A 144,179-nucleotide genomic window follows, 5' to 3' on the forward strand; every position below is an offset into this window, starting at 1 on the left:
CAAAGTCAGACCCCAGTTCAAAGACCAACATAGGGACTGGTGATGACCCCGTATATATAAATGGCGTTGAAGAGGATTCTGATTCAGCTGAAACCATGGAGAGCAAAACAACCACTAAGATAGAAACCAACAAGAAAGATCTTCATGAGACACAATGGACAGGATCCAAGAAGAAGATAGGAACTTATCCAAACCCTACAGAGGAGATTGAGTGAGTCAAGCAATTAAGGAGTTTGGTAGAAGATACCCAAAGGGATCTAGAACCAGCACCTAGGCAGATCCAGATTACAGACACCATGTTCCCTACGCAACAACAACCTCACCAAGTCCATAGACCCTTAGCCATACCTAGTGTCATCCAAGAAGAAAGTGACTTAAAGTCATGGGAAAGTGGGCGTACTCACTTCTTGATGGAAAGAATGTTTACAAAGGGACTACCTAATCCTATCGAAGAAATGGAGATCCCATCTTACCCACATCAAGGGATTGAAGTCCAAAAGGTGCCGTTAAACATTGCCAAATTGATGGATTTCATGTCTTCAGAAGTTAGAACCACCATCATGTCCAAACTATATAAAGACCCTGAGCTAGTCTCAGCTCTTCGAGCCTTCCTCAATGGAGAACTAAAGTTTGGGCTACCACAATTTGCACAGATGGATGGAGCTGGGGAGATGCCAATAGAGGAGGAACACTTAGATCCACAACCCAACGTAGATGAGAACCTTGTTATAGAAATACCTGTTAACAAGTTGGGACAATACTTTGAGGGTGATGAATCCAATGCGACCATACCAATCACTACTAAGGGATTAACTGTGAAGGAAATCCTTGATGGTGGCGTTGGGGTTAGCATTGTGACTAAAAATTGCTAGGAAACTATGGGAAGACCTCACCTTGCACCAACAACCATTGTAGTGAAGATGGTCAATGGGTGTATTGTTAAACCTATTGGGATGCTAGAAGACCTCAAGATCAAGGTCTTTGGACATAAAATAAGAGTTACCTTCATCGTTATGGATTTCTCCAAGCACACTATGGCATCGGAGATGATCTTAGGACGTCCTTTCATGAGGGAAGCAAAAATGGTGCATAACTAGTCTAAAAACCATGTCTACTTGCAGTTCCAAGATTCTGTCATTCGAGTGGATCTTGTGATGGATCGAGCACATCCTCTAGAAAACAGGTTTATAATTGATCATAGATCTGACACCACAGTTCACTCTGCCTATTGCAGTATTGTTACACGTGTAAAGCGGACACTGAAGTTGGGGAAGATTCTCCTTATATGGATGTACTACCTGGGATGATTGAGTCGGACAATGTGGATTGGGTCCACCTAGCAGCAACCATAGACACTTGGGGAAATAGGGGGACGACCTGGGTAACACCTGAGGGGGATGAAATGCCACCACCCGTACCCTTAAATATGCTAGAAGCAATGCATATAGCTTCTGATGACCTACAAGATGAAAGTTTGACTGGCATTGGAACCAGTAGCGCCTCACTATAGCCCACACGATTTGGGGTGAGAATAATCAATTGAAATTGACTCTGAGGACAAATATTCTGAGTTAAATTTTAGTGCAAATGTGGGGACAAACCATTCAGGGCCCAGTGGTACCCCAGATGACAATCTATCCAAGGGAGTAGAAGACACAAGAAGCGATTCATATAGTGACTCTTCACTAGAGATCTGTTGTAATCGAAAATTAGACAAGAAGAGTAAGGGATATAAGAGGCGAAGATATCGAGCAAATGTGCGTGCTAGAATAAATGAAAAGAAATCTACCACAAAATGGCTTAATTATATAGGGGCATGTGATGCTCATCAAAAGTTGGTAGATAATTGGGGTGAATACCTTCAAAGCGTTATGTCATGTAGTCCACAACCCATTGACATCGCACAACTAGAGGCTACAGAGAAGCCAAATTTGAGTCGTACCGTAAGGAGATGACAAAATCGAGAGTTAGCTCAACAACAAAAGGAATCGAAAGTGAAATCACGGTCCACGAAACAACAGGACCCCACAAACTTACACCCTGCACCTGAACATTTCAAATCCTATACCACAGAGGAACCTAAGGTTGTGTATACAAAGGCTCAAAGAAAACCTATCGATGGGAGCAATGGAGTCTATGACGGTCCAACGATAGTTAAGGAAATAGAGTTAGCAGACCCAGGAGAAGAGTCTAAACCTGTTTTCATCACCCAAGATCTGACAGAGACTGAGGAGTGTGTACTTAAAGAACTTCTCAAGGAATTCAGGGATATATTTGCCTGGACATATCATGATATGAAAGGTGTTCCACCTTCCATGGTGCAACATACAATCCCCATGAATAGCATGACTAAACCAGTTCAGCAACGACCCTACCCAATGAATCCTGAATATGCAAAAATCGTTCAAGAAGAGATTGAAAAGCTTGTGGAATGAGGATTCATATACCCTATTGAGCACTCAGAATGGGTGTCTCCAATAGTGATTGTGCCAAAAAAGAATGGGAAACTCAGAGTGTGCCTGGATCTCAAGAAGGTCAATGCCGCCACTAGGATGGACCATTACCCCTTGCCATATTCAAAACATGTGCTTGAAAGAGTTGCAGGGAAAGAATCTTATAGCTTTTTAGATGGGTACTCTAGCTACAATCAAATCACAACTGCGCTGGAGGACCAAGCTAAAACAACCTTTATAACCGAATTTTGAGTGTTCGCATTTCGTGTTATGGCTTTTGGCTTAACCAATGCCCCGACTACCTTTCAAAGATTAATAAACACTGCTTTTAGAGAATATTTGAGGGAGTTTTGTGAAGCTTTCTTAGATGACCTTTGTGTTTATTCCTCTTGGAAAGAACATCTATCATGCTTACGAAAAGTGTTTGAGAAGTGTATATTGTATCACATCTCCTTAAACCCTTTCAAATGCCAATTTTGGGTTAAACATGGAGTCATTTTAGGCCATATAGTGTCCAAAAATGGGATTTCCACAGATGAGAGAAAAATTAAAGCCATTGCTGAATTGCCACCACTTACAAACTATAAAGGAGTTCAAAGGTTCATGGGCCATGTTGGTTATTACCGACGGTTTATTTTAAACTTTGCCGAGATAGCTCGTCCTTTGTACAAGCTTCTTATTGAGTTCCAATGGACTGCGGAGTGTGACCATTCTTATGAGTCATTGAAAAAGACCTTGACTAGCAATCCTATTCTATGAGTGACCGATTGGAATGTAATTTTCCATGTGCATATTGATGCATCGAACTTTGCTATTGGGTGTGTTCTAGCTCAACCAGGAGAACATAAACTGGACTACCCCATTAGCTTTGTAAGTCATCAATTGAATGATGCCGAGAGAAACTACACCACTACAGAGAAAGAAGGTTTATGTATGATTTATGCAATGAATAAATTTCGCTACTACCTTCTGGCCAACAAGTTTGTTTTCTATGTTGATCATCAAGCCTTGTTGTATCTAGTAAATAAACCTTGCTCCACGGGAAGAATTACACGATGGTTGTTAATTCTCCTTGAGTTTGATTTTATTGTTGTGGTGAGACCTGGTAAAAGACATGTCATGGTGGATCATTTGTCTCGCATACCCAATGGTGAAGCCCCTACTGGAGTCGATGATGAATTGCCTGATACTTCTCTATTTCTAGTCGAGACCATACCTGAATGGAGTGAGAAGATTGTGAACTTTTTAGTTAATGGTTTTCCACCCAAAGAGCTTCCTAAGGACATAGCTCAAAAACTGTTAAAAGAGTGTGAACCTTATTCTCTCATCGTAGAAACTCTCTACAGGCTAGGGAAGGATGATATTATTAGACGTTGTGCCCGTTGGAGAGGGGGAATAGGGAACACACCCAGCACATAAAATACTTGCCTCTGTATAGCCCAGGGATTCCACAACACCCCTAACCTCTCAAATAACACCTTCAAATTGGCTAATTTGCACTAACAACTCCGCTTTAGCATACAAAACAACTACCTCACCCCTTGCAAAAAACACCCTCAACACAAATGCACCCACACTGCTCAACTCACCCTTTTCGACACACAAAACACTCCTAATCTATCCTCTTGGTAGCCCCTTTCGAGCTGCAGGCAAACCCTCTGCAAGGAATGGCCAATACACGAAGAGCCAGAGAAGAGGAGGGGGATGGGGAGAAGCAACACACGAGATTGGGGCAAATGAGTGGTATTATTGCATAGACAGTAGTACAACCAATGTATGCAGCTTCAATGGCAAGCTTAGCAACACAAAAGCTTCAAACTTTCACTTACTCACACATGCAAAAAAGCCAACTGGTCCAAAGACCCGGTCCAAAAGACCCTAAAAAATGAACAAAAACCTCCTTTTATAGGGGTGTGCCTAGGAATCCCAAAAAAGAAAAATGGGGTGATCTTCCATGTCGTGCACTTCATTTGGAGTTGTTTTTAGCATTTGATTGCATTGCCAACACTTGGCCTAGTTTATTTTTGGAAACCTTTGCATGCTTCATGTTGTGCACTTCATTTGGAGTTCTTTTTAGCATTTGATTGCATTGCCAACACTTGGACTAGTTTATTTTTGGAAACCTTTGCATGCTTCACCTCTTGTCCTTATCCCTTCCATTTTTGGCCGGCCGGATCTCCTTTTTTTTGGCCTTTGAATGCCACTAGCCTTATACTTCCACTGGTCGGCACCTCTTCCTGCAGTGGGACCCCTCTCCCTCAAGGCAATAGCGATGTCGCTATTGGGGGGGGTACATCTTTACTCTCAAAAGATTTGGCCATTGGCGGGCGCGGGCACCGCCCCTTCTGCCTGCCATGTCATCACCGACCTCACCCACAACGCGGGCGCCACCGCGGCCCAACCTCGCCGGCTCCGCCGCCCAAAATCGCAGCCATATGCCACACCACGCTGCGCGCAGCGCCTAGCAACGCCCTGCACTCGCGCGCCATGGCCACACTCAAGGGGAGCTCCCCTCACCCATCTTCGATGCTAATGAGGCCTCACGACCCTGCCAATATACTGCGCCCCCGTGGCATCCCCTTCCACATGTGGGTTTAAGCGGTGACACGTGGCAGCTCCACACTCCTCAAGCCTCAAGGACTTCAAAAACAAAGAACCCCATTATTTTTTTTTAACCAAAAAACTTTTTAGCCTGCCTTTGCCTAGCTCTCCCATATTGCTCCAATCTCCTATTGCTGAGCCGCAAAGCCCGGGTGAAAACTTGCATTGCCGCCTTGCTCCTTCATAACTCGCATCGGTTTTTCGACTTTTCCAGGCCAAGATCCAAGGCCGCAAAAACACGATCAATTCATTTGCCATCAACTCCGGGCAAAGACACCCAATTTTCCGACTGCCATAACTTCTTGCTCCGGACTCCGTTTGGCATGCAGTCTCTTCCTGTTAGCTCCTGATGATGTACATCCAGCTCTAGATCTTCGTCGAGGATCAGAGATGCCAGATGGCACATTTTCCAATGTGGCCAAGTGGGCTCAGACCCAGCCCTCGGAAAAACTTCAACTGACCATATCTTGCAAACTAGGGCTTCGATCTGCAATCCGAAAAGACGGGTAGGCTCCATGAATTGAGCTCTACACACCTATACCTCAAGTTCCACTTGGATCACGTGTACCCAGCTGCCCTGTCCGGCAAGAATCTGCAAACCACTAAAGCTTTAACCTTCAATAACTTGGGCTCCGTAGCTCGGTTTGATTAACCGTGTGGACCTGCTCCTTCAGCACTTCAAGCTCTTCATTCCTAGACCCAAAGGCTGCACTTTGCATCTCCTTCACTTGCTACCCCAATTAGCCCCTCATGGATCCTTTCTTGGCCTATATGCTGCATCATGCATACACTTCCGCTGCTACCTGTCATCCCATGAATTTCCTAACTGCATCATCCCTTTGCCATGCTTCTGCTTGTGCCTGTACATACCTGACCATGCCACCTTCTAGAGCCGACACACTTTGGCTGCACCATCATTGCCCACCCCCCTGTTGAGCATTTATGCTCAACCACATAAAAGCTTTATTCTCTTTCTAACTGCAAAACCTGGCACACACTATGAGAAAACTAAAACCATATGTACATAGTTTTATTGCACTCTATTGCCAAACCTTCAAGTGGGTTGCCCCACCCCCTGCACAACATAGCTTCCACCTGGATCAAACACCTGGATCTGTTTACTTTCATCCATCTACAGCAATCTCCAATAGTGCCCTACCCAAGCACCTAGACCACCATGTGTGTAGGTTGCCCATAGCCTACCTTCAACACTCCATGCATTCCTTTGCAACCTGTCTACTCCATATCTAGCAGCACCAAGCATGTCATCATCAAAAAAACATGTACCTGACATCAAGCTACAACACATGTCTGACCCTCCCTTCCGACCAAATAAAGTGGAGGCCTTGAGCATAGAACCCTGTACCTGCTGAACTAGCCTCCATAGAGCTGCTTCTACCATCTTCTTCATCAACCATAGCTTACATACCTTCACTGGAAGCAAAGCCACTGCTTGAGATTCTCCTTTCTCCCCCATTGAACATGTCTTCCGCATCGGAATCTCCTCCGTCTTTGGCATCACAACATCCTCTTTGACCACACACTCAATTCCAGCATCATTGAGCCCTTCCTCGTCAACCGGCCCTTCAAGGTCGACCAGCCCTTCTTTCTGTCCAGCTTCAGTCTCCTGCTCTTCAATCACCTCTTCTACCGCTGCATCATGCTCCTCCAAGGAAAAGAGAAACTCGTTCTCTACTGCATCCATCTCAAGTTCCTCCATTGACACGGCCGCTTCATCTCTCTGGGAAAAATGTTGCACCAGTTGCACCACCATGGCACATCCCACCGCTACTTTCATCAGCACAACCATTAGCATGGCACCACACACTACCTTCACTTGCATTTCCTCATCTGTAGGTCTAGACCGCTCCACTTGGCTTTCATCAAGCATCTCGGCTTGCTCTGTTCCTTGCTCTTCTTGCACATGTGCTATCACCATATCGTCAAACATATAAGAGGGCAGCTTTACCTTTACCAGTTCGGGTTCATCAGATTCCGTCTCCTCGTCTTGGGATGTGGACTCATCCACACTATTCTCCTCGCTTGTCTCCCAGCTAATTGAGCTTGTATCATCATCCGCATCGGCATCATATACCGACTCCATATCAGCATCTGCATCCACTTGCTGCTCCACAAAAGCTTGACCATCTTCACCACTTTGCAAACTTTCTTCATCAGCTCTAAACCCTCGGTATCTGCATCTCGATTGCATTCTGCTACCTTTTCATGCAAACTTTCAACAAGAACATGCTTTACCTCTTCAATCCGTATTGGAACCTCCACATTTGCTACCGCTTTTGCATCTTGGTTCACCTCGACATGGAGCTTCTCCTCGTTGACAAGCTCTTCCACCCTCGGCACATGCACATCACAAACCGGAAACCTCCAAGGAACATAACCAATAGTAGGTCTTACCTCCACAGGCCTTGCATTTTGCACCAAGGGAATCACCTTTGGTTGGACCCAAAAGCACTTCGCTACCTCCGCAACAACAGGCACATAATCTGTTGGCTGTAGCATTCCCAACTCAAGCTTCAGCTTCACCTTTCTGCTCTTTATCTTTGCCAGATAGACCATGTCTTCATAGGTATCTGCACCATCTTTGACCTTTTCTCTAATCCTCGGATGCAAGCACTCTAACAGCTTTGACAGCTTCAAAGATTGATTGCTTTTGACCCCAGTAGCAATCTCTAACTTCTTCCAACAAGCTTCAAACCGCTCAATGAAAATAGAGAAATCTTTACTTACATCCTGGTGTACCGCCTTCAGCCTTGCAACGGCTTTTTCTGCCGTAATCACCTCTCGAAACCGCTCCAAAAATTGACTCTGCAACCTTTGCCATGATTCTCGATCACTGCTCTCTAAGCCACGTCCTCGCATCAACAATGGCACCGTATGTAACCTTTTTGCATCCGTCGACATATGCATCGACAACAACCATAATTCAAAATCTGCTAACCAATCCTCGGGATCTTCGACGCCCGTAAATATGGGGCCAAAACCTGGCTCCACCATCTCTGTCAGCTTCAACCTCGACCATCAAACATCTCGACCATCCACCAACCTCTTTGTTGGCAAAACAACACCACTTTCAACCGCAAATTGGAGCATCAGACAGCTCCTCCGTGGGGGCACCAGAAGATGGAGAGGGGGAATAGGGAACACACCCAGCACATAAAATACTTGCCTCTCTATAGCCCAGGGATTCCACAACACCCCTAACCTCTCAAATAACGCCTTCAAATTGGCTAATTTACACTAACAACTCAGCTTTAGCATACAAAACAACTACCTTACCCCTTGCAAAAAACACCCTCAACACAAATGCACCCACACTGCTCAACTCACCCTTTCCGACCCACAAAACACTCATAATCTTTCCTCTTGGTAGCCCCTTTCAATCTGTAGGCAAACCCTCTGCAAGCAATGGCCAATACACGAAGAGCGAGAGAAGAGGAGGGGGATGGGGAGAAGCACTCGCGCGCCATGGCCACGCTCAAGGGGAGCTCCCCTCACCCATCTTGGATGCTAATGAGGCCTCACGGCCCTGCCAATATACTGCGCCCCCGTGGCATCCCCTTCCACATGTGGGTTTAAGCGACGACACGTGGCAGCTCCACACTCCTCAAGCCTCAAGGGCTTCAAAAATCAGAACCCCATTTTTTTTTTTTAACAAAAAAACTTTTTAGCCTGCCTTTGCGTGGCTCTCCCATATTGCTCCAATCTCCTATTGCTGAGCTGCAAAGCCCGGGTGAAAACTTGCATTGCCACCTTGCTCCTTCATAACTCACATCGGTTTTTTGACTTTTCCAGGCCCAAGATCCAAGGCCGCAAAAACACGATCAATTCATCTGCCATCAACTCCGGGCAAAGACACCCAATTTTCCGATTGCCATAACTTCTTGCTCCGGACTCCGTTTGGCATGCAATCTCTCTTATGATGTACATCCAGCTCTAGATCTTTGTCAAGGATCAGAAGATGCCAGATGGCACATTTTCCAATGCGGCCAAGTGGGCTCGGACCCGGCCCCCGAAAAAACTTCAACTGACCATATCTTGCAAACTAGGGCTCCGATCCGCAATCCAAAAAGATGGGTAGGCTCCATGAATTGAGCTCTACATACCTATACCTCAAGTTCCACTTGGATCACGTGTACCCAGCTGCCCTGTCCGACAAGAATCTGCAAACCACTAAAGCTTTAACCTTCAATAACTTGGGCTCCGTAGCTCGGTTTGATGAACCGTCTGGACCTGCTCCTTCAGCACTTCAAGCTCTTCATTTCTGGACCCAAAGGCTGCACTTTGCATCTCCTTCACCTGCTACCCCAATTAGTCCCTCATGGATCCTTTCTTGGCCTATAAGCTGCATCATGCATACACTTCCGCTGCTACCTGTCATCCCATGAATTTCCTAACTGCATCATCCCTTTGCCATGCTTCTGCTTGCCTGTACGTACCTGACCATGCCACCTTCTAGAGCCGACACACTTTGGCTGCACCACCGTGAGGATGAGTATTTATACATACTGCATGAAGCCCACATGGCTATAGCCGGAGGACATTTCTTAGGGGAACTAACAGGTAGAAAGGTGTTGCAATCAGGTTATTGGTGGCCTACCTTATTCAAGGATGCATCACTTTTTGCAAAAGGATGTGATGAATGCCAACGTTATAAGATCACACAACGAAAGGATAGGATGCCCTTACATCCTGTTAAAGGGACTCAACCACTTGAAAAATGGGGTTTGGACTTTGTAGGCCCAATTAGTCCGGCAACTCGTAGCACTCAATCTCGATATATTATCGTTGCCACTGACTATGTGACAAAGTGGGAGGAAGCCAGGGCGACACGTAAGGCCGATGCGAGGTCAAATTCCAAGTTTCTCTTTGAAAACATTATTACAAGATTTGGTTGTCCCTTTGAGATTGTGAGTGACAATGGTACTCATTTTATAAATGGAGTAATAAAAGAAATCACTACCAACTTTATGATAGCTCACCATAAGTCCACACCTTATTATCCACAAGCAAATGACCAAGCTGAGAGCACCAACAAGACCTTAATCTCTATATCATCTCTATGGGCTTATCGTACTGCGTACAAAGTTGCCATTAACTGCACACCATTTAAGATGGTGTATGGCCAAGAAGCGGTTATGCCATGGGAGTTTGTCGTTCCTAGTCTTCGAGTAGCTTCTCAAGAAGGTTGGGATGGTAACCCCTTAGTTGAGCGATTATATATCCTTGAAAGGCTAGATGAAGAGAGGCAATTAGCTGTGCAAAATGCACTTGTGGAGAAAGATAGGAGGAAGAAATGGTTTGACCCTCATCTAAAGAACAAACATATCAATGTTGGTGATAAAGTCCTTATGTATGGAGTGCGTAACGAAAAGAAAAAGTTGAAATATGCGGAAAAAGGACCATATAGAGTATGTGAGATCACCCACAAGGAACCATTCGTGTGGAGACTCTTGATGGAGTTGAAACCATTGGATTCCTCAATGGGAGCAAATTTAAAAGATACTAGGATCCTTTAAGCCAAGAGGAGCTACGTGCCATCCATACAAAAAAGGCAGCCAAGGCACAAATAGAATTGAAGAAGATACAAGCTCAAGCTGAGGCTAAGGAGCGACAACAACGCATAAGACGAAAACGAAAGGCGAACCCTGGAGTCACACATGCATTCCACGTTGAAACCGACAAGGACTGGTTGGACTCTGACACACCTCTACGATACCCTATTGAGCTAAACAACACCTATGAAAAAGTGCTATATAACGCCTTATTAGACACGGGTGCTAAATATAATCTACTATCATATGGGGTGTGGTGTCAGTTAGGGAAGCCACCTTTATCTGAGAGTATTATCCAAGTCAAGGATGTCAACAAGAAAAAAACTTCGGTTTTTGGAATCTGGCACACTTCTGTCAGTTATGACAATGGGGTTGTAGCTCAAGACTTTTTGGTCATGCCTGCTGGAACTATGGAGGGTAATATAAACCTAGGACGCACGTGGATGATAACGACCAAATGCATTATTGATTGGGGGACAGGGGGTGTCACAACACAGAAACCAACTCTTAGCCCTACCACTCAAGCCATAGTCCTTGAGATATTGCCTTTTAAAGAAATAAAACCCAAAACATTGCATGTTCGAGAGGTTGAACCATATGTCCCCATAGTCCAACTCTCTAGAGCTTCAACTAATGTAGTTGAAATAAAGCTTGAGACACACAAGACCCATCCCAATATAACAAAGAAAACATACAAGTGAGTCTCTAAAGATTCTTTAACGACCATAGCCAGTGCTAAAAGACAGGAGCTTGGTAAGAGACGTCCCATTTACCCCAAGAAATGTAAAGAAACGTTGCGTTGTATTCCTAAAAAACTATTGGAAGCCCGAGGCTACTATGAAGGAAATGATCAAATCTGGGTGCCAAAACATAAATTGTGCTCTTACTTGTCACCGAGCCCATGTGAGCTCAATCCTGTGGCTCCAAAACAAATTGAAGATCGTGGAAAGGAAAAAATCACGGAATGCTATACACCTGCTCCAGAGCTAGTTTGGGTACCAAAGAAAGAACGATTTGTTCCACCTAGCTCAGGAACAGGGAAATCAAATGAAGCTTCTTGCTCTTTATGTAGTTCCTATACGAAAATAGAAGCTGCGACACAACCTCCACCTACCATTGTACATATCCATACAAGCAACAAAGAGTTTGCACCTCCCGTTGTAAGTTCACCACCTACAACAATGTTGCAAATAAAATCATGGGAGAGTACCTTACCACCCTTGCAACTAGATGAAACGCATAGGGCGGTTGAAAACTATTGGTTAAAGCCTTCACCTATAACAACTTGGAACAACTAGTTTCAAAGGGTGACGACATCATTCCAAAAGGTATGATCTACCCAAGGAAGGGGGGAGTGTTTGCTGACATCCATCATTCACTTGCTTCCCTCTCAACCTTCCTCCCTGACCTCTCAATCTCCAATCTTAGGGAATGTATATATAAAGCCTTATACTCACAAAAACAAGATAAAAAAGTAAAAGAGCAAGAGCCATAACACAAAATCATAAAAACACATTATGCACAAGAACACGACCCTTGTAATATTTGCACTCTAACCATCGTCTATTTGCGTGTACATATATGGCTAGTACGCTAGAGTCATCCACTCCTAAATGGGTGAGAGGTACCCTCGTTACTTTTCACAAATGTTTCACATGGTCTTTCCGTGCTTGCCTATGAATGGGATTTGGTAGGTACGCTAGCATGTGAGAGGAATTTCGAGGAGTTAGAATGGCTAATACGTCTCTTGACCACGACTGATCCATACTTAGTAGAGAGTGTATCTCCCATTGCACAAGCCTATCCTTTTGACCAAGATGACTATAGGCGTCTAGTGACCTTCTTAGTAAACATGGGTACCTATGATGAAGAAGAAGATTTACATGATTATACGGATGGCACATATGGTCTCACGGATGATAACTTTGTTTTTCTCGACGACGAGGATAGGGGTTTAGCCTTAGGGTTTCCCCCAAATCTCTACAATATCCTATTCCCTTGACTCTCTAGGGGGAGTGCAAATAATTAGGTTAGGATTCCTTATGTTTTTTTTTATTGTGTTCAGTAAGTGTTGGTACATGTTTCCACTGATGTGCCTCCTAGAGGTACTCTTTGTGTTTCCTAGTGTGTACAAGAACGTGTTGCTGTTGTTAGGATTTGGACCTTCATGGAATCTTTCTCTCGTTAACACTTCAAATCAAGCACGATCATCAACACAAACAGGTATTTCTTGTCCATTAGCATAGCCCCTTATCTTTTTGCATCCATGTTTGTCTGCTTTAATTGTGATTGGTAGCATAATATTCAACTCATTTGCTTAGTATCAAACATTAAATTCAATGTAATTTTTTATCATAACCACTTGTCTAGGTTTAAAAATCAAGCAGTCCAACTAAGCTAGTTTGACCAAGCTAGGCGTTAGAGATCTTCTCTTAATACCATGCTGAATGCCTTCCTAATTATCAATGGTTACTTAGGTTCTTAATCCGATTTAAGCAGCATTGTGTGAAATGTACTAGGGCTTTCTAGTCGGCTTAGTCCCTATTGACCTTTAGCTTAAGTATTATAAAGGGAGTTTACTAGTGTGATGAGCCTGGGGAGGGTAACAATGTTATATGACTCCCAAAGTTACAAAATTAAAATGCTGAAAACGAACAAATAAAAAATCAAAGTGCCACAATGTAAAATCTTAAGCTGGAAGAGAAACCTCAGCTTGATTTGGTACTCCACCCACATGTATCGCCTATGGTACTAGAGCCCTAGAGGTTCCCAGTGTGGGCGCTTTTCCTTGAAAAGCAAAAAACCCAAGGCATACAAAATAAGCACACACATCAAAATTGAATCATTGTGAAAAGACTTTGGGGGGTCAAAGAAAAGGTAATCAGTCAGGCGATGATTTCATGAGAAATTCCTTTTATTGTAGCTTAACTACAAGGTCTTTTAGGTATAGCCTCTAGTCAGCCCTCGAACATGAAATACTTGGCTCTCGCGATTAAACAACTTAATTGACCAGAGAAAATTAAGAAGCTTACCCATGGTATTAATAGTCGATCTTTAGTGCCTTTCGACTGTTAAATTAGCAACCCCAGACTTGTTTAATTTTTTTTACCTTTACAACTGTTTATACGTTTGATCATATTGCAATTTAATGCTTATTGCTGACAAATGGTTTAAAATTTTGTTACCAATCAAATTGTTTGCCTACAACTGCATATGCTTTTTAATTGTTTATGAGAATGCAATTACTATGCCAATGTTGTTTGATTTTGCAGTGACTGAAGAAGGCTAAGGACATTCATCTCAGATGCTCTTCCACCTCGACGAACGAGCTTCAACTCAATAGCTTCCAAGGATGGAATCTACATCAGGAAGGGGGGCATGCTAACCCTCACGCACATTCCTATCACCTACAACGGACGTCGTATTATTTATTTGGTAGAGTCAGGTACCGGGCTTGTCGCTCCAATAGGAAAAGGGTAAGAGTGATCGCCGATGAGAGGCGCACTCTAATTGGAACATTCAGGGGATTAGTTGGCTAAGCATGGGCGCCCAATTGTGAATGGGGCGAGCTCATATAAAAGTCGACTAAATCTAAAATTCACTCATTCTCTCATTTGTGCAATTGAAGAGTGCTCTTGCTCCATCTCCATCTTCTCCTTCTTCATCTCCTTGTGTGTGTGTGTGTATGCGAGAGAGAGAGAGAGAGAGAGAGAGAGAGAGAGAGAGAGAGAGAGAGAGAGAGAGAGAGAGAGAGAGAGAGCATTGCGATGGCACGACGACGGCGAGGCGATTGAGCGCGGCGTAGCGGCGTCTCCCTCTTCTTCGCGGTGAGGAATCCTCCACGACAGCAAGCGTAGAGCGGTGAGTGACACACCATTGCCATCTTTGAGCTTACTAGTTTAGGCTTGTTGTGTGCTTGGAGCCATTTGTGGCTCGCACACAGTGTATCGGCAAGTTCCTTGCATTGACACGTGCACATACGTGCACAAGATGTATGCATGTCTTTACCTAGTGGTGCATTGCATACGCTACGAAATGTACGTTATGTATTAGGACTCAACCAGAGTCTCATTTCAGTGCGTCAGTTTGCAGAGTAGTGGATATTGTGTACTGCTTGGAGAGCGGTCAATTTAGATGCATAGGGGATCACTGGTGATAGCTAGAGGTGCTAGGAGTGGTCTCATATACCCTTAGCATATTTCTGACACACGAGGCGATGTAGTCTCTGTGTATTTGCAGTGATGTTTGGAGCGAGAGACGAGACGTGTCTCTTTTGCGGATGTGCTGCATGGAAAGCAAGTTGTGCATTTGTTTTATGGTGACGTTCACATAGACAATGGTATCTCTAGGGATGCACAACTTGGTCAGTCATCAATTGAGGTGACATCAGCTTAGCCAAAGACCGATGCATTGTTCTATGATGCATCTACGTTTGAGGATGAAAGTGTCCTTCAAACAGCTCTGTGTGATTGCAGCGGTGCTGATTTTTTGATTTTACAGTCATTCTCAGCAGATATGCCTTGGCCAGACGATACTGACTTGGTGATGCATAGTCAGGTGGTTCCTGATGAGTTGCATATGGCACTGAGGTTGTTGACAGTGATAGGTTGTCACACATAATGCATGTTTCGTCGGCTTTCGAGAGTCTCATGTCTGACCTTTTGGTCTCGAGACCTGATCTTGGTTATGCGGTTGGTGCATTTGCAGTGGGAGTTGTCAGTCATGTGATGACTGACACTGGCATTGTGCATTGTGGAGCCATGCAGGTCGTCACTCGATACCTTGCATCAAGAGTGTCATCATAGCTCTAGCTCTAGTGGTATGCATGTTGCATCTACACTGGAGCGGTTTTACAGAGTGAGCCAATGGGCATAGGTTGAGAGCTGTCTTCTCTCACCTCTTGTATATACTAGTTGTAGGCTAGTCTTCACGCCACTTATCGACACACAACCTTTAGTGGGAGAATGTTAGGTAAAGGCCTTTGCCCGTGCCTGTCGGCCAGTGTCCGATCGCCCATATTTATCTCCTTATTATTTATACATACAAAAAATAAGGACCTCTCACTCATTCTCACATTGTGCTTATATAGTGAGATTTGGGAGCTCCACCCACATCCTGTGTACTCTCTCTCTCTCTCTCCGCACGGGCACTGCATTCGTGCACTCACAATCTTCTTCGATCGTGGCTTGAAAGGAAGTCCCCATTGTGCCTCAACAACACAAATTTTGGAGACTCTCAATGGCAAGCCAACAATCATTGAGTTCTTCCACGCGGCAATTCTCCAAGGCTGATGCTGCCAACCCCACCAAACTCAACTTGGCGCACCAGAATCTCGCATAAGTAACCTAGTGCATGCCTTCAAGTTTGCAGGAGGCAGTTGCTCTGCCAGATGCCGAGTCGCACTCCAAAGGTGTACAATGCCTAGCTTCAACAATCGTCTAATTCAGCAAAAAGTTACGTTTGCTTTTCAAAATTTAGCCATCAATCACGATTTTCCAAGTGGCACTACTCCCCTTACTTCATTTTCTAAATCTCTATTAGACAATCAAGGTAAAGAAATAAGCCCAACACAACCTATAACATCTTTGCTATCTTTCTCTCAAGGAAAACTCTCCTCTTTCATAGTTAATTTTTATTGAATCTAAAAATAAGAATTAGATTCTCTGACATCTATTATCAAGATGTTTGAATTAACACAACTATTTATGGATCATGTTTAAAGGGTTTATGGTTTGCGTAGCAACATAGTAAGAGATGCCTTTGCAACTAAATGTAAGTACTTTTGATCATCTCGAGACAAATGGTCAAACAGAAAGGGTCAACCAAGTGTCGACAGATATACCAAAAGCAAATGTAAGCAAGAAGCAAATAGAGTGGGAAGATTAGCTCCCCATTCTGGAGCTTGTTCACAACAGCACAATAGACGTGACTTTAATCCGTTTATAGCTTTCAACTTAGATCTCTATGCAAGCCGCCTAAACCAATAACACATAACAACCTTAAGCAAGCCTCAAAATATTGGAGTGTGGATGATATTTTGAGGCCATGGCGGAAGTGGCTAGCAGCAAGCTAGGCAGCTCGTTTGTTCATACGCAGAGTGCCTTATCCTCCTCCGAGTCCCTCTTCTCGGCGTTTCCCCTATTCAACTTCGCTAAGCTCGAGCAACCCTGGCATAATCAACAGAACAAGCTCTTCATTAAAGCTGCAGCTTCCACAGTGAGCTCCCCTTCTCGGTCTACAAGCAATGTGGGTACACAGAAGCGACCTCCCACAGGTCGCCCGCCTCCATCCCCTCGTCCCTCATTTGGTGGCCCCCGGCCTCGGCCTTCCAAGCCACGTCGCAGGCTCTTGAAAAAGGAGGGTATGCCTCCTCCTTTCCGTCGCAGGCTTTTCGGTGTTCGAGATTCAATTCTGAGACCACCTTTAGACGACAAGCGTCTGGCGGACAAATTTCTGAGAAGCCCACAGCTCGCTCTCAAATCCTTACCTCTGCTCAGCTCATGTCTTCCATATGCTCCTCTCCATGCTCAGGATGAAGAATGGATGCAGGAGTTCCTCCCTGAAATTAAAGAGGCAATAGGGCACCCTCTAGCTGGTATGGATACACCGACATCACCCGATGCGCCTCTTTACCATCTTGACACACTCCTGTTTCTAGCTTTTCAGCATCCTGAAAGCCCCAGAGGCAGTCTAAAATATCTCAGGGTTGGGCATTCCCGGCTTGCCTTTCTTGGGGAATACATCTTGGAACTTGCCCTTGCAGAATATTTTATTGTAAGGTATCCTCGCGAGACTCCTGCCTGCATGAGAGAGCGAGTTTTTGGCCTGACCAACAAGAAAGTACTCATCGATTGGATCAAATCTGCATCTCTTGATAGATGCATATATCCTGATGGAGAACGCAAGTCTCCAATAAAGCTGCAGATTTACAGGTATGATGTGCGTGTGTGTGTTTGTGTGTGTGAGAGAGAGAGAAGAAGAAGAAGAAGAAGAGTATTTTAACGTCGTAGGAAGAGAGAGAGAGAGAGAGAGAGAGAGAGAGAGAGAGAGAGAGAGAGAGAGAGAGAGATTTATTAACATCTTTTAGTGACCAAAGCAGCTTTTGAGACTGGACGGTGTAAATGCGTGTATCCTCTGGGTACACAATAAAAAAGACAAAAGTGCCGAAAATGAACATACGACAAAATAAAATAGATCGATGTGGGAGTGTGTATACATGTGTATGAGGGTTGAGGGGGATGGAGCTTTAACTCTAATGGATGTGAAACTATATGCGTAGGGGAGTACAACCATGAGATGCAAAATACTAGCTAGTTCCATCCGATACCAAACCAGGTGTGTAGTATGGTATGCATAGGTGTTGGAATTGAAGAGTCCTTGTAGCATAGCAACATGGTGTGAGAAAGCCCGCTATCTCCGTAGAGCTATAACTATGTCTGTGACATCACTCACAACATTGATACAATTGAGGCCCTTGGTCTTTAATTCATAGGCACAAGGCCAAAAGCAACTTAAAAACTGACAATTATTTTTTCGTGCTTAAAAGCACTAGAATCATGTGATATCTTTAAGTGATGCTCAAATGCATATAAAAGTTAGCTCCTTTCATTAATTGTCACCCTGAAGCTATCCCAACACTAAACATCACCTGGCCGTCCGCATATGTTTCAATGGTTCTTCAACTTTGTCCGATCTAATTGGGTGATGCCATGTCACATAGTGTCATCACTTTGTGACGGACTACCTGTTAAAGTTTTGGCATCTCAAGTAAACTGCCCAAAGCGATCCCATTATTTATTTTGGCTTTTAGGTATTTATTTTACTTATTCAAAGTTGCTGGCATCATCTCTTTCTTGCTGCGGCAACTGTCACAAACTACTGACGTGTCAAGCCACTGAAGAATAGAGCCAACTTGCAGATCTCGGCCGAGGGGCCTAAACCATAGTCACAGGGGACTCCCTTTTTCGGGCTTCCCGTCCCCACTTTTCCGTCCCCTTTTGCTGTCCCGCCCTCTTTTTTACACTAAAAATCCATTTGAGACCTGTCCCCCGTTCCCCGTCCCGGAATGCGTCCCCTTGTGACTATGGCCTAAACCCTAAGAGAAGCAGCATAAGAAGTTTTACCAACTTGCAAAGTCTTGCTGAGTGGCCTATTTCAAAGACGAGTTCCCACTAACTTGCGAGATCCCGTCGGATGGGGCCCAAGTAACCTAAAGACATTAAAGTTAGCAGGACCCACATACACGTACTCTCTCCAACTCTTGCGCGAAAGATGATGACGTGGCAGACAATATAGAATTCCGCGTTTTATGTTGGAAGTGCCACCATGCATACTGTATGGAATTTTGCATTTTGTGCTGACTATGCTGCCACAGCCCATACAAATTTCTGTGATTTACGCTGGGTAGCTTTTAGTGCCAGTTTTTGAAACGAGATGCTATTGAGTTTGAAAGCTTTTCATGGCCAAGGGCCTTTAAATATGAGCCAAGGGCTCATTCTCAGGCATGCTCCACGTGAGGGGTAGAGAATGGAGTCTACGTGACGTGTAGAGGATGGAGTACCGGCGATGTACCGAATGCAAGCAATATAAAGAAATATAGAAAGGGGCACCAAGGTTTGGGGCGAGTGCTCTTTGGGGTGGAACTCTGCCACTCCCCCTCTCGTGTGTCGTGCATCTCTTTTAGTTCAGTTGTTATCTGAATTGCTTAAAGTTGTTCAGTCTGTTCTTTTCCGTTGGCATGTGGTGTCCGTCCCCGTGACAACAGCGTTTTAGAACGCTGCCTCTCTGTGGCACACTTCCTACTCCTCTCGGTGCCTCTCTAGTTCTGCCCCCCCCCCCCCCCCCCCCCCCCCCCCCCCCCTCTCTGCGACTTCAAAAGACTTTGGCCTCTTTGCGACGGCAACATCAAGAGAAGCCTAGTGTTTTTGTAGCTGCATTTTAAAACGCTGCAACATGTAGGCACTGGTATCGATAAAAGTAGGAAGCCTCTTGGCACCGACAACAAGACCCCAATGCGTTTTAAAACGCCCATCGGTGTAGCCCATTGGAGACGACACTTGACTCACCATCCCCTTTGTGCAGGCAATGTTTTAAAACGCTGCCGCGTTTCCTTTTGTGTTTTGCTCTTTCCATTGCCCACAACTTACCTTATATCCCCCCTCTTGGCGAGGTGTCACAAACGGGTGCGCACTCGAATAATCAACAAGCTGAAAAATAAATACTTTTTTAACTCAAAAAGAGGTCGAGGGAGAAGATCGACACAGTATTGGGGACGAGAAGATGGGCTGGTCCCCCCCTTTAAAGAGAACCTTTATTAGGGAGAATCTTTTTACAAGCACAAGAACCGGAGTGATCCCTCCGTTCTAGATCTTCCGATTCGATGGTCAGTTCCTTCCCTTGCGGGGAATTCTCGAGAGACGAGCTCTCAATTTGGCTTCGGTCTGTTCCCAAAGTGAAAAAGCTCTGATGACCGTTCTCGATTCCATTCCCGGAATCCTCTGGGCATAGGCTGAGGCCTTGTTACTGCTCCTCCGGAGTCCCTGTGAAAGCACAAAGCACAAAACAATAATGCGAGTCACGAATTCACGATTGATACTTGTTGCTCCTTGCACGGAAAAGCAACCTCTGCGAGTCACGAATTCACGATTGATACTTGTTGCTCCTTGCACGGAAAAGCAACCTCCGTGCTCCATAGTCTCGCAATCACTTGCGTCTCCTTCCTGGCAGAAGCTCTTCCAAGCTAGCACTGGCAAAGTCTGTCCCTGAGAGTGGGGGTGAGTGTTGCTTTTATAGGTTCTGGGGACCGACAAGAATAGTCGATCCGAACTTGGCTAGAAATAGCCAACCTTGGGGATGCAAGAAAAGCAGAGTGAGGGATGACGGCCATCAATTAGAGAGACGAGAGAGGGTTTGCGCTAGCAGTTTTTAGGAGGGGGGCTCTTTTGGCTTGCTTTATTTTAAGAGAGTGCCTGTCCACTTATTAAGTGGGCAGCATGTCACTTAAAAAAAAGCGTGAACCTGTTTAAATTCAAAAAGATCAGTGAGTTGAAAACTATGCTACACAAACACAGTCCAAGCGTCCCCGGATGCAGTTCCCTAGCACAGATGCTATGCAGACACAGATTCCTCGCGGGAAAACATCTGCCTTCCCCGCAAATGTCCCGCTTTCACAGAAAGCTTATCAGAACACATCTTTATTTTTGTGCTTGTGTCTTTACGTGTACTCCTCTGTCCAGTTCGGAGTTACTGCTAGACCAAAGGAATATTCCCTTTCCGATGCTCCCATTACCCATCACGTGACGCATCTGGAATATCTGTTTTCGGGTCTCTTCTATCGAACTAACGGTACAACCCCTTCATGATGCTTAATGTCACCCATCATATGACACATCAGGGTTGTCAGTTCCTTATGGCTTTTAATAATTCCAGTAGATCTACAGTTTCTAACCCTACGGTTGAAGTGCACACATTTAAATATCCTAATTTCAATAAAAAGAAATTACTCAAAAAAATAAGAAAATAGTCCATTTAGCAACATCCCTCTGGCTTCTAAACTGTTGTCCTCAATTGTAGTGCTTGTACATATCCTTCCAAATTTCGGGGTAAGATGCTAATTTCTGCTCGGTCATCCACTGAGCGTCCAAAGTAGAATAATTCTTGAACTTTATCAAATACTTCTGTGTAATCTTCCTGGACTTGAGTGGCCGCTCCTGATGATGAATGATCGATCTGCTCCGGTTGGAGTATTTCTTCCGTTTCCTCAACCTCAGGAGGTTCCTCAACAATAGGTTAACTTGGAGGCGGTACCACATATGGCCGGAGTAAACTAACATGGAAGCATTGTGGATCTTCCAATTAGATGGTAAGTCACGTCGTTCACTTGGTCAATTATCTTAAACGGCCCATAATAACGATTGGAAAGTTTTACCACTTTCCCTCTTTAAGTCGCTTGTTTCTTTAGTCTTGCCTTCTCAAACTTGAGTAAGACCAATTGACCAATTGTTAAGTCTAAATTCCTTCTGTTCTTGTCCGCAACTTTCTTATGTTTTTCTTGAGAGTGTAAAATTCCTCTCTTAACTTGCTTGTAGGCTGTGTCCAAATCTCAGACAAACTCATCTGCTGCAAAAGTCTTATCCTAAGTGACAAGGATCGGTGGAAGCAAAGGCTTACCATAAAGAATCTCAAAAGGTGCTTTCCCCGTAGACGAATGAATGGTATTGTTATACACGTACTCCACAAGGGGCAAATACTTCTTTCAGTCAGGCTGTCTTTTTGACACATAAGATTTTAGCATATCCAATACTGTGGAATTAGCGATCTCACTCCTAACTTTACACAGAGCACTGAGAAGAAAGAGAACACAGATGCCTCCAGCGACTAGAATGTCATTGCGCACATGAAGACTGACACCCTGTAGGCCCCAAAGACTGGCGCCCCTTTCAATATTTCTTTATTCAATTGAAAATAGACGATCCGAACACGTAGATTAAAGTCTCACAAAGCTGTGCAAACCTGGCGAGGGCTGAAATTGCAGGTTTTTGACCCAATTTTGGCAGCATAACGACGCCAAATCCCTTTTTTTTTTCAAAAGTATCTGTCTAGCACGGATTCCCTCGCAATTTAGAAGCTTTCTGGTGAGCTGTAACAGAATTTCAACGTGCTGTAATTCCCTTTTTTTGTCACTGTCAGGTGCCCAAAGCCGTGTCTAAGCATCCCAAAGCCTTCCCGAGCTCCCCTTGTGTGAGTGTGCGGATGCGGTGCGCGTGTGCAGAGAGTGCGAAGGGGAGAGAGGGGGAGAGAGAGAACGACAGAAGATGTGAGTGGAGCTCTCAAATCTCACTGTGTGAGCACCATGTGAGAATGTGAGTGAGGGCTCCTTATTCTTTGTATGTATAAAGAATAAGGAGATAAATGTGGGTAGCCGGACATTGGCCGGCGGACACGGGCAAAGCACGGTGAGGCACACCGCCTTTACCTAACAATCTCCCACTAAAGGCTGTGTGCTGATAACAACTAGTATATACAAGAGGTGAGAGAAGACGACTCTCAACCTATGCCCACTGGCTCACTCCAAACATGCTCTAGTGTAGATGCAACATGCATACCACTAGGGCTAGAGATACGATGACACTCATGATGCAGGTATCGAGTGACGACCTGTAGGGTTCCACAATGCACAATGCCAGTGTCAGTCATCGCACGACTGACAACTCCCACTGCAAATGCACCAATCGCGCACTGAAATGAGACTCTGACCGAGTCCTGGTACATAACGTACATCTCGTAGCGTAAGCAATGCACCGCTAGGTAGAGACATGTATACATCTCCAGCACCCTCTATGTCATATGCTGAACCATAAGCAAACTGTACACAACCAAGTCTCCCTCTAGAGAAAGAGCAAAACAAATCACGACGTGGCGTTACGTGAAAAAGTGCATGCTCGTCTAGTAGAAAACGCGTAGACAATGTGCTATCCCAAGACACAGAGTAGTCTGAAGGCAAGCTAGACTCAAAAGTGACATGTCCGTCATATGCATACTCTCTAGCATCTGTCCTCATAGTAGCACCATGCATCTGCCTCTTCCGTTGCCTCATACGCCTGAAGCAACGGCGCCTAATATGCCCCTTGTGGCCACAATACCAACATGTCAGTCGCCAACAAAAATCGCCTCTCATGGCCATGCCAAACAGTGGCAAACAATGCTCGAGATCACAAAACTCTCCCACCTGAGAGCAAACCACTATCTCAAGCAGACAAAGTGAGCAAACTATTAAGCTCACAAGCCTCTACAATAGGCAAACAAATTTGACAAAATTTTGGCAGAGTCTCCCTTGTAACTGGAGCAAAAACTCAACAGTAAACTGCAAATGGAGACAACACAAAATGCCTAAATGGCCAAATCTGGGAATGTAGTCGTCCGGAATCACCTCACAAAGTCATACAAAGAGCAAGCACGCTCTAGTGGGAGTACCACTCAATGGAATATTGGCAAAACCTGTCAACTTGTTTGCATAAACAAGCTTCAATGGATGCACATAAACAAGTGCTCAACTACAAGCATCAACCATGCATCCAAAATACTTAGCCATGATGGCTCCACATCTCCACATCTGTTCCCACATAGAGTATACATCAACACAAAACCATGTGCCGAGAAACTGCATACAGATGTGCCTTAGTCCAAGAACCACATCGCAAATCAACAAATGCAAGTTAAATCAGCACCCAATGGACTCCACAATGTGACGTACATATCCCTAGACGCAATCTACACAACGATTTGCAGTATACAACCCTTAACTGTCAAATCTTTTGTCTCAAAAAAATGCAGGTTGCTGCAGAAAATTCAGAGATCAGAATTTCAAACTTCTGATATCACCATTGCGTCCGGAACGTCGACAAACCTTGGGGTAGACCCCTAGATCATATAGATCTGAGTCCGAGTGTGCAAGATATGCCAAAAAACATTGTTTTCGGCTCAAAAATGCAGCAAAAACTTGCTGCTGTTGCAGAAATTTCAGAGGTCAAAATCAGCTCAAATGGACATCACCATTGCGTCCGGAGCGTGCCAAAACCCCAGGTTACACCCTAACCTTGCATAAATTGCATTCCGTATGCAAAAGTTATGCAAAAAACGCTGTTTTTGGGGCTCGAAAAATGAACCGCGGAAATGAAATTCTTCCTGCAAATATGATTGCAAAAAAAGCATACACACTTGTAATACACTCTTCCCTCAAGTTTGGGAATGTCCCTCAAGCTTCCATGAGCACAGATCTGGTCGTTGCTCACCGATCTCAAGCTTCCACCGAAAGCGAGCTCACCTTAATCGAAAGCTCACTTCTTTGTAGCACTCCATCTGTCGCGAAGCCAAAGCTCTGATACCAATTGTGAGTGCGCGGATGCGGTGCGCGTGTGCAGAGAGTGCGAAGGGGAGAGAGAGCACAACACGAGATGTGAGTGCAGCTCCCAAATCTCACTGTGTGAGCATCATGTGAGAATGTGAGTGAGAGCTCCTTATTCTTTTTATGTATAAAGAATAAGGAGATAAATATGGGCAGCTGGACACTGGCCGGCGGACACGGGCAAAGCACGGTGAGGCACACCGCCTTTACCTAATACCTGGTGTTGTCTTGCAGTTTAGGTGCGAAACCCTAAACTTGCATAAAAAACACAGCAGGCTGTAATTCTTTGTTTTTTAGTGGAGCGAACACGTTTACGCGTGTCCTAAGGGCTCCCGCTTGCAATGGGATAGTTCCCCTATAATTTGGATGAGTTCTCACGTGAGAAAACTCTCCAAATTCTCAATCTTTCGTGATAGAACTGTGTACCTGTGGGGGATTTGGAACCCTCTTGCATAAGTGGATTGTACTAGTGTTTTGAGGATGTTTTTACACTATGGTGGGCATTTGGCATGACGTGCATGTAGTTCTAGGTTAGAGGAATCCAACGAGTCATTCCCCGCGTCAATTGGATTCTTGGGTCGGCAGATGTGCAACAGTTTCACCCAAAACTTAGCGGAAGTGAAGTTTACTAATAAATTATTTTTAGGATTTATTTTTATAACTTTATCTTCCAGTTTTGCTCTACGTAAGCCTTAAGCAGTTCTTAAGCCCCATTCCTCACATGAGCACCGTGGCTATCGTTTTGGGCAAGTTGTAGTAGCGCCACAGATCATCCAGCTTTTGAAGTAGAGCAGCCATCGTTTTTTGTAATAGCAATTGGCCCTAGTGTTTTTTCTCAAAAATGCTAGATCAGCCCTAGCGCATTGAGTGCTCCCATTGCTGCCCATCATCGGCATCGTCGAGATTTGCGGTTTTAGCCCTTCATTCCTCTCACATTGCGAGTGCAAATCAGCCCCAGATCTACCCCTTGGTAGCCATCCTCAATCCCACATCGAAACGGATTCAAAGGTGCATAATCAGCCCCGGAGGTGCTTCATGTTACCGCAGCGACATTCCCCATTCGAGTCAGTAGAGTCTGCACTTGAGATATTGCATGTATGCACATTCCATTTACACAATCAAAAGCAAATACCACATCGGCAACGGTGTTGGGGGCCCTTGAGAGTGTTGGTTGGGACCCCGTGGGCGTCTCTCTCTCTCTCTCTCTCTCTTCCAACACATCTCTACCTCTCTCTCACTCCCTCTCTCTAGGGAAATAAAAGGAACCATCTCTTTGGTTGGCCCTTGCTGTTAGATGGTACTAGTTGGCGGGTTTTCAACTTTGCCTAACATCGAGCTATTGCCATGGCAATCATTCCTTACTCCACATCATTGCTGGTAGCTTTTTAGTGGTCTTGGTCCTAGGTATGCAGTCGCAGAGTGAGCTTTTGGTGGGAGTGCCTACCTTTCGGTGGCTGCTATCATCCTCTCTCCGCTTACTTTGCCAGGGCGGTTTTTACTTCCTTAGGAAAGGTTTTTTCCCGTCTCTCAGTTTTCAGTTTTGCCCATGTGGCTTGTTGTATACTGTTTTTCAGATGTCGCCTTCGGGCATGCATTGTAAACAGTTTTGTACTTGCCCTCAGAATGGCTTGGGTTTTGCAAGAAATGTAAATCGGCTCCGTTTCCTTGCGCGCGCGCACACACACACACACACACACACACACACACACACACACACACACACAGAGAGAGAGAGAGAGAGAGAGAGAGAGAGAGAGAGAGAGAGAGTGATTGCAAGACGTTTTTCATCACCATGTGCTTCGAGGCTAAGTTTTCTGAATCTGTTTTTATTTCAGAGGAGTTTTTTGGGCACTTGTTGCAGCGTTGTATCTTTGTATGGGCATGCCAGAAGTGTATCGGCTTCTCTTCGAGGTGTTTGGATTTGATCCTGATGCTAAAAGCTGCCAACCACGGCGAAGACTTGGTCGTCCAGATGTGGATTTTGTTTTCTCTCCCTTGGAGGAGAAACAGATGGAATGGAAAGAACTTTCTTCCTTCAAGGCACGAAATTCGTTTTTACCTCTTGAGGATTTCATATGTTTAGTTTTAGATTCTTTTGAGATTAATTTTACGTGGCATGCTGTTTCAGACTGCAGATGATGGTGTCTTTGCAAAACCTTTGCTTTTTAGGGCCTGTGTACCACCTGGTATGCAGCGTTTCAGAGGTAATTTATGGGAAATAGACAGTCTTCCCCAAGTTCTACAAACACTAGGATACCCACGGCCAACCGTTGGTGAAGATCCCGAAACTGTTAAAAAACGAAATTCAGAGCTGGAGCTTGGTCTTCAGGTGTGTTAGTCTTCACTTATCTTCCTTCTGAATCGATTTCTAGGGATTTAAGTAATTTCTCTCTTCTCCAGGGTTGTTAACTCGCAAAGTCTCTCTCTCTCTCTCCCCCCCCCGGCCCCCCCCAAAACAAAACCCCCTCCCCTTTCCCCATACACACATACATACATGCACACATTTATGTTGTGTATAGGGGGAAGGGGGGAGGTCTAGAGAAAGAAAAAGATCACATTAATGTCTTCTAGAGGGCGAACTCGGCCTATTAAACAAATTAATATACAATTGTGATATCTCCTCTCCTGTGTGTGATATATATATATATATATATATATATATATATATATATATATATATATATATATATATATATATATATATATATATATATATATATATCTATCTATCTATCTATCTATCTATCTATCTATCTAGATAGATAGATAGATAGATAGATAGATAGATAGATAGAGAGAGAGAGAGAGAGAGAGAGAGAGAGAGAGAGAGAGAGAGAGAGAGAGAGAGAGAGAGAGAGAGAGAGATACATAGATAGATATAGAGAGAGAGAGTATTTTGCTGAATTCTTTTTCCTCCCTCTTGCATCTATAGCCTTCATTTCACGGTTTTTCTCGTCATTACACTGCACATCTTCTTTAATTTTTAGGTTTCTACACTTACACAAGACCATAGACTCGACTCCATAGCTGCAGATCCACACACACACACACACACTTTTTTTTCTTTTTCAATAAATCACTTTCGAATTATTAGTGGGAAACCTCAAAATGAGCAAAATCCTCATTTTTGTGCTAATTTTTCCGATTTAATGCTTCTTTTAGTGCTAGGCCTCATTATGGCTGAGTCTGCCCTTGATCTCCGGAGTCATGACAGAAACTCAGCACGCTGAACTTTGTGTTGATGTATGCTCGTGTGTGTGCATGTGGTGTGTGTTGTGTTGGGGAGCATATGTTAGTACCTAGTTCTACACCCACTATTGGGCACTGACGACGTTAGTGGGGATGTCGTGGTATTTTGTCAATACTATGCATGATGGAGCTGATGGTTATATTGTCTTGTGGGTGACTACCATGGGGCTATACCTTGCACTTTCCTTCAAGGGTGAATCTGGGCTTATCCTGGATTCATCTAGGTATAAAATCCACATAGTATATCATACACGAGAAATGCACTAACAAAGGCATAGTCAAAACAGATTTGAGGAAGAAATAGAAGAGGAAGAGTATTTTAACGTCGTAGGAAACTATCCCAAGAGATCTTAAAGATCTATCCGACAAGGAAAGGGCATACAATGATGGGTCAATCTCCTAAAGAGACAGACAATCATAAAGAGACTGATGCAAAGATTGTTTGAAAAAGGAAAAGGTCTAAATTGGCAACTCACACAAAGCGAGTATGTCACATGGCACTTTGCCCTGAAAGACCCAAGTGGAAGAATTGCAAGCAAGTCGCATTATAGAATGGCACCTTACTGCTCCATATCATCCTGAGTTGTCTTCTCCACGAAAACAAAGGTTTATGCATTCTCCAAATGCGATTTGCATAATCATGAACCCATAGTCCAAGGAGGAGGAAAGTGTAAACTGACTACACTAAAATTCGAGATGGTGCGATATAGACTCCAATCTGCCAATCTTTTTGATACATTTAGAGGAGGAAAAGGCTCAAACTGTGCCAACGAAGTCTAAATCTTTCGCTATAGAGGACGATAATGATAGCCCATGCCAAATTTAGCACAAGCATCTACAAAAGATAGCACTTGACCTCTATCATCTAGTACACCTTTTTTTGCAAGGAAATAAGCCTTCCTAGGCTCTTCAACAACCAATGGTTCATGAAAAACTTTACTCCAATGAATACTTTCCAACGAATCAAATTAGGACCATTAGTCAATCTTAAGAGTCTACCCATCTTGTGACCTTCTACTGAAGTCTCTTGTTGATGTTAGTTGCCTCTTCACCCTCATCTTCGTCCCAAAAGGCTCTTTCCCTTCTGTTCCTCCTTTACCTCTTGTTGTCAAATTTTACCAATTGGCGGACGACACCGAGCTTCTCGCAGTTGCTCATTGTCATCTTCACCGCTGGTGGCTTTTGGTGGCTCTGGTTCTTGATTTGGAGCTGCTGACTTGGCTTTTGGTCGAAGTTCCTATCTTTCAGAGCCTATTGACATCCCCTCTCCACTTAGTTTGCTAGGGTACTTTTTACTCTCTTTAGGAGAGGTTTTTTACTTGGGCCTTCAGTCTTCTCAATTTGGCCATGTGCCTAGTTGTATTTCATTTTCACAGTTTTCCTTTTGATCCTTATAGGCCTTCTATGTAAACAGGGATATACTTCCTTTTGGAATAGGCACCATTTGGGTGTTCTGGGAGATTTTCAAGTAACAGATCTGCCTCTTTTCCTTGCACGCGCGCGCACACATAGAAGAAGAAGAGACCTTGAAGATCTATCCAACAAGGAGAGTTGAACTTGAGAGAGAGAGAGAGAGAGAGAGAGAGAGAGAGAGAGAGAGAGAGAGAGAGAGAGAGAGAGAGAGAGTAGATGTAGAGGGAAAAGATAGTGGAGACATAGAAGCTTCTTGGGATGATGCTAGACAGAATTATCAGCCTGGAAGAGATGATGAAACAAGGGTAGAAGAGCTGTATTTATAGGTGAGGTTGTCCCATGAGCATGTGTGGTAGCCTTGAGACAAGTGTCCAACCACATGTGAAAATGTTGAAGCATCACATGGCGAAAAGCGCATCACATGTTAAAAAGGGCAACACATGTCAGAAAGGGTGAAGCATGTGTGACAAGTGTCTTGTCTTCTTTTGAAAATTTTGTGACAAGTGTCTTGCCACTTTTCCATCTTCTAGAATCCGTCTTAGAGAAACTTCTAGAATCGTTAGTGGAGAACCACTAAAAAAAAGAAATGTGAATATGGGTATCAAACGAAAATTCTTTCGGAGTACAACATGATTCTAGCTTCAAAACATCAATCCAAGATGCTTATGAAGTGATAAATGTATTCAATGCAATCAAATCACATGTATGCACATTGACAATCTTTCATCTTATTGATTGTAACTCTCTTTTCTGGTGGATCTAGCCCACACGCCAAGGCATCAAAATGCAAGAGTTTCAAGTCATAGCCCTTCCCGGTTCATGTGGGTGGAAGTGTGCATTATGTGGGTTCTAACTGGTAGAGTTCATCTTCCCGTCCGATGGTAGCTCTGGTATCTCCCAAGAGCAAATTAGGAAGTGAGGGCTGTTTTGGGGCTGTGCTCGGCCGCACTTGAGGTAGACGTACCTATTCTCGGCGGTGCACATCATGGTATTGCTCACCCGATAGGCTAGCATGAGGCAGGATCCCTGTTCTTAGGGTTTCTCGGGGTCAGAGTCTTGAGTCATCTGCACTTAGGCCACTAAATATGTGTTCCATGTCACTTTTAGTGAGTCTACATATTTATTAGCCATTTTAGCCAATTTCCAGAATTGTGGGGTTTTCTAGTTGAGTAGGGCAAACTGTCCTATATAAGCAGTCCCTCCCCTTGTATTCGGCAATTTGTTTAATGCAGATTACTAGTGTTTGGGCTCTCTCTCTCTCTCTGCTAGCATTCTCTCTCTAGCGTTTGCGGTTTCTAGTGAGCACTCTCTCTTTAACATTTTGCACATTCTCTCTCTAGCGTTTTCTGCAGGAGGTAAGATCAGCTTGCGATCTCTCTCTCTAGCCCTAGCGCTTCCCTTTCTGGCCTGTTACCACCGCTCCGTAGCAATTGTGCATTCCTGGCAAGATCCAGTGCCCGTTCGGTGGTGTCACAAGACAGGCACCACGTGCCAATAGAAAAGAACAGACTGGACAGACTTTTAGCACTTCGATAACAACTGAATTGAAAGAGAGAGCCGACACGCGACACGGAGTGGCGGAATTCCACCCCAGAGAGTATTGGCCCCAAACCTTGGCGCTTCTTTCGGTATTTCTTTATATTGCATCAACATAGTACAAGCCGGTACTCCAGACTCTGCACCTTCTCCAGGAAGCATGCCAGAGAATGAGCCCATGGCCTCATATTTAAAGGCCCTAGGCCCCAAAAGCAGTTTACAGTGAAAAGCCTTCAAACTCAAAAGCATCTGGTCTGAAAGCAATGCCCAAAAGCTGCCAGCGTAAATCATGGAAATCTGTACAACTGCCAACAGTCAACCCCAAACGCGAAAATCCATACAGTTTGCCACGTCATCAATCCAACGCAGATTTTGGGTTTTTTGTACAATTGCCACGTCATCAGCTGCTACGCAATTCCTTCCTTGTGTGTGTGTGGTCCTGCTTAATTTATATTTCCTTTGTCACTTGGGCCCCATCGAACGGGGTCCCATAAGTTGGTAGGACTTCTTCTTCTGCCGTTACTTGTTCTTCTTAGGGTTTAGGCCCTCGGCCAGTGATCAGCACAGTGGCTCCATTCTTCAGTGGCGTGACACGTCACCAGTTTGTGACATTCCCCTTTCTTGAAAGAAAGTAATCGTCCGCGATTACAACATATCTGCAAAACAACTCAAGTTAGCTCAAAAATGTCCGAGGGTCATTCAGAGGGACTTATTTTTTTTTTTTGCTAAGGTGTTAGCTTCTCTTTTTGAAAATGTCCGGGCTATGAGATATAGAGGCCTTTTACAACCAAACGCCCCTCAGACTGTAGTTTGTGTCGTTTGGAGGTGCTGAGAGTAACCATTGCTCAGACTTCTTAATACTCCCACCGTAAATAACCATCAGGTTCGGGCCATGAGAAAAAACAACTCTTTTCAATCATTCAATACTCCCCCCGCAAATAACCACAAGGGTCCGAGCCATGAGTACGAACAAGTGTTCTCAAACATTATTTCTCACTACTCCAGTCGGGAGTAGAAATTTCCAATCATTGAAACCAGTATTAAAACCAGAGTCAGACAATTCAAATCGGCACCAAGACAAGTTTAAAACAGATACCATCCATTTCAAACAATTTTCAAATAATACTTTCTCAAACAAAGTTCAAAAGTATTTAACTATAAAAACAACTAGATTTGTTCAGACAACCGAACTTTGAGGACGACTGGCTTGCCCTTCTGCATCATGGTGATGGTTCGGTTCCGAACCTGGAGAGTCGCATCATTCTTGTCATGCCAAGGCATGCCCAAGAGAACGTCACAATTGCCCAACTTCATAATGTGGAAATCGGCTTTTCCATGATAATCCTGGGTAGTCACTGGAAGAGCACCAATGAGCGGTACCACTTTCTGAGTTTGCCCTGTGGCTAGCTCAACTTCAATTTCTCCACCCACAGCAACATAATCAAAGTGCATATGCTTCAAGAATTCTGGATGGATGAAGTTCTCTGTAGCTCCTTGGTCAAAGAAAATCAGGGCTTTCAAACCGTTGACTTTGCCATATGCTCGAGACAAGTCATTTGTACTTTCAAGGCGTATGCCATAGATGTCAGGTACTAATTCAATGGTCGGTTTAGGTCGTTTGGCTGGAGATGGTCCTGGGTTTTTGTCAATTATCGGCGCAAGCGTCGGTTCCGCTGGTCTGTCAGTGCGTTGGGGACAACCAAAATAGTTATGTCCTGTTTGAAAGCATCCAAAACATTGGCAGTCTTGTACTAAGGTGTCTCGTTGTTGAGGTGTCAAACGAGGTCTTTGCGGTTGACTTTCACGAGACTCTCGAGAATTTATTCTTGTTGGCGAGAGTTGTGGTTAGTGGCCGAAGGTTCTTCTATGGTAAACTCTAGCTTTCCCTTCATCAATTTGTAGCCGACCGCGGCATGGTTCATAAGCTCTTGCAAGGTAGAGACTTGCTTGGAGAGACAATATTCCTGCAATGGTGATTGTTGTCCAATGGTGTAGCGCTCACACTAGTCCTCCAAGGAAATGAACTTAAAGAAGGACACCGGAAGGTACACGTCGAGAAACCTTTGGTTATAGTCGTCCATGGTTTCGGTGGCAAGCATTTTCAAGTTGCCCCCCTCTGCCGAAATCCGGACTTCAAACATAGAAGTCATGTAACTGCGTGCAAAAATCGTCTTGAAAGCTTGTCAGGTCCTTGGAGCATGCGTTTGTGTCACGATTGAACTCCACCATTACATAGCATTATCTTTAAGAAATCCCGTTGCTCGAGAAATCTTGGGTTCTTCTGTATAGTTGCCCAAAGCATAGATGTTGTCGAATTGTTGTAGGAATTGTAATGCTTGCTTCGATCTTTCACCCCGAAGAAAGTGAAAAATTTGACTGTCGTGCCTCTCTCCTTGAAATCTTTAGGTTAGTATGGATAATAAGGCTATCCGTATGGGCTCCAACCATTGTATCCTGGTGGCGGTGGTGGTGGGGGCAACGACGGTTGCACTGGATCAGGGTCAGATGGTTGTACCATATTCTTGAAGACTCCCCCGACCCGAACAGACGGCTGGGAAGATTGTCGGTTGGAAGTTCTCCTACTTTTTGGTACCAGAGGAGGAGGTACCACTTGAGGCATTAGAGGGGTTAACATGTACTTCAAAAATTGTTGAAAACTTTGCAACATCGGAAGATTTTGTTGAGGATGCCGCGAAAGAATGTCTTGAAGCTCGTCGAGCTGAAACTGCAAATTTTCTGCTGAATCCATGAACGCCATGTCTTGGGTTGTTTATGGCTTATGCCCTGTAAGGCAGAGAGATGAAGATGGGAGCGCGCCCGATGCGCGATGAAGTAAGGGTGGGAGTGGCTAATAAGTCCGAGGTCGAAGCACGAAGGTTCTTCAAATAAAATTCCAATAGTCTTTGGTTTACTTTGTCTGCTCTTTTGTAGTACCGGTATGCTTTCAGAAAAGCACACGCCCGATGCTCTAATACCACTGTCACAAGGCAGGCACCACGTGCCAATAGAGAACAGCAGATTGGACAGACTTTTAGCACTTCAATAATGACTGAACTGAAAGAGAGACGACACGCGACACGGAGTGGCGGAATTCCACCCCAGAGAGTATTGGCCCCAAACCTTGGCGCCCCTTTTGGTATTTCTTTATATTGCATCAACACAGTACAAGCCGGTACTCCAGACTCTGCACCTTCTCCAAGAAGCATGCCAGAGAATGAGCCCATGGCCTCATATTTAAAGGCCCTAGGCCCCAAAAGCAGTTTACAGTGAAAAGCCTTCAAACTCAAAAGCATCTGGTCGAAAAGCAATGCCCAAAAGCTACCGGCGTAAATCACGGAAATCCGTACAACTGACAGCAGTCAACGCAAAATGCGGAAATCCGTACAGTTTGCCACGTCATCAGTCCAACCCGAATTCCGGGTTTTTTGTATAGTGCTACATCATCAGCTGCTACCCAATTCCTTCCTTGTGTGTGTGGTCCTGCTTTATTTATTCACCTTCTTTCCGCTGCACCTTTGACATGGTATCAGAGCCACGGCGTGCTCTTGAATCGTATCGGTGATTTGTGCGAGATTGAGTTGCTGTTTTTTGCGACAAAAAGAGGCGGTTTGCTGTTTTTTCTACGTTTTTCACTCTTTTGGGGATGATTTCGGTTGTAGTGCACAAATTTGCAGATTTCCTATCTTTCACTTGATCCTAGCCGCTTCACATGCCCAAATTCTCCAACACCATGGAGAAGAGTGACGATTCTGACACATTTTCCGCCCATGGTGATGAAGGACACCATGAGGATGGGATCGGTGGAGGTGACTACAACGTCAGTGACGAATTGGAAGATTGGTCCCAGTTCTATTCCAGAGTAGGTGATCAACCAATCAAGATACCTACACTTCCTACCTTTCCCTCGGATCGGCAATTGAATGGAGACAATTATGCCATTTGGAAAGCAACCATGATGGCGATCTTTGACTCTTACGAGCTTGGAGGATTCGTCTCAAGCAACTTTCAAAAGCCAAAGGACCTAAAGGGAGCAGAGTTATGGGAACGAGTAAATGCCCGGATCTGGTCTTTTATTATCCTCAACAGTTCACCAACAATGATTGGCCACATGCGGCTAATGCAAGATGCAAAGTTGATGTGGGATCGGCTTTCTTCTCTATGTGATCGAGTCTCTCCAATGAAGCGGATAGCTCTCGAGGTGTAGTTGAGAACCTTGGATGCGAAGAACACTTCCATGTAGGATCATATCAATAAGATGCAAGAGCTTCAGGAGGAGATACTTCATATGGGAAAGCTTATAAGTTCAGAGGATATGGCCATTCAGCTTTTGGCTCACTTGCCTCCCGGGTATACCAACTTCTACTCTTCCTTAATTACCAGTGGACGGCTGAATACACATGGGTGTTAGGTGCAATGGAATAAACGTTTGAACTTTGCTCAAGATGAGTGCTCCGAATTGTGCTCAAGGGTTCCTTTTACTTACAGAAGGGAGAGCCTTCCGTTCCTTTAGTGAGAGAGTGCAATGGACACAAACAAAGGGAATGGACACAGTGAATGGAAGTGCATGAGACTGAGAGATAGAGAGAGAAGAGAAATACGACACCAGAGACGTTGTAAAACCCTCCTCCGAAGGCCCCACTCTCTATGGCGAGAGCAGTCTACTTATGATTGCACAAATCTTTACAATGCTTGGACTTGCCGACGATGTCGACGACGACGAGACAGGCTAAAATCTGAAAACTCTAATGGCTGAAATCTGCAAATCTTTATCTACTGAATTCTGACTCTATGTCGATGATGATGTCGATGGTGACGATGCGACGACGACGTGCTGAAAACGCAGATGAAATCTGTGTTTTCCGGACTGAAACTGCAAACTTCGATGGATCCCATCGTGCGGCGAGGAACTGCTGCGGGAAGGTGAGATCTGCGAGGTTCGGGACTTGTTCTGCGAGTGCTAAAGGCTGAAACTTGAAAACGCTGGTCCTATGGCTGATTCTGTCGCGATGATCTGCAAAAACGCTGAGGTTGATCTGCAAACCAAAAACGCTAGGGCTGAAAACTGACCTTGTGGGGAAATCTTCTAACGCTAGGGCTGATCTGTTGTCTACTGTCGCCGGGAATCTGCAAGTGCAAAAACGTTGGCTGATCTGGTGCAAAAACGCTAGGCCTTCTGTTGAGAGAAAATGCCAGAGTTGTCGCGGGGATTCGCGGGGGTTGGTCTTGCTGAGAAGTTGTCTGTTGAGCAAGGTGCTCTTGCTGCCTCTTCTGCCAGAAAGTGCTAACTCTGGTTTGCTTATATATTACTTAGCAAAATTGCCCTACCTACTTTTCAACAAAAGTCACTTAAAAATGATAAGTGAAAAATGTCAAAAATAGGGAAAAAAGGGTTAATTGCACTGTAAAAATGCTACTGATGGGATCTAACCGGAATCTGATGGTCATGCTGTGTGTAACCAGAGGATATGCATCTAATCTAAGTGTCTGGACATGCACGGTCTGCAAATGACTCACAAAAGTGCGAGATCACTTTCTATTCTAGTCTGACTTGATTGAACTGAATCCTGATCATGCTGTAGCTTGTCCACGAACACATAGGGTTGGATGTGTCATGTGACGTCCCCTCCTTTTCAAAGTGAGGTACTGGTATCGGACTATATGGCGTCGAGGGAGATCGTCAATAGTATCCGGAATCCTGGAAGGGACTCTTCACCGGCCCACTCTGAAGTGTGGGTCGTGCCGTGCGGTACTTGAACTTCATAAAGGTCTGCAAAGTCTTCTTTTTTGGGCCGCGTCGGAAGCGACACAAAATCTTCTGTGGCTCCTTCGATGCTTCAACTTCCTCTAGAGTCGTGCTTATTTCTTCTTCAAGAATCTCCATGGCTGAAAATTCCTGAAACCACTTCCAACACAAAAACATGAACATACTCATTCCATGTAAAGTGAGTGGAAAAAATCTTGTCTTCCTCAAAGATTGTGCATGCGATGTATATGAACAAAGAGACGGAGTGCTAACCTGTTCACCACACACACGCAAACAATGAGATCGAATCTTGTCGTGCTGATCTAAATCAATCAACTGTGGCAAAACACAATGGAAATGCCTATGCTTGGTGCTCATACTTTCATGTGCTCTTTCTACAACTGTGTCGTGCCAAGGAAGAGACATGGAATGTGACTTCCTTGAATGCATACTTTTCAGCTTGTCATGAAAATTCCGCATTTATTTGTGCTCAATCATGAGTGAAACGTGCTCAACGTACAATATGTCATGCCTAGGAAAAGGGATCACATAAAGACGCTGACTAAAATACAGGAAACGATCACGAATGAAACACTCGTACAACGAGTGAGTATGAATCATGCGAACACATAATACTTCCTGGGAGGGTTCTTTGGACCTAGGCTCGAGAGCCAAGATCGGTTCTTCCTGAAGGGGTTCTTTGGACCTAGGCTCGAGAGCCAAGGTCGATCCTTCGTGATTGATCGAATCTGCAACGAGGTTAGCTTCGCTAGAAAAAGCAGCAACTAACTCATCATCCTTGTGAACAATCACGTCATCTTCATGCAAATCATCATGCTGGTGAGAAATCACATCTTGATCATGCAAATCATCAAGCTTGTGAGAAATCACATCTTGATTATGCAAATCATCATGCTTGTCATTGACATCCAAACCATCATGCAAGTCATTGGCATTCAATTCATCATGCTCATCATTATCATTCAAATCATCATGCAAATCATTGTCATTCAAATCATCATGCTTATCATCATGCAAATCCTGTGTGTGATTGAGAGAGTCTCCATCTCCTGAATCTCTTGCATCTGTGCTTGCACTTGAGAAAAGAGTCGCAAGAACTCTTTCATGTGTTGGTCGCTCTTTTCTTTGATGGCTTTGTTCTCGCGATCAAATTCTGCTTGACTTTCTTTGATCACGTGATCCAATTTGGCTTGTTTTTCTTTGTCTTCCAAGTCGTACTTACGCTCTATCGCTGCCATGCTTTCTTCGTATTCACGATCTATGTCTGCCATTTCTTCTTCGTAGGCCTTTCTATTTGCTTCTCTTTCTGCTTTTCGTGCTTTGCGGTCTAATTGTCGTTCCACAAACAATTGCTCCAACTCCTCCATAGGAGTTAGTGCAATCCTTGGCGTAGATGGGGAAGGGGGAGGGTCGGAAAAACCTCCCGATGGGGAAAATTCTTCTTTGCCTCTCTCTGCTCATCACCTCCAAGCGAAGTACCCATTCCGCTTCGAGTGATGACCATCCACTGAAGTCTTGGGTTCTTAAGTTCACGAGGAACTTGGGTTCTTGAGGGTCTTGGGTTCTTAAGTTCACGAGGAACTTGGATTCTTGAGGGTCTTGGGTTCTTAAGTTCACGAGGAACTTGGGTGCTTGGGGGTCTTGGTTCTTGGGGTTCTTGAGTTGCTTCTTTTGCTTGCAATCTGTGTTCGAGAAGGATCTTCTCTTCACCTGAGTTCTGCTCTTTTTCGCAGGCGCACCCCTTGGCGGCCTTGCGCTCACACCAAGGTTGCTTTTTCCCACCTCACGTCGATTGGCCGGCCGTTAAGTGCACGGTCTGTTCTCATTGAGTGAAAAGAGGCACAAGGGGAGGCTGGACAAGCCCTTCTTTCCTGGGATTCTTGTCACTCTTCAAAAACACGATTAGGAATTGACACGCCCAAGAGGACTTGGGTTACGTGCGACCGCAACAAGCAAATTTTTTTTGTGTGGTTCTTGTGGTTCTTTCCTTGAGTGATGCAGAACAGTGCCAAAGCTCTGATACCAATGTTAGGTGCAGCGGAATGAATGTTTGAACTTTGCTCAAGATGAGTGCTCCGAACTGTGCTCAAGGGTTCCTTTTACTTATGGAAGGGAGAGCCTTCCGTTCCTTTAGTGAGAGAGTGCAATGGACACAAACAAAGTGAATGGACACAGTGAATGGAAGTGCATGAGACTGAGAGATAGAGAGAGAAGAGAAATACGACACCAGAGACGTTGTAAAACCCTCCTTTGAAGGCCCCATTCTCTATGGCGAGAGCGGTCTACTTATGATTGCACAAATCTCTACAATGCTTGGACTTGCCGACGATGTCGATGACGATGAGACAGGTTGAAATCTGAAAACTCTAATGGCTGAAATTTGCAAATCTTTATCTGCTGAATTCTGACTCTATGTCGATGATGATGTCGATGGCGACGATGCGACGACGAGGTGCTGAAAACGCAGATGAAACTGAAACTGCAAACTTCGATGGATCCCACCGTGCAGCGAGGAACTGCTGCGGGAAGGTGAGATCTGCGAGGTTCGGAACTTGTTTTGCGAGTGCTAAAGGCTGAAATTTGAAAACGCTGGTCCTGTAACAAACTTGGACACTCCAAGTCAAGAATCAACCGCGACAGCACCAAATAACCACTTCAAAACAATTCACAGATCACAATAGATTTGCACTGGCCCGGCGGAGTTCCGTGCCTAGAGATATTGGCCCCAAAGACTGGCGCCCCTTTCGGTATTTCTTTTTATATTAATCAATCATCAAAGTACAAGAGAGCGGTTAGGGTTTCACTCTCAGACTCTGCGTCTAGATGCTCTGAGAAGTGAGGCCCTCACCACTAATTTAAAGGTTACAAGGGATGCCCAAAAGCAGAGCCCCAAAAGCTTTTAAAATCAAAAGCATCAGTTCTCTCTCTCTCTTAGAGAGTCTTTTCTCTTTTTTTTATAAAAAAAAAAGCAAAAGCAAAATTCGCGTCGCTCATCATTTTCCAAATTTAAAAAAAAAATTAAAAAAATCCGCCTCCGCGATTTCCGGAATTTAGGGTTTCTAGCAAAAATTAGGGTTTGCAGGAATTTTAGGGTTTCTGGCAGAAATTAGGGTTTCTGCTGTCCGCCACGTCGTCACTTTGTGACATATCCCCCTCTTGAAAGCATTGTAATCGACCGCGATTACGCCTGCAAAACCGACAAAAGCCATAAACCGTCTTAGCAGACACTGACTGTTAGTACCTACGTACTAGGAACACACATCTAGCACATGTACAAAATCGACAGTCACATCACCAGACATCACAGGACATCACCAGACATCACAGGACATCACATGACATTCAACATTCATTCGGATCTTAGACCATGATTTATCGGCAATGTAGCTAGCAATCACATCTAGGTCCAATCGGGACCTCATCGATGTCCGAATGACTAACCCCTATTGCAACCATGTCCATTCGAGATCAATCAGACCAAAATGCTGCAGTCATTTCGGCTATCAGTTCCTGCACTCACAAGAAGTCAAGAACAAATCAGTATCATAATCAGGAATTCCATTTCATAAAGTCATCCAGCAGAATACTGTCAGCTCTCAGTATCCCTGAAGCTCAAAGAGACATCAGTGACTTTAGTATCAAAATCGAGGCATCTGTTGACAAAGGAGTGGAGTGACTCCCCTCTTGTGCATCCCACTGCACCAGATCTTCGGCCAAGCTGAGTTCTGGGTTCCGTTTGGAGTAGACTATGCTAAACCAAAACATCGAGGTAAAGTTTCACAATCCGAGGAGTATCTGCTAGGTCCTCCTCCTCCATCCACTTCGCATCAAATGCAGGAAAGTTCTTGAACTAAACCAAGAACCGCCTTCGGACTTTACCTTTCTTCGTATCGTTATGTGCCAAAATCTGTTCAGGAACAAGGATCTCCTTGTTTTCTTCCAATTCGGGTTGCTCATCAAGCTCCCCATCATCAGGCACATCACCCTTAACAGGGTTCAAGAGACTCACATGCAATGCATTGTGAATCCTCCAAGTATCTTGCAGTTTCAATCGGAAGGAGACATCATTTATCTTTTCAGTAATGTGGAAAGGTCCGTAGTATCACATACTAAGCTTTGGAAAAAGCCTCTCCTTTCCCTTTTTCTTTCTTAGGCGTGCCTTCTAAAAAGTAAGAGCACCCAATCATCCTCCTTCAGTTTCCAGTCGCGACGATGGCGATCCGCTGCCTTTTTCTGTCGTTCTTGAGACTCCTGCAAAGTCTCGCGAACCTTGGCAAAAGCGGTATCCAAATCTCCCGAATATTCATCCGCTTCAAATTTCTAATCTTTCGTGCTCAAGAAGGATGGAACCTTCGTAGCACTTTCAACAATCTCACATGGCGTCTTCCCCGTCGAAGAGTGTATCGTGTTATTGTAGGCAAATTCCACCAAAGGTAAGTTCTTTTCCCATTGAGTCTTCTGATCCGAGATACAAGACTTCAATAAATCTAAAATCACTGAATTGGCAATCTCAAATTGCCCGTCAGTCTGCAAGTGGAACGATGACGAGAACTGCAACTGCGTGCCAATGTTCTCCCAAATTGCTTTCCAAAACAAACTCATAAATCTGGGGTCTCTGTCTGAGACAATCGTCTCAGACGTGCCATGTAATCGGGATCATTCTGTGCTCTTGGGAGATCAAAAATGAAATCCATTGCAATACTTTTCCAGGGGTGGGTGGGTAAAGGTTGTAACAATCCCTGTGCCTTATGCCTGTCAAACTTGACCTTCTAGCATACCAAGCAACTGCGCACAAACTCTTCCACATCCTTTTTGAGTCTCGGCCCAAAGAAGTATCTCTGTACCCCCTTCATGGTGGTAGCAATGCCGCGGTGACGCGTAAAAGGTGGACAGTGGCAATCAGTCATAACCTTTTCCCTCAACGGCTGTGTAACGCACAACATAGTCTTTTTCATCAAGTAGCCTTCCCGAAGGGAGTATCCCGCTACTGTCTCCCCATCCCGTATTCGTGTTAAAATATCTGCAAAATCTGTATCTGTGGCATACTGATCGACCATATCCTCGAGGCTCCTATGATGTATCGCGGAAATAGCCAGAACCAACGGTTTCCGAGACAAAGCATCTGCCACCACATTCTTCTGTCCCTGCACATGGACAATCTGGAAGTGGAACTGTGACAAGATGTTCACCCACCGCATCTGCTTTTCCGAAAGCTGCTTCTGTGACAAGAAGTAGCGCAAACTCTGATGGTCTGTAAAGACAGTAAAATCCGCTCCGAGTAGGTAATGCCGCCACTGAGTAAGAGCGTGGATAACCGCCAAAAGCTCTTTCCCATAGATCTGTGCTGCCATCTCCGGCCTAGAGAACAAACGGCTCTCGTAAGCTATGACATGGCCTTCTTGCATCAAGAACGTATCCAGACTACGACCACAAGCATCACAAAATACTTCAAATGACTTCTGCAAGTCCGGCAAAGTCAAATCTGGTCCTGTAGTGAATTTCTCTTTCAATGTCTGAAAGGCAGTCACCTCTGTGGGTCCCCACGAAAAAGGTACTCCTTTCTGTGTCAAGGTAAGGGGAAGCCACCTCTGCAAACTTTCGTATGAACCGCCTGTAGTACGAACACAGTCCCAAGAAGCTTCTAACTTCATGGACATTCCTCAAATCGAGCCAATCACGGATAGTCTCTATCTTGGCCGGGTCCATTTGCACTCCTGCTGCTGACACAATGTGTCCCAAAAAGTGTATCTCTGGTAGGAAAAATTCACTTTTCTTTGCATTAATCACTAACTTGTGATCTCGTAATGCCTGAAAGACCTGAAGCAGATGATCTCTGTGTTCTGCCTCATTCTTGGAGAAAACAATGATGTCGTCAAAGAAAGTGCCAACAAATAGCCTGTACTCTCGAAAAATCCTATCCATCATCCGGTTAAATGTCGCTGGAGCATTGGTTAAGCCAAAAGGCATCACCAAAAACTCAAATAACCCAAAAGTCGTCCGAAAAGCTGTCTTGTAGACATCTCCTGGCGCTATCCTGATCTGATGATATCCACTCTTCAAGTCAATCCTGCTAAAGCACGAGGATCCTTGTAACCTGTCGAGTATATCATCGATCCTAGGAATCGGAAATCTGTTCTTGATGGCGATTTCGTTGAGAGTGCTATAATCGATACACATTCTCCAAGATCCGTCTTTCTTCAAAACCAACAACACTGGAGAGCAATACGGTGAAGTACTAGGCTGGACAAGACCCTTTTCCAAGAGGTCTTTCACTGGGTTCATAATCTTTTCATTTTGTACTCGGCTCACACGATAAGGTGGCCGATTCGGTGGCGTGCTTCCAGATATCAGATCAATGGTATGATCTTCAGGCCCTCTCAAAAGCAATCGGCATGAGCGTGGAGAAAAAAATAAATAAAAATCTTGGCGTTCTTTTCTTCGGGTCAAAACATATTCAACCTTTATCCATCGTTTAGTTCTCCCAAAAGAATGAGTAAGAAAACTGAAGTTCATCAAGTACAATCTCTAAGCGCTTCATTTATCAAAGTCGCTTTCTCTGCCCGGTAGTCAACCACGGCGTAGTTCTTGTGGTACCAAGGGATCCCGAGTAGAACGTCACTCACGTGCCCTGAACACCCTTGTCATTGCAAACGAAGTTTGCCAATGCTCGGTGTAATGTCAACATCCCATCCGGGTGCCAGTCGAACTACCTCCGCCTGTGGCGTCAGTCTGTCGGGCGTAGTTCCAAATCGAGCCGCCAATTCCAAGTGAAAAGAAGTTGGCCTTGGCTGCTTCAAAAGAGCTTGTTGATCCTTCACTTTGCCCCAAAAAAAAGCGGCAAAGTTTGTACTTTCATTCATTTGATTCGGTGCAAGTCCCACGCCATGTGGTACCAGTTCTACTTTTCTATCTGCCTTTTCTGCCACATTCCTCAGCTGCTCTCGAACTCTCAGACCTGTCGTCGTCTTTATCATTCTGTTCTTTCTGTGCCTTATCAGGGCACTTCGCGGAAATATGTCCATGTTCCCCGCATCCAAAGCACTTCCCCTCTCTGATGAAGCGAGCTCTCTCCTCAGGAGTAAGCTTGGGTCGTGCATCCTTTTTTTTCTCTGGGTTGCTCTTTTTCATTCTACTTTCATTCCCAGAAGTCTGTTCGGCTCGTTGTGTCATGGCCTCATCTGTGCGGTAGGTCAGACTGCCAGAGTGAATGGCAAAGCCCCGCTTCGCATGACTCATCAACTCCTGAATAGAAGCTGACTTCTGTTCCAAGCAGTGATTTCGGATCTCTGTAGGTAGACCCAAGGTAAACCGCTCAATCTGTTCTCTGAACGAGATCTTCTTGAATGAAGAGGCGGGTAGAAAAGAGCTCCAGAATCTTTCACAATAAGAATTCACTGTATCGCTCTTGGTCATCCGGAGATGGTTCCAAGCAGCTCGTATATCTCGCTCAAACTCTTGAGTCAACCAAGAAGAAATAAAAAGCCTCTTGAATTTCAGCCATGTAACTGGCACAGTCTTGCTTAATAGAAGCGTGGACTACCAAGTACGAGCATTCCCCTTAAAGTAAGAGGCAGCTCTCCGAATCTTGGAGTGCTCTGAATAGCGTCCTCCCGCGAAAGCGATGTCCAAGACACAGCCTTCGAAGCATGTGAGTCTCCTGAAAAGTATCAAACTTGATCGAGTGGCCACCTTCCTTAAACTGTCGGACTTTCTTGCTTTTATCTTCGAGAAAGTCATACTGGTTGGCTTTGTAAAAATTCTTCTTGTTCGCATAAAACCTTCTATCATCGGAATCTGAGTTGTTTGTAGACGAGTCCTCAGTAGAACTGTCAATCTCTGGGCGAGATGTAACCTTCTTTGCCTTTTTCTTGCCCTTTCCGAAGCTTTGTGTCTTGCTTCACTTTTTGCTTTTTCTGTCTTCTTTGCTCTAATCCGAGGAGCTAGAAGAACTGTGTCACAAAGTGATGACGTGGCGGATAGTAGAAACCCTAATTTCTGCCAGAAACCCTAAAATTCCTGCAAACCCTAATTTTTGCCAAAAACCCTAAATTCCGGAAATCGCGGAGGCGGATTATTAAAATTTTTTTAAATTTTTTTTTTTGGAAAATGATGAGCGACGCGAATTTTGCTTTTGCTTTCATGTTTTGACTCTCTGTGAGAGAGAGAGAGAGCAATTGCTTTTGATTTGAAGCTTTTGGGGCTCTGCTTTTGGGCATCCCTTGTAACCTTTAAATTAGTGGTGAGGGCCTCACTTCTCAGAGCATCTGGACGCAGAGTCTGAGAGTGAAACCCTAACCGCTCTCTTGTACTTTGATGATTGATTAATATAAAAAGAAATACCGAAAGGGGCGCCAGTCTTTGGGGCCAATATCTCTAGGCACGGAACTCCGCCGGGCCAGTGCAAATCTATTGTGATCTGTGAATTGTTTTGAAGTGGTTATTTGGTGCTGTCGCGGTTGATTCTTGACTTGGAGTGTCCAAGTTTGTTACAGTGGTATCAGAGCATGGCCGATTTCTCTTCTACGGGAAATCCGATCCCCGATTTTTTTTTCCGCGGCACCTATGGCTTCAGGCAATGATCAGTCGACTCCCTCTGCATCTGGAGATGCGGGCTGGGATCACAACGAAGATTCAGACAGAGAGTATGGCCCGCCTCGGCCTACTCAGGCGGAGCAAACAGAGATGGAGCGTCGTCAATTGATTGGCGATGCAACAAAGATGATGCTCAATTTTGCCAAGGACCCGAAGATGGCAAAATATATGAACCAGACCTCTTTGAAAGAGGTACAGATGGAGTGGCAGAGAACCACAACACCACTCCCGAAACCCGCTCTCAAGAAACCTTCTGCCTCCAAGAAATATACGGAGAAGGAACTTGAGAACGTGGTTGATGCACGGATTGCTTAGCTTTTTGACACGTAGAAGAAAGCCAAAAAGCACGGCAAAAAGCAGAAGGAAGGCACTGACTTCCCGGGATATTTGGGTCGTCGGTTGACATTTGGCAAGGCAAAGAAACGGAAGAAGCGTGTTCGATTTGAAGGAGTACCCAGTTCTTCTTCTTCTTCTTCTGACAGTTCTTCTAGCTCCTCGGATTCGAGCGAAGAAGACAGAAAAGGTAAAAAGCGAAGCAAGAAGCAACGCTTTGGAAAGGGCAAGGCAAAGAAGGCTAAATCTCGCCCAGAGACTGACAGTTCTACTGAGGACTCGTCTACAGACAGCTCAGATTCCGATGACGGAAAGTTTTATGCGAACAAGAAGAATTTTTACAAAGCCAACCAGTATGACTTTCTCGAAGATAAAAGCAAGAAAGTCCGAGAGTTTAAGGAAGGTGGCCACTCGATCAAGTTTGATACTTTTCAGGAGACTCAGATGCTTCGAAGGCTTTGTCTTTTATTCAGCAGTTTGACATCGCTTTCGCGGGAGGACGCTATTCAGAGCACTCCAAGATTCGGAGAGCTGCCTCTTACTTTAAGGGGAATGCTCGTACTTGGTAGTCCACGCTTCTATTAAGCAAGACTGTGCCAGTTACATGGCTGAAATTCAAGAGGCTTTTTATTTCTTCTTGGTTGACTCAAGAGTTTGAGCGAGATATACGAGCTGCTTGGAACCATCTCCGGATGACCAAGAGCGATACAGTGAATTCTTATTGTGAAAGATTCTGGAGCTCTTTTCTACCCGCCTCTTCATTCAAGAAGATCTCATTCAGAGAACAGATTGAGCAGTTTACCTTGGGTCTACCTACAGAGATCCGAGATCACTGCTTGGAACAGAAGTCAGCTTCTATTCAGGAGTTGATGAGTCATGCGAAGCGGGGCTTTGCCATTCACTCTGGCAGTCTGACCTACCCCACAGATGAGGCCATGACACAACGAGCCGAACAGACTTCTGGGAATGAAAGTAGAATGAAAAAGAGCAACCCAGAGAAAAAAAAGGATGCACGACCCAAGCTTACTCCTGAGGAGAGAGCTGGCTTCATCAGAGAGGGGAAGTGCTTTGGATGCGGGGAACATGGACATATTTCCGCGAAGTGCCCTGATAAGGCACAGAAAGAACAGAATCATAAAGACGACGACAGGTTTGAGAGTTCGAGAGCAGCTGAGGAATGTGGCAGAAAAGGCAGATAGAAAAATAGAACTGGTACCACATGGCGTGGGACTTGCACCGAATCAAATGAATGAAAGTACAAACTTTGCCGCTTTTTTTGGGGCAAAGTGAAGGATCAGGAAGCTCTTTTGAAGGAGCCAAGGCCAACTTCTTTTCACTTGGAATTGGCGGCTCGATTTGGAACTACGCCCGACAGACTGATGCCACAGGCGGAGGTAGTTCGACTGGTACCCGGATGGGATGTTGCCATTACACTGAGCATTGGCAAACTTCGTTTGCAATGACAGGGGTGTTCAGGGCACGTGAGTGACGTTCTACTCGGGATCCGTGGGTACCACAAGAACTACGCCGTGGTTGACTACCGGGCCGAGAAAGCGACTTTGATAAATGAAGGGCTTAGAGATTGTACTTGAAGAACTTCAGTTTTCTTACTCATTCTTTTGGGAGAACTGAACGATGGGTAAAAGTTGAATATGTTTTGAACTGAAGAAAAGAACGCCAAGATTTTTATTTATTTTTTTCTCCACGCTCATGCCGATTGCTTTTGAGAGGGCCTGAAGATCATGCCATTGATCTGATATCTGGAAGCACGCCACCGAATCGGCCACCTTATCGTGTGAGCCGAGTATAGAATGAAAAGATTATGAACTCAGTGAAAGACCTCTTGGAAAAGAGTCTTGTCCAGCCTAGTACTTCACCGTATTGCTCTCCAGTGTTGTTGGTTTTGAAGAAAGACGGATCTTGGAGAATGTGTATCGATTATAGCACTCTCAACGAAATCACCATCAAGAACAGATTTCCGATTCCTAGGATCGATGATATACTCGACAGGTTACAGGGATCCTCGTGCTTTAGCAGGATTGACTTGAAGAGTGGATATCATCAGATCAGGATAGCGCCAGGAGATGTCTACAAGACAGCTTTTCGAACGACTTTTGGGTTATTTGAGTTTTTGGTGATGCCTTTTGGCCTAACCAATGCTCTTGCGACATTTAACCGGATGATGGATAGGATTTTTCGAGAGTACAGGCTATTTGTTGGCACTTTCTTTGACGACATCATTGTTTTCTCCAAGAATGAGGCAGAACACAGAGATCATCTGCTTTAGGTCTTTCAGGCATTACGAGATCACAAGTTAGTGATTAATGCAAAGAAAAGTGAATTTTTCCTACCAGAGATACACTTTTTGGGACACATTGTGTCAGCCGCAAGAGTGCAAATGAACCCGGCCAAGATAGAGACTATCCGTGATTGGCCCGATTTGAGGAATGTCCATGAAGCTAGAAGCTTCTTGGGACTGTGTTCGTACTACAGGCGGTTCATACGAAAGTTTGCAGAGGTGGCTTCCCCTTACCTTGACACAGAAAGGAGTACCTTTTTCGTGGGGACCCACAGAGGTGACTGCCTTTCAGACAATGAAAGAGAAATTGACTACAGGACCATATTTTGACTTTGCCGGACTTGCAGAAGTCATTTGAAGTATATTGTGATGCTTGTGGTCGTAGTGTGGGTACGGTCTTGATGCAAGAAGGCCATGTCATAGCTTACGAGAGCCGTTTGTTCTCTAGGCCGGAGATGGCAGCACAGATCTATGGGAAAGAGCTTTTGGCGGTTATCCACGCTCTTACTCAGTGGCGGCATTACCTACTCGGAGCGGATTTTACTGTCTTTGCAGACCATCAGAGTTTGCGCTACTTCTTGTCACAGAAGCAGCTTTCAGAAAAGCAGATGCGGTGGGTGAACATCTTGTCACAGTTCCACTTCCAGATTGTCCATGTGCAGGGACAGAAGAATGTGGTGGCAGATGCTTTGTCTTGGAAACCGTTGGTTCTAGCTATTTCCGCGATACATCATAGGAGCTTCGAGGATATGGTCGATTAGTATGCCACAGATACAGATTTTGCAGATATTTTAACACGAATACGGGATGGGGAGACAGTAGCGGGATACTCCCTTCGGGAAGGCTACTTGATGAAAAAGACTATGTTGTGCGTTACACAGCCGTTGAGGGAAAAGGTTATGACTGATTGCCACTGTCCACCTTTTACGGGTCACCGCGGCATTGCTACCACCATGAAGGGGGTACAGAGATACTTCTTTGGGCCGAGACTCAAAAAGGATGTGGAAGAGTTTGTGCGCAGTTGCTTGGTATGCTAGAAGGTCAAGTTTGACAGGCATAAGGCACAGGGATTGTTACAGCCTTTACCCATACCCACCCGCCCCTGGGAAAATATTGAAATGGATTTAATTTTTTTTTTAATCTCCCGAGAATACAGAATGATCACGATGATTTTCCGATTACATGGCACGCCTGAGATGATTGTCTCCGACAGAGACCCCAGATTTATGAGTTTGTTTTGGAAGGCAATTTGGGAGAACATTGGCACGCGGTTGCAGTTGTCGTCATCGTTCCACTTGCAGACTGACGGGCAATCTGAGATTGCCAATTCAATGATTTTAGATTTATTGAAGTCTCGTATCTCGCATCAGAAGACTCAATGGGAAAAGAACTTACCTTTGGTGGAATTTGCGTACAATAACACGATACTCTTCGACGGGGAAGATGCCATGTGAGATTGTTGAAACTGCTGCGAAGGTTCCATCCTTCCTGAGCACGAAAGATTAGAAATTTGAAGCGGATGAATATTCGCGAGATTTTGATACGGCTTTTGCCAAGGTTCGCGAGACTTTGCAGGAGTCTCAAGAACGACAGAAAAAGGCAGCGGATCGCCATCGTCGCGACTGGAAACTGAAGGAGGATGATTGGGTGCTCTTACTTTTGAGAAGGCACGCCTAAGAAAGAAACAGGGAAAGGAGAGGCTTTTTCCAAAGCTTAGTATGTGATACTACGGACCTTTCCAGATTACTGTCAAGATAAATGATGTGTCCTTCCGATTGAAACTGCTAGATACTTGGAGGATTCACAATGCATTGCATGTGAGTCTCTTGAACCCTGTTAAGGGTGATGTGCCTGATGACGGGGAGCCTGATGAGCAACCCAAAGTGGAAGAAAACGAGGAGATCCTTGTTCCTGAACAGATTTTGGCACATAATGATACGAAGAAAGGTAAAGTCTGAAGGCGGTTCTTGGTTAAGTTCAAGAACTTTCCTGCATTTGATGCGAAGTGGATGGAGGAGGAGGACCTAGCAGATACTCCTCGGATTGTGAAACTTTACCTCGATGTTTTGGTTTAGCATAGTCTACTCCAAACGGAACCCAAAAACTCAGCTTGGCCGAAGATCTAGTGCAGTGGGATGCACAAGAGGGGAGTTACTCCGCTCCTTTGTCAACAGATGCCTCGATTTTGATACTAAAGTCACTGATGTCTCTTTGAGCTTCAGGGATACTGAGAGCTGACAGTATTCTGCTGGATGACTTTATGAAATGGAATTCCTGATTATGATACTGATTTGTTCTTGACTTCTTGTGAGTGCAGGAACTGATAGTCGAAATGACTGCAGCATTTTGGTCTGATTGATCTCAAATAGACATGGTTGCAATAGGGGTTAGTCAATCGGACATCGATGAGGTCCCGATTGGACCTAGATGTGATTGCTAGCTACATTGCCGATAAATCATGGTCTAAGATCCGAATGAATGTTGAATGTCATGTGATGTCCTGTGATGTCTGGTGATGTCCAGTGATGTCGTGTGATGTGACTGTCGATTTTGTACATGTGCTAGATGTGCGTTCCTAGTACGTAGGTACTAACAGTCAGTGTCTGCTAAGACGGTTGATGGCTTTTGTCGGTTTTGCAGGCGTAATCGCGGTCGATTACAATGCTTTCAAGAGGGGGGTATGTCACAAAGTGATGACGTGGCGGACAGCAAAAGCCCTAATTTCTGCCAGAAACCCTAAAATTCTTGCAAACCCTAATTTTTGCCAAAAACCCTAAATTCCGGAAATCGCGGAGGCGGATTTTTTTTTTTTTTTTGTGGAAAATGATGAGCGACGCGAATTTTGCTTTTGCTTTTTTTTTAATAAAAAAAAGAGAAAAGACTCTCTAAGAGAGAGAGAGAGAACTGATGCTTTTGATTTTAAAAGCTTTTGGGGCTTGGTTTTGGGCATCCCTTGTAACCTTTAAATTAGTGGTGAGGGCCTCACTTCTCAGAGCATCTGGACGCAGAGTCTGAGAGTGAAACCCTAACCGCTCTCTTGTACTTTGATGATTGATTAATATAAAAAGAAATACCGAAAGGGGCGCCAATCTTTGGGGCCAATATCTCTAGGCACGGAACTCCGCCGGGCCAGTGCAAATCTATTGTGATCTGTGAATTGTTTTGAAGTGGTTATTTGGTGCTGTCGCGGTTGATTCTTGACTTGGAGTGTCCAAGTTTGTTACAAACTGTCAGAAGAAGAAGAAGAAGAACTGGGTACTCCTTCAAATCGAACACGCTTCTTCCGTTTCTTTGCCTTGTCAAATGTCAACCGACGACCCAAATATCCCTAGAAGTCAGTGCCTTTCTTCTGCTTTTTGCCGTGCTTTTTGTCTTTCTTTTGCACGTCGAAAAGCTGAGCAATCCGTGCATCAACCACGTTCTCCAGTTCCTGCTCCGTATATTTTCTTGGAGGCAGAAGGTTTCTTGAGAGCGGATTTTGGGAGTGGTGTTGTGGTTCTCTGCCACTCCGTTTGTACCTCTTCCAAAGAGGTCTGGTTCATATATTTTGCCATCTTCGGGTCCTTGGCAAAATTGAGCATCATCTTTGTTGCATTGTTGATCAACTGGTGACGCTCTATCTCTCGTTGCTCCGCCTAAGTAGGCCAAGGCGGGCCATACTCTCTGCCTGAATCTTCGTTTTGATCCCAGCCCGCATCTCCAGATGCAGAGGGAGTCGACTGGTCATTGCCTGAAGCCATAGGTGCCGCGGAAAAAAAATTCGGGGATCGGATTTCCCGTAGAAGATGAATCGGCCGTGCTCTGATACCACTGTAACAAACTTGGACACTCCAAGTCAAGAATCAACCGCGACAACACCAAATAACCACTTCAAAACAATTCACAGATCACAATAGATTTGCACTGGCCCGGCGGAGTTCCGTGCCTAGAGATATTGGCCCCAAAGACTGGCGCCCCTTTCGGTATTTCTTTTTATATTAATCAATCTTCAAAGTACAAGAGAGCGGTTAGGGTTTCACTCTCAGACTCTGCGTCTAGATGCTCTGAGAAGTGAGGCCCTCACCACTAATTTAAAGGTTACAAGGGATGCCCAAAAGCAGAGCCCCAAAAGCTTTTAAAATCAAAAGCATCAGTTCTCTCTCTCTTAGAGAGTCTTTTCTCTTTTTTTTTATAAAAAAAAGCAAAAGCAAAATTCGCGTCGCTCATCATTGTCCAATTTTTTTTTTTATAATAATCCGCCTCCGCGATTTTCGGAATTTAGGGTTTCTAGCAAAAATTAGGGTTTGCAGGAATTTCAGGGTTTTTGGCAGAAATTAGGGTTTCTGTTGTCCGCCACGTCATCACTTTGTGACAGGTCCTATGGCTGATTCTGTCGCGATGATCTGGAAAAACGCTGAGGTTGATCTACAGACCAAAAACGCTAGGGCTGAAAACTAACCTTGCGGGGAAATCTGCTAACGCTAGGGCTGATCTGCTGTCTACTGTCGCCGGGAATGTGCAAGTGCAAAAATGTTGGCTGATCTGGTGCAAAAACGCTAGGCCTTCTGTTGAGAGAAAACGCCAAAGTTGTCGCGGGGGTTGGTCTTGCTGAGAAGTTGTCTGTTGAGCAACGTGCTCCTGCTGCCTCTTCTGTAGAAATTGCTAACTTTGGTTTGCTTATATATTAACTTAGCAAAATTGCCCTACCTACTTTTGAACAAAAGTCGCTTAAAAATAATAAGTGAAAAATGTCAAAAATAGGAAAAATAGGTTAAATGCACTGTAAAAATGCTACTAATGGGATCTAATTGGAATCTGATGGTCATGCTGTGTGCAACCAGAGGATATGCATCTAATCTAAGTGTCTGGACATGCACGGTCTGTGAACAGACTCACAAAAGTGCGAGATCACTTCTATTCTAGTCTGACTTGATTGAACTGAACCCTAATCATGTTGTAGCTTGTCCATGGACGCATAGGGTTGGATGTGTCATGTGACAATGGGAGGAGCTAGTACCAATGGTTTTAGACCAAGAGGAGCGGTTCCAAAAGGGGAAGAAGTCAAGCTCCGAAGCCTTGACCGGTTCTTTCAACAACAACAACAAGAAGAAGCAGAATGGTAAGAAGAAAAGCACCAACACCAAAGACAAGAAGAGTGATGCCGAGTGTGACGCCTTGAAGGCGGAGCGGCATTGCAACAATTGTGGTGAGAAAGGACATTACTGCAATAGAGAAAGTGTCCAAAGCGAGTTGGAGAAGCTTCGACCTCCTCGGCGGCAATAGTAAAGTCATCGACCTTTGTTCATTTGGAGATTATCCCTTCGACGGACTCTCCGAGGACATCGGAGGCATTGGTGATCCATTCTCCTCGAGATAGTCGTGATTGGATCCTTGACAGTGGTGCCTCACAGCACATGACACCTACAAAGGATCTGTTGTCCAACATGCGGCGACACTGTGGTACTACTTTCATCGGCGACAAATCTGAAATTCCTATTCACAGCGAGGGTTCCATGGAGCTCGTTCCCACGGTAGAGGAGGTATGCATACCTCCAATGTACTTTATGCTCCGAAACTAGGTTTTCATCTCAATAGTGTGGAAGCTCGGCATGGAGGTGATCTTTACGAAGAACTCAGTATCCATACGGGATCGGCAGACCAATATAGAGGTCAGAGGGGGCTCAATAGAGAATTGCCTCTATCGACTTCACACTCTTTCTTCCTCGACGCGGATACCCATAGGTGATTTATGGCTTTACAAGTTTGGCCATTTAAACAATGATGCCCTTCGACTTGCTTTTCGAGAACAGTTGCTACAAGGCTTACCAAATGTTGGAAGAAGCATGGAAAATGCATTTCTTGCATTCGTGGGAAACAACATCGAGAATCCATCCCGAGGCTTTCTACATGCCGAGCCACTGCCGTGTTGGAGTTGGTTCACACCGACCTTTGTGGACCTTTGCAAACTCCTTTCCTCGGCAAGGCTCTTTACTTCATGTTATTGGTGGATGACGATAGCCGCTTTACTTGGGCATATTTTCTACAACACAAGCACGAGGCTTTTGGCCTCTTCAAGATTTGGCATACTCTTGTGGAGAAGGAAAGCAATCATGTATTGAAGACCATTTGTCACGTGACACATCTAACCCTATGTGTACGTGGACAAGCTACTTCATGACATGGGTTCAGTTCAATTAGATTAAAAAGTGATCCGGCACTTTTGTGAGTCTGTTCGCAGACCGTGCATGTCCATACACTTAGATTAGATGCATATTCTGTGGTTGCACACAGCATGATCATTAGATTCCCATCAAATTCCATCAGGAGCATTCTACAGTGCAGAAAACCTATTTTCCCTATTTTTGACATTTTTCACTTATTATTTTTAAGTGACTTTTGTTGGAAACTAGGTAGGGCAATTTTGCTAAGCAAGTATAAATAGAAACCTAGCGCTAGCACTTATGAGCAGAAGAGGCAGCAGGAGCTTCGGCTCAACAGGCACCTTCTCAGCAGGGACCCCCCCCCCCGCAAGGCCTAGCGTTTTTGCAACACAGCAGCAAGGCTAGCGTTTTTGCATCCATAGCATAGTGGTCTCGTACGGTCCCGTACGTTTTGTACACGTACGATGATGTGCGGTACTAAACGAACTAAAAAATATTAAGATGTACGATGACGTTACGTACGTTCAAAATAAAAAAACAAAGAATTCTTACGTCTAAGGCTCAAGCCCTTGGGTTTAAACTTTACACTTAAAGAAACTTGACGTTATGAGATCTTCAATGGGAGCTTGAGAGGGAGAGACCCAATGGAGAGAAGATGGAGAGGCAAGACTCTAGTCTCTAGAGCTTGTCACTTGAGAGCTAGAACATGGGAGCATTGAGCAGTGAGAGCATTGAGAGCAATGAGCATTGAGAGCATTGAGAGCTTGAGAGCAATGAGCATTGAGAGCTTGGAAGTGTTGGAGAACAAGATGGAGAGGCATTGCTTAAATAGGAAGAGGCTAGAGCATGAGAGAGAGAGAGTTGGGCTGCTCAATGTAATCCATTCACAATTGTGAATTTTGCTTTTATTTAAAAAAAAAATAAAAAAATAAAAAAATGTACAAAACGTACGGGACGGTACGTGACCCGCAGTACAGAACGAGACGTTCCGTACGTCGTACGAAAACTACCCTAATCCATAGGACAGCCAACGTTTTTGCTCTTGCAGATTCCTGGCGACAACAGATCAAGCAGAAGCCCCAGCATAAGCAGATTCTCCACAGCAAGACCAAATCAGCCCAGCGTTTTTTGCATCAGCCCTGATACCCTCAACGTTTTTGCAGATCTTCGCAACCGAATCAGCCCATAGACGAGCGTCAGTTTTTAGCAGTTAGAACCCGCAGAAGAAGTCCCGAACCTCGCAGATCTCATCTTCTTGCAGCAGATCCTCGCCGCACGGTCAGATCCCACGAAGTTTGCAGTTTCAGCCCGGAAAACGCAGATTTCAGCATCTGCGTTTTCGGCGTGTCGTCGTCGCATCGACATCGCCATCGACATAGAGTCAGAATTCAGCAGATAAAGATTTGCAGATTTCAGGCCTTAACATTTTCAGATTTCCCGGTGTCGTATTCTCTTCGCTCTCTATCTCTGAGTCTCAGTACCTTCATTCACAGTGTTCACCACTTTGTTTGTGTCCATTGCAGTCTCTCACTAAAGGAACGGAAGGCTCTACCTTCCATAAGTAAAAGGAACCATGAGCACAGTTCGGAGCACTCATCTTGAGCAAAGTTCAACATTCACTTCTATTCCACCTTACATTGGTATCAGAGCTTTGGCACTGTTCTGTATCACTCAAGGAAAGAACCACATTTTTTTTTTTTGCTTGTTGCTGTGCACGTAACCCAAGTCCACTTGGGTGTGTTGATTCCTAATCGTGTTTTTGAAGAGTGACAGGAAACCCAAGAAAGAAGGGCTTGTCCAGCCTCCCCTTGTGCCTCTTTTCACTCATTGAGAGCGGACCGTGCACTTAGCGGCCGGTCAATCGACACGAAGTGAGAAAAAGCAACCTTGGTGTGAGTGCAAGGCCGCCAAGGGGTGCGCCCGCGGAAAAGAGCAGAACTTGGGTGAAGACAAGATCCTTCTCTAACACAGATTGCAAGCGAAAGAAGAACCGCAAGAAGCTCAAGAACCCCAAGACCCCAAGTTTGTCAAGAACTCAAGAACCCAAGACCACAAGAACCCACAAGAACCCACGACTTGAAGTGTATGGTCATCACCCGAAGCGGAATATATACTTCGCATGAAGGTGGTGAGCATGAGAGAAGCGAAGAAGAATTTTCCCCACCAGGAGGGTTTTCCGACCCTCCCCCTTCCCCATCTATGCCAAGGATTGCACTAACTCCTATGGAGGAGTTGAAGCAGTTGTTTATGGAAAGGAAGTTAGAACGCGAAGCAAGAAAAGCAAAAAGAATGGCTGACTTTGAGCGTGGGTACGAGCAAGCACGCTTGGAGGCCGCAGAAAGAAAAACAGAAATAGAGCGTGAACACGAAGAAAGAATGGCAGCTATAGAGCGTGAGCACGAGCAAGCACGCTTGGAAGCCAAAGCACGAGAAGCAAAGTTGGATCGCGAGAACAAAGAAAGAGAAGCAGAATTTGATCGCGCGAGAACAAAGAAAGACAAGCAGCATTTGATCGCGAGAACAAAGCAAGACAAGCAATGAACAATTGACACATGCAAGAGTTGTTGCGACTCTTGAGTCTTTTCTCATGTGTAGGCACAGATGCAAGAGGATCAGGAGAAGGAGACTCTTTCAGTCTTTTCTTCCCCAAAGCATGACACATGATTTGCATGATAATGATAAGCATGATGAGTTGAATGATAATGACAAGCATGAAGAATTGCATGACAAGGACAAGCATGATGATTTGCATGATGATCAAGATGTGATTTCTCACAAGCATGATGATTTGCATGAAGATGATGTGATTGTTCACAAGGATGATGTGTTAGTTGACACTTTCTCTAGTGAAACTAACCTCATTGCAGATTCGATCAATCACGAAGAACCGATCTTGGCTCTTGAGTCCAGGTCAACAGAACCCCCACAGGAAGATTCGATCAATCAAAAAGAACCGATCTTGGCTCTCGAGCCTAGGTCCAAAGACCCCCCACAGGAAGTATTCTGTGTTCGAATGATTAGTCAGCACGCATTGTTCGAGTGTTTCATTCGTGATGCTTTCTTGTATCTTAGTCACCGTCCTTATGTGATCCCTTTTCATAGGCATGACATATTGTACGATGAGCACGATTCACTCATGAATGAGCACGAATGTATGCGGATTGCTCATGAAAAGCTGAAATGTTTGCACCCAAGGAATTCACATTCCATGTCTCTTCCTTAGCATGACACAGTATTCGAAAGAGCACAAGAAAGATTGAGCATCAAGCATAGGCATTTCCATTGTGATTTGCCATAGTTGATTGATTTAAATCAGAAAGAAAAGTTTCGAATCCATTGTTTGCGTGTGTTTGATGAACGGTTTGGCACTCCGTCACTTTGTTCATCTGCATTGGATGCACAGTTTTTTTGAAAGAATAGTATTTTTTTAGTCACTTTACATGGAATGTGTATGTTCTTGTTTTTGTGCTGGAAGTGATTCTAGGAATTTTCAGCCTCGGAGATTCTTGAAGAAGGTAGACGCATGACTATCGACGAAGTTGAAGCGTTGAAGGAGCCACAGATGACTTTGTCTCGCTTTCGGCGCGGCCCAAAGAAGCAAGCGTTGCAGACCTTTATGAAATTCAAGTATCGCATGACCCACGCATCAGAGTGGGTCGGCGAAGAGTCCTTCCCAGGATTCTAGGCGCTGTTGGCGATCTCCCTCGACGCCATACAGTTCGGTACTAGTACCTCACTTTGAAAGGGAGGGGATGTCACGTGACACATCTAACCCTATGTGTATGTGGACAAGCTACTTCATGACATGGGTTCAATTCAATTAGATTAGGAAGTGATCTGGCACTTTTGTGAGTCTGTTCGTAGACCATGCATGTCCAGACACTTAGATTAGATGCATATCCTCTGGTTGCACACAACATGATCATCAGATTCCATCAGGAGCATTTTACAGTGTAGAAAACCTATTTTCCCTATTTTGGACTTTTTTCACTGATTATTTTTAAGTGACTTTTGTTGGAAACTAGGTAGGGCAATTTTGCTAAGCAAGTATAAATAGAAACCTAGCGCTAGTACTTATGAGCATAAGAGGCAATAGGAGCTTCGGTTCAACAGACACCTTCTCAGTAGGAATCCCCCCCCCCCCCAAGCAAGGCCTAGTGTTTTTGCAACACAGCAGCAAGGCTAACGTTTTTGCATCCACAGGATAGCCAACGCTTTTGCTCTTGCAGATTCCTGGCGATAGCAGATCAAGGAGAAGCCCCAGCATTAGCAGATTCTCCACAGCAAGACTAGATCAGCCCAACGTTTTTGCATCAGCCTGATACCCTCCGCGTTTTTGCAGATCTTCGCGACAGAATCAGCCCATAGACCAACGTTTTCAGTTTTCAGCAGTTAGAACCCGCAAAAGAAGTCCCGAACCTCGCAGATCTCACCTTCCCGCAGCAGATCCTCGCCACACGGTCAGATCCCGCGAAGTTTGCAGTTTCAGCCCGGAAAACGCAGATTTCAGCATCTGCATTTTCAACGCGTCGTCGTCGCATCGTCGCTATCGATGTAGAGTCAGAATTCAACAGATAAGGATTTGCAGATTTCAGCCCTTAGCATTTTCAGATTTCAGCCCGTCTCGTCGTCGTCGACATCGTCGGCAAGTCCAAAGCATTGCAGAGATTTGTGCAATCAATGGTAGAACGCTCTCGCCATAGAGAGTGGGGTCTTCGGAGGAGGGTTTGACAACTTCCTGGTGTCGTATTCTCTTCTCTCTCTCTCTCTCTCTCTCAGTCTCAGTACCTTCATTCACTGTGTTCACCACTTTGTTTGTGTCCATTGCACTCTCTCACTAAAGGAACGGAAGGCTCTCCCTTCCGTAAGTAAAAGGAACCTTGAGCAGAGTTCGGAGCAATCATCTTGAGCAAAGTTCAACATTCACTTCCGTTGCACCTTACACCATTAGATCGGGTAAAGGTGGGAGTTTACCTCCAAGGCTTTCATTCAGTTTTCTATGGACGATGGTATCAAGCGAGAGCTTGCGAATACCAATACACCTTCAGAGAATGGAGTTGTGGAACGGAAGAATAGGACAATAGTAGAGATGGCTAGGACCATGCTTGAGCATCGAGATGTACCTAAGTCCTTGTGGCCCGAGGCAGTTGCGACGGCTGTCCACACCCTCTACAGATCTCCAACCTCTTCAATTCCAAAGATGACACCATTTGAAGCCTATTTTGGTAAGAAGCCCGACGTCTCCCATTTCAGAATTTTTGGGAGCGATGTTGTCATGTGCACACTTAACCCTATGTGTACGTGGCCAAGCTACTTCATGACAAGGGTTCAGTTCAATTCAATCAGCCTAGCTTAGGAAGTGTTTTGACACTTTTGTGAGTCTGTTCGCAGACCGTGCATGTCCAGGCACTTAGAGTAGATGCGTATCCTTTGGTTGCACACAGCATGATCATCAGATTACCATCAGAACTCATCAGGAGCATTTTTACAGTGCATAGACCTATTTTCCCTATTTTTAGCCATTTTTCACTTATTATTAATAAGTGACTTTGTTGGGAAACTGGGTAGGGAAAATTGAGTAAGTCAGTATATAAGAAAACCTAGCGCTAGCATTATCTGGCAGAAGAGGGAGCAGGGACCAGGCGTCCGACAGTGCACCTTCTCAGCAAGACCCCCGGCATGGCAACCTAGCGTTTTCAGCCACCAAGAGCCAACGTTTTCTTCAAGTGCAGATCAGCCCCAGCGTTTTGCAGTTGCAGATCAGCCTGGCGTCAGCAGACCCCAGTAGATCCCTTAGCGGTTTTGCAGCAAGACATCAGATCAGCCCTAGTGTTTTTGGACAGCAATTCAGCCTAGCGTTTTGCAATTCCTCGGCGACAAGTACCATATTTGCATCAGCGTTTTGCATTTTCAGCAGATAGACACCGCAGAATAGCCCCCAAACCTCGCAGATCTCACCTTCCCGCAGCAGATCCTCGCCGTACGGTCAGATCAGCCAACGTTTGCAGATTCAGCCCGGAAAATGCAGATTTCAGCATCTGCGTTTTCAGCGCGTCGTCGTTGCATCGTCGTCATTGCCGTCGTCATCAACATAAATTCAGAATTCAGCAGATACAAGATTTGCAGATTTCAGCCCTTAGCGTTTTCAGATTTCAGCCAGTCTTGTCGTCGTCCTCATCCTCGTCGACATCGTCGGCAAGTCCATAGCATTGTAGAGATTTGTGCAATCAATAGTAGACCGCTCTCACCATAGAGAGTGGGGCCTTCGGAGGAGGGCTTGACAATATTCTGGTGTTGTATTCTTCTCTCTCTATCTCTCAGTCTCCGCACCTTCATTCACAGTGTTTACCACTTTGTTTCTGATCATTTTCACTCTCTCACTAAAGGAATGGAAGGCTCTCCCTTCCGTAAGTAACAGGAACCCGTGAGCACAGTTCGGAGAACTCATCTTAAGCAAAGATCAACATTCACTTCCGCTGCACCTTATTGGTATCAGAGCTTTGGCAGTGTTCTGTATCACTCAAGGAAAGAACCACATAATTTTTTTTTGCTTGTTGCGGTTGCACGTCACCCAAGACCTCTTGGGCGTGTCGATTCTTAATCGTGTTTTTGAAGAGTGACAGGAAACCCAAGAAAGAAGGGCTAGTCCAGCCTCCCCTTGTTTCTCTTTTCACTCATTGAGAGCGGACCGTGCACTTAGCGGCTGGCCAATCGACGTGAGGTGTGAATAGGCAAAGACCTGGGGCATGACTTTCGGAATTGACAAATGCATGGTCACGGTGTTCCACGGAGACCTGCAAGATCTCTCTATGAGGATTTTTATTTTTGGTGGTGAGATGGTTGCAGTGGGTGAAACGTACAAGTACCTTGGCATCGACGTAGACTCGACGTTTTCCATTGAACGTATCGTCTAAGAGCGAGCGGACAAGGGGAGGAAAAGTCTATTCGCATGTCAACACCTACTAGCGAACCGAGCCATTCCTATATGTCTCGACTGACTGTTTTTAAGGCGTGCGTGTATCCAGTGATTTGTTATGGCGCGGAATAATGGGGGCCCACGACCAGCGTGTCCTTCACTCTCTGCAGCGCCTCGTCGCCACCGGGATGCGAATGTTACTCGAAAAGGGAGCAAGGTCAACCTCTGTAGGGACGGCAACTCTCCATCACGAGTTTAACATACCACCCGTACTTGCCTTTTGTGGGGGACAACGAGCAAGGGCTTTTGACAAGCTCGGTTTCATCTACCTGGATAGGCTCCTTGGTAAACAAGAAGCCTAAGAACCAACCATTCAAGATGTGGACTTGGACGACAAGAACCCAGAACTGGATGAATAAGTATATCCCAGCGGCAGACTTTAGCTCAGTTCGCTACCACGCATGGGACAAGTGGGACGAGAGGCATTCGTGCCTTGGTTTGGCGCCCTATAAGGAGGCCGGCTTTGAACAAACACGTGGATACCTGCTGCAGCTCATAGGAGCACTATAGTGAATAGGAAGGAGGAGAGAATACTGGCTCTCGCGAGAGTAGGTGGGCTCAAACTGGCTGATAGTTATATGTGCGGACACAGCATTTGTACGGTTTGCTCCCAGTTTGAGGGTCGTTCGCTTTCGCATTTGCTGATGAACTGTTCGGCGGTAGATGAAGCAAGGGCCGCCGGCTAAACCGATTCAACTCCACCTTCAGTGCAATCGACCTTCATTGGACCCTGAAGAAAAGACTGTTATCCTCCTTGGTGGGGAGGCTCGCGGAAAGCGGATGCCCTTCTGGGTACGCCGTGATCCGCACTCGAGGGACGGAACCACAGGCTACGTGCCTGTGGCGAAGTTCCTTGGTGAAGTTGTATCCCGGTATTTGGGTGCTCTGCATAGGCGGATGGGGAGATAATGCTCCGCTTCCTAAGCTATTATTTTGAATCCGATCCCTTCCGGGGGAAATGACGTAATTCTCCCCAAGCGAAGCCAGATGAGCTACAAGAGCGCCCAAGTGCCATTCCCCCGCGGGGGGGTCAACTTCACCTAAAAGGGGTTGGGAGGTGCAAATGGGAGACACCACCAACCTCAGCGGACGCCATTTCCTAGGGGAAAACCATCGGGTTTCAAAGGCAGTTTAATGAGGTGAGCGATAAGTTACCTGGAGGAGCCAACTCCAAAGGGAAGACCGAAGCAAGTCCCGCAGTACCTGGGCCTCTGAACAGAGGTACTTGGTTGCTGTCACGCCCAAATCCAGGTGGCGAAATGGGTCTCTCAGGGGATTAGTCATGGCCCTAAGAGTGTAGATAATTATGGATTCTCGTAGTCCACAGGAAAGTAGTGACAAAAGCGTCTGCCTTCGGTTTCTGGGTGTATAGTCCTGGTCGTTCTTCTTGTATACTTTTTTGGTGTATGAGGGGAGTGGTCGGGCGTGCCCTACCCGACTCTGAAAACAAAACAAAAAATCGATGTGAGGTGGGAAAAAGCAACCTTGGTGTGAGCGCAAGGCCGCGAAGGGGTGGGCCCGCGGGAAAGAGAAGAGATTGGGTAAGAGAAGATCCTTCTCTAACACAGATTGCAAGCTAAAGAAGTGTAACAAACTGGAGACGTGTCAAAGCCCTAAAGGATGGAGCGAACTTGCAGATGCTGGCCGAGGGGCCTAAACCTTAAGAAGGACAAGTAACAAAAGAAGAAGTCCTATCAACTTATGGGGACCCCGTTCGATGGGGCCCCAAGTGACATAAAGGATTAAAATAAAGCAGGACCCACACACACAGAAAATTGTGTAGCTGTTGATGACATGGCAGATTTTCGAAAATCACGATGACTAATGATGTGGCATGTTGTACGGAATTCCGCGTTTTGCGATGGTTGATGACGTGGTAGGCTGTACGGATTTTCGTAAATTGTGCTGTCAGCTTTTCTACATTGCTTTTGGACCAGAAGCTTTTGAGTTTTGAAGGCTTTTTACTATAACTGCTTTTTTAGGCCAAGGGCCTTTAAATATGAGGTTAGGGCTCATTCTTTGGCGTGCTTCCTAGAGAAGGTGCAGAGTCTGGACTACCGGCTTGTATTGAGTTGATGCAATATAAAGAAATACTGAAAGGGGCGCCAAGGTTTGGGGTCAATACTCTCTGGGCTGGAATTGCGCTACTCCGTGTGGCGTGTCGTTTCTCTCTCAATTCAGTTGTTATTGAAGTGCTAAAAGTCTATTCAGTCTATTCTTTTCTATTGGCACGTGGTGCCCGTCTTGTGACAGTGGTATCAGAGCATCAGGCGTGTGCTTTTCTGAAAGCATACTGGTCCCACAAAAGAGCAGACGGAGCAAACGAGAAACAATTTATCATAGGTATCTTCGCTCTCCAACCCGGACTTATTAGCCACTCCTACCCTTACTTCATTGCGCATCGGGCGTGCTCCCGTCTTAACCGCTCATGTCTTACAGGGCATAAGCCAATTAAGATCACTTGCAAGAGAAGGATCCAGATTGTTTCACGTCACTGTTTTTCGCAGATGCAGTGCCATGCAGATGCTGATGTCTACAGCTACCAAGCAGTATACTTTTGGCAAGCTTTCAAGATTTTTTTTTTTGCCCGAAGTTATATGGTTTCTGATATCTTTCTTCGGAGTGCAACTTCTGGCAGAGTGGGGTATCTTGAAATGCTTGCCATGGAAACCCTAGCAGATTATAACTTGAAATGTCTCGACATCTCTCAGTAGATGTCTCTTCACAATCAGATGACCTTGGAGGTCCAATGCGATTGCTATCTTGGGATTACCATCGCCGCCAAAGAAACACTGTTTGTCCAAGAGCTGATGGACGATGCTGTGCTCGACTACGACCTCATGGAAGGAACCTAACCCTAATTTTTAGTGCAGGTTTCAGGATGGAAAGTCAGTCGACTATTCGAGCTCGGCTAATGTCGAGATTGCTTTTTAAGTTTGAGTTTTGTTTGAACTTGTTTGATGATCCTGTTTGGAATGTGTTTGAAATGGATGGTATCTGTTTTGAACCTGTCTTGGTGCCGTTTTGAAATGTTTGACTGTGGTTTTAATACTGGTTTCATCGATTGGTGATTTTACTCCCGGGTGAAGAAGTGAGAAATACTTTTTTGGTATTGTTTGAACCTCGGAACGACGCAGGCTGGTGCCTGGGGAGCGAGCGTTTCATTGTATGCTAGAAAACCTCCGAACGACGCAGGCCGATGCCAAGGGAGCGTTTGGTTGTATGCTTGTAAAATAATTGTTGTTGTGACTCCCGGCCCGGACCTGGATGGTTATGCGGGAGGAGTATTAAGAAGTCTGAGCAGTGGTTACTCTCAGCACCTCCAAACGACGCAGGCTGCGTTTCGGGGAGACGTTTTGTTGTAAATGGCCTTTATATCTCTTGACTCGGACCTTTTTAGGTTATGCGGGAGGAGTGATGAGGGAGTCGTTGAATATCTCCCATTCCGGACCTTGTTAGGTTATGCGGGAGGAGTGTTCATCGATGGCTTTATGTTTCTATGTCTTGTAACATGCATATGAGCACTTGTGTTGCATTGTGATGTGCCAACTACTGAATATTCCTAATTAGATGAGATTGCCTGGGTATGTAATTTTAGTATATCAAGACACCCGTGGAAGATCAGTATGGTCTGGGTGTGATGCTAATTTTACTACGCCGGAATATCAAGCGTTCCGATCTGGACAAAAGGAGAAGCTAACTCCTTGATCAAAAGAGCAGAAAGGAGAAGCTAACTCCTTGATCAAAACAACCGAAAGGAGAAGCTAACTGCTTGATCAAAAGAGCAGAAAGGAGAAGCTAACTCCTTGATCAAAACAACCGAAAGGAGAAGCTAACTCCTCGATCAAAAGAGCAGAAAAGAGAAGCTAACTCCTTAATAAAAAGAGCAAACTAATTGTCCCTCGGAATGACCCTCGAAAATTTTTGAGCTAACTTGAGTTGTTTTGCAGATATGCTGTAATCGTGGACGATTACTCTCTTTCAAGAAGGGGAGATGTAACAAACTGCTGACGTGTCAAAGCCCTAAAGAATGGAGCCAACTTGCAGATGCTAGCCGAGGGGCCTAAACCCTAAGAATAACAAGTAACAGAAGAAGAAGTCCTACCAACTTATAGGGACCCCGTTCGATGGGGCCCCAAGTGACATAAAGGATTAAAATAAAGCAGGACCCACACACACAGAGAAAATTGCGTAGCTGCTGATGACGTGGCAGATTTCTGAAATCACACTGATTGATGACATGGCATGTTGTACGGAATTCCGCGTTTTGCGCTGACTGATGACGTGGCAGGCTCTACGGATTTCTGTAAATTGCGTTGGCAGCTTTTTTGCATTGCTTTTGGACTAAAAGCTTTTAGGTTTTAAAGGCTTTTTACTATAACTGCTTTTCAGGCCAAGGGCCTTTAAATATGAGGTTAGGGCTCATTCTTTGGCATGCTTCCTGGAAAGGTGCAAAGTCTGGAGTACCGGCTTGTACTGAGTTGATGCAATATAAAGAAATACCGAAAGGGGCGCCAAGGTTTGGGGCCAATACTCTCTAAGGTGGAATTACGCCACTCCGTGTCGCGTGTCGTCTCTCTCTCTCTCTCTCTCTCAGTTTAATTGTTAATGAAGTGCTAAAAGTCTGTTCAGTCTGTTCTTTTCTATTGGCACGTGGTGCCCGTCTTGTGACAAGAAGAACCTCAAGAACCTCAATAACTCAAGAACCTCAACAACGCAAGAACCTCAAGACCCTTAAGAATCCAGAACCATAAGACCCCAAGTTCCTCGTGAACTTAAGAACCAAAGATCTCAGTGTATGGTCATCACCCGAAGCGGAATGGATACTTTGCATGAAGGTGATGAGCATGAGGGTGGTGAAGAAGATTTTCCCCACCAAGAGGTTTTTTCAACCCTCCCCCTTCCCCATCTACGCCAAGGATTGCACCAAATCCTATGGAGGTTTTGGTCACGATGATGATGGACGAGAAGATACAACGAGAAGCGCAACGTGCGCGTCCCCTTGGAGCGTGAGCTTGCAGAAAGAAAGGCAGAATTTGATCGTGAACACAAAGAAAGAATGGCAGCCATAGAGCGTGAGCGCGAGCAAGCACGCTTGGCCGCCGAAAAAAGAAAAGCAGAATTGGATCGCGAGCGCAAAGAAAGAAAAGCTAAATTGGATCGCGAGTGCGAAGAGAGACAATTAGCCTTGGAGTGCGAGCGTGAGCAAGCGCGCTTGGTGCCCGAAGACAGAAGGGTAGCCTTGGAGTTAGAGCGTGAAGCGCAAAGAGACCAACACATGCAAGAGTTGGTCCTACTATTTTCAAATGTGCAGGCGCAGATTGAAAAGAATCAGGAGAAGGAGACTCTCTCAGTCTTTTCTTCTCCAAAGCACGACACACATGATTTGTATGATCAAGATGTGAGTATTCACGAGCATGATGAATTACATGATAATGATAAGCATGATAAAGATGTGATTGTTCACAAGGATGATGATTTAGTTGATACTTTTTCTAGTGAAGCTAACACTCATTGCAGATTCGATCAATCACGAAGAACCGATCTTGGCTCTCGAGTCGAGGTCCCAAGAACCCCCACAGGTAGTATTATGTGTACGTGGGTACACCATAACGTGTAAGTACCCACTTGTGACCTATTCAGATACACTATTTTGGCCATCCTTTAAAGAGGAAAACAATTTTCAAATGCAAAAATAAGCATTATTAGAAAAAGGATGCAAGATCTGCCTATTGGGTTGTTAGAACCTCTCGCTCTTGATCAGTTGTCCTTAGCTAAAAAGCTTCTTGATGTTTTCTAATTTTGTCATTCTCTAGGGAATGAATATTGTTATGTCCCGATCACAAGAGAGGGGATCTAGTCTATGACACCTTCATGATGGGTGACCAGGTTTCGGGCGAACGTAGTGTGAACCCAGCCAATGTGACCGACCACTTTTATAAAAGGAGGCCAAAGCCTCATTTGGTGTTATTGACCCCCAATGGCAGAGTGCCAGTAGTTAGCCTGCGAGGCTAGGAGTGTGTGAGATCACCTCGAGTAGGTGAGGCTGGGTGGTATGGGATGCCTATTCTTACAGGTGCACGCCTACGTCCTTGGACGTTGGCCCGAGCAAGGGGGTGCTGCCGAATGGTGGCTATTGTTGGACTTACACCACTTTGCTGCTTCACAGGCCTAGGGCATACTTGTACGGCTAGTTCGGGCTGGTCACCCATAGTCTAGGTTGTACTTGGTCCGGTCGCCCTAGTTTGGCGCCGGTCGCCCGGACGCCCTCATATATTTCCATATATCATTTTCTTGTTGGGTCGTGGGGGATTTTTCCAAGCATTGCCCTACCTCCCCTTGGGCACCTATCTATGGGGCCAGGGGGGTACCCACTTCCACACTATCTGGTTATTGTACGAGTCATGGGGGGCTGATCGCCCCCTCTTCACCATCTCTCTCTCTCTCTCTCTCTCACGCTTCGTCACATGCGCACTCTCACTATCAGCAGCTTCAAGCTCTGCCGTGTTTCAAGGCACATCTCTGCATCAGGTGCCTCTTCCCAAGCGATCACATCATCAACGTTTTTTGCAGATCACGCCTAGCGTTTTTGGCATCAGGCTGGCGTTTTGCAATTGCAAGCATTGCTCTGCATCTCCCAAGAGTTTTCTGGACCGGATCTGCGTTTTTGGGACAGCTTGCGTTTTTACACCTTGCTGCGTTTTTGGTTTGCTGCTGTGTTTTCAGCAGAGGAGGGGAGCGCTGGGCTTTACTCCACCAGATCTTGCCTACTACACACGGCCTTGCTTCCGGTGCATTGCCAATCAAAATCCTCTTCAGATAGACATTTTTCAGCCACAAACACCTTCTGTGTTTTCTCCGTTTTCAGCCCACCTGGGGCTGTGCCATTGATTCACCACCCTCCCTACACCCTCTGCATCGCTCTGGACCATGCCGGGAGCGTACGAGCACGCTGAAAATCGCTGGACAGCAGCGTTTTCATCACCTCGCAGTTGCGTTTTTGGGTGGACAGCAGCCACATGGCTTGTGTTTTTTACAGAGGATGAAGTTACCTTTTGCCAGGACACCATCCAATGGTGGCTCGTGCGGTCTCTGAGTGACTGCTGCAGTATACGGTATCTTCGACATCTGCTTGATCACAGGCGTAGGATCCTTGGGAGATCCATTCATTCCAGCCATTATTCGGCAGTTGCGCAATCCAGAGGGGGTGCTGACTTGTGGTTTGCTATGGACACACCTATGCACTCATCAGAGGAGTTCACTCGAGATATGGGATTCCGACATTCCCAGAGAAGACACCACCATCTTGGGTGGACAGACACTTACCACTTCACCTCGACACATCAGATCACATGCTTACACAGTAGCATCTACATGGACTTAGGGAGAGGATCTTGGATCTCTTCTTGGATAGGTTCATTGCTTGGATCTACAAACTAGAGTGGGACTTTAGTGCTTTGGACTCTCTTGGAGTTTTTACCCATGAGATGCGGGACATCAGGCATCCAACGTCTACATCCGGAGTCACGTGGAGCTTGGCTTGGATGGTAGTGCAATCGCTTGGTACACTCCTGATTATTTGGATTGCTACAGAGTTACTTACACTCACTCTCGGTTTCCTTACAACAGACTCATCCCCCGACTTGGGCAGTAGGCCACTCCCAGCTCATTCACATTGAAAGCCACACCAAGTCGCGGTTTGGTGCCGTTGCTGGCGCGGATTTTGTTTTTGTTGACACCGGAGGATTGGAGGCAGGAGATATAGGCAAGATGGCGCAGATTGATTGGTGTGGCCTTTCCTCTTCTCAGAGGATCTTCACAGCGCAGACTTCTCAATATGGCTTCCCTACTTCATACAGGATGATTACGGTGCAAACAGCTTGGTGACCACACCTCTTCTTAGAAGCCCTTCATAGCGCAGACACTGGCCTTTCCCTCATCTTGGATTACCCTACCTACTGATAGGACACCATCCAATGGCGGTCTGTGCTGTCTCTTGGTGACTGCTGCAACTCAGGGTAGCTTCTATAGTGCATACTGTTTAGTTTGGCTTTCCTTGATTCGAAGGACGTTTACGGTGCAGATTGCTACATCTGGCCTTCCTGGAGTTTTTCACAACTTAGCCACATGGACACCCTGGGTTACTGGTTCATGGATTGACTGACAGGCTTCCGGTCATTCTCATGACGGAGGGGCTTCACCATTTTCTCCAGAGAGTTTGACTACAGACACCACAGATCCTATTGGGTAGGACACTTGTAGGTCTATTGGCACTTCTTTCACGACAAGGAGTTGTTTTCACACTTAGTTCGAGACCTTCACGTAGTATCTTCACCCCGTATTGGCGGAGTACATCGGTTTGCTACACTGCTCGTGTGACGGGACTCCACCACGGAGATTTCTTGGCGGTCGTGACACCCCAGACTGCTGCTACACTCGTGGAGTTCGTCGGAGTATTGTCCTTCAGTGGACATGGTAGCAGACATCTTCATCATTTGTCTCACATCTTCAGCTTCACGCGGTTTGTTCAACATCAGGTGCTTAGAGGGGGTGTTAGACTTACACCACTCTTTTGCTTCACAGGGCATACTTGTACGGCTAGTATGTTTCGAGCTGGCCACCCAAAGTCTAGGTTGTACCTGGTCCAGCCGCCTGAGTTTGGGGCCGGCGGCCCACTTTGTCCGGGTGTCCTCATATATTTTCATATATCATTTTCTTGTTGGGGTGTGGGGGATTTTTCCAAGCATTGCCCTATCTCCCCTTGGGCACCTATCTATGGGGCCAAGGGGTTACCCACTTCCACACTATCTGGTTATTGTACGGGTCTTCCTGCTCATGGTAGTCATGGGGGGACTGATCGCCCCCTCTTCACCATATCTTGTGTTTGTGTTGTGTGTGTGTGTGTGTGTGTGTTAGATTCTTCATCTCCAGATGCTTCGCACCCTACCTACAGGCTTCACACGCATCACGTGCAGTGGCCCTTGGTTGTGGGTTGGCCACCCGTACACCTGTTGGACAGGGATCTTCAGGCACATTTAGGGTTTTGCTCAGCACTTTGCCCGGCGGGACCTATTCTCGTCCTTTTCCATTTTTTCCTCATTTATGGGTTTTTTGTGCATAGTCGTTGGGGCTTCTGGTTTGCCCTACCTACTCCCTATTCTCGTATATAGGAGGGGGGGGATGCACTCTCCCATTCATCTTGTCTTGTCACAATAGTTTTTGCCATCTGGAGTTATTGGGGCTTGCCAGCCTTTTTAATCTCTCTTGTGTGTCCATCGCCACTCTCTCTCTCTCTCTCTCTCTCTCTCTCTCTCTCTCTCCACCTTCTGCTGCTCACTCTGACATGGTATCAGAGCTCTAGGCATGGATCTGCCATTGCCTACACCTAGGAGGACATTGCGGAGATTTCCATCGCAAAGAAGTGCTTCTTCTTCCTCTAGCATTTTTTGCTGCAGCCCTAGCGTTTTTGGTGGCGAGCATTATCTTCTGCATCCCTCTGCTAGCGCCCTCCCTCCCTCTACCTAATCGCCACCACCTGCCATTCTTTTGCATCAGCAGCCATCTGACTAGCGTTTTTGTTGCAAGACAGCCAGCCCTTTGGATCTGAGTTTTCCCGAACTAGTGTTTTTCAGGACAGCAGCCGGCATTCCTAGCGTTTTTTGCAGGAGAACAGCAACTTTGACCAGCGTTTTCAACTTCACTTCAGCGTTTTCTTGCTTGCCAATCTTGGACAGCCAGAGTTCCCGCTCCTTGCCCCTTGGTCTTCCCGCTTGGATGCTGAACAATTGTGACTATTGCCGACGATCTCCTGACCTCTCCATTGCTGATTTTCAGCCTGTTTTGGTGCATTTACAGTCCTCACCTACCAACCTCGGCATCCGGTGTTCACCACGTGGCGTTTTTGCTCAAATCCATGCATTCTCGCGGTGTTTCGAGCTCCCTTTTGCTGCGACTTCAGGTTTGGACAGCACCTTGACTTTACTTCATCGGCATCCCTTCGGGTTTCCCTTGCCTCTCCAGTCACTTACCCTCTACTTCGTGGTCTTCTGACGTTCTATCCGGCGTGGTTTTCCGATCCTATCCTCATCTTTGCTTCTGATTTTACACACGAGACTTCTCTGTTGATTTTTTGTCTCTATCTTTGGCATCACTCCCAGCCATGCCCATCTTTCCTCTTGGCGAAAAGCTTGACGGCTCCAACTTTGTCAGCTGGACGATGAAGATTATGGTGATGTTTATGCAGTTTGACCTTTGGGACTGGCTTACCGATACTGCCAATGCTGTGTGTCCTGGCCTTGCTCTTGCATTTGGTGCTCCTACATCGACATCATCAGCTACCACTTCTTCTGTAGTGTCACGTGCTGGCTCCTCATCTACTTCTTCTCATGGTACTACTTCTGGCGGATCAGGTACTGTGATTATACAGGCTATGGTGGATCAGTGGAATTTGAACCATCATAGAGTTTACTCTTTCTTACTCATCAACTATGCGGATAGCGTGTTGACGTCTTTACGCTCTCACACCACTTGTTAGGTGCAGCGGAATGATTGTTTGCGCTTTGCTCAAGATGAGTGCTCCGAACTGTGCTCAAGGTTCCTTTTGTTCTTATGGAAGGGAGAGCCTTCCGTTCTTAACGAGAGAATGCTATGATCACAAACAAAGTGAATGGACACTGTGCGTGCAAGTGTATGAGACTAAGAGATAGAGAGAGAAGAGAGATATGACGCCTGAGACGTTGTAAAACCCTTCTCCGAAGGCCCCACTCTCGTCGGCGAGAGTGGTCTACTTATGATTGCACAACGTGGTACAAATGGAATGCATGAGACTGATGCAAGTCTAGGCTATGTTGACGATGACGACGACGGTGATGACGAGACCGACCTAAGGGCTGAAATCTGCAATCTTTCTACTGCTGTCCAAAAACGCTATGGGCTGAAATCTGCTACAATCCAAAAACGCTGATTTGGGGGGCTGTTTTCGGTGGGTCTTTGACGCAGAAATTCTGCAGGTTTAGGGCTGAAAACTGAGGTTCCTAAAGGCTGAAAACTGAGGTTCTTACCGCGATGAATCTACTACACTTTAGGTTGAATCTTGTTGGTCTTTATCTGCTGCTGAAATCCAAAAACGCTAGGAAAGCTGTTGGCAAAAACACTAGGTCAGTTGGTTTCTGCTGCGGAGAGATCTGATGCAAAAATGCTATCTACTGGGACTTGTGGGCGATGGTGCTGATGCAAAACGCCAGGCTGGTGCAGTTCCAAAAACGCTAGTGGAAGGGGTTTTCCGGCGATGGTCTTCTTGCTTGGTGGGGGAAACCGCCAAGGTCCTGTTGAGAAGTTGCCTGCTGAGCTTGGCTCCTGTTGCCTCTTCTGCCAAATAGTGCTAGCTTTGGTTTGCTTATATATTTTCTTACCCTAATTGCCCTACCTACTTTTGTTGGAAAGTCACTTAAATTAATAAGTGAAAAATGCCAAAAATAGTTAAAATAGGCTAAATGCACTGGAAAATTTCCTTGATGGAATCTGGTGGATTCTGATGGGAATACTGATGATCATGCTGTGTGCAACCAGAGGATATGCATCTACACTAAGTGACTGGGCATGCACGGTCTACGAATAGACTGACAAAAGTGCCAGATCACTTCTAATCTAGACTGACTGGACTGACTGAACCTTGATCGTGCTGTAGCTTGTCCACGAACACGTAGGGTTGGATGTGTCATGTGACACCACTGCACATGAGGTATGGGGTTTCCTTTGCAACATGTACGAGACGAAGATACTCGGAAGGATCCTCGCTTTGGAAAAGACTTTGATGGACTTATAGGTCTCGCCATTTTCGACTATCCAGGACTTCATATCCCGCATGCTTCTGCTTCGTGATGAGCTAGCAGCTTGTGGTCACCAGATCTCTTCCGGGGCATGGCAACTCGGTTGCTACTCAAGCTTCCCGACACTTATGATTCCTTGTTCTTGTTACTTACTACCCCCACGCGCTCTACTCCTATCACTTGAGAGGAGCTCTTACTCGCTGTGCAGTAGATAGCTTAGCGCATTCATGACAGAGTCACCTTAGACGCCTCTGCAGGTTCTACTGCATTGGTTTCTACATCGAGTAGGGGTGGTAGTGCTCCCGGATAGTCTAGATCTGGTTGTACACCTTCTTGCCCTGGCATTACTTGTATCTATTGTGGAAAGAAAGGTCATTTTGTAGCAAAATGTTATAAACGACGGCGGGACCGCAAGAAGGATTCAGATCCTGAGGATGGGACGGCTTCTTGACAGACGTTTGCCACTAGACCTTCACAGGCCAATGGCTTCACCTCTAGCTTCATCTACCTCCTCCTCCCCTCTTATGTTCGAGATCACTTTTTGGCTTTGAGTTTTCCGGTTTACCACCTTGGCCTTCTATCCTTTTGTGTTAGAGTGCTCTGCTTCAGGGGGGGTTCTCTCTCTTCCGTCTCTCTCTTCTGCTGACCTCCGCCGATGAGCTCCCTTCTTTCCCTCATATGTCCTCTTCAGCGACTTGTTCTGCTGTTAGCCTCTCTATCAGCTTTCTTGTGCGACTTGATCAGCCTGACCTAGCTTCGATCATCATCACATTGGTGTTGGACGGTTCGTCGTTTTTTGTTTGGCTGGGGCTTCTTCTTTTCACACTCCAAATTTGCCAGGCGTGTTGCATCTTCTTCCTCAGCGACTCCGGATCTGTTGTTGAGGGGGGGTGTTAGATTCTTCATCTCCAGATGCTTCGCACACTGCCTACAGGCTTCACACACATCACGTGCACTGGCCCTTGGTTGTGGGTTGGCCACCCCTACACCTGCTAGAGAGGGATCTTCAGGCACATTTAGGGTTTTGCTCAGCACTTTGCCCGGCCGGACCTATTTTGGTCCTTTTTCATTTTTTCCTCATTTATGGGTGCTTTGTGCATGGTCGTTGGGGCTTCTGGTCTGTCCTACCTACTCCCTATTCTCCTATATATAGGAGGGGGGGTATGCACTCTGCCATTCATCTTGTCTTGTACACAACAATTTTTGCCATCTGGAGTTATTGGGGCTTGCAAGCCTTCTCCATCTGTCTCTTGTGTGTCCATCGCCATTCTCTCTCTCTCTCTCTCTCTCTCTCTCTCTCTCTCTCTCTCTCTCTCTCTCTCTCTCTCTCTCTCTCTCTCTCTCTCTCCGCTGCTCACTCTGACACTCTCCTTTGAGTTTGTTTCATGGTATTAGAGCCGGCTTGGCTATTCTCTCTCTCTCTCTCTCTCTCTCTCTCTCTCTCTCTCTCTCTCTCTCTCTCGCTCTCTCTCTCTCCGTTGCTCATTCTGACACTCTCCTTTGAGTTAGTTTCATGGTATTAGAGCCGGCTTGGCTACGAGAGGGATTGTGTGCACACCTGTGGATAGATTCTTTTCTGCCGGACGAGGTATTTTCAGTGGCTAATTGTTGAAATTACTGATTTTTCTTCTTGTGATCAATGTGCAGGCAATATTTTATGTACTATTTGCTGATTTTACATAAAATCAGAGTATGTGTTTGCTGATATTTCTGAAATTTTGATAAAATCATCATTGCCTCTTCTTGTGTGTTTCTTGCCAATGCGAACACACACACACACACACACACTTTCCCCTTGTGCAAGCATCATCAGTAGAAGGAAGAGAGGAAATTGTAGAGAGAGAAGGGGATTCTCCATTGTGGAGAGAGAAGACCACCAGCGTGGAGGAAGGGGCTGCTTGTGTAGCGAGAGAAGAGGCTTACCTTGTAGCGTGGAGAGAGAAAGTGTGCTGCTGATCGCAACGTAGAGAGGGAAAATCACCAACGTTGCAAAAGGGCTATTGCTTGCGATGTGGAGAGAGAGAGAGAGAGAGAGAGAGAGAGAGAGAGAGAGAGAGAGAGAGAGAGAGAGAGAGAGAGAGATCTTATGTCAAGTAACTCCTTTTGGTAATGTCAATTGTCATTGCTCTTGCAATGCTTAAGGATATTAATGTATACCATCTACATGGTTTGATTCATTAGTGCTTGGCACTTCTATCACTAAATTTCATAAAAATGTTGCATGTTTTTTAGTGAACTTCGGGATTGTGACGAGTTCGCCATTATCCAAGAAATCATGATTGATTTCAAGGATATTTTTCTTAATGATCTACCTCTTGGCTTGCCGCCTTCGAGAGGAGTAGATCATGCCATTGAAGTGGTGGTGATAGTCGACCATTTTCGAAGCAACCCTATCGGTTTAGTAAAACTGAAGAGGACGAGATTCAGTGGCAGCTGAAAGATTATTTCGACAGGGGGTTCATTCGACCAAGTAAACCTTCGTGGGGAGCGCCTGTGTTACTTTCTGGAAAGAAGGACAACACTACGCATTTTTGCATGGATTACAAGGGATTGAATAAACTCGGTGTTTAAGAATAAGTATACGTTCTTGCGTATGGATGATCTGATAGATCGACTCCATGGAGCATTATACTTCACGAACATAGACCTGTGATCAAGCTATCATCAAATACGAATCAAGTGGAAGGAAGATGTTCCTAAAATGAGTTTCCATGCACGCTATGGCCGATTTGAGTTTTTGATCTTACCTTTTGGTTTGACCAATGCTCTGCTATGTTTTAGCAGATAATGAATGATCTGTTGCGACCGTTTCTCAGCAACTTCGTTGTTGTATTTCTTCGAAGTTGCTGTATTTCTTGATGACATCTTGATTTACGTCTGAAGTCTATTCGAACATCTTGCGTATATATGCGCTGTTCTTGACGTACTGAGAACTAAGAGGCTTTATGCTAAAGCCTCTTAAGTGTGAATTCTTCAAGAAAGAGCTTCTTTATTTGGGTCATATTATTACTCGCGATAGAATTTGCATCGACCTTGATAAGCTGGATAAAGTGCGATTGGCCTATTCCGAAGAATGTACGCCAACTAAAGTCCTTCCTATGCTTTATTCAATTTTTTCGCAAATTTATCAAGGATTATTCTGAAGTCGGTGTTCCGTTTACGCAACTTTTAAAAGGGAGGAATGAAAGGACCAAAGTCTTCGGGGCCTCATTGTAAAGCTAATCCTCCTGTCATAAGGAATGAGCATCTCGATGAGAGCTTTAAGACACTAAAGCACTTGGTGACTACTGCACCAATATTGCATATTGTGGAATTTAGCAAGCCATTTGTAGTTGAAATGGATGCTAGTGATAAGACGCTTGGTGCGGCGCTATATTAGGATGGACGTTCTGATGCGTTTGAAAGCAAGAAATTTCCTGACGTTTAAATGCGTTATCCAACAATTGAAAAAGAGCTTTATGTCGGAGTCCACACTTTGAGGAAGTGGCGGCATTATTTGTATGGCTCTACCTTTGTTGCATGGATAGACCATCACTCTTTGCACTATGTCTGTGATCATGGTGATCTCAGAGGTCAGAAGGCTAGATGGGTTGAACTTCTGTAAGAATTTGACTTTGAGATGTGACAGAGAAAGTATTTCATTAGAGGTGGACTATTGTTTAGAAATGGAAGAGTCTGTTGTCGGGAATGGATGAGATTCGACAAAGGATTTTGTTCGAATGCCATGATGTTCCTAGTGTTGGGCACCTAGGCATCCAAAGAATATTAGCATTGCCCAAACGATATTTCTATTGAAGATGCGCTCTTACATAGAGAGCTATGTAAAGAGATGCACTCAGTGCCAAGTCAACAAGACAGAGTGCATTAGGAAAGTTGGTCTACTACATCCATTAGAAATCCTAATTTGGCAAACATGAATAAGCTCATTCTTTCAAATCTCCAAATTTCTCAACTATTCTCAAAGCTATCTACACTCTCAAAGCGATGACGAACTTGTGTTCAGTGAGTGCTATGAGCACACTGCACACCTCTACTAGAAGGAACGAACTCCAGCGGCAATCATGGACAATGCCTATTGGGAGGAACGAAACTCGGAGGCAATCAGGTAGGGTATTTGGGAGGCACGAACACCGGGAACAATCAGGTGAGTCAACTGCTACCTTGCGAAGCACCTCGAGCAGAGAGATTGGGCCCTCTGTGCCTGGGGTGGATAGACCACCCCGCGGGGTGGAGGACTTTACCTTGCGAAGCACCTCAAGCAGGGGGATCGAATTACTGCATGGGGTGGGGGAATTTACCTTAGCCTCCGTTGAGGCTACCTCGAGTGGGGGGATTGGACCCCCACGCTTAGGGTGGATAGACCACCCCGCGAGGCCTGAGCCAGTGACATGAGACGGATGGAAAGAGTGTGCATGACACGTCTGACACTGGCAACGTTGAAACGTGGAGTAGCCTTTGGTGAATCCGGTTTAGCATGTGTTTGGGGAGCGGACAATCATAGTGTCCGCAGCTTTTGGAAGCAGTTGGAGATTGCGAGAGTGGGAGCTAGTGTGATCAAAGTTAGAAAAGTTACCAGCTTGCAATGTAGGAGTGTACGCTTTGATCTCTATACCCACTCTCTTAGCGCAGCTAAAGCGCTTGTAGGTAAGCTAGTTGCAGAACAATGCTTCAACAAATGGAGATGCAGACTGTCGAGACCGTACCGAGACCAGGCCCGTAGACCAAGTTCCACCTCCGCCGCCGGGGAGCAGTCTGTCAACCACGTCAAGGTAACCACCTTCAACGTTGACGGACTTAGACATAAAAGGAGTGAGCTTGGATCGTTGATGGGAACCGGAAAATGGAACATTGTCGGGGTGCAAGAAACCCGAATGTTCCAAGGATGTTGGCCTCTTAGACTCCTCGGTCACGTGGTCTTTAATGCCCTAGGCACCGCAAAACCGGGAGAACTTGGAATGGCGTCTCTAGTCGCAATTGAGCTCCGGCCCTTTGAGCTCAACTTCTCTTCCCCGAATCAAATTTTCATACAACTTTTTCCCAAAGGTTCAGGGGCTTGGATTCATGGAAATGTGTACATTCCGCAGCGCCAGTTGGGCGAAGCCAGGACAGTCGCTTTGAAGGCCCTCGCCCGGACGTTGGGGGCCATCTCGAACAAAAACCTACCGGTAATTGTTGGAGGTGACTTCAACATGAAGACGGGAGTACTGAAGAAGTGGCTACTGAGATGCAGAAGAGGATTCGAGAGCTTAAAGGTTCGAGGCTCGAACCTCACGTACCATTCCAGGTGGGGAAAGGGAAAGTCGGACATTGATCACTTTATTGTGAATGAGTCCTCCGCGAGACAACTTCTCAACAATACAGTACAGAGGGGGATAGACTTGTCAGACCATTGGCCACTAGTGTTCCACCTACATTTTGTGGATTCGGGAGTAGCAGCCAAAGCTACTTTGCCGTCCGTACCCAAATTGGACGCATGTAAGATGGATGTGAATTGCAAGTTGTTCCTCGATGACAATTGATGGAATACTCTGCTGCACCTCGAGCATGAGGACGGGCGTGCGACCCAACAATGCTATGACAAGTTTGTTTCCGTTGCTACATCAATTGCCAAGGAGGCAGGAGCTCTTACCACGAAGCCCCCGTCGAGGCCAAGGTCAGGTTGTCGAGGTGAGGAACAAAGCTGCGAACACTAGGGCTGGCCGGCAAGCGGTTAGGGAGTACAAGGCAATAGCACTTCATGCGAAGGCCGCTGTCCGTGACAGTAACAAAAGATCCTTCGAGCGCTTCGTGGAAAAAGGGAATGAGCTCCTAAGGGAGGGTCAAATGAAGAAATTCTTTACCCACCTCAAGAAAATAGTTGGGAAGGGGCAAGGAACTATTGCCAATCAACCTTTGAACGCAAATGGGGAGCTAGTAACGGAACCAGAGAGGCAATTACAAGTATGGGAGGGTCACTACTCCAAGGTATTCGTCGATACGGACGGTATTAGCAAGGATCCGCTTGCATGGTATGACAAACACGTGCGCATCTGGCCTGGTATGCCTGAGGTATGTGACCCGTTGAAGTGGTATGAAGTATGGGAGGCCTGTCGGCGGTTGAAGAGGCACAAGGCAACAGGTGGCGATGGTTTACCACCCGAATTCTTTAAGCTGCTTGTGAAAGATAAGGGGCTTAGGTCGGATGCGCGTAAGTTACGATCGGAGATGGGCAAGGCATACTTGCACATGATTGAGGGCATTTACGACACCAGAGACATCCCGGCCGGCGCTAGCGACACAATGATTGTGTTAATCCCCAAGAAGGGCGATTTGACCAATACTGATAACTATCGCGGGATTGCGTTAATCTCCGTTGCCATAAAAATCCTCACTACGGTCGTGATTAGGCGGATCACTAAGATACTTGAAAAGAGGAACTTCTTTAATCCCGGCCAAGCAGGATTCCGTACTAATGAGGAATGCATAGGGCAAGGTGCATGTCTGAAGGAGATCGTGAAACTCCGTCATAAGGATGGGAAACCAACCTATGCGGCGTACGACACAGTACCGCACGAGGCGTTATTCCTAAAGCTCACTACGGTTGGCTTGCAAGGTTGAGCACTTAGATTTTTCCAAGCGCTCTACAAGTCCACCTCTGTTAAAATCCGACACATGGAACAACTGTCGGATTCAATTCCCGTGCAGCGGGGAGTTCGCCAAGGATGCTCGTGATTGCCCTGTCTATTCAATATATACATTAACGATAGTTTAGACGTAGATGGGGAAACATGGGGCCTGGAAGTACCTAACCTCCTCAAGAGAATTAAAGGACTTCTTTTTGCTGACGACCTGGTTCTACTTGTTGACTCTCTTGAAAGCCTACAAACAAGCCTTGACAAGGTAAGTGAATGGGCAAAGACTTGGGGCATGACCTTTGGAATCGATAAATGCATGGTCACGGTGTTCCACGGAGACCTGCAGAATCTCTCTATGAGGATCTTTATTCTGGGTGGTGAGATGGTTGCAGTAGGTGAAACGTACAAGTACCTTGGCATCGACGTAGACTCGACCTTTTCCATTGAACGCATCGTCAAGGAGCGAGCGGACAACGGGAGGAAAAGCCTATTCGCATGTCAGCACCTACTGGCAAACCGAGCGATCCCTATATGGTCTCGACTGACTGTTTTTAAGGCGTACATATATCCAGTGATTTGTTATGGCGCGGAAATTATGGGGCCCCACGATTAACGTGTCCTTCACTCTCTGCAGCGCCTCATCGCCACCGGGATGCGAATGTTACTCGGAAAGGGAGCAAGGTCAACCTCTGTAGGGATGGCAACTCTCCATCACGAGTTTAACATACCACCCATACCTGCCTTCTGTGGGGGACAACGAGCAAGGGCTTTTGACAAATACCGCTCGGTTTCATCTACCTGGATAGGCTCCTTGGTAAACAAGAAGCCTAAGAACCAACCGTTCAAGAAGTGGACTTGGACGACAATAACCCAGAATTGGATGAATAAGTATATCCCAGCGGCAGACTTTAGCTCAATTCACTACCACGCATGGGACAAGTGGGACGAGAGGCATTCGTGCCTGGTGTTGGAGCCCTGTAAGGCGGCTAGCTTTGAATAAACACGTGGATACCTGCTACAGCTCAATAGGAGCACTATAGTGAAATAGGAAGGAGGAGAGAATGTTGGCTCTCGCGAGAGTAGGTGGGCTCAAACTGGCGGATAGTTACATGTGCGGACACAGCATTTGCACGCTGTGCTCCCAGTTAGAGGGTCGTTCGCTTTCACATTTGCTGATGAACTGTTCGGCGGTTGATGAATCCAGGGGGAGATGGCTAAACTGATTCAACTCCACCTTCAACGCAATTGACCCTTCGTTGGACCCTGAAGAAAGGACCGTTATCCTCCTTGGTGGGGAGGTCGCGGGAAGCGGGGTGCCCTTCTGGGTACACCGTGATCCGCACTCGAGGGACGGAACCGTGGGGCACGTGCCTGTGGCAAAGTTCCTGGGTGAAGTTGTACCCCGGTACTTGGGTGCTCTGCATAGGCGGATGGGAAGATAATACTCCCCTTCCTATGCTGTTATTTTGAATCCGATCCCTTCCGGGGGAAATGACGTAATTCTCCCCAAGCGAAGCCAGATGAGGTACAAGAGCGCCCAAGTGCCATTCCCCCCCGGGGGGGTCAACTTCACCTAAAAGGGGTTGGGAGGTGCAAAAGGGAGACACCACCAACCTCAGCGGACGCCACCTGTTAGCCGACGCCCTTCCAAGCGGGTATGACATTTCCTAGGGGAAAACCATCGGGTTTCAAAGGCAGTTTAGTGAGGTGAGCGATAAGTTACTTGGAGGAGGCAACTCCAAAGGGAAGACCGAAGCAAGTCCCGCAGTACCTGGGCCTCTGAACGGAGGTACTTGGTCGCTGTCACGCCCAAATCAAGTTGGCAAAATGGGTCTCTCAAGGGAATAGTCATGGCCCTAAGAGTGTAGATAATTTTGGCCTCTCGTAGTCCAGAGGAAACTAGTGACAAAGCGTCTGCCTTCGGTTTCTGGGTGCATAGTCCTGGTTGTTCTTCTTGTATACTTTTTTGGTGTATGAGGAGAGTGGCAGGGCGTACCCTATCCGACTCCGAAAACAAAACAAAACAGAAAAATGGACAAATTGAAAGGATGAATCAGACGCTGGAAGATGTTTTGAGGGCTTATGTCTCTCATAGGCAATTTGATAGGGAAAGATACCTTTCACAATTATAGTTTGCCTACAATAGAAGCAAGCATTCTGCTATTGGTGAATTAACCTTCCTGAATATGAAACTATTTTGGTCTTGACTTGTTTTTAAGTGCAGGAACTGATAGACAAAATGACTGCAGCATTTTGGTCTAGATGATCTCCAATAGACATGGTTGCAATAGGGGTTAGTCAATCGGGCATCTATGAGGTGCCGACTGGATCTAGATGAGATTGCTAACTGCATTGCCGATAAATCATGGTCTAAGATCCGAATAAATGTTGAATGTCATGTGATGTCTTGCGATGTCTTGTGATGTGACTGTCGATTGTTACATGTGCTAGATGTGTGTTCCTAGTGCATAGGTACTAACAGTCAGTGTCTGCTAAGACAATTTATGGCCTCTGTTTGTTTTGCAGGCGTAATCGTGGGCGATTACAATGCTTTCAAGAGGGGGGTATGTCACAAAGTGGATGATGTGGTAGCTGGTACACACACACCCTCTCCCTTGTGGGTACTGCCAGAAATGCAAGCTGCAACGTACGAACATTCCGAGAAATGCGGCGGAAACTGCGGGATTGTACAGGGTTGTTGACGTGGCATAAGTACGCAGGCTTTTTGTATGTTGTTTTTCTACGCACAAGCTGGGAAAAACTTACGCAAGGTTGAGCGCTGCTTTTTGGCCTTGTTTATTTAGGCAAATTGGAAAGAGAGAGAGAGAATTCTTTCACTGCTTTATGCTACACAAGTAGTTGAGAGAGAGAAACTAAAGTGCTTTAATTTTAAAAGCCTATTTTAGAGGCTGTTTTTATGGGTAGCTTTTAAAAGAAGCTTTTGGGGCTCTGCTTTTGGCATCCCTTGTATTCTTTAAATAAGCTGGCAGGGGCCTCACAACTGAGAGCATCTGGATGCCGAGTCTGAGTGTGAGCGCCTACCCACACTCTTGTACTTTGAACTCAGATTAATATAAAAAGAAATACCAAGAGGGGCGCCAGTCTTTGGGGCCAATATCTCTAGGCATGGAACTCCGCCGGGCCAGTGTCGAATCAATTGTGAACTGTGAACTGTTTGAAGTGATTATTTGTGGTGTCGTGGTAGATTCTTGACTTGGAGTGTCCAAGTCTGTTACACGTTTCAAATCACCTCATTTGCACAGATTTGCTTACGATGATTATTTAATTAAATGGAAGGGCCACTTTGAAAGTTTGCTACTAGGGAATCGGATAGAGCTATAAAAGCTTAGTATCCCCACTTTGTTGATGAGGACATCAATGGTTCTTAAGGGGGGAAGTATGTTATGTCCCGATCACAGGATATATATGTTTGTGCGCGCGTGCGTCTCTCTCTCTCTCTCTCTCTCTCTCTCTCTCTCTCTCTCTCTCTCTATATATATATATATATATATATATATATGTGTGTGTGTGTGTGTGTGTGTGTAAGGTGCAACGGAAGTGAATATTGATATTGCTCAAGATGAGTGCTCCGAACTGTGCTCAAGGGTTCCTTTTACTTACGGAAGGGAGAGCCTTCCGTTCTTTAGAGAGAGAGTGCAGTGATCACGAACAAAGTAAATGCTACTGTGAATAAAGGTGCAGAGAGAGAGAGAGAGAGAGAGAGAGAGAGAGAGAGAGAATACAACACCAGACGGTTCACAAACCCTCCTCCAAGGGCCCCCCTCTCTATGGCAAGAGAGGTCTATGCTATAGATTGCACAAATCTGGTACAATAGTCTAGATGCATTGGACTTGCCGACGATGTCAGCGACAATGACGAGGATGACAGAGACAATCAATAACTTAAGTAAAGCAAAAAGACTTGGATCTTTCACAATTAATAACTTAAGTAAAGCCAAAAAGACTTAGATCTTTGACAGTTTTTTTCAAACTAAAAAAGCACAATCTCATGCTAACAAAACTATAAATCACAATTGAAAGTTTTGAACGAGAAAAAGATCAGCAATCTTATAAGAAGGATAATTTTCATTTCATTTGATGATTACAAACTAAAAGAAAGTCTCTCAAGAAATTGATAAACAAAAAATGTAGGTGACTGCTTCATTATTTTGAGCAAACATATCAAAATCTCTATTGATTGAGCTCCATCTAGTAGTATCCTTTGTAAGATCCTGCAGGAAGGAATAAAAAGAAAGATTTGTTAGATACCATGCACATGAGTGTTCCCGGGGTGGAAACTGAAAACACTATGGTTGAGATGCTGAAATCTGCAAAACACCGACTTTCTGTTGATCTCTGACACTGTGTCAGCGAGGATGACGACTCGACGACGATGCGCTGAAAATGCAGATGCTGAAATCTGAAAACAGCGGGCGGAAACTGTAAATGTTGGCTGACTCGACGGTACGGCGAGGATCTATTGCGGGTAGGTGAGATATGCGAGGTTAGGGGTTGGATGTGCAAAGTCTAGGTGCTGAAAACTGAAAACGTTGGCTGATCTTGGCTGATCTGGGGTTGGAAACTATAAACGCTAGGCTTGAGCTGTTGCTGAAAAACACTGGGCTGATCTGCAACTGAAACGCTAGAGGAGCTGAAAACGCTAAGTCTTCTGTCGGTCTTATTGAGGAGAGAACACTGCAAGTTGCTGGAACTTCTTCTGTCTCTTCTGCTTCTACTGAGTGACCACTGGGTTTCTTTTATATTTCCTTAGCAATTTGCCCTACTTACTTTTCCAACAAAAGTCACTTATTAATAAATAAGTGAAAAATGTGTATTTTGATAAAAAGGGGTCTATGCTCTGTAAAATGCTCATGATGGGTACTGAATGCCATGCTAATGAATATGATGTGTGCAACCAGAGGATATGCAACTAATCTAAGTGCCTAGACATGCACGGCCTGCTCACAGGCTCAGAAGGGCGCCATAACACTTGCTAGGGTGACCTGAACCCTAGACCTGAGATAGCTTGTCCACATGCAGATAGGGTTAGATGTGCACGTGGCATATATATATATATATATATATATATATATATATATATATATATATATATATATATATATATATATATATTGAGAGAGAGAGAGAGAGAGATTTTATTATCGTCCTCGGAGGTCAAATATGACCTATGAGACCAAAGTTACATGTGATGTAGTATGTGTATGGTTGATGAGTGACTCTCGATGCTCCAAAATTGTGGTGATGAGAGTCGCAATGGAGAGCCCACACTTTGGCTGGGAGAGGAAAGTGTGTAGGTGACTGAAAATGTGAGAGAAGCAAGTTCGGATGTGACCAAAAGTTGAGTACTCTAGTAGTGTGTGGTACTCAGACTCTCGAACTTGCAGTGAGCATAATGTGCACAGTCGATTTGACTCTTCTCCATTGCCCCAACGCCCTATCTCGCATCGAAGGAAATGAGAGCTAAGCCGAATGGCTGCGATAGTGCGTATCGCCGACAAGGGGACATGCTCAAGCATGTAAGTGTGAGTACGGTTTCCTCTTTCAGCGAAGAACATGGTTTTGTAGTTGGGGGCAATATGGGTGGTGTAATGTATGAAGCGTGACCCACCGGATTTCTCCCAAGCTGTAATACATTGGCGTCGTAGAAAAGCTTCATTCACTTGGGAGTCAATTGAAGCATCATGTAGCAAGTGTAACGCATCCCATCTCCCAAACCACTTCTTAATGTGTTGCATCCATCCCGTGCTCAAGATCTTGCTTTTATGCGTCTTTGGAACTTTTTTGCTTGCTTCCCATGCAATTGTAGGAAGTCGATGTGAGGGGTTTTGACGCATCTTTATCATGTACTCCACAACCCTTTCTAGGCCCATAACCTCAATTGGAAGACATCCCGACTCAAGAAGTAGGAGCATATATGGTGTTTTGTGTCTTCGCTTGGAGAAAGTTTGTAAGTAAACGCTTTTGGACATTCTCAAACTCTTTCCAAGTAGACTTTGAGATGCTCCCGCCCCACACTTCAACTCCATAAAGAAGAACCGGTGCCACCAATGCATCAAAAAGATACTTCTTGAGAACCCAACACTTGATGTTTCCCGCATTACACATGTTCTCAAATGCATAAAATGCTCTCTTTCCCGCTTCCAAACGACGCATAGCACATTCATATTGGACGGAACCTCAAGGCCAAGGTACTTAAAGCTCTCAACAACTTCAAGTGTCTCATTGTTGTACACAATGCATGGCTTCTTCTTATGGTGTGTTTTCACAAGCATAACCTTTGTCTTGGATTCGTTCACAATTAGCCCACTGTGCAAGCAAAAGTTCTCAAGAACAACCATAAGCTTTTGTGCATCTTCTAAAGTGTGTGCTAGAAGCACTACATCATCCGCATACAACAAAAGCATGATTACCGCATTGCAAATAGTGACCTCTTCAATGCCTTCTTCTTGCATAAAGTCAAGTACCATTTGTTCCAATTGATCGATGCATAGACCAAAGAGAGTTGGTAACGACGGACATCCTTGTTTAACCCCAATAGTGCTTACAAATTTTTTTGAAATTTCTCTTCCCATGCGCAATTGACAAATCTCCTCATTTGTAGTTATCGACCCCCACTAACAGAGTGCGAGCGGTTAGCCCGCAAGGCTAGGAATGTGTGAGGTCACCTCGAGGAGGTGAGGCTGGGTGGTATGAGATGCTGGGCCTTACAAGTGCACGCCTGTGTCCTTGGACACTGGCCCTAGGGACCAGCAAGGAGATGCCTACGGATGGTGGTATGGTCGGGTGGTTTGTCCAACGCGTGTCTATAGGCGGTCCGTGTAGCCGTGAGATTCTGCTTTAAGTTTGTTTCAAATACCCTTCTGGATCTGTGAGCCTCTTCTTATCTTTATGTGGAAGGTTGTTATTACCATCATGCTCCAGCTCCCATGTTGACGCCTGATTGATAAGCTCCCTAAGGTTAGAACATCTAAAGTTATTTAGAGCAGTATGAAGTTTGAAGTGCATATCTCCTTGACGTTTTCTTAGTATTTCTAAGTGGCCTATCCTCTTGAAATGCTCGACTTTTAGGAGGATCTCCCAAGATCTCTTGATGTAATCTTTCAAAGATTCATTCTTTCTTTACTAGGATCGATCCCACTCCATCTTCACATCCCTTTTAAAATTGACGAAAAGAAATTGAGACTTGTCTTCTTCTCCTTATGCTTTCATCAATGCTTAAGCCTTGAACTTAAAGAAGATGCACTGGTTGTTGAAGTTGAAGAACGGTGAAGAATATCGACACCTTTGCCTATGATGAGGTCTTCTATGACGGAAAAATGATTGTGTGTCATAGTTGTTTCCGTACGTACGTCCGGCTGCCTTCCGTACCGTACGGTACTTCCGTACGGAATCCGTACGTACCGTACGATTCCGTACGTGCATGGCTTTAAAAAAAAAAATTCGGCCGTCGGTTGCTTATCCGTCTGGTCGGACTCTTTGGGCGAGCCTTTTTATAAGCCAACCTATCTTATTACCACATTACAGAGTAGCAGAAGTTAGAACTCAGTCTCAAGAGTCTGCACAGTGTCTGCACAGAGACAAAGGAAGTGTGGAACGCCGCCGATAAGGTTCTCCCTCCCTCCCTCCCTTTGTGTTTGGAGTCAGCAAGCCTGAAGGAGGCACTCTAGAGTCGTGACCTTGCGAAAGATTGTAAGTTTTGTATTCAACTTTGAAGTTTGCGTTAATTGTGTTGCAGAGTTATCATGCCTCGTCGACCTAATCCTCTTTGGGCCGAGCACACCAATGTCCTGAGAGTTGTCAGCACTTGATGACGTTTAAGATGAAGATGAACTTCGGCTTCAACATATTCTTGTCCTTTGTTTGAAATTGAGCGCCCTCTTTTGCTTGAGCCACCATGCTTCTTAGAGATGGGAGAGCTTTGTGATCGGCTTCTTTAACTATGATGATTGTGCTTGGCAAGGTACCCCTCCTTCGCCTCATTTCTCTTGAAGAGCTTTTCCCATTTGCTTCATTTTTCTTTTTGCCCTTCTCTGATTTGAGAAGGTGCTCATGGATCTCTTGATTCTCTTCTTGCTCCATTAGTAACAAGAATTATGCCCAACAATCGTGCACTCTAGCAAATGTCTATAAGTACTAAATGAGTAGGGGTGAGGATCAAGCTAAAGCTCTAATGCCCCCATACTATTGTAGAGTGCTTATTTTTATGCATTCACTTCATAAAACTTGGAAAATATATAACAGACACCAAAAAGAGAGTAGATAGACAATGAGGGTTGAAGATAGGCATCCCCTCCCGGAGGAAACATAGTTTTGCGCCACCCAAGTCCTTTAGGGAGAATCTCAGTTACTATCAACCTGAGAGTGAGTTTAGGTTCATGCATAAAAGGAAAACTATAAACATATGTAGAGCCTTCCAATTTGTACAAAATCAACCCACTTTTTCCATTTAGTAGTGATTCATCTTCGTGGTTACATCCATGATGAAAGGGAGAGCCTGTGGCTTCAAGAGAAGGCTGTATTTTTCAGATTTTTAGGTCTTTTGCTGTAAAAGTAGCAAGGTAGAGAGAGAGAGAGAGAGAGAGAGAGAGAGAGAGAGAGAGAGAGAGAGAGAGAGAGAGAGAGAGATGGCTCCTTGAAGAAGGAGAGAAGATGTAGAGGGGAAAAATAGTGGAGGCGTAGAAGGTTCTTGAATTTGGACAGAATTATCAACGAGAAAAAGATGGTGAAATGAGGGTCGAAGAGCTGTATTTATAGGTGAGGTTGCCCCGTGATCATGTGTGGTAGCCTTGAGACGGGTGTCCAAGCACCTATTGAAAAGGTGAAGCATCACATGTCAAAAAAGACATCACATGTTAAAAATGGCAACACATCTCAAAAAGGGTAAGGGGGGTTGACAAGTGTCTTGTCTCCTTTTGAAGCCTTCGTGACAAGTGTCTTGCCACTTGTCAATCTTCTAGAACCTTCCTCCTAGAACCTTCTTAAATCTTTAGTGGAGAACTACCAAAAAAGAAAAAAGAAACATGAATATGGGTATCAAATGAAAGCTCTTTCCGAGTACTTCACGCTTAATCCAAGATGCTTATGAATTTATAAACGCATTCAATGCAATCAAACCACATGTATTCACATTGATAGTTTTTCATGATCATGCCGTCTTATTGATTGTAATTGTCTTTTCTGGCGGATCTCGCCCATTCTCCAAGGCTTTCAACTCTTTGTGTGTGCAAGTATGACCCTGACATGCAAGAACTTTAAGTCGCAGGTGCCCCTTCCCGGGTCATTTGAGTGGAAGTGTGCATTATCTGTGCTCTAACCCATTGCGTGGGTCCATCATAACATGTGACTACCCATCTGTGGCCAACTCAGATGCACTATTTTGCTATTCTTTAAAGAGGAAGACAATTTTCAAATGCAAAAATAAGAATTATTAAAAGAAGGATACAAGATCTTTGTCTATTGGGTCGTAACATCAACCGGAGAGTTAATGGGTAGTTGCACAAACGGAAAAAAATCAACAATGAGCCTCCAAAACATGTGAAGAGACATTTGAAAGAGTGGTAAAAAGCGAAAAAAAGTAGAGTTGAGCACAGTAGGTCAATTCTTGCATAGAATTAGACCATTGGCCATCCTACTTTTGGACCCTCTGAATATTTTCCTTTTGCCTAGACTCGTGAAAAATATTTAGAGCACCCTTTATCTAGTAAAGCCTTTTGACAAGAGCGAGTCATTCATTTTGCAATTTATGTTGATCATTGAACATAAATAACATTATCAAATTGACCAGCATGAAGCAAATATCATCTGTCAAATGTGCTCCAAATATGCTTAAATGCATAATGATTGAAAGTGAACCTTGGATCATGTGGGCAAACATGGCGCCATAAATCCAACAGGCCCAAATCAGATCGTCCCAAGCTAATCGTTCAGCCCCAAGCATATGAATGTGGCTCATAGAGCTGTATTCTCGAGATAGGGCCGTATTGAAATCGCCACATAGGAAAGCATTATGTAGCCAAATCAGATCGTCCCAAGCTAATCGTTCAGCCCCAAGCATATGAATGTGGCCCATAGAGCTGTATTCTCGAGATAGGGCCGTATTGAAATCGCCACATAGGAAAGCATTATGCAGCCAAGGATAAGAAGAAGCTCCCTCTATAGCTAAGCATGATGCAGTGATCGTTGGGGAGCCTGTTGCAAACTCAAAAGTTTGACCATACATGCAACATTGAACAACTAGCCAGCTGCCTGAGACATCTCTATAAGCCACTTCATGTTAATTACATATTGCTAATAAAAGCCTCCATTTATTCTGATCACAATAGGCCTCTGATATCATAAGAGAGACATCTTATTAGAGCATTAAACATGATGCATGTACATGATGTATATATTAGCTATGTATTAAGGAAGGAAATCATGACATGTCAAGTCTCCTGCATGGCCTCCATGTGATCAGTTCCCGAACGTTGGCCCTCATGCATTGGATATCCTGTAATTTAGAGCCCAAATCCATGTTGGAAGGGCCACCTCTAACAATGTCCGATCAGTAATTTGCAACCGAGGTGGAATTGAAAGGAGAACTCGAAGTACTAGCATGATTAGAAGCCGTCTAGTGTCTTGACAAGATAGACTATCGAGGAGGTATTACTACCTCCTTTGGAATTTGCCATTCCTATTTCTCGATCCCTTTATCTTTTTGAGAAGAAGTGGTAACGCCCCCTGATGCAGCGGAAGGAACAATTTTTGCCTTGCCTTTATCCTTATCCACTGTCTAATGGGAGGAAATTGTTTTATAATTTCCTTATCTTGAGTGGAGTCACTCTTTGCTGCAGTAGGGAGCGCAGCAGCAGGTGGAGGAGAATGTAAAATCAAGGGGCCTTCAAAAAGCATGTGCCCCAACTTGTGACATGCAAAACAGGCACCATCTCCTTACTTGAATTTAAAATAGCGAGCCCCCATCCCCTTGACATTTTCCACCTCAATGGCCAATGCAGGTGGACGGTACTTTGGTTTTAGGCCCCTCAGTTAATCTCTGTAAGTTGGTTAGGGTTTGGATTTTAGAGTCCTAACCCCGTGGATCTTCAGGTAAGCTCCACGTCAGCAGTTTGTGACGCACACATACAGCGAGGCCACACAGAGCAGAACAGATCACAGTTATGGCGATGAAAATTATTAAAGCTAAGCTACTAAAATAAAAATATTATGGAGGCTTTTAAAAACACGAACGAAGGCTGAGAAAAATTGACGAAAAACGGTAGTGTAGAAGAAAAAGCAAACGTGCTACAGAAGCAGGTCACCTTTGTCTCGTCATCCAACATACATTTTACAGGGGCCTCTTGTTTAGCTATATAATGTCTTTTCAAAATCTTTGATTTAAGGTATAGTGATTAATTGGCCTTTAAGTATCTTTCTTTGTAGACTGAACATAATTGTTCTTGCAGCTTTGTTTTCTTCATCCTTCAATTCACAAGGTGGAGCATCCACGGTTTTGCAATGAGAGATTGGAGTATCTGGGGTCCAAAGTTCAGGTAGCCCTATCTATACAGTTTTTTTTAGTTTCAAGTTTAAATGCAGAGCTTAGAGGTGATGCTGCCTGAGGAGTGTCGTGGCCAACCTGGCTCAAATCCATTTTTGTTTCCTAGTTGCACACATGTGCATATGGTATGAAGCCTTTTCCATGACCACTTGAACAGTAGGTTGCATCGAAACTTAGACCTTCTGGTGGACAAGGGGAATTCCCTCCAATGTGGCCTGCCTCTCTCATAACAGGTCTCGAGTTCAAGACTTTGTTGGATAGGTCCATGAGGTCTCTTTGGATTCGTTCATATGATGTTAAAGCTTCTCTACAGGGCAGTACAAAGTTGGATACAGTTCTCATCCCCCTTGTTTAGAACCTTATTTTTGTGAGAGGTGTCGGTCTAAGTTTTCTAGCCTTGATCCTCTTTGCTGTTTGAAATTTTGTTCCTAATCTCTATGGGTTGGTGGTTGTACAGGATGTGGTCATGGCTGAGAAGCTTCTGATGAAGCACTTGGATGCACCTGGTTTCTATGTCAAAGAGAAGCACCGGAGGTTATTGTTCAACAGACTTTGCGGAAAGTACTTTCGTGAAAAAAAGCTGCAAAGGTTCATGATAATTGCAGAAGCGCGTAAGGAGCTCTTTGACAAGGCGAGAAGACTCAGGAATTTTGCCACCACAGGATGCTCATTAGCACTACATGCTCTCAGCTATGTTGTTTATGGGAAGGCCGAGGTCAGGCGCCTCATGTTTGAGTTCCTGGACTTTGAAAGACTGCAATCAACGCTTGAGTGATCGATGATCTTGTGAAGCTCAGCAAGCTTGTGCTCTGAAGCGACATTGTAAGTGGACACGGGGGTGTATGATCCCTGATGCAGAGCAAGCGTCCCAAAGAGGTGGAAGGCTCGTGGATGAGTTTGGTATATGAGGCATGAGATAGGTTTGAGCAATATCATTATCTAACACTGCTGGGCCTATGAAGGGTTTGCTGCTAATGTTAAATTTCTATTTGTGCTAGACTCGGTACACATTTTTCCAACGAGGGCTTTGCCACCAAGGTACGATTTGTTTTTTCACTATGTACTCACACAACAGAGGATGCTGAGCCAAAGTCGTTGGCCTTCCAGAGATGATGGGCATAAGAGCTGAGAAGTAAGTTCTGTAAAGAGCAGACATCCATTTCTTTCATGGTACAACAAAAATATGGCTGGCATCGGTATTTTGTCGTCCAAATGGATTGGTGGACCACAATGATGTAGATAGGTGTGATTGGTTATGACAAGTTGAAAGCATATTGAAAGTATTGTTTAGAGCATTCCAAAGTATTTTTCTGATTAGGTGTGATTCCTAGCATAGTTTATATGTGCCCATTCAAGAGTTTTTTAGATGCTTGTTCCTTGCAAGGCGAATGCCTCGCCTCATAACTGCGTGTGCTAACACGAGCTTCTCCATTACCATACTCGCCTTTGAATGTGTGTGACGACTACAGCTATCGTCCCAAGGGCAAAGACTTTTATAAAAGCGGCAGTTTACTTGCAAACCTAGGCAATGCCCAGGCTTTTTGTGTGTATTAGCGAACCTGCCCTGGACTTTTCAAACTCAGCATCAGCTATCTGCAATTTATCTCTTGTTGCCAAGGTGAGAGAGAGAGAAGCTTGGAAGAAGAAGAAGAAGAGCAGCATCAGGTGTATCTTCTTGTTTGTGATTGGTATAATGGGTGTTGTATGAGAGACATTTTGTGAGGCACTTGGAGAGCAGGCAGTGCGGGTCATAAATTTTTAAAAGCATTTTTAAGATAATTGTTGATGTTCCAATGTAAGACCATTCCAATTCTGACTAAAACCCTTAGGGAATATAGAGTTGTATTTGTATGGTCTTATAAAGACTTTAAAGGGGTGGATCCAGTGATTTGTCGGCACACGGTCCTTATGAATGTGAGGCTAAACCATTGAGACAAAGGCTGTCTATCTAAACTGTGACTTTTGCTGAGAAGAAGAAGAAAAGAAGAAAAAGAAGAAGAGAATTTCAACGTTGCAGAAAACTATCCCCAGAGACCTTAAAGATCTATCCGACGAGGGGAGAGAGAGAGAGAGAGAGAGAGAGAGAGAGAGAGCATTTTTTGAGGAGGACAAGCTCTTTCTGTAAAGCTGGGAAGTGACCCCTGTTCTTGGCATGGCAATTATGAAATTCCACTTTTTATCTGAATAATTAAAATGCTAGATGGTCTAATTGTGATCTTTTCAAGGAGTCAACTTTGTTTTGTTAAAATAGCTAAAAAAAGGGGACTTTTTTGAGTGCATAATTTGGGCAATTTTTAAGAAACTCTCATACTTGTTATTTGAATGCACACTGACATCCCCTAGTCCTCACTCTTCTGGTATCTATTTTTTATACTAGTCTTGTTTAAAAGCCTTGGGATTGTTTATGCCTTTTCCAAACAACACTAAGTGCTTCAGATTTGGTAGGTTGGTTGCTAAGAATGCTCATGGATTCTTAGCAACCTATCTCACCTTGAGATTCCCCTTTGGCTAAGGTTAATAATTGACCAAGGTTGTCGTGTGGGGGCAAAGCTTTATTATTCTTAGTCGATTATTAACCTTAGTCAAAGTGGAATCTCAAGAGGATTTTTAGAAAGAGAATGCTAGTAGTAGGTTGCCCCCATTAAAGGATCCTTTTCTTTCCCACTCCTCTAAAAGTCAAACTCGGGACAATAAGAAGCCCCTAAGACAATACCTCCGGTGAAAGTCACGTGACTATGTCAGGCCAGCACCATGACTTCATGCGAGTTTACAATGGCATCATATGTATGTGAAGGCTTGGAAAGGCAATAACCACACTATTGGATCCATGTAAAGTAGCAAAGAAAAGGAGTCATTTTTAATGTAATATACAAAGAACTATTGATGAGTCTTCAACTCAAGACGTGTGTGTGTGTGTGTGTGTGTGTGTGTGTGTGAGAGAGAGAGAGAGAGAGAGAGAGAGATGAAATGAAATGTTATATTAACGTCTTCAAAAGGCCAGAATGACCTATGAGACCAGACAGTTACAATGTGGTGGATCTGATACAAAGTCAAGAGTAACAAAAATGACAATAAAATGACATAATAAAATTTTAGAGAGAGGAACCTTAGAGAAACAACTATAAAAAGATTTTGGAGGTCACTCGCAAGTGATTTATCCTCATTGAATTTGTACTTAAATAGAGAATAAATATTATTATTAGAAAAGTGACTCCCGATCTCCTTCAACACCAAAAGGGCACATGTTTTAAATGAGGACCCAAAGTTTGGATTAATTGGGAGAAAATGGACACAAAAGTTGTATTGAGCTTCAGTATGGGGGCTATAAAAACATGTCTCCGTGGTGGATGTGCGCTAACTTGGATATTGTTGAAATTAGTAAGCACCTCAATTTCTAAACTACAAGCTAAGATGGATTAAAATTAACCTTAAACTTCATAACTAGTTGAACTAATTTAGAGAGAGAGAGAGAGAGAGAGAGAGAGAGAGAGAGAGAGAGAGTTTGAATACAAAAAAAACAATTGTATTTGGTATATGCTCTAACAAATGAGTACGGGTGCATACATATTTATTGCACTATGTGCTAATTGCTTGATAACACCTCATATTTACGTGTGAAATGATCTCATCTCCTTGCCACATCAATGGACTTGCCCACTTTTTACTTTTACCCTTCCATGTCACCCACATACACATGGCTTGATGCTACATATTTGCTAATTGATCATACAAAAAAATTACATGACAATTTATCATGCCTGCTAAGTAGGCCATGTTCCCATAGACTAGACGTGACGTGTATCATTAATAACCCCCATCGTCAACAATTTAGGCAATCTAGGAACCATACCCCTCCCAATATGATGTTCCTCACACAAAAGACTATCGGAGCTACAACCCTCACCCTAGTTCTCAATCTGAAACATCCATTATATAGTATACAAGACAATACATTAGGGTTGAAACATGGCAAAAGTTTACTTTTCTGTAGTCTTCATGACCTTCAAAGCATTGTCACTAACATAGCTGGAAGCCTTTCTTGTTTATTTTCCTCTTTTGGTAATGAAGCTTACACATTTGCTATGTTTTGATTTAGCACATTTACAAATGTAGTGACTAATGTAGAATATTCTAGTGGTAGTGTAAGACTTGGGTTATGGCATACAATTCTCCACCCATCAAACACCTATATAGCTCTTGCTATCATAGGTCCCCTTGCCATGCCATGTGGGCTCATAGCCGCTTGCCCAAGCCTTGTCCAGAACCCTTGGCTTCACATTAACCCCCTCCCGGAGAAGAATTTTAGTCGTAAAAAATAAAAGCAAAAAATTGTTTCTTAATCACACTAATGTTCTTCCAAGTGGAACTTTCTTCAGGCTTGTCCTTCCACTTGACCAATTTTTTTTGTAAGATTGGAGACTGGCACATACTCTTCACCATGCGACCATGCTATATATAAGCCCTTGGCGTACTACATATAGACCCCATGTATCGTATGTACGTCTTGACCCTTGGATTGACAATACTCTTTCCTTAGAGAAGCGCTTTCGTCCTCAAAAACAAAAGCGATGATATCTTTGTAAGAATACTAATGTTTTCCACAATCCCATTCCTTATGGATCCAGTTGTGTACATTTGACCAATTCATGGTCTAGAAGGAGGTTCAATGAAACCAAAAAAAACATACTGATTTCCACATTGTTGTCCTTTTGCAAACATTTGTGCAACCCAAATAGCGTGTAGAATCTATTTATAACTCACTTGAGTATTTTCAATGAGTCACCACCACTAAGAACGAAGGACCAGGTTTTAGACTTTGTGAAGCTATTGGAAAATGCAAGAATACGTCTTCTCAAATTTCCATGAAAGTGACATGCTCATCGACAAAGATTAAGTCCTTGACTTGCTATCATTTCTCATTAGTAAACAACCCCACCCTAATCACAAGCTAAGATGGATTAAAATTAACCTTAAACTTCATAATTATTTGCACTAATTGAGAGAGAGAGAGAGAGAGAGAGAGAGAGAGAGAGAGAGAGAGAGAGAGAATACAAAAGACCAATTAAATTTGGTATATGCTCTAACAAGTGAGTATGGGTGCATACATATTTATTGTACTATGTGCCTTGTAAACCCTCGTGGCTTGGTTCATGCCGACACCTATTGAAGAACAAGTTAGACACGTTGCCAAGTCTCCCCAAGCTCGTACACCGATAGCATATTCCAAACTTTGGAAACTACTATGTACTATGACTAAAATTGAAGCCCTGCTTCACACCAAGTATAGTGTAAGAACTAAACATGATGGACCATTTGTGCTCAGAGTCAAGGTGTGCTCCTACCAATATGTAAATCTCATAGCAAAATGATATCGACCTTGTCGATCATGTATAGATAATTGACCTTGTCAAGTTGTATGTCTTATTGAGAATCATAAAGTACCTTAGATTTCCCAATGTCGAGAGGAGGTAGCTTAGCCATCAAACTTCATCGAATTGCCAAAACCCCTCTTGACCAAAGCAACATATGCTTGCTCAAGATTTAAGAAGTGCAAATTTGTAAACTGTAAATTTAACTTGCTTACCCGACTTGCTTGAAGCACCGCCTTTGGCATCGAAATTCATATCACCACATGATGTGATTTTCCCATGTAGGATGGATCACATGAGTCAAAGCCTTGCTTCCACATGCAGAATCACATCTTAAGTCTTGCTCGTGATGGATGTTTGTATGGTTTTACCAAACTCGTGTGTCTGCTTAGTCGGACTTTAAATTGCTTCTTGAGACCACCTTGCCAAGAGCCCTCGTTTCTTGCACAAGCCTTGCTTGACTGTGGTCTTTAAACAAGTTCTTTTCTCTTGCTAAAATTGTATTTGTTGGGCCAATCTTTAACTCTTTAGTTTGGGTACACAAGCGTTGCTCGTGAATGGAGCCATGTTCCTTAGTCCAAACTGTGGTTACGACGTTCTTTGTTGAATGGTGATGTGATGACCATGGTCACACTTAAATCCGTATGTAGGCTCCCAAGGTACCATAGCCAAGGTTAACATGATGACATGCTTAGTAATGATTGAATCAAAACCTAATAACATCCTGTGAAATATACTCATAGATGGATTAAAAAAATCCACATAAGTTAGAAATTGCAAACCTTATGATCATTTTTTTGTTAGTGTGCTTGGAAAAATGCCTTGCATGTTGGCGTATTTGTGATTCCCTTTGTGACATCTTGTATGTTGCATGACCATGCATCCCTTGTGAAGATCTTTGAATGGCCTCATTGATCGGATATAAATTCTTTTTGCCTTGCTTCTCCTTAAACTTTGCAATCGGAATACGTGGGCAAGCCATGATCATTAACCAAAAACCAAACTCTAATTTATTGTAGCATCATGATACCAAATATTTTCATGTTGTTAAACCTAGCATAGACCTCCCCACAAAACCAAACCAAGCACCAATCCTTGGGCCATGGGAGGGCACTCTTAGGGTGGCCCTTGGCACCCTTGCTGTGCCCTAAATTAATGAGTGTGAAAAATAAATCCATCAGCGATGGCAGCAACGTGCAAACCCTATGAGTGAGAGAGGAAAGGATATGTCGGGTTCTATGAACCTTGACTTAGGGCACAATGTTACCATATACATGTGGTAGTGATGTGTGTGAACACACTAGGACCGCCAGGGCATTTTCCCCCTCTTTAGGAGGTTTTTTCCCCCGAGCATTGTATATACGCCCATCACTCTAGGGCTATCTATCTTTCTATTGCACACTAAGTAACACAATCGCTATTGTGTGCCTTGAGCTTACTTTGTCTTCTCCAAGCTGTGTGCATTTCTCTGCAACCCTAATTCCAACAATTGGTATCAGAACAGGTTACGTCCTCCCGAGCTTAGTCGCCAGTTGCTCCAACACACGCCTGCTCACTTTCTCCGATTACAGTGAAGTTTGACGAGCGTTCGTAGGTTGACATATACTTCGGGAAGCCTCATAGAGCTCAGTTTGCTCAGATTTCTGATTCGGGCTCATTTCGGCCTCTGTTTCCACTACAGGCAGGTCTGCACAGGCAATTTTGTTATTTTGTGCAAAATTTTTGTCAATGCCGATTTTTGCATAACATGTGCCTTACAATATTCTACGTTTGGTGCTATATAGCACGTTGTTCTGGCTCTGTTTCTCCTATTTTCGGACAGCCTTCACATCAGGTGCAACATTTACCATGGCTGACAACAACACAGATGTCTTCAAGATGTTTGCTGCTGAGGATAGGTTGGATGGGGACAATTACCCTATGTGGGCTTATATGATGCAACACGTTCTTGTGTCAAAGGGCGTCTGGAATATTGTGCGGGGCATTGATGTACGTCCTGGTTCTGAGGATGTAGGCGATGTTGAGGATGTTGCAGGTCTTGCTGCAAGGATTGCTGCTATTAGAGTTGTTTTGCCTACGGCAAAACAAGCTCGTTGGGATGTAAAGGATGCGTAGGCTCATGCATTGATTGCGTTGTCTGTGAAGCGCACCATTGTTCCTCACATTCGTTCATTAAAATCTGCAAAGCAAGCTTGGGATATTCTAGTAGGTCTTTATGCAAGCCGCAATGAAGCTAAAATTGCATTGCTGCGTAAAGCGCTGGAATCGAAGATTATGCATGAGGAAGATGATATGGACACTTTCTTTGCTGGTGTCAAGGATATCAATGAGCAACTTATTTTTGCAGGTGAAGTCATTTCAGACAGTTCCCTTGTGCAGATTGTTCTTGATACCTTACCAGATTCATACCAGAATTTTGCTAGTACTTGGAGACTAATGACCCAAGGAAATCCTGAAGTTGTTAAGTTTGATGCATTATGCACATTGCTGTTGCAAGAGTCACTTTCTAAAAGAAACAGGACTAGGGAGCGTGCAGTTGAAGAGGCTTTTATTGCTTCTCAAAGAAAGGGTGGTAACAACAATGCAGCCACTTCTTATGGTTCCGCCGCGAGCGGTAAAACTTTTGTTCCTAATGCTTCTGCTGGCAGCAACTCGTTTGGAAATTCTGGTGATAAGGGCTAAAAGAAGATGTGTTGCCATTATTGTAGAGCTAATGATCATTTGATCAAGTAGTGTCCTAAGTTGAATGCCAAAGAGGCTAAGAAGAAAGAGGGTGGTTCCACTGCAAATGCAGACATTGTTGAGTCTTCTGCAAAAAGAATACTGTGATGCTGATGTTCATGCAAAATGGGCTTTTAGTGCAGAGTGCACTTACAATCCAATTGTCCATGATGTATGCTTGTCAAAGGATACTGTGATGCTGATGTTGATGCAGAATGGGCTTTTAGTGCAGAGTGCACTTACAATCCAGCTGTCCATGATGCATGCTTGTCAGTTGCTACAGATTCACATGTGTGGTATTTTGATAGCGGTGCTACAAAGCACATTACCTCACGTCGTGAATTGTTCACCTCTCTTGAGTCTGTGCCTCATGGGAATTCAGTCACTTGTGCCAACAATGCCTCTTATCCGGTTCAGGCGGTTGGAAAGATTGTGCTTACTGCTGCTAATGGCAGTTCTTTCACACTTGTTGATGCACTTTATGTACCCGGGATCAAGAAGAATCTTTTGTCTGTATCCGCACTTGCTAGACTTGGACGTGTAGTCAAATTTGTGGATGCTAGACGTACAGTTCATGATCTCAGTTTTGGTGAGATGAAATTGTTGCACTGGGCTTTTGTGTCGTGGGCTATATAAGCTCACTTTGTATGACAAGTGTGGACAAAATTTTGCAAATGCAGTTGCAGATTCAAGGGCTATTTCAGATGCAAAACTTTGGCATGCACGTTTTGGGCATTCGAATTTTGCCAGTTTGTTGTGTTTGCAAAAATCTGATATGGTTGCTTCTTTGCTGCCTCTTGAAGCACTTGTTAAACATGTTTGTGAAGGCTGTATTCTGGGTAAAATGCAGTGTTCTAAGTTTCCAAAGGATGGTTCAGTTAGGGCCACATGCAGGTTGAAGCTTGTGCATAATGATGTTTGTGGGCCCATGCAAACTCCGTCTTTGGGCAATTACCTATACTTCGTGACTTTCATTGATGATTACTCCAAGCATGCATGGGTATTTCCACTTAAAGCGAAGTCCGAAGTTTTTATGTGCTTCAAACAATTTCTGGCTATGGCTGAAAATGTCTCGAAATGTACTATGGGCACCCTCCATTCTGATCGAGGAGGGGAGTATATATCTCATGAATTTAATGCATTCCTGGCTAGTGGTGGGATAAAATACCGATGTACAGTGCCGTATATGCCTCAGCAAAATGGTGTTGCTGAGAGGAAAAATAGGTCTCTTACGGAAATGGCAAGATGTATGGTCAAGAGTCAAGCTTTACCACATTCATTTTGGCTCGAGGCTGTCATGTGTGCCATTTATGTACTCAATAGGTGTCCTACGAAGCGTTGTAGTCTATGACTCCATATGAAGCATGGCATGATAGAAAGCCATCTATTGAGCACATGCATGTTTTTGGCTGTTTGGCTTATGGTTTAGGCCACAAGTGCAGCGCAGAAAAGAGGATGATAAGGCTGTTAAATGTATTTTTGTTGGTTATAGTGTTGAAAGCAAAGGTTAAAGGTTGTATCATCTGCAAACAAAGCGTATTTTGGTTTCACGGGATGTAGTGTTTTGGAAGATTTTGTTCAGCCCTTGATGTCATGTACTAGAGACAGTAATGTAAGTCACAGGACATTTATGACACTTTGTTGCCTCTTTTCAGTGGTGGAAATATGAACGTAAATTCCAATGAGGCAAATGAACAGCCTATGGGGATTTCTGAAAATTTTACAGATCAGCCTATTACTGATGCAGATGTACATGATGTACTTCATGAGAAAAGGGCTGAAAATGAGCAGGCTAGAGGTATGCCAAAATGGCTGGTGCATACATTGCGTGGCAGTAAATTGGATGCACCTTTGTCTAGTCATACTCATTCAGGCTATTGCTTTTACCATATACATGTGGTAGTGATGTGTGTGAACACACTAGGACCGCCGGGGCATTTTTTCCCTCTTTAGGAGGTTTTTTCCCTCGAGCATTGTATATACGCCCATCACTCTAGGGCTATCTATCTTTCCATTGCACACTAAGTAACACACTCGCTATTGTGTGCCTTGAGCTTCCTTTGTCTTCTCCAAGCTGTGTGCGTTTCTCTGCAACCCTAATGCCAACAATTGGTATCAGAGCAGGTTACGTCCTCCCTGGCTTAGTCGCCAGCTGCTCCAGCACACGCCTGCTCACTTTCTCTGATTACAGTGAGGTTTGACGAGCGTTCGTAGGTCGACATATACTTCGGGAAGCCTCCTAGAGCTCAGTCTGCTCAGATTTCTGATTCGGGCTCATTTCGGCCTCCATTTCCACTACAGGTAGGTCTGCACAGGCAATTTTGTCATTTTGTGCAAAATTTTTGTCAGTGCCAATTTTTGCATAACAGGTGCTTTATAGTCTTCTACTATAGCACGTGTTGTTCCGGCTCCGTTTCTCCTATTTTTGGGCAGCTTTCACATCAGGTGTAGCATTTACCATGGCTGACAACAACACAGATGTCTTCAAGATGTTTGTTGCTGAGGACATGTTGGATGGGGACAATTACCCTATGTGGGCTTAGATGATGCAACACATTCTTGTGTCAAAGGGCGTCTGGAATATTGTGTAGGGCATTGATGTACGTCCTGGTTCTGAGGATGTAGGCGATGTTGAGGATGTTGCAGGTCTTGCTGCAAGGATTGCTGCAATTAGAGGTGTTTTGCCTACGGCAGAACAAGCTAGTTGGGATGTAAAGTATGCACAGGCTCATGCATTGATTGCGTTTTCTGTGAAGCGCACCATTGTTCCTCACATCCGTTCAGAAAAATCTGCAAAACAGGCTTGGGATATTTTGGCTGGTGTTTATGCAAGTCGCAATGAGGCTAAAATTGCTTTGCTGCGTAAAGAGCTGGGGTCGAACATTATGCATGAGCAAGATGATATAGACACCTTCCTTGCTAGTGTCAAGGATATAAATGAGCAACTTATTTTTGCAGGTGAAGTAATTTCAGACAGTTCCCTTGTGGAGACTGTTCTTGATGCCTTACCAGATTCTTACCAAACTTTTGCTAGTACTTGGAGACTTATGACCCAAGTAAATCCAGAAGTTGTCAAGTTTGATGCATTATGCACATTTCTGTTGCAAGAGTCACTTTCTAGAAAAAAGAGGACTAGACAGCGTGCAGTTGAACAGGCTTTTACTGCTTCTCGAAGAAAGGGTGGTAACAACAATGCAGCCACTTCTTATGGTTCTGCTGCGGGTGGCAAAACTTCTGTTCCTAATGCTTTTGCTGACAGCAATTTGTCTGAAAATTATGGTGATAAGGGAAAAAAGAAGACATGTTGCCATTATTGTAAAGCTAATGATCACTTGATCAAGTAGTGTCCTAAGTTGAAGGCCAAAGAAGCTAAGAAGAAAGAGGGTGGTTCCACTACAAATGCAGCCATTGTTGAGTATTTTGTGAAAGGAGACTGTGTTGCTGATGTTGTTATGCAAAATGGGCTTTTAGTGCAGAGTGCACTTACAATCCTGTTGTCCATGATGCATGCTTGTCAGTTGCTGCAGATTCACATGTGTGGTATTTCGACAGTGGTGCTACAAAGCACATTACTTACACTGTGAATTGTTCACCTCTCTCGAGTCTGTCCCTCATGGGAATTTAGTCACTTGTGCCCACAATGCCTCTTATCCTATTCAGGGAGTTGGAAAGATTGTGCTTACTGCTTTCACACTTGTTGATGCACTTTATGTACCTGGGATCAAGAAGAATCTTTTGTCTGTATCTGCACTTGCTAGACTTGGACTTGTAGTCAAATTTGTGGATGAGAGATGTACAGTTCATGATCTCAGTTTTGGTGATGAAATTGTTGCATCTGGGCTTTTGTGCCGTGGGCTGTATAAGCTCACTTTGTATGACAAGTGTGGACAAAATTTTGCAAATGCAGTTGCAGATTCAAGGGCTATTTCAGATGCAAAACTTTGGCATGCACGTTTTGGTCATCTGAATTTTTCCAGTTTAAAATCTGATATGGTTGCTTCTTTGCTGCCTCTTGAAGCACTTGTCAAACACATTTGTGAAGGTTGTATATTGGGTAAGATGCAACGTTCTTAGTTTCCAAAGGATGGTTCAGTTCGGCCACATGCAGGTTGCAACTTGTGCATAGTGATGTTTGTGGGCCCATGCAAACTCTGTCCTTGGGCAATTACCTTTACTTCATGACTTTCATTGATGATTACTGCAGGCATGCATGCGTATTTCCGCTTAAAGCGAAGTCCGAAGTTTTTATGTGCTTCAAACAATTTCTGGCTATGGCTGAAAATGTCTCGAAATGTACTATGGTCACCCTTTCGATCAAGGGGGGGAGTATATGTCTCATGAATTCAATGCATTTTTGGCTAGTCGTGGGATAAACACCAATGTACAGTTCCTTATACACCTCAGCAAAATGGTGTTGCTGAGAGGAAAAATAGGTCAGTGAGGACAGAAATGGCACGATGTATGGTCAAAAGTCAAGCTTTGCCGCATTCTTTTTGGCTTGATGCCATCATGTGTGCCATGCAGCACAGAATTCATAAAATTGGATGGCTGCCATGCAATCAAAATATGATGCACTTATAGAAAATGACACATGGACTTTATGTGATTTGCCTCCTGGCAAAAAGGCCATTAGTACGAAGTGGGTTTACAAGTTGAAATGCAAGCTGGATGGTGAGATCGATCGCCATAAGGCTCGACTTGTTGCAAAGGGTTATGCACAACAAAAAGGCATAGATTATGAAGAGACCTTTTCTCCCACTTGTCGTATGACTACTGTGCGTTTTCTATGTGCATTGGTAGCTCATTTTGGTTGGGATGTACATGAATCAGACATTGTTACTGCTTTCTTGAATGGTGACATGTTTGAGGAAGTTTATGTAACGCAGCCTCGCGGTTTTGTCAAGAAAGGACAAGAGGACAAAGTGTGCAAATGTATCAAGGTTTTGTATGGGTTGAAGCAATATCCTCGTGCTTGGTATGAGAAAGCTGACACTCATTTGGTCAAACAAGGCTTTTGTAATAGTCCAACAGAAAGCACATTGTATGTAAAGCGTAAGGGTGATGTACTTCTCATTGTGGTTCTTTATGTCGATGATTTGCTGATCACTGGACCAAATGAGAGACATATTGCTCAATTTAAGGCTGATTTAAATGCTACTTTCAAGATGAAAGATTTGGGGCTATTGCATCATTACTTGGGTATATAGTTTAAGCAGTGTGATGGTGGTATTGCCTTGTGTCAAAAAAGTTACATAGAGACGTTGCTATGTAAGTTTGGACTTGAGGATTGCAAACCTATTGCCACTCCCATGGAAATAGGTTTGAAGTTGATTCTACATGATGTTGGCGATCCTGCTGATGTCACTCTTTACCAAATTGCTGTTGGCTGCCTCATTTATGTATGCAACACGAGGCCGGATATTCAGTTTGCAGTCTCAGAGAGTAGTAGATTTATGCATAGCCCAGGGTCTAAGCATTGGCAGGCTGTCAAGAGGATTTTCCGCTACCTTAGTGGCACTTTACATCTTGGCTTGTTTTATCCCAAGGGGAGATCATTTCCGCCAGACTTACATGCTTTTTCAGACTCAGATTGGGCTGGTTGTTTTGACACAGGAGTGTCCACAAGTGGTTTTTCTTTCATGCTTGGAAATTCATGTATATCATGGTTGAGTAAGAAGAAACCTACTATGGCCACTTCGAGTTGTGAGGCTGAGTATAGGGCAGTCTTCACAACTACAATTGAGTGTGTATGACTGAGACGCCTTATGGATGATTTGGGTGTTGGACAGGACACTGCCAACACTATCTACACTGACAGTGAGAGCGCATTGGCAGTTGCGAGCAACCCAGTTTTTCATGCTCGCACAAAGCACATTGAGGTGCATTACCACTATGTCAGGGAGAGACTCTCAGCAGAAGAGATCAGCTTGGCATAAGTGCCAACACAGGACAACCTTGCAGATCTTTTCACAAAGACATTGTCTCCTGAGAATCTTGAAGCTTTCCGCAAAGCTTTGGGCTTACTCCCCTTTTTGGACTGATCATGTGCTCAAGGCATGGCAATTCCCTTTACTCATGTGCCAGCTCTCGTTCACCGCATCACTCCAGGGGGGATTTGTTACCATATACATGTGGTAGTGATGTGTGTGAACACACTAGGACCGCCGGGGCTTTTTTTCCTCTTTAAGAGTTCTTTTCCCCCGAGCATTGAATATACGCCCATCACTCTAGGGCTATCTATCTTTCCATTGCATACTAAGTAACACACTCTCTATTGTGTGCCTTCAGCTTCCTTCGTCTTCTCCAAGCTGTGTGCGTTTCTCTACAACCCTAATTCCAACACTTGCCATGCATCTTATGCATCAAATTGTTATGCTTTGGTTGTGTCTAGCTTACATGATGTTGAGTGAACTGTGTCTTTTGATAAAACACAAAATTCAAAAAACTAGATGGCTGCCATGCAATCAGAATATGATGCACTTATAGAAAATGACACATGGACTTTATGTGATTTGCCTCTTGGCAAAAAGGCCATTGGTATGAAGTGGGTTTACAAGTTGAAACGCAAGCCAGATGGTGAGATTAATCGCCATGAGACTCGACTTGTTGCAAAGGGTTATGCACAGCAAAAAGGCATAGATCATGAAGAAACTTTTGCTCCCAATTTTTGTATGACTACTGTGTGTTTCCTATGTGCATTGGCAACTTATTTTGGTTGGGATGTACATCAATCAGACATTGTTACTACTTTCTTAATGGTGACATATTTGAGGAAGTTTATGTAACGCGGCCTCGCGGTTTTGTTAAGAAAGGACAAGAGGACAAAGTGTGCAAATGTAACAAGGCTTTGTATGGGTTGAAGCAATATCCTTGTGCTTGGTATGAGAAAGCTGACACTCATTTGGTCAAACAAGGCTTTTGCAATAGTCCAACAAAAAGCACATTGTATGTTAAGCGTGAGGGTGATGTACTTCTCATTGTGGTTCTTTATGTAGATGATTTGTTGATCACTGGACCAAATGAGAGACATATTGCTCAATTTAAGGCTGATTTGAATACTACCTTCAAGATGAAAGATTTGGAGCTGTTGCATCATTACTTGGGCATATAGTTTAAGCAGTGTGATGGTGGTATTGCCTTGTGTTAGAAAAGTTACATAGAGACATTGCTATGTAAGTTTCGACTTGAGGATTGCAAACCTATTGCCACTCCCATGGAAACAGGTTTGAAATTGAGTCTACGTGATGCTGGTGATCCTGCAGATGTCACTCTTTACCGAACTGATGTTGGATGCCTCATTTATGATGCAACATGAGGCCAGATATTCAGTTTGCAGTCTCACAGGTCAGCAGATTTATGCATAGCCCAGGGTCTAAGCATTGGCAGGCTGTCAAGAGGATTTTCCACTACCTTAGTGGCACTTTACATCTTGGCTTGTTTTATCCCAAGGGGGGATCATTGTTGCCACGCTTACATGGTTTTTCAGACTCAGATTGGGCTGGTTGTTTTGACACGGGAGTGTCCACAAGTGGTTTTTGTTTCATGCTTGGCAGTTCATGTATATCATGGTTGAGCAAGAAGCAACCTATTATGGCCACTTCGAGTTGTGAGGCTGAGTATAGGGCAGTCTTCACAGCTACGGTTGAGTGTGTATGGCTGAGTCACCTTATGGCTGATTTGGGTGTTGGACAGGACACTGCCAACATTATCTACACTGACAGTCAGAGCGTATTGGCAGTTGGGAGGAATCCAGTTTTTCATGCTCGCACAAAGCACATTGAGGTGCATTACCACTATGTCAGGGAGAGGCTCTCAGCACGAGAGATCAGTTTGGCTTATGTGCCAACACAGACAACCTTGCAGATCTTTTCACAAAGGCATTGTCTCCTGAGAATCTTGAAGCTTTCTGCAAAGCTTTGGGCTTACTCCCCTTTGTGGACTGATCATGTCCTCAGGGCATGGCACTTCCCTTTACTCATGTGCCAGCTCTCGTTCACCGCATCACTCCAGGGGGGATTTGTTACCATATACATGTGGTAGTGATGTGTGTGAACACACAAGGACCGCCGGGGCATTTTTTCCCTCTTTAGGAGGTTTTTTCCCCCGAGAATTGTATGTACGCCCATCACTCTAGGGCTATCTATCTTTCCATTGCACACTAAGTAACACACTTGCTATTGTGTGCCTTGAGCTTCCTTCGTCTTCTCCAAGTTGTGTGCGTTTCTTTGCAACCCTAACTCCAACACACGAATCTGCTCCCCACCTCCTTGCAATTGTGACGAGCCCAAAGCCCCTCTATTTGGCATTGGTTGACCCCCATGAGGATGATGCAAGCCTCGTTTCTTGCACTGCTTATCGGCCTATCGAGTCCGCCATGGGAATTCTGGCATACAAGGAGATGCTCCTACGACCCTGTCTTTGGTTGGCCGCACCATGGAAACTCTCTCTCTCTCTCTCTCTCTCTCTCTCATCCATGCATTACAACCTTCCCCTCCAAGGACTCCAAACCTATCTGATACGAGCATTAGACTAGAGATCAACACATACTCTTCACCACCCAACCATGCCATATATAGGCCCTTGGCCTGCTAAACATAGGCCCCCTATATTGTATGTGCATCTTGACCCTTGGCCTAAAGAATTTGTAACATCATGAACAATACAATGTCCACAAATAACCATGTAGATGGAGGATGCGAGGTCCCCAACCAAGTGATTTGGATGACTTTATAGTTGTCCTTCCTTTACTCTCAAGTTCCATTGATGACACTCTAATCCAATTTAATGAAGCAAGGATACGAGCAATAGAAGAGAGGAAGTTCTCTATCCATCGCGGTTGTGGGTGTAAGGGTCATACGCCACAAGCCGGTCGATAAATCAAAAGTATAATGGAAGCTAGTTCTTATATCATAAAGATGAAATCTCATTGACATACCTAGGATATATAAACAACGCCTTTTCCCCCATGTTGAAGAGGCACGATCACCATTCATAAAGTCCTAAATATGGTATGAGACTTATTCTTAACTTACAAGTAAACTTGTGAAAATTCCCTGACTAATTGGGTCTACCTATCCATAGACATAGTTTCGTTTGGATACTAGTCTTTCACTTTCCACACTGCACTCACCCATTTCTTATCTTTCTTAATTACTACCACATTGTTTCACATGTACAAACATGGTTCCTTTATTAATTCCAAGCATAGATTCTTTCATACAGCCCTTCAAACATCACCCAAAAAATTCTTTCTCAAACAGGGTCTAACGAAGACAAGCCTATATTTTAACAAAAAGAATTATCCAATTTTCTTATGAGTTTGTCGCTACCCACGGACCTTCTTTGTCTAACCAACAGAGCCTTTGCAAAGGATTTACTTATTTGCTAACTGTGAAATGTGCAAACTTCCCCAATTGCTAACCGTAAGGGGCATCTTGCTAACCACAAGGCATCTTGCTAACCAGAAGGACAAAAAGAGAGCTAATAGCCTTAGCTTATTCTCCGCTAATCGCGGTATCGTCTTGCTAACCATGAGTTCCATCAGATTAGCAACATGTTTGACTACCTCCCATGTTGGAGGAGGTTGGAGGGCTTCAACTTCTTTCGCACCTGATACCTCTAATTGAGCTACAATTGGAGTAAAGGACACCTTCCTTTGTCCCTTCTTCGGAGGTGGAACGACAAGAGAGTCTTTGGAGCTTCTTGTCACTCGTTTTGGGCCATCGTGTTGAGATAGAGAAGAGAGAGAGCTTTGCCATGAAAAGAAGAGTTATTGCTTCTCTGCTTGTCGAGAAGATGGCAATAGAGAGAGAGAAGGAGAGCTCTTTAATCCAAGGGACAATACGATGGTGATAGAGATGGAGATGGAGAGAGACTGAGAGAGAGAGGATACCTCCAACATCAAGGCAAGAGAGCTTCTGCTTCTAAGAGCCGCTATGTGTTTATGAGACTGAGGAAAGAGGGCCCCTTATATAGGCTCTCAAGGACAAAAGAAAGAGCTCAAAATAGGGAAAAGCAAGAAGATGAGTTTGTGTGCATTCATAGTTTCTTTGAAATATTTCTTTTTTCTACGTAGGCACATGATACCTAATGCACGATTTGAAACAGTCTAATTTTCTTTTCTACGCATGCGATTTCTAGTGCACAAGGTTAGAGCTTCCCTTTCCTTTTTTTCTCAAATAATACTCATACAATGCTTCTTAATAGAACCTTCCTGTAATATCTATGAAAAATTGAAAAAACACTTTTAATATTGATACGTTCTACTTGTTGCCTTGATGACATCTTCTTTAGATACCGAAAGCTTGGAATCTCAAAAGAGGAGAACTTGGTGGCTCAAAGAATTTTCCTAGTTGTGGGCTTATAAGTCCCTTGTTCATTTTAGGATCAAATGTTTATGTGGAATGTCTTGGTGCTGAGCTTCTTATTGGCTTAATTACATGAGTTATGAGTTAATGTGCTCAAATTTGAGCGAAAAGGAAAGTCTAGTAAAAATGAAGTTTTTGGGTAGACTGAGATCATCTTAATAAGTTAGGAGTATACAATTAAAGGCATTGAAAGTCTAGTCCTTGATGTCCAAAGTTTGCTACGACTGCCTGGTTGAAAGTCTGGGGATTTTTTTTTCACCTCCCCAAGCCTCGAGCAGGCATGCACAACGGACTTTGGAAATCAATGCAATTGTAGCACCAAAATTTTGACCGGGAAGTCGCAACAAACTTTCGACCAGGCAATCGCAACAAACTTTGAACCAAGTAGTCATAAAGCAATCTTTGAACCAGGCAGTCATAGCAGACTTTAGACTAGGCATTTGCAATAGACTTTAGACATCAAGGCATGAGACCCCCCAAGGGTTTTGGGCATAAATGTTTAGTATTTTAATAGAGCAATGGCTAGGGACTCACTCTCCATCAAATCACAATCGTTGCATTGCCTGTAGTTCATTGTAGCCCTTGTTTCTTAAGTGAGCTGTGACATGTAGCACACAATGAACTTTTCTTTGATTTTGGGGCATATTTATGTTAAACTTACATGCAAATATGCATCAAATACTTGGCTTTGAGGGAACTACCCCCAACACCTGTGGCAAGGGGGGGATCCAAAATATGTCCCCCCCTCCCCCCCCACAATGACAGAAATTAAAGGGCTCAAGGAGAGATATCAGGAAAATGGGACCTTACCTTGTGGTTAAGCAACATATTTATTTCAACTACATGATGATTATTTTTGATGCCACAAGTGCACGGTGGGAGTTTACGAATTTAATTTACGTTACCAAAAAGCTCAACAAACTGTAGAGCTAGAGTGCTTATGTACAACAAAACAATAGAGTCCAACATGCTTTACATTAACCTTTAGAAGATACATTTACAAAGATTTTACAAGGGATAGTGCCGTCATAATTCTTACATCCATTTCATGACATAGTGTGCTCTTGGTGACCTATCACATAAACAATCACTATTAGGGATGTCCCCATGTTAGGAAAGAGTGGTTGGCTCTTGAAAAGACTTTGTATTTCCGTACTAGGGTTGCCCCATGTTAGCATGGTGGTTCTTGATGTAGTGGGATCTTGAGGAGAGTTTTGTGTGATGCCTTGCAGAGTCACATTTTGCTTAGAAACTTGAGCCTTTGTCATGAGACCACTCAACACAAGAGTCCACCACCTTGTGCCATCCCTTGCTTTTGATGATATGAGAGAGAGAGAGAGAGAGAGAGAGTGCGCGTGCACACACACACAAGGGGAGGGGGAGAAAGGTGCACACACACACACACACACACACATAGAGAGAGAGAGAGAGAGAGAGAGAGAGAGAGAGAGAGAGAGCTGAACACACACACACACAAACACACAAGGGGAGGAGGGGAGAGAGTGGTGCACACACACATAGGGGGAGGGGAGAGAGAGAACTGCACACACACACACACACACACACACACAAGGGGAAGAGGGGAGAGAGAGGTGCACACACACATAGGGGGAGGGGGAGAGAGAGAATTGCGCACACACATACACGCACATAAAGAGAGAGAGAGAGAGAGAGAGAGAGAGAGAGAGAGAGAGAGAGAGAGAGAGAGGAGATTTTGGGGGAGAATTGTTCAAAATTAGAATTTGACATTTTAGGAAGAGAAAGAGAATAGAAAATGATTTAAAGGTTTTAGATGTAGGAAAAACATCTAAAAAAGTCTTTTTTTCAATATATATATATATGACTTGGGAAGAAGTTTTAAACTAAAAATGGGTCCAAATGAGTTTTTTTTTAAAAGTAAATTTTTGGCTTTTAGTTGTGCACGTTTCTTATTAGGTGGCATGAAAATGAAAAAGGAAGATGTTGATTGGGGAGTTAATGCCATCCCACCAGAAGACGACTTCTTACCTCCATCCCTAACTTGGGCCTTAAAAAAAATGTTAGAGAAACCTATGAAAACATGGCCTAATAAATGCACTTGTCCCCTTAACCATACAGAGTGTTAGACTTAATGTCTTAAAATTAGGCTTTCTTACAAGGCCCATGCAAAGTCCATGTTTTTCCTAATAGTGGTGTTGTACCAAAGACAGAACACACCTCAGTACTTCCAATCATCCATAGAGGATAAGCAGTTTACAACTGTTAATCTTGTGCTAAAGGATATGCTAAGCGTGCATGTTAGAACCAAGCAATCCAATTGGAAAGGTTACCTCTCATGTTGGAGTTGGCTTACCATGAGGCAAAACATGTTGCGACTAAGTTTCGTCCCTTCATGTTTAAATTAGGTTCTCAACCTCGATCAATAGTCATAGTGGGGTTGTTTACTGATGAAGAATGATAACAAGTCAAGGACTTAGTCTTTGTTGATAAGTTATTCAACATATTACTTTCATGGAAAGTGAGAAGAGGTTTACTTTTATACACCTCTTAGTTATGAAAACTCGTTTAGCATACTCTAGTGAGTCATAAATGGAATTACACGTTATGTTGTATATAGGCCGGTTACACAGCACGGTTGCAAAGGGACCACGGTTACATGAAAAGAGGCAACAAGGTATCAATAATGTTGTGTGAACTTATACCTATCTCTTTCAAAGTACATGACAACAAGGGTTTGTAATGAGATTTGATTAACATTTATTATATCTTATAGGTGCAAAGCATGGTTGGTTAATGGATTATGCAAAAGGACATAAATTTTATTATGAAAGAGCTCTTTATAGCAGTGTTCATTTTATATTGGAATAAACTTTTCTAATCATTTTGAGCATTGAAGAAATCTATTCACTCTTGCTTAGGGAGAGATTTCACCCAACTATGTCTATCTTATGCTTGCTTAGGGAGAGATTTCACCCAACTATGTCTATCTTATGCTTTCTTCTTCTCTTCTGTCTCATAGTGTGAGTACAATCCACTCTAAACGTTATGCATGCTCATAAGGAGAAGTTTGGACTCAATTTTCGGCCTTGTAAGAAATGCCATGTCAACATAGAGAGAGATAATAGGAAGTCCCTATTTTCATTTTCCATATTTGTTAATCAAATATCCTAAAACCACCCATACTGCAAGGTATGTTTAATAAAAAAACTCAAAAGGTGTTCAGGCAGTAATAACCTAGGACAGCTCGGAATTGAATACCGGATATCTCAATCTTTTGCATTTTTCAAAACTGAGACCTGCCACTGACATCCTGCATCGAATGTCTTTTCTCCACCCTTTTCAAGTTTTCCTCGTTCGTGCTCTCACCTGCTTTGGCCTCTTCTCGTTTTGCTAGTCATTTTGATACTGCCAGTCATCTTTTCATAGAAGTTTTGCCAGGAATTGTAGAGACGTGTATCATTTTCATATATAGATCCCACGAGAATATAAGCCCCTCAACAAGAAAAACAAGTAACACAACATTTCGGAAGCTTCAAAGGAGAATTTTAGGACACATGGCAAGAAAATTGTGGACCTTTGGATTGATGGTAGAATGTATCCTGAGCATCCCATCACAAACTCAACTCAGGATATAAGTTCATTGGTGAACTATGTGGGAGATGGCCATAACGGTCTATACAGCTATACCAGGCACTTGGCTGCACGGAATGATATTTTGCAGTGTAAGAGAGATATTGCATACAAAGAAAATATGTGCTTGAACAAACAACTCAAAGGCAACAATGACATCATCACAAAGTTTATGTAGCAACTTAAAGAAAAAGAAACTGCGTTCAGTCCACTACAAAGAGAAAGAAGACTACGGGACATCGAGCAACTAATGGTTGGATTTGAAGGAATGAAGAGAAGAGTCTGGGCCATCAAGTAAGTTTATCTAATTCCATATGCTCTTTGTCTAGTTCTCTGACATCGACATCATCTCTCTGTCTTCGAACCCACAACATCTGTTTTCTGACATCCAATTTTTCTCCCAGTCTCGAAGTTTTTAACATCGACTCTATTCGCTTTTGGTTCCCTTTCGACATCGGTTCTTCTCAACATATCCGACGCCGGATTTCCCGTGGATGACCATTTTTTCACGGACCATTACGCTCATGACCTACACGGGTGAGGTGCCTCTACCGTAGAGGAGTGACACCTGACATCAACTTTGAGCATTTTGGCGGCTATTTGACTAGCGTACTTCTGTCCAGCGAGACGACGACGGAAGGCAACCATCGATCACTTTTTTTTGGACTCCAACATAGAGAGAGGACTCACAACATCTTTTTTACGGTCTCTTGAGAGACGCTTTTTCGGAGCACATTGCTTGGAGGCAGAGTTTTCAGCATCGACAATACACGTGGTGTACGTGTTGGAGACTCGGTCGATGGACATTTTTTGACTGAGGCGTAGACTTGGGCTACGGTCATACAGGTGGTGTCTTCATAGTGGTTACACTTTTATATTGTTCGGTCTTTTGAGAGCCTGATCCCATTAGGGATTTTGTCACTTGCAGATTCTATGTATGCATGTTGCGGATACTGCCTATGCACATTTTTTCATGGAGCCATATTTGGCTAATCTTGGTAGTTTTTCCCGGCCGTTTTGAGACTCAGTTCCGGAAGAGCCCTTTCTGAGACTGTGACTAGTGTGTTTGAGTCTACGCAGCCTATTGGAGGGACCAACGTGAGGTTTCCTTTCAGCTAGGGTATTCTCAAATGTTGAGACACCTTCAGTGACACGAGTGGCTAGAGTTCCCCATTATGCTATCCTCGCCATAAGAGATGTATCTTATAGGATTTTATGCTTAACGCTGTGTATGGCAGTCTATCGCCAGTGACAATGTCAGTTCTTTTATGTCCATTTAGTGTTGTTGGCACATTCTATGTGTTTTTTGAGTTGAGTTTTGACTTCTCACACAAAGGAGACTCTGTCAGATTTTTCCCGCAAGTCGTGACTTTCATTGTTGGCACTTTTGAGCTTATTTTGGTTGAGATTTTTCTCCCGATACAAAGGCTACTCTGCCCAAATTTCTGCAGCTTCTCGCCGTAGTTTGGCACCTCTACCCTCTTGTTAGTAATGGCTTCTTCTACAGAAAAGGAGTATTTCATCCACAAGTTTGATGGCAGCAACTTCACCATGTGGAAAGAGGGCATGAAGGATGTTTTGACTAGCAAAGGTCTATCAAAACCGTTGAAAGAGCGTGCAAAGGGTGATGTCTATATGTAGGCTCAGTGGGAGTTTTTCAATGTGCCATGGCTACGATACATCTACATCTAATCGAGTAAGTGTTCTTCACTATCATAGGGAAGACGACAACCAAGGATCTATGGGATAGCTTATGTCCAACATGGGAGAGTAAAAGTGCATCCAACAAAATATTTCTCATGAAAAAGCTTATGAAGCTCAGCATAAAAGAAGGTAGCACAATTTCTAGACACTTAAATGAGCTCAACTCCTTGTTCAGTTAGTTGACATCTTAGGGCTTTAGTGAGTTTGACATCGAACTCAAGTCTATATTCTTGTTATCCTCTCTACCCAGTTCATGGGACATATTTTGCACAGCCAGTAGCAATTCAGCTTCAAATGGCAAGGTAGTGTTCAATGATGTCACAAATGCATTGGTCACTGAAGAGATTCCACGTAGATCTCTTGAAGGTGCTAGTCATGAAGATGCATATATGGCTGGCAATTCAACGAAGCAAAGAGGCGGTGACAAGAACAAGAACAAGAACAAGAACAAAAGCGACAGTAGGGAGCAAAATCCTCGTAGTTCGAACAGAAACAGGAACTCTAGTAGAGTTTGCAGTGCCAAACATGTCGAGTGTTACCATTGCCACAAAAAGGGCCATTACAAAAAGGATTGTCGCACTTTCCTAAGAGAGCCAAAAACATGTGAAAAGATAATTCTGGTAAAGGAAAAAGTACGGTAAAGATTAAGGAGATCAACGTGGTTGAGTCTCCCATACCTACCATTGTAGTAGAGAATGCTCCTCCTTCAGTGATGAATATTATGCCATCAGTGATTCATGCAGAGGTGACAATAGATCCCTCAAATGTTCTCATTTTCACTTCGGATCTCACTCCAGATGCTTTGGTTTCACATGATGAGGGTTCTGCGTAGAATTGGATTCTCGATTCTGGTGCAACTTTTCATGTCACACAGAATAGAGATTGGTTTTCCTCTTATGCCTTCATGCAGGGCATAGTCAAGCTTGGTGATTCCTATGAGCTTGACATTATTGGCATTGGTGATGTGAAGCTTCAGATGCATAACGACACTAATTTTGTATTGCAGAATGTCAGACATGTGCCCAAGGTTAGAAAGAGCTTGCTTTCTATAGTGCAATTGGATGACCTTGGTTACACTACAGTATTTGGTAATGGTTATTGGCTAATCTGCAAGGACAACCTTGTCATGATGGAAGGTCATAGAAACGGATCCTTGTACTCTATGTTTGTATCAAGTGTCCACGAACACTCTATCTATGTTGTCTAGCAACCGCCATCCCTCGAGCAACTGCCCCATACTTTGACTGGCCGTAACTTGGCGCTCGAGACAGAATGGAGAGCCACCACTTCTTGTCAACTCCTCATGATTCCCGCTACCTTCTCAAACTTTGGGAAGGCTAGGAAAAAGCCACATGGCACATTCTCTAATGAGATCAGAGTGGCCCATAACCGACCCCCGATAAAACTTCCATCGATCATAACTTGCTTTCTAGAGCTCCAATTTGGTGACCCGAGAAGACAAGCATGCTCCACAATTCGAGCTCTACATGTCTATCCGCTCACTCCAACTCTAGCGACGTGTCCGTACCTGCCCTAAAACTTTCCACCTTTGGACTAGCATATCTTTCACACCATGGCCTTGTTTGACGAGCTGTCGGACCGGCTTGTAAAGCATCTCGAAGACCACATTTTAGAGCACCAAATCAACACCTCGGACACCTTTACCTGTCATCCCAATTGGCTCATTCTGGAGCCTTCTTGGCCTATTAAACGACACCAGACATACATTTCCATCGATACCTGCCTGCCTAGGGCCTTTGTACGTGCTTTAACACTTCGACGTGCACTTGTTGGCACCCATAGCCGAGCATTGTACACTTTCTAGCATATACAAACTTTGGCTGCACCAACGTGACCAAGATACTCTTGGAGCACTTGTCTTCCTTGTGGAGGGTCGAGAAGATGATTCCTGTTAGGAAAGTTTGGTGTGCTCGACGATGTGATTTCGGATTCTCTTTCTTTATTTACCACTTGCATGCATGCACCCAAAATATTCATTTAAACTCTCAAAATAGTTGATAAAGAGGGGTTCTATTTACATTGCTTCTTTTGAACTATTTTTGAGAATAAAAAATAAGCAAAATTAATAAAATGTCCAAAACTAATAATAGTGATAACAAAATGTGAGCATACTTATTGCTACAAAGGTGCTCTCTTTGAAATAAATCATTCAGCACACAATCGTTTCCTTAGCTATGTTTAAAAACTCATCAAGGTTTTTTTTGTTAGCTGTGTAAATCAATTTTCTTGACATTCTAAGGTAGATAGAGATATTACATCCTTAATGCCAACCAATTATAAAAATCACATATTTTGACCTCTTTTAGAATTTATATTGACATAAGGCACCCAACAAGGACACGATCTCACCAAGTAGTGGAACAATATTGCCCTATTGTTAGGAGACGGACAAGAAAAGGCTTCAAAGAAAAATCACACTCTCAAGCAAGGAAGGAAAGTATTTCTATTGCTCTCATATGAAAGGTAGTTTCACCCTTGAGTGAAGAGGTACTTTACATAGGAATTTAAAGAAAAATTCTTTCTTCCCCCCCCTTCTCTGATTCTCTCTCTCTCTCTCTCTCTCTCTCTCTCTCTCTCACACACACACACACACACACACACACACACACAAGCACACACGCACACACATACACATGAAAAAAATTGCATCCTTGCACAACACATTACATTGCAACATATTGGTAATTTTGTGCTTGTAAGAGGATAAAGACACTGTTTTGGAGAGTGTTCAAGATAAAACCATCCTCAAGGCACAATCAAGGGGAAGGATATTGCCAAATTTAATGGTGAGGGTTTTCTGATCAGGGAAATGCTCAGTGGGGACTTAATGAAGAAAACCTTATGGGCAATAGTCAAACCATCACCAGCTAATCAAGAAGGCATGAAAATTGGGGAAATGGTTGCAATAAATGGGAGGACATAGCTAGTTTAGTTATTAAGCTATCCAAGTGATTATCTAGATGTAAAGATATCATATAATTTGTTTGGATTGGTGATCTCATGTTTATTGCCTTGAGCTTGGGGATTTCTTCCGGCTATGGTATTTTGTTTAAGAAATGTAGCACTTTGGCTGATTGCTTTATTTACTCTCTAAAATACTAGGTTGTGAAAAAAATTGACATAAAAATTATTATGTGCCCTTTTGGAAAGGATGACTGTAAAAAATGATATCAAACCAATGCTTATGTGGATAATCTAATCCTTTTAACCAAAAATGATATCAAACCAATGATAATCTAATCCTTTTAACCGTGGCTTTACTATGAAGGGAATGATTTGGAAACTACACTAGATAACCCTAATTGTTGCTCCTTCTCATAGACCGATGTTGGTTATGAATATTGGTTGCCAAATATTGACTGGGATATGATTACACACACACACACACACACACAAAAACGCACACCCACCAATTGAATGTGAACTGATTATTGCATGGTGGCTTTAAGACTAAGAGTGTGCATCATCCTTTGACTCTTAGTTGATTTAGTTTTTGTTCAATTTGGCTGATTATTGGTCTTATACCCTGGTTGTTTGTTGAAGTACCAGATAATTGTGAGGATCTCTAATTATATGGTTGAGGACTAGACAATAATACTAAAATTATGGTAGTACATTGTTGGATTGAGGATGATACTTGAGGATTTTGGCTAATGCTTGAGGACTTCATACCTTCTTTTGGCTCTGGGCCGATGCTTTAACTGATACTATGATTTTGATGGGAGTTTATTTATAGTGCTTGGAGTAATTTGAGTGGGTGGACTGGTTCTAGTGGTTGCTATGTACCTTGTTATGCTTAGTTACCTACCCTATCTGATGAGTGTCCACAATCAACTTGGGGCATTTTACTAGCTTAACTGAGTGCACATAATTGATCCTTCTAGTTTTGTAGGGAACTATTTGCATGTGACTGATCCTTCTGTTTTGCTAGAACTAAGTGCATATAACTGATCATTCTGAGGATAATCAAGTTTATGCTAGAACTAAGTGCTTATAGGTTCATTTTGAGGACCATTATGCTAGCTCTTAGAGCTCTCAGTGATCATTGTGTATAGAGGGAGTAATGATTTGATGGTTTTGTGATCCTTGCTGACTGTTTCCCAACTATTTCCTCTCTAAGGGGTTTTTTGCTGATTTCCCACATCTTTGTTGCCTATGCCTAAGACTTTCACTTATGATGTTGCTATTCCTTGATTATTGCTCAACTATACATTGTGATCTTTTTCAAATCTTAACTAGGGATTATTGCATGATACTGGTCTCCTCCTTGATAGGAATCACCTGAGTGTATGATGAAATTCTGGGTCAATTTAGCCTTTTTTATTGACTAACTTGTTGAGACTGAGAATGTAGAAATTGTTAAATAATGATATTGTTGACTTGACGTTATTCCTGGCTAATTGGGACAATGTGTTAATTAATGTGATTGGCTCCTTTTTGGTTACTAGAGCGAATGTGTGTTTAGGTTCAAAAGTCATGGTCTTGTAAGTTTACCACAACCTTTTGCCATATGCTATTAGAATTTGGATTTTTGATATGTGGTTTTATATCTGGCTTTGACTAATACTTCAATATGGAGGTGCGGTTTTGGAATTAGTTGCAAGTCTACTAATCACTTTCAATAAACATAAATAAAGCATTGTTCTGGCTAATTGCTTGAATAATTATAACTTTGAAGTTATTACTTCAAGGTATGCCGATTATGATTTGCACTAGCTACCTATGCAATCTTTTGGTTTGATGCTTTTGAAGATAAGCAGAGAGGCTAACTTTAAACTAGCCCTTGAGCTCTATAGAACTTTAGGTGTTAATCTTAAATAGAGCCAACATTTGTTGGGGTTCAACCCTATGGGTTACTTATTGCTTTGTTTTTCCAAGATAGTAGTCATTTGGGTGATTGTTTATTTTTCTAAACAAATTGGACTCTAGTGTGATACGGTTATTATTAATTTATTATTGAGGCAATTGGTTCAGGATTGGATGATGAGTTTGACTAGCTGATTACACTAAAACGAGAGAAAGAAGTGATGTCTTGAGTCTATGTAGGGACTGTTGGTTTTATACTAATTTTGCTAATGGAATCTACTCTTATAATATGAGTACTGTTATTTTGTGTTTTTGATATAGGAAGAAGTGCTTGATATTACAATGCCTCCTCTACTTGCAAATAAGACTAGACTAGTTTGCTTGTTGTGGATTAACTTATGCATGGTTTGACAGGTTTGAATATATAAGGTTGCTTTGAGAAAGGCTTGGCAAGATCATGTGGTTACTACTATGAATTGGTAGTTTTTGCCTTAGAAACTTCAACTTGGAAAAAAGTGGGAATTATGTTCATACTTTTAAGAACTATTTAGAATTGTATCTAGTTTAACATTCTTTAAGTTTGACATGGATAACAACTGATAGGTTCTTTGACACCTATTATACGTAGCCAAGTCTAACAAATTTGTTGACTTGTCTATATGGATGCATGCAAAAATTCTATCTTTACTCAAAAAGGTTTAGCATTGCTGCAATTGGACTGTGAAGATCCCTGTTGATTCAACCTGGATGACCTCGACAGCTCTATTACCTTTGTATAGAATCATTGGAATGATGCCTTATTCTTATTATGTTGTACATAAATGAATGTAAGACTGAGTCATTTTTGTACAAATCATTGTACATTCGTCTAAATCGAGTTGTCTTTTGAACGTTATGTTCTTTTGTGTATATGTATTAAGTTCAATACAACAACACACACATCCTAAACAGAAGGCCCTCCAAGGTAACTAGATGGAGTGGGACACTGGATTTAGATTATTCTTGTCTATAGGCTTTGATTAACCCACTGCCTATAATTCCTTGTTAGGTTGACAGGTTTTAGGTGGTGTTTCCTTGACTATAGAGTGGGTTCCTACTCACAACTATTGTAGTATTTTGACTATGACAGTTTTGGGCTACATGTTAGTCCAAATTTACTCACCTATGCTTAATTAACTTTTTTCTTGTGTTTTCAAGAACACGTTACCTTTAAATGGACTACTCGTGTAAGGATTATCCATGACCCTCAGAAACATGCAACAATCATGGAAAAAATCCACTAAAGACTATGAGCGACAAGAACAACATCCACACTAGTTTCTATGGCTGACAAAGCCTTGAAACTCCTACTGGAGTAAAATCTTCTCTAAAGACATTATCAGATATAGTGTTGATAAGACCTGCTTCACTTTATTTAGGGGCACTATGATGTGGTACATCTCTTCTAAGCTTCAGACTTGACTATTTTACTCTCATTGACTTGATGAGACAGTAGGCCCATACTTAGTGGGCCTATTGCCTTAACGTTGAAAATGGTGCTTCGGTAAGAGTGGGCACACACACACACACATTTTGTCACTATAATTGGCTCTGATTGCTTCATCCTTCGCAAACATACACTCACTATATTGGTTTACCTTTGTTAAACTAGAACTCACTTGATGGATAATATCCTTACTAGGCTTGACTTAAGGCTAGCTTGGACAGAACCACCTATAATACTTGAGAAGAAGGCTTAGATGTGCTTTTCCCTGGCCTTATAGGTGGTTTCCATGTATATCTACCTTGCACTCTCCTAAAAAAGAGAATCTAGCTCATGCTATGCCTGAGGGAGTTGATGGTATTGTCTTAAGGATGTTGACTGTAAAGATTTACCTTACACTTTCTTCGATGATTATAATGTCTTAAGGTGATGGTTTTATTGTCTTGTGCGTAATTGCCTTGAGTTGATACCTTGCAATTCTTGTGAAGGTAAAATTGAGTCTATACTAAAAGTGAGCCTACTCTCTCACACACACACACACACACACACACACACACACACACACACACACATGTCACTTTTATATGTGGCTTACTGTTCTGAGAATGGATACTTGCTGATATTTAACACTACATGGATGGTAGGTATAAGTTAAAAAAGGTTGTAAGTAGGACATGGATAACAATTGATAGGTTAGTTGGCACCTATAATACATATTCAAGGCTAGCAAATTTGTTGTCTTGTTTATACGGATGCAGGTGAGGACTCTATCTTTACTTAGGATCTTTTTGGCTTAGTTGCTATCCACCACTACCAAACCTGGCCTCTTTCACTATCTTATATACAAAACACTAGAATGATACCTCATTCTCACTATGATGTACAAAATGAATCACCGAGATTGAGTTGTTCTTGACTATCTTATATACAAAACACTAGAATGATACCTCATTCTCAATATGATGTACAAAATGAATCACAGAGACTGAGTTGTTTTTGTGCTAATCATTGTCCTTTGTCTAAGCCAGATGTCTTTTAAATTGTTATGCTCTTTTGTGTATAAGTATATGTAGAGTATGCGTGCGTGAGGATGCGTGTGTGCGTAGGTGCACTAGCAAGGGAGAGTGTGTGAGGGGAAATTGGGGAAGAAGGAGAAGCACATATAGCTGCTTGGTTTAGTGGAGTAGAAAGTGAGAGTGCTAGTCAACTCTAACTTTCTCACCCCATATTTCATTATAGAGAAAATAAAGTTAGGGCTGGTTCCCATGGCCACCTGGTCTACACCCTAACAACCTCCCATTTGAAGGTCAAGGTGGCCAATAGTAGCTTCATTATAGTTAGTATATACAAAGTCGATGAAGCATCACCTAGGTTTCATCCTACAACCATAAGCTCTATGCAGCGTGCAAACCACTTTGAGGCTAGGCTCTTTGTGAGAGCATCTGCGGGCTTGTCATCAATATGAACTTTGACAAGCTCAATGCACTTGCCATCTAATACATCTCGTATGACATGGTATCTGACCTCTATGTGTTTAAAATTTGAGTGAAACACCAAATTCTTTGCCAAGGCAATGGTACTCTGACTATCACAATGTAGTACTAAAGCCTCGTGAATGCCCAAATCTCCCACTGGATGACCTGACCATATGGCCTCCTTGCTGGCGTCAGATGCAGAAACATACTCTGCCTCACTAGGATATGAAGATGTGTTGTCATGATCTCTAAGAGATAGCCACTCTAGAAAACATGAACACATAGCCAGATGTGGATCTTCTACTATTCACACAACCCGCATAATCCGCATTCATGTAACCCACAAAGATGCATTGTTGTTCCTCAAACGTAAACACTTACTAGTTATACCATTCAAGTATCTGATGATTTTCTTCATTGCTTCCCAATGCTTCTTGCCATGGTTTGACATGTACCTACTAACCACTCCCACTGCATGTGCAATGTTTGGTCTTGTGGCTACCATAGCATACATTAAACTGCCAGTTGCTAAAGAATATGGCAATTTTTCCATTTACTCTTTCTTGGCATCTATCTTGGGAGATTCTTCCTTGCTGAGTTCTAATTATGCTTGCAATTGGTTACTCAATGACTTTCCCCCATGCATACTAAAATGTTGCAAGACCTTGTGGATGTTATTTTCTTGAGACAATTCAGGAATTTCACGTTGTCTATCTCTCTTGATGTGCATAACAAGAAAGTGATTGGAATTTCCCAAGTCTTTCATGGAAAACTGAGTGCTTAACCTTTTTTTCAGTTGATTGATCTCATCAATTGATTTCCTTGTGATAAGCATATCATCTACATACATGATCAAGATGATTAAAGAACCACTGTTCAACTTTCTTGTGTATAAGCAGTGATCCTCTTGACTCCTTATGTAACCCTGAGACTGCATGAATTTATCAAACTTTTGGTACCACTACCTTGAACCTTGCTTGAGCCCATAGAGTGCCTTTTTAAGTCTACAAACCACTTCTGCCCTCGTTGGCTTTTGAGTTTCACATATGAAACCCTTTGGCTGTTTCATGTAGACATCTTCATCTAGATCCCCGTGAAGAAATTTTGTTTTTACGTCCATTTGGACAAGTCCCATGTCTTGGATAGCAACCAAGCCAAGCACAGTGCAAAATGTAGTCATCTTGACTACTAGAGAGAAAATCTCGTCAAAATCCACACCTTTTTGTTGCTTGAAACCCTTGGCAACTAGACAAGCCTTGTACCTAGGCTCATGATCTTTCACTATATACTTCTTCTTGTATACCCACTTACAAGGTAAAGCATGTTTTCCATGTGGTAGTTCAACCAAATCCCATGTCTCATCAGCCACAATCGAATTGTATTCTGATTGCATACCATGCTCCCACTTAACGCTATCATCCATCTGTATAGCTTCTTTGTAGCTAGTTGGCTCTCCACCGTCAATGACCAAAATGTGGTGTATACCCGGTTCAAATTGCTCGGGCGCACATGATACTATCGTAAAGCATCTCGGTGCCTCACTGTTGGACTCTTCTCTCTCTAGAGAAATAGTAGTATCATGCACTTGAGGATAAGGTGCATCACTACTAAACTAAGTTGGTTCGGAGGCTACATCCTCAAATCAAACCCGTCTGTACTCAATTTCTTTAATGGGCTTCTTGTGAATCTTTGACTCATTGAAAATGACATGTGAGCTGCAAATGACTTTGCGGGATTCTGGGTGCCATAGACGATAGTCCATTTTTCCATCTAACCATAGCCAATAAAAATGTATTTGTGTGACCTACGATCTAACTTGGGGACAAAGTTCTTTGGGCACATGTGCATATGCCTCACTTCCGAACACACATACATGCTCACAGCTTGGCATTTTCCCAATCCACAATTCCTCTGGAATCTTGAAATTCAAAGGAGAGCTAGGTGACCTATTGATAATGTGCAGTGCAGCTTCCCCCCAAAACTTTGGAGTAAGTTTTACCATAGAAATCATAGAGATAACTTGCTCTTGAATCGTGTGATTCATTCTTTCAGCTATCCCATTTTGAGCAGGTGTGTAGGGAGAAGTAAATTGCAAAAATCCTTGAACTCCGTGGAGACATATTCTCCACCATTGTCCGTGCGAAAAGCTTTAAGATTTTTCTTTGATTGGTTCTCAACGATGGTGATGAATTTTTGGAATGTAGAAAAGACTTCTTCCTTACGCTTAAGGAGATACACCCACACCTTTCTAGTAGAATCATCTATGAGCGTGAGAAAAGTTTTCCCCCCTAGAGTCTTATGTGGCATTGGACCACACAAATCACTATGTACTAAGTCTAGGGGTTCTCCTAGTTTCTTGTTCAATGGCAAAAATATCAACCTAGTCTGTTTGTTGTATAGACAATGCTCACAAAATGGAAAATCCGTGTAATCTAATCCCCATTTTTATGGTCTTCATAGACGAGCTCGGGAAGGTCTAAGTGCGGCAAAGGGAAGTTTGAAGTCTCGAATGAGGACTTTGGTATGATTTTATAGTTCGAATGTTGGAGAACCAGGCAGCAAGTAGCAGAGCATCAAAGTTGGTGAAAAAAGAGCTATTTTTGAAGTTTGTTATAGGGGATTTGAAGCATTAAAAGGATGAGCCCCTCTCGAAGTGCCATGTGGCTTGTGATTACCCCACATGTGAGGGTGCCCTACAGAATTGAAGGGTATATAGCTAAAAACGTGAGCCATATGGAGGTATGAAGCAAGAAAGAGAGCTCACTCTTCTAGCGGCTATGGCGTGCTCATTTGGTGCACGCTCTGGGCTTTGCATGAGCGGCACTGGTCGAAAACTAGGCGGCACACTGGCAAGGGACAATGTCCTGCATCAACGGTGATGCACTCGCAGTGATAACATCGCGGGCATCCACTGAGGGGTCTGTTCAAACACTCTCGGCCCATAATTTTGAAGGCAAATTGAGAAAGGCACTAGCGCTAGTGCCCCCCCCCCGTCGGGATCAAGTGAAGGCTTAAAGAGTGAGAAGATAGTTGACCAAGCATCCAAATTACCAAATGGGGTGCCAAGGTGTGAAATCCGACTTGCTAAATGGGACTAAAGGCCCCTTAAAAAAATAAAAAATTGCTCACTTTAGAGGGGGGGCTCTTGGCAGTCTTTTGGACGACCATTGGGTCTATTTGGAGAGACCAAGAGGTGCTTCGAAGCCCGTTATGCCCGTGGAGCTCGAAGTCTTGCAAAGCCAATGGTGTAGCAGGGAGCCAACGAGGAATGGCCCCCATGAAGTTTCTTACAGAGTGAAGCTTGGGATGTGTTTTGTTCGTCAAGCTGGCCATGTCTTGGTGCTCGTGCCCATGTAAGGGTTTTCTCTGATGAATTGAAGCCTACATTGCCCCATGTTGGTGTCAGTTCTCCCCTTCCCCCCTTCTCTTTCTCCTACTCTCATGTTTGCCCGCGGTGTCGGATTTTGGAAGTGTGTGCTGACCCAAACCGGCGGTTCTTGTGTGTGGAGAGAGTGAGTCAGAGCATTGGTGTGTGTGAAAAGAGGGTTGATATGGGCGTCGATGGAATGCGATGCGATGTGGTGATCTATCTGAGCACATGTCCGTCAATCTGTGTGCAAACGGTGGTTTGCCTGTGGATTGTGTAGAGTTATGAAGGTGAACTCTAGTGGATTAGGGTGATGTGTATATCCTGGGCTATAGAGAGGCAATTTGTTTGTGTGTCGGGTGCGCTCCCCTTTCCCCATCTCCATCTTCTGGTGCCCCCACGAATAAGCGCATTGGTGCTCCTGTTTAAAGTCAAAACGGTGGATCTGGTCATCCAAAAGGTGCGGCCTTTGAAGAGAAGGTTTTGCTAGAGATAGTGTGGTCCAATTTTCCCATTTTCACTAGGGTCGAAGATGCGGAGACCTGGCTCCAAGCTTATGGATTGTTTCTATTAGAGATCAGTTTGTCGAGAGAAGAAGGCGTGGTGCAATTGTTCACGCTGTTGGTTTGTGGTAAAGCAAAGCCTACAAGAAGAAGCAAAAACAGATTGTGAAGCCTTGGAGACGGCTTTTTGAATAAAATTTGTCATGGATGCGCAATTGGATGAGGCGTGAAGCAATGCTTGGAAGGGAATTATCAAGCATTCAAGTGGGAATTCGGACCCCTTCGTGGAAAGCTGGTGAAGGTAACTACTGTAGAGGATGTTGGGTTTTTGAAATTGAGAAAGTTTTGGATTTCCTGCATGAGGAAGTGCGAGATAAGGTTGAGATAGATGGCCCGGTGTCATATGAGGAAGCGGTGGCTCTAGCAAAAGGGCGGACCAAAAAGATTTTGAAGAAGCACGAAGCTTGGCTGGGTTTGATAGGTTTTGTGGTGGAAAAGTGGTGTGAAGCGGTGGTAGCCGAGCCAAGATTGGTGCAAAGAGAAGTGCATGTGCGAGAGGAACCAAGAGCTACAAAGAGACAGGGTGGTTCCTATGATGAGGATGCCAGCTAGAGTAGCTCTAGTTGTGGAGGATGTGCAGATGATTCCAGATCGATCAAAGGAGGTGCTGACAAGTCAAGGTATGGTTGTTGAAGTCCCATTAAAGAGAGTGCTAGAGGTCAAAGGGTGCGGTTTGTAGACGAGGTCAAAGCAGTGAAGTTAGAGGAGGTTCCTGAGCTCGAGATGGAGGAAGAGGGTGAGCCGAGTGATAGAAGTTCTATGGATGTTGACACAAGCTAGGAGACCGAGTCGTCTCAATCGACATATGATGAGTTTGATCTCTTGCATGTGAGAAAAGATGCGGTGAGGCGGTTGGTGATGCTTGGTTGGAGGTGTGCAGTATGCTTATGGGTGCTTGGTGTAGTAGTGAAGATATGCTACGGGCACGTTCTGTGGATGATTGGCTATGTACTGGGATGCAACACTACAAGAGGCTGTTATAGATGGATGGATATGACCAATGCCAAGTGTTTGATCCAGGTGGTGCCCATGTTGTAAAGCAGGGGGTTAGGCAACCCGCTTGAGCAACAAACGCAGGTAGCAGGAGACATGTCGTGTACATATGGTAGGTGTTGTGGGTGTACAAAGTGATTGTTGGGGTGTGCAGTATTTTAGGTGCAATAAGCCTATGTGTGGTTGAACATAAATGTTCAACCAAGGGGGTGAGCAATGATGGTGCAACCAAAGTGGGTATCTGTTAGAAGTGTGCAATGCTCGGCTATGGGGTGCCAACAGGTGCATGGCAAAGCGTTAAAGTAGGTACGAAGGCCCTGGGCAGGCAGGTGTCGGTGGAAATGTATGCCTAATGCGGTTTCTTAGGCTAGGAAGGCTCCAAAATGAGCCAATTTGGATGACAAGTAAAGTGCCCAAGGTGCTGAGTTGGTGCTCTAAATGTGGTCGTTGAGATGCTTTACAAGCCGGTCCACACAACTCATCAGACAGAGTCACGGTGTGAAAGATATGCTATCCCAAAGATGGAAAGTTTTGTAGATCCCCGACGGATAGGGTAGGTTTGGATGGGTGGCCAGAGCTGGAGTGAGCAAATAGACATGTAGAGCTTGAGTTGTGGAGCATGCCGGTCTTCTCGGTTCACCAATCAAAGCTCTAGAAAGCAAGTTATGGTCGATGGAAGTTTTACCGAGGGCCGATTACGGGCCACTTTGATCGCATTGGAGAACATGCCATCTAGCGTTTTCCTAGCCTCACCAAAGTTTGAGAAGGTAGTAAGAATCTTGAGGATTTGACAAGAAGTGACGGCTCTCCATTCTAAGTCTCGAGTGCCAAGTCACCGTCGGTCAAAGTATAGGGCGGTTTCTCGAGGGATGGTTGCAAATGATTTTTCCTATTTTTGTGGTCTTGATAGACGAGCTTGGGAAGGTCGAAGTGCAACAAAGTTGGAGGAATTCAAAGTCCCAAATGAGAACTTTTGGTATGATTTTGCAGTCCAGGCATTGGAGCACCAAGTAGCAAGTAGTAGAGCATTGAATTTAGAGAAAAAAGAGCTTTTCTCAAGTTTTTTTAATAGGGGATTTGAAGCATTAAAAGAGTGAGTCCCTCTCAAAGTGCCATGTGGCTTGTGATTACCGCACATGTCAGGGTGCCCTACAGAATTGAGGGGTATATAGCTGAAAATGTGAGCCATATGGAGGTATGAAGCGAGTGAGTGAGCGAGCGAGCGAGAGAGAGAGAGAGAGAGAGAGAGAGAGAGAGAGAGAGAGAGAGAGAGAGAGAGAGAGAGAGAGAGAGAGAGAGAGAGAGAGCTCTCTTCTCGTGGCTATGTCATGCTCGTTTGGTGGGCGCTGTGCATGTGACACTGGGGAAAAATTGGGCGGCAAGCTGGCAAGGGACGACATCCTCCAAAGATGATGCACTCACAGTGATGATGTGGTTAGCGACCACTAAGGGGTTTGTTCACACAGCCCCTAGCCCATAATTTTGAAGGCAAATGGGGAATGGCACTAGATCTAGCGCTAGTGCCCCCCTTCGGGATCAAGTTGATGGCTCAGAGAGTTAGAATATAGTCGACCAAGCATCTAGATTACCAAATGGGGCACCGAGGTCGAAAATGAGATCCGAGTTGCTAACTTGGCCTAAAGGCTCCTATAAAACCAATTTTTTCTCTTTAGAGGGGGGGCTCTTGGCAATATTTTGGCCGACCATTGGGTCTATTTGGAGAGACAAGAGGTGCTTCAAAGCCCGTTCCTGCGGAGGGGTGTGTCCGTGGAGCTGGAAGTCTTGCAAAGCCAATGGTGTAGCAGGGAGCCAACAAGGGCTCTCCCCCATGAATTTTCTTGCAGAGTGAAGCTTGGGATGTGTTCTATTTGCTAAGCTGCCCATGTCTTGGCACTTGTGCCCATGTAAGGGTTTTTTGTGATGAATTGAAGCCTACATTGCCACATGTTGGTGTCGGTCCTGCCCTCCCCCTCTTCTCTTTCTCCTGCTCTCATCTTTTGCCCGCGGTGTCGGATTGTGGAAGTGTGCCCATCCAAACCGGTGGTTCTTCTATGTGGAGAGAGTGAGTCAAAGTGTTGGTGTGTGTGGAAAGAGGGTTGAGACGGGCAGTGATGGAATGTGAGTGTGGTGTGATGATGTGTCTGAGCGCGTGTGCGCCAGTCTCTGTGCAAACAGTGGCTTGCCTATGGATTGTGTAGAGTTTTGAAGGTGAACTCTAGTGGGGTGTTGTGTATATCCTGGGCTTCAAAGAGGCAATATGTTTGTGTGCTTAGTGAGTTCCCCTTTCCCCCTCTCCATCTTCTAGTGCCCCCACGGAGGAGCACACTGGTGCTCCTGTTTGAAATTGAAACGGTGGATGTGGTGATACCAAAGGTGTAGCCTTTGAAATGAAGGTTTTGCTTGAGATAGCATGGTCCGGTTTTTCCATTTTCACTCGGGTCAAAGATACGGAGACCTGGCTCCAAGATTATGGCTTATTTGTGCTAGAGAGCAGTTTATCGAGAGAAGAAAGCGCAATGTAAGTGTTCCCACTCCTGGATCATGGTAAAGCGAAGCGGTGGTTCGATAGCCTACGAGAAGAAAAAAAAACATATTGTGAAGCCTTGGAGATGGATTTTAAAAGCAAATTTATTACGGATGTGCAACTGGATGAGGTGAAGAGAAAGAGGGACAAATTGAAGCAATGCTTGCAAGGGAATTATCAAGCATTCGAGTGGGAATTTGAAGCCCTTTGGGGAAAGATGGTGAGGGTAACTGCTGTAGAGAATGTTGGGGTTTTGAAATTGAGCAAGTTTATGGATTGCCTACATGAGGAAGTGCGAGACAAGGTCAAGATAGATGGCACTGAGTGCAAGACTAGGTCATGATTATTAAATTTATTTTGATTTAATTACTTGAATTTATGTTGAAAGTGTTGGAAAGATATGTACTCTTCAAAATGTATAAATAAATTCTCACTTTCATTTTGAACACAAATATATTGCCGGCTTGGAGTGTACTTTGCATGCTGAGGTCAAAAATTTCTATCCACATACATTAGAGAGAGCTATTTCTTTAGCTCATGATAAGAGATGTTATATCCACATACATTGGAGAGATCTATTTCTTTAGCTCATGGTGTTGAAGCTATGAAAGGTAAAGATTCAACTCTAAAATGGCCACCAATCAGAAAGATCTATCCTTCTCTTCCCCCATAAAAACAAATCCTACTACTTTTCATGTAATGGAATTGGCCTATTTAACTTGAGAGTAGTGGAAATTAATGAGAGTACTTTTGAGAAATGACTTTGTGAGCATAGCGGGTGAAAATAATTGAGGATAGCAACATAATCATAGCAATTAGTTAACTTGGCATGGGCAATACTTTTGCAAGAGAGAGAATCTAGAGAACACGACAACAATTGAGGACCTAATTTATGTGGAGCCGGTCCCCCCTCCAATAGGCATTTGTATTATGATTTCTCCCATTAAGAGAGACTTGTTACAATACAATCTTTGTGTTCCTTGTGACCTAGGTGATGCAATGAAGATGGAAAGCTTCATGCATCACAAGCATAACATAAACTTGAAGAAAGCTTTAACTATCCCAAGCCTTAGTCCCAAGACCTCAAACACCTTCGAAGGTGGAGAGAGCTAGCAGGGAATGAGGGTAGGGAAGAGGAAGAAGAAACATTTCATAGGAGAAAGAATTAGTTCCTCACTTATCATAACTCTTGTTGCTAGCATATTTAATAGCATAGTCATGAAGAAGAAGGAGATGGCAATATTAAGCATTGAAGCATGGCTCTTGGTTGGATTTGCACTCCATAGCCAAGAGTGTTGGTGTAGGCTCTCAACCTCTACTTGCTTGGAGAAGGAGAGGGAACACTTGCACTTTGCATAGCACACAATGAGAGTGTTTGTGAGTGTGTGTGGGTGATTATACCCCCTAGCTTGCTTGGGTCGACCCCCCCTTGTAGCTCATGCTTGAAGCTCATTGGACCCCTCCAGGCCTAGCCAATCACAAGCAGGAGGCATTACAAGCAACAAGGGTAGCCTTGGGACAAGTGTCCCCCTTTCCCCTTTGAGAGAGAGGTCTTGATAAATGCAAAATCAATTAATTAAATCTCCTAAATTATCATTGGACCCCTTGGGTGGCCAAACCAATAGGCTTCAGGCACACCATGAGAGCAACATGAGGAGGAACTTGACAAGTGTCCCTTTTGCTTTCTTTGTACCATGCATGCCTTGTGTGAGTGTGTGGGTGTTCTCTCTCATCCCCCCTCATGTAGGGCTCACCCCCTCCTTGTAGGGATTGAATATTTGACTTTTTGACACCTCAAGCCCCTCAGTATAGGCCCAATTCCCACCACAAGCTTGGCCCTTAAGCACTTTAAGCTTGGGCTAGGTTCTCACCTTAAGTGCAACCCTAGCATCTCAAGCATGTCAAGCACCTCAAGCATCTCAATCATCAAGCACCTCAAGCATCTCAAGCACCTCAATCATCAAGCACCTCAAGCACCTTAGTCATCAAGCATGACAAGCAGGACAAGCACCTCGAGCTGGGTCGGGTTCCCGCGCCTCAAGGTCAGCCCTAGCTTACCTAAGGTCAAAGGACTTTTACACACATTATTGGAGGTTTTCAATGAATCTAACCCTAAGGTCTTATGCTCCATTGGTTAGCCTTGCTCTTTGATAGACCATCTCTCATTTGGGCCCCTTTATCATTGGCCTCGTGTTGAGATAGATCTATAAGCACATGTCTATATCTTAACGCTTGTTACCGTTTATTCTCCCACATTAAGTAATCAATTTAATATGAGAAAATCATTTGGGTTGGTTAGATATTAGATATTAGATTTTATGAACTTACCTCTCTCTTGAAATCATAATTGTCCTCAACTATGAGGTAGAAGAGATAAAGCCTTAGTCATTAGTCAATTTTACTTAGCGGGTAGAGGATCCCTTTTTACCCTACGACATCTTTCCAAGATGGATGACTAATCCATTTGGTGCTTGGGAGACATAGTTTCCGCAAGCATGTCTGCTCTTTAGTCCATTTCATTCTCCCAAAATAGACTGACAAATTCTACTTGGTGTTTGAGAGACATCGTCATCAGAAACATGATTCTAAGCATGCATACTAGTTAAATTTGTGCACAATTAAAAAGAGGACTAGTCTTATAAGACAAAAACATGAGTCATTTAAAAGAAATTTGTACATTTGCTTACTCTAATGTAGCATTGTAAGCATTGACAAGGTTCATACTATCCTTAAGCTGTATTCCTTGCATCCATCTAGCATCTTCAAAAGGATAATTTTTGAACTTAATAAGAAACCATCGGATAATCTTACCATGTTGTAGTACCTTGTCTTCATGCCGAAGGATAGCTTCGGTTGTAGCACCTCTTCTTGTCTTCAACTTCGGGAGGGTCTTCAATAATTGGTTCAGTTTGTGGCTCTCCTTTGTAGGGCTTAAGTAGGCTTACATGAAAGGCATTGTGTATGAGCCAATGGTTGGGCAACTTGAGTTGATAAGCCCTATCATTGATGGGCTTCAAGATTTGGAAAGGACCATAGTATCTTTTTGCTAGTTTAGCATAATACTTTTGATGGCTCGTAGGATTTTTACCCATCGTTTGCCTTAATCAAGCCTTAGGAAACTTGAGTAAGACCCAATTATTTTCTTTGAACATTAAGGCTCTTCTGTAGTAGCTTTTTGCCTTTGTTGAGAGATGGATATAGCCTCCTTAATCTTTTGAAAAGATTCTTGTAGACCACGGCTATACTCATCAACAGCGAAGATCTTCCCATGTACTTTGAGTATCAAGGGACTTTTAGGTCTTCCCTCAATGATCTCAAAAGGTGCTTTTCCCGTAGAAGTATGTACAATATTATTGTAGGCATACTCTACAAGAGGTAAGTACTTTTCCCATTGTGAGCGTTGATCTACTTTGGTAACATGAGTCTTGAGTAGATCGAGTATCGTAAGATTGGCTATCTCACTTTGGCCATTCGTTTGTGGGTGATAGGCCGAAGAGAAATTCAATCTTGTTTCTAGATTTTCAAAGAGACCTTTCCAAAAATTACTGGTCATTCTAGGATCTCTATCTGACACAATGGATGTGGGTAATCCAGGGTGCTTGAAAATCTGAGATATGAAGAGAGTTGCCATTTGATGTGCCTTAATAGTCTTTTTGTCAGGAATAAAATGTGCTTGCTTGCTAAACCTGTCGACTATTGTCCATATTCCTGTATTCCCATGGATAGACTTGGGTAATCCAAAGATGAAATCCATGGATATACTCTCCCATGGTGAATTTGGGATAGGCAATGGCTGGAGTAATCCAGGTTGCTTCCCTCTATCATACTTGGTCTTTGGCATACTACACATTTTGAAACATACTCTTGTATGTCCACTTTCATGGTAGGCCAATAGAAGTATGTCTCTACTCCTCGAAGAGTAGGTTGAATACCTCTATGCCCCGCATATGGAGGAGCATGGGATACATACATAAATTTCTCACGAAGGGAATGGGTAACACATAGCCTATTGCCATGGAGAAGATAACCATCCTGCGAGGTGAATGGTTCCTCTTTCTTCCCCAAAGCAAGGGCTGACATTATGCCTCTAAAGTCAGAGTCAGTAGCATACTTATCTATCATAGAGGATAGATCATTGTGAGTAGCTATACACACCGCATTAACTTTTGGTTGTCCTGAAAGTGCATCGGCCACTTGATTGTGCTTACCAGCTATGTGAGCAATATGGAAATTAAATTGCGAAAGAAAATTTGCCCACCCGATTTGTTTGTCAGAAAGCTTGGTTTGCGTCATGAAATACTTGAGACTTTGGTGGTCGGTTCGTAGGATAAATGGAGTCCACAATAGGTAGTGCTTCCATGTGTCTAGGACATGTAGAATAGCTAAAAGCTCTTTCTCATAAATGCTCAAGACTCGTTCATCAGTATTGAGCCTTCGGCTCTCATATGCTATGGCATGCCCTTCTTGAAGCAAAACTGCTCCAAGGCAATCACCACAAGCATCACATTGGATCTCAAATGGTTTTGAGAGATCCGGAAGCACGAGGACTGGTTGGGAAGTAAGCTTCTCTTTGAGCTTATCAAAAGAATTTTGATCCTTAGCAGTCCATACATACTTAACGTTCTTCTTAGTTAAGTCGTGTAGTGGTCCTGCTACTTGAGAGAATTTTTCTATGAAGCGTCTATAGTATGCGCACATACCAATAAAGCTTCTTAGCTCATGTAGATTTCTTGGGTTAGGCCATGATTTTATTACCTCTAACTTTGATGGATCCATACAGATACCATCGTGAGAGATAATATGACCTAGATATTGAATCTCTTGAAGGAAGAATTCGCTTTTCTTTTGGTTGAGAAAAAGTTTGTTCTCCCTCAATGCTTGAAAAACCACTTGGAGATGTTGCTTATGTTCCTCCAAAGACTTGGAGTAGGTGATGCTATCATCAAAGAACACTCTAGTGAATTTGCGATAAGGTCTAAAAAATTTCTCCATCAGACGATTGAACATAGCTGGTGCATTAGTCAAGCCAAAAGGCATGACTAGATAGATATTCATAAAGACCAAATGTTGTGTGAAACACGGTATTTAGGATATCTTCATCCACTATCCTTATTTGATGATAGCCACTTTTAAGGTCAATCCTACTGAAGTAGGTAGAGCCTTGTAGCTTATCAAACAGATCTTCTACTCGAGGCACGAGAAATCTGTTTTTGATAGTGATATGGTTTAGTGCTCGATAGTCCACACACATATGGTATGCACCATCTTTCTTTTGCACTAAAAGGACTGGAGAACAAAAGGGAGAGGAACTAGGTCTCACCATCCCTTTGTCTACCAATTCCTGTACTTGCCTCATGTTCTCCTCTTGTTGAGCTTGTGAGACTCGATAAGGAGGTTTGTTAGGCGGTGAGCTACCTAGAAGGAGCTCAATGTGATGGTCATCATCCCCTCGTGTTGGAGGTAAGTCCATAGGGATATCATCGATGAACACATCTTGGAATCCTTTTAGAAAATTAGACAAGTCTAACTCTTCTTGATTCCTACCATTTACATTTGGTGAAACATTAGTATCTTTTAGAGACTCTTTGACAAAAATCATGTACGCAGAAACTGAGCTCTTCATTGACTTATCAAAAGCAAGAGGATTTACAAGTGGAATAGTGCGACCACGCTCACTAGCATCTATATACATGTTCTTTCCCATGTAGGTGAAGTAGATTCTCCTTTCAGGGAACTTCATGTTGGCAGCCATGCAATCAAACCATGGCGCCCCTAGAATAGCATCCTCATGTTGGAGAGGAGAGATAAAGAAGTCTTCTTTTTCGACATAGCTTTGAACATGAAGCCTCAACTTCCCAATCAAGGGAGTAATAGAGGCTTGTTGTCCCTTGAAAGTTGTGTCAGCCATTACCATATCTCCCATCTCAAAAGCTTGAATGCCCAACTTGGTGGCCAACTCCATTGATATGAAGTTGTGAGTAGAGCTAGGGTCAAACAAGATGAAGGCATCATGCTCTCTTACCTTTCCCCAAGCATAGGAAAGTGATGATCCTTTGCAATGAGCATCCTCTTTTGGAGCTTCGATGGTGGAAGCCCTAGGAGTCTCATTGCGAGTATTCTTCTTGGGGCAAGAACGATAGCCATGTCCTTGCTCCCCACACTTGAAACACTTATGGTCCTTGCGAAAAGCTTCAAGCTCTTTAGGAGAGAGTTTTTTTTTACCTTTGTAAAATCCCTTCTCCTTGGACCGATTGTTGTTGTTGTTAAAAGTGACTTGGGAAGAATTTTGAACATTGGTTTTCCCCTTTGCATCATTTTTGTCTTTGTTTTCCATGGGCTTGACATTACATCTAGCCCCTTGATGGAAATTGATGTATGAAGCAACCATGGTGTGATGGATTACTTCGCTAATAATGCTAGGCCATTGAGAGTTGATGTATTCGGCCATCTCTTCAGGTAATCCCGCACAGAATTGCTGCCTTTGCTCGGCAAAGTCTATCTTTTGAAAGACAGTAGCCTTGAGATGTAAATCCCAAAACTTGTCTATGTACTTGTGGATAGACTCATGAGAGAGAAGCTTCAAGCTGCGCCATTCGGTAAGCACTTTGTCCTTTGCATCACTTGCAAGGAATTGCTTCATGATGGAAACTCGTAGAGTTTTCCATGTCTTTGGGGCTTCACCATTGCCACGAAGGCTAGCCCACCATTGACGAGCTGGTTTTTATTGGAAGTGCATAGCTACATGGCATAGCTTGGAGGACTCTGTGAAGCCCTCGTCTCCAAAGGCCACATCATATTGTTGGATGAAGGCCAACACTTTGTCGGTAGCACCAAAGGTGCCATCATAGGTGAGAAAAGAGATACTCTTTCCTCCCTCCTTGAACTTCTTTAGCTTTTGTGACCTTGCCATGTAGGAAATGATTTGCGATGTCCTCCCCTCTTGTATTCTCGAGGAGAATAGCCATAGCTTTCGTCGAAACAGGAGGAAGGTGAAGAAGAAGGAGAAGAGGGTGACCTCTTCCTAACCCTTTTCTTCCTTTTTTTCCTCTCTTCCCTTTTGGAGTGACAAGGAGAAGGACTGTTGATCTTTTCCTCTTGGGAGGAGTGGGTGATCGTCTAGACCGCCGTCTTCGTGGAGCCACATCTTCAGAGGAACTTAAACTTTCATTGCTTTCTTGCTCTTTGGATTCCTCCTCTCGAATGGGAGAGAGTCTTCTTTTGGGGGTCTCTTCAAGAGGCCTCTTAAGCTCTCTCTACTCTTGGAGAGGAAGGTAAATTCCATAAACACGAAGTTGTTGAGTAACTTCGGCTTGCAAAGCAGGGTTGCCCATAGCTTGCTACAACCTAGTGACGAGATAATTCACAAGCATGGGAGCATCATCATTAGCACCTTCATGTGCAAAATCAAAGTTATCAATGTTCATTCTACTCTCTTGATTATTGTCAGCCATGTTAACAAAATTTATGCATGTACTTAGTGTACGCTTTGGCAATTCAAAACCTTAGTTGCCACTCCTTTTAGCCTTTGAAAATCGGCTCTTAAGTATCTACACCCACGGCTCAAAGTGGTTAATTATAGAGATTAGTGGAGTAGGTCTAACATAGCAGAGTTGTCGAGGGCTAGCTCCTTTCGGACTTCTTATGGCTCAATAATGGTAAAGCTGTAGGCAAGTCTAAAAAGACTCCATTATTAAGTCCAAAGCTCCCGAGGTGTGCACCATATCCCACATAGTGGGCTCAACAAAACCGATAATAGATCCCAGTTCCACTTACCCTAATATAATTAACAACATCAACCATTTATAGGCTACTTAAGGACCTCTCTTCTTAAGCAAGAAAAGAGAAACCAACTGCTCTAAGACCAATGTAATGGAATTGGCCTATTTAACTTGAGAGTAGTGGAAATTAATGAGAGTACTTTTGAGAAATGACTTTGTGAGCATAGCAGGTGAACATAATTGAAGATAGCAACATAATTATAGCAATTAGTTAACTTGGCATGAACAATACTTTTGAAAGAGAGAGAATTTAGAGAACATGACAAAAATTGAGGATCGGATTTATGTGGAGCCGGTCCCCCCTCCAACAGGCATTTGTATTATGATTTCTCCCATTAAGAGAGACTTGTTACAATACAATCTTTGTGTTCCTTGTGACCTAGGTGATGCAATGAAGATGGAAAGCTTCATGCATCACAATCATAACATAAACTTGAAGAAAGCTTTAACTATCCCAAGACTTCAAACACCTTCGAAGGTGGAGAGAGCTAGCAGGGAATGAGGGTAGGGAAGAGGAAGAAGAAACATTTATAGGGAAAGAATTAGTTCCTCACTTATCATAACTCTTGTTGCTAGCATATTTAATAGCATAGTAATGAAGAAGAAGGAGATGGCAATATTAAGCATTGAAGCATGGCTCTTGGTTGGATTTGCACTCCATAGCCAAGAGTGTTGGTGTAGGCTCTCAACCTCTACTTACTTGGAGAAGGAGACGGAGCACTTGCACTTTGCATAGCACACAATGAGAGTGTTTGTGAGTGTTTGAGTATACCCCCTAAGCAACCCCCTAGCTTGCTTGGGTCGAGCCCCCCTTGTAGCTCATGCTTGAAGCTCATTGGACCCCTCCAGGCCTAGCCAATCACAAGCAGGAGTCATTACAAGCAACAAGGGTAGCCTTGGGACAAGTGTCCCCCTTTCCCCTTTGAGAGAGAGGGCTTGATAAATGCAAAATCAATTAATTAAATCTCCTAAATTATCATTGGACCCCTTGGGTGGCCAACCTATAGGCTTCAAGCACACCATGAGGAGGAACTTGACAAGTGTCCCTTTTGCTTTCTTTGTACCATGCATGCCTTGTGTGAGTGTGTGAGTGTTCTCTCTCATCCCCCCTCATGTAGGGCTCACCCCCTCCTTGTAGGGATTGAATATTTGACTTTTTGACACCTCAAGCCCCTCATGTATAGGCCCAGTTCCCACCACAAGCTTGGCCCTTAAGCACTTTAAGCTTGGGCTAGGTTCTCACCTTAAGTGCAACCCTAGCATCTCAAGCATGTCAAGCACCTCAAGCATCTCAAGCACCTCAATCATCAAGCACCTCAAGCACCTTAGTCATCAAGCATGACAAGCATGACAAGCAGGACAAGCACCTCGAGCTGGGTCAGGTTCCCGCGCCTCAAGGTCAGCCCTAGCTTACCTAAGGTCAAAGGACTTTTACACACATTATTGGAGGTTTTCAATGAAGCTAACCCTAAGGTCTTATGTTCCATTGGTTCGCCTTGCTCTTTGATAGACCATCTCTCATTTGGGCCCCTTTACCATTGGCCCCGTGTTGAGATAGATCTATAAGCACATGTCTATAACTTAACCCTTGTTCTCGTTTATTCTCCCACATTAAGTGATCAATTTAATATGAGAAAATCATTTGGGTTGGTTAGATATTAGATTTTATGATATTTCAACCAAGGACCAACAATACTAATGGACAATGATGGATGCAATATTACAATTAGTATCAACCACAATCAAGCAATTCCAATCAAAATGGTTTTGGACAAAGGAAGGTAAATAACAATGGTTCAAGTAATGCTTTTAAACCTTCATCTGCTCCAACGACTTTTCATCAACCAAGGACCAACAACACCAATGAACAATGCTGGATGCAACTTTACAGTCAATATCAACCACAACCAAGAAATTTCAATCAAAATGATTTTGGACAAAGGAAGATAAATAGAAATAGCTCAAGTAATAATTTAAATTATTTATTTGCTTCTTTCTTAAAGTTGCATAACAAGGCTCCAATAGTCACAATAATGAAAAAAAGAATGATGCAAAACTTGATATGAAGACCGTTGTTTTCTACATTTGTCACAAGATGGAACATATAACTAACAAGTGTCCTAAAAACAAGTCAGTATCTTCCTCACACTTTATTGAGGAGATTGAATATGATGATGACCAACAAGTGCACAACATGGAGATGGATATCAACATTGCCAACACTTTTGATGATAGAAATCAAGGACCTCAAGGTAACTTAGACTACCAATGTCACACATGTACTCCTACTTCTCAGCTACATAGTCTCTTACGTATGCAAGTTAAGATTGGTGATGATGCTTTAAGGTTATTACATGATGATGGAAGCATACATGATTTCATTTTTACACATTTATCACAAAAGTTAAAATTACATATGACTCCCAAAAATTATAAAATAAAAGTATCTTTCCAAGGAACCAAATTAAGTTATGTGTATGTGGTAAAATATTTGCACTATCACTTAGGAGACTCCATTGAATCATGAGATTTCCTAGTAGCACCATTAAAAATAGAGATTTAATTTTAAGTATGCCTTTGAGACATCATTTTTATCCAAAGATTGACTATGACAAGCATACACTAATTGTCACACACAATTAAAAAAATTCACGTTACAAGCTGACCAAAAGCTAAAAGTAGAATCTCTTCTTAGTCACACTCAAGCTAAAAGGTTAACTCAAAAAGATAACAAACAAATTTTGCGTCTAATCAATGAAATTTAAACACACAAAGACCAATTGTCTCCTTCTTAAGAGAACTTTTTGATGAAATATAAAAAGATACTTACTGAATAACTACCTCTAAGGTTACCTCCTTCGAGAGTGGAAGAGCACACAATAGAGCTGATTCCAAGTAGTACACCACCTTGTCGAGCACCATATCATCAAAATCAAATTGAGCAAAGAAAAATCAAACATCAAATTGAGAAATTATTGAATCGTGATTTAATTAAGCCAACTAGTTCAACTTTTGGTACACCAATTCTCTTAGTTAAAAAGAAAAATCTCAATCTATTCATGAGATTCGTTCTTTTCTTGGTTTGTGTAGTTATTATAGAAAATTTATTTGAAACTTTTTAAAATTGGGTTTTACCACTCACAAATCTTTTGAAAAAGACCACATCTTTCACTTGGAATGATCAACATTAAAAATATTTTGAAACGCGCAAATATGCGCTGACACATGTCCTTATCTTACAAATTTTTCAATTTCAAAAGATCCTTCTTTTTTGTTACGCGATTGATGCTAGTGGGCATGGTATTTGTAACATTTAATGGCCTAATAACTTGTGTGTAGCGGAAATGAGCATGAACATAGTGGGCATTTCATTAGAATAGATTCCTAATGAGAATTACGAGAGTGCTTGGGTGGAGAGAGCAACAAAAAGCATAACACCTAGTTAGATAGAATCGACAATACTTTCAAAAGAGAGAGAAATTAAGCTAATGACAACAGTTGAGGACCGGATTTGCATGGAGCCGGTCCCCCCTCCAAAAGGCTTTGTATTATGGTTTCTCCCATCATGAGAGACATTGTACAATACAATTCTTTGTGTTCCTTCAAGACTAGCTAGTGCAATGAAGATGAAATCTTCATGCACTAAGCAAAACACTTAGCAAACACAACTTGAATTATCCCCGTTCTCAGACCCAAGACCTCACACACCTTCGAAGATGGTGAGAGCTAGCAGGGTATGAGAGTAGATTGAGAGGACGAAGGCGTATCTTACGAGAAAGATGTACATCTCCTCACATAATCACTCATATTAGCATAGCTTAGCTTAGTAATTAGCTTGGTAGAGGAGATGAGCATGCATTGAAGCTTGGCTCTTGGTTGGATTTGCATCCACATGCCAAGAGTGTGTTGATGTAGGCTTCTATCTCACAAGCTTGGAGTAGGTGATGAGCTCTCCATTAAAGCTTGGGAAGAGATAGTCTTTTCTTTCTTCACACATGAGATTGTGTGAGTGTGTGTGTGATAATGCCTTGCAAAAATCAGCCCCCTCTCTCTCTTGGGCGAGCCCTCTTGCTATTTTCTCTTGCTGAGCCCTCATTGGATCTCCCCAAGTCAAGCCAATGACTATTAAGCAGCATAAGTGATAGCCTTCTGACATGTGTCCCCCTTTCCCCTTTTGTGAGAGCTTTAGGTAATTAAATAATTAAACTAAACTCTCATTGGACCCCTTTGCCTCCTGGCCAACAAGAATCAGGCAAGCCATTGGGCTCCTGAATGCTCATTGGACCCCTTGTGAGACTGCCCAATAGTCTTCTAGGAGACTTAATTCTCATTGGTTTCTTTTATTAAATGTTTTTAAATTAATTAAACTAGATTTACTCTAGCTTAATTCTCATTGGTCCAGTTCAAGGGTCATCCAATAGAAACTGGGCATACCTTGTGGGCATCTGGCCTAGGGAGCTAACATGTGTCCCTCATTCCCTTTGTGTAAAGGGAGCCTGTGTGTGTGTGTGTGTGTGTGTGTGTGTGTGTGTGTGTGTGTGTGTGTGTGTGTGTGTGTGTGTGTGTGTGTGTGGCTTTCTCTCTCATCCCCTAGAAGAAGGGCTCGCCCCCTCCCATGTAGGGATATGTGTTGACTTTGGAGAGCACACAAAGCATCCAATTCCCCCTAAGCTTTAACCCTTTGGACATAACCTTTGAATTTTGGAACCTTAGCATTTTGGAAGTCTTAATGGGCTGAACCTTAGGGTCTTTTTAGCCCATTTTTTCACATGGCTCTTTTGCAGATGGCCCCCCCTTTGGATCCCTATTTTCCCTCCTTTGGATCCCTATTGTGGCCGGTCTGCTAGCTTAACCAATATTCTAGCCTTTTCTCCCCCGGCACTTACCCACATTAAATGATCAGTTTAATATGAGAAAATCATTTAGGAGAATTAGATATTGATTATTATGACATTACCTCTCTCTTGAAATCATAGTCGTCCTCGACTATAATGTAGAGAAAATAAAGCATATTCATGAGTCCTTTTCTTAGCGGGTAGAGGATCCCTATGTTACCCTACGACATCATTCCATAATGGATGGCTAGTCCATTTGGCGCTTGAGAGCCTTAGGCTGCCACAAGCATGTCTGCACATTGGATTCTTGCCCGTTGTGTGCCTTAATCGAGCCTTAGGAAACTTTAACAAGACCCAATTGTTTTCTTTAAACGCTTGGGCTCTTTTATGCTTGTCAGCAGCAGCCTTTGTCCTTTGCTGTGAGATAGAGATAGCATCCTTAATCTTTTGGAAAGATTCTTGTAGGTCTCGGCTATACTCATCTGCAGTGAAGATCTTCCCATGTACCTTAAGTAGCAAGGGACTTTTTGATCTTACCTCAATTACCTCGAAAGGTGCTTTTCCCGTGGAAGTATGTACAGTGTTATTGTAAGCATACTCCACTAAGGGTAAGTACTTCTCCCATTGGGATCTTTGATCTACTTCCGTTACATAGGCTTTTAGTAGATCGAGAATGGTTAGGTTAGCTATTTCACTTTGGCCATCCGTTTGTGGATGATAGGCCGAAGAGAAGTTTAGCCTTGTCCCTAAATTCTCAAAGAGACCCTTCCAGAAATTACTGGTCATTCTAGGATCTCTATCCGACACTATGGACATTGGCAAGCCATGGTACTTGAAATTTTGTGAAATGAAGAGGGTTGCCATTTGATCGGCTTTGATAGTCCTTTTGACAGGTATAAAATGAGCTTGTTTACTAAACCTGTCCACTATCGTCCATATTCCCGTATTCCCATGGATAGACTTAGGAAATCCAAAGATAAAATCCATGGATATGCTCTCCCATGGTGAATTAGGGATTGGCAAGGGTTGAAGCAATCCAAGTTGCTTCCCTCTATCAAATTTTGTCTTTTGGCATACCACACATTTAGAAACATACTCTTGTATGTTCACTTTCATGGTAGGCCAATAGAAATATGTTTCAATTCTCTTTTAAGGTAGACTGAATCCCTCTATGCCCCACATAAGGTGGAGCATGAGATTCATACATTACTTTCTCACGTAGTGAGTTTGTAACGCATAGTCTATTGCTATAGAGAAGATAACCATCTTGTAAGGTAAATGGTTCTTCTTTCTTCCCTAATGCAAGGGCTGAAATCACATCTCTAAAATCGGGATCAATAGCGTACTCATCTATCATTGAAGATAGATCATTGTGAGTTGCTATGGAAACCGCATTCACTCTCGGCCATCTTGAGAGTGCATCAGCTACTTGATTATGCTTGCCAGCAATGTGAGCAATATGAAAATGAAATTGCGAAAGGAAATTTGCCCACCTCATTTGTTTGTCGGAGAGCTTGGTCTGCGTCATGAAGTACTTAAGACTTTGGTGATCCGTTCGCAGAATGAAAGGAGTCCCCAATAAATAGTGCTTCCATGAGTCTAAGGCATGCAGAACTGCAAGGAGTTCCTTTTCATATATGCCTAGAGCTTGCTCAACAGGGTCGAGCCTTCGACTCTCATAGCCTATGGCATGCCCTTCTTGGAGTAAAACAGCTCCAAGGCAATCACCACAA

At 43.8% G+C, this 144,179-nt stretch overlaps 1 protein-coding gene and 1 pseudogene across 1 annotated transcript; both read left to right on the forward strand.

Annotated features, from left to right (window-relative positions):
- The first annotated feature begins 16,613 nt into the window (after positions 1-16,613).
- On the forward strand, positions 16,614-92,126 carry LOC147459263 (Ribonuclease III family protein). Its single transcript, XM_086510561.1, has 5 exons — positions 16,614-17,559; positions 26,366-26,570; positions 26,659-26,859; positions 90,737-90,823; positions 91,289-92,126. Exons 1-5 carry the CDS (start codon positions 16,673-16,675, stop codon positions 91,604-91,606), a joined length of 1,698 nt encoding a protein of 565 aa, XP_086366687.1. The 5' UTR covers positions 16,614-16,672; the 3' UTR covers positions 91,607-92,126.
- A 5,922-nt stretch (positions 92,127-98,048) lies between these two features.
- Positions 98,049-115,433, forward strand: LOC147459264 (uncharacterized; annotated as a pseudogene).
- The last annotated feature ends 28,746 nt before the right edge of the window (positions 115,434-144,179 follow it).

This window comes from Adiantum capillus-veneris, chromosome 4 (assembly GCF_014529385.1).
Source record: "Adiantum capillus-veneris isolate H3 chromosome 4, ASM1452938v2, whole genome shotgun sequence".
Lineage (NCBI taxonomy): Eukaryota > Viridiplantae > Streptophyta > Polypodiopsida > Polypodiales > Pteridaceae > Adiantum > Adiantum capillus-veneris.

Excerpts from the sequence above, each read along its gene's own strand:
- LOC147459263 (XM_086510561.1), top strand. The coding sequence starts at position 16,673 with ATGGCGGAAGTGGCTAGCAGCAAGCTAGGCAGCTCGTTTGTTCATACG. Across the intron at positions 26,860-90,736 it reads AGCTGGAGCTTGGTCTTCAG|CTTTGTTTTCTTCATCCTTC; the intron begins GTGTGTTAGTCT and ends TTGTTCTTGCAG. Across the intron at positions 90,824-91,288 it reads ATCTGGGGTCCAAAGTTCAG|GATGTGGTCATGGCTGAGAA; the intron begins GTAGCCCTATCT and ends GTGGTTGTACAG.